General features: G+C 50.1%; 6 protein-coding genes across 14 annotated transcripts; 3 read left to right on the top strand and 3 right to left on the bottom strand.

The window, feature by feature from the left end:
• Nucleotides 1-11270: 11270 nt before the first annotated feature.
• On the top strand, nucleotides 11271-33514 carry Rarg (retinoic acid receptor gamma). 3 transcript variants are annotated; one of them, XM_075960761.1, is made up of 10 exons: nucleotides 11271-11553; nucleotides 12196-12253; nucleotides 16078-16403; nucleotides 27355-27503; nucleotides 28135-28276; nucleotides 28901-29061; nucleotides 29238-29414; nucleotides 29591-29795; nucleotides 30184-30342; nucleotides 31989-33514. In XM_075960761.1, exons 3-10 carry the CDS (start codon nucleotides 16220-16222, stop codon nucleotides 32186-32188), a joined length of 1377 nt encoding a protein of 458 aa, XP_075816876.1. In that variant the 5' UTR covers nucleotides 11271-11553; nucleotides 12196-12253; nucleotides 16078-16219; the 3' UTR covers nucleotides 32189-33514. The 3 variants fall into 3 exon arrangements, with proteins under 3 accessions (XP_075816876.1, XP_075816877.1, XP_075816875.1); XM_075960762.1 differs by lacking the exon at nucleotides 11271-11553 and adding an exon at nucleotides 11556-11805 and having other exon boundaries at nucleotides 31989-33259; XM_075960760.1 differs by lacking the exons at nucleotides 11271-11553; nucleotides 12196-12253; nucleotides 16078-16403 and adding an exon at nucleotides 22725-23050 and having other exon boundaries at nucleotides 31989-32328.
• Nucleotides 33515-36232: 2718 nt separating this feature from the next.
• Nucleotides 36233-50512, top strand: Itgb7 (integrin subunit beta 7). Of its 2 annotated transcripts, none has more exons than XM_075960751.1 (15): nucleotides 36233-36355; nucleotides 41907-42110; nucleotides 43878-44079; nucleotides 44170-44340; nucleotides 44940-45181; nucleotides 45476-45634; nucleotides 45866-45961; nucleotides 46101-46190; nucleotides 47614-47760; nucleotides 47949-48142; nucleotides 48816-49039; nucleotides 49178-49397; nucleotides 49528-49733; nucleotides 49933-50093; nucleotides 50254-50512. In XM_075960751.1, exons 1-15 carry the CDS (start codon nucleotides 36245-36247, stop codon nucleotides 50338-50340), a joined length of 2514 nt encoding a protein of 837 aa, XP_075816866.1. In that variant the 5' UTR covers nucleotides 36233-36244; the 3' UTR covers nucleotides 50341-50512. The 2 variants fall into 2 exon arrangements, with proteins under 2 accessions (XP_075816866.1, XP_075816867.1); XM_075960752.1 differs by lacking the exon at nucleotides 36233-36355 and adding an exon at nucleotides 36387-36460.
• A 388-nt stretch (nucleotides 50513-50900) lies between these two features.
• On the bottom strand, nucleotides 50901-60985 carry Znf740 (zinc finger protein 740). 3 transcript variants are annotated; one of them, XM_075960757.1, is made up of 7 exons: nucleotides 60845-60985; nucleotides 59590-60100; nucleotides 56729-56878; nucleotides 56332-56421; nucleotides 55860-55983; nucleotides 55519-55637; nucleotides 50901-53711 (listed from the first exon to the last, which is right to left on the bottom strand). In XM_075960757.1, exons 2-7 carry the CDS (start codon nucleotides 59596-59598, stop codon nucleotides 53622-53624), a joined length of 582 nt encoding a protein of 193 aa, XP_075816872.1. In that variant the 5' UTR covers nucleotides 59599-60100; nucleotides 60845-60985; the 3' UTR covers nucleotides 50901-53621. The 3 variants fall into 3 exon arrangements, with proteins under 3 accessions (XP_075816872.1, XP_075816873.1, XP_075816874.1); XM_075960758.1 differs by having other exon boundaries at nucleotides 59789-60100; XM_075960759.1 differs by lacking the exon at nucleotides 60845-60985 and having other exon boundaries at nucleotides 59523-59658.
• Csad (cysteine sulfinic acid decarboxylase) lies at nucleotides 60397-80039 on the top strand. Of its 4 annotated transcripts, XM_075960754.1 has the most exons (16): nucleotides 60871-60951; nucleotides 64289-64337; nucleotides 70227-70363; nucleotides 70560-70686; nucleotides 70775-70865; nucleotides 71146-71252; nucleotides 71574-71689; nucleotides 72180-72259; nucleotides 72550-72604; nucleotides 77082-77198; nucleotides 77275-77339; nucleotides 77563-77644; nucleotides 78016-78215; nucleotides 78302-78353; nucleotides 78480-78569; nucleotides 79243-80039. In XM_075960754.1, the coding sequence occupies exons 3-16, from the start codon at nucleotides 70238-70240 to the stop codon at nucleotides 79414-79416; spliced, it is 1482 nt and encodes a 493-aa protein (XP_075816869.1). In that variant the 5' UTR covers nucleotides 60871-60951; nucleotides 64289-64337; nucleotides 70227-70237; the 3' UTR covers nucleotides 79417-80039. The 4 variants fall into 4 exon arrangements, with proteins under 4 accessions (XP_075816868.1, XP_075816871.1, XP_075816869.1 ...); XM_075960753.1 differs by lacking the exons at nucleotides 60871-60951; nucleotides 64289-64337 and adding an exon at nucleotides 60397-60533; XM_075960756.1 differs by lacking the exon at nucleotides 64289-64337 and having other exon boundaries at nucleotides 60818-60951.
• A 26444-nt stretch (nucleotides 80040-106483) lies between these two features.
• Nucleotides 106484-115830, bottom strand: Soat2 (sterol O-acyltransferase 2). Its single transcript, XM_075963590.1, has 13 exons — nucleotides 115646-115830; nucleotides 115383-115442; nucleotides 115056-115163; nucleotides 112755-113031; nucleotides 111931-111997; nucleotides 111436-111520; nucleotides 111021-111066; nucleotides 110782-110911; nucleotides 109132-109229; nucleotides 108685-108783; nucleotides 107502-107637; nucleotides 106950-107095; nucleotides 106484-106817 (listed from the first exon to the last, which is right to left on the bottom strand). The coding sequence occupies exons 1-13, from the start codon at nucleotides 115717-115719 to the stop codon at nucleotides 106767-106769; spliced, it is 1377 nt and encodes a 458-aa protein (XP_075819705.1). The 5' UTR covers nucleotides 115720-115830; the 3' UTR covers nucleotides 106484-106766.
• Nucleotides 115831-118770: 2940 nt separating this feature from the next.
• On the bottom strand, nucleotides 118771-124526 carry Igfbp6 (insulin like growth factor binding protein 6). Its single transcript, XM_075963589.1, has 4 exons — nucleotides 124004-124526; nucleotides 120710-120849; nucleotides 120451-120573; nucleotides 118771-119092 (listed from the first exon to the last, which is right to left on the bottom strand). Exons 1-4 carry the CDS (start codon nucleotides 124308-124310, stop codon nucleotides 118970-118972), a joined length of 693 nt encoding a protein of 230 aa, XP_075819704.1. The 5' UTR covers nucleotides 124311-124526; the 3' UTR covers nucleotides 118771-118969.
• Between the last annotated feature and the right edge of the window lie 5303 nt (nucleotides 124527-129829).

Below are 129829 nucleotides of genomic sequence, written 5' to 3'. Positions count from 1 at the left end.
TTGGAAACCATTATTATTATTATTATTATTATTATTATTATTATTATGGACCAGGCTCGGGATGCTAGAGTGAACTAGACAGCCCAATTTCTCCTCTCAGGAGGGCCTGTGGAAGTAAGGAGTAGCGTAGGGTGGGGACGAAAGCCCAGCGGTAGATAAGTCAGTATTTCAGAGTGCACACGAATGGTCATGCTCATTATAGGAATATCAAATAAAAGGTGGTTCACAGAGCGGAACTGCCCCCAACAGTTTGGTTGGATGATCCTTCAGGATTCTGGGCAAGTTTTCAAGCTCTGGCAGAGGAGAGGCACTATCTGAGACTGAATGAAACCAAACAACCAGGTAAGAAGAAAAACACAGTGGAAAATAAGGGAGCCCCCAGATTCGATCCCCAGTACCACATTAAAAAAGAGGAGCGACCAAAAGACATGGGTTATCAGTGAAGAGCATTTGCTGCTCTTTTGGGGATGTGGTTCCTAGCACCCATATGGGTCGTAATCATCTGCCACTCCAGTACCAGGGGATCTGATGGCTTCTCCTGAGCCATGTGAACACTAGAACACTAGACATGCATGCATGTGGTGCACACATATATATGTAAGCAGAACATTCATACCCATAAAATAGAAATAAATCCTCAAAACAAATAGAAAGGACAGGGGCTGGAGAGGTGGCTTATCAAGGAAAGTACTTGCCTGCAAGCCTGGCAACCTGATACGCATCACCATGCCCCACATGGCAGAAGACAGTCAACTCCCACAAGCTGTTCTATGACCTTCACGAGCAACCTCCCCAACAGTAATACGGAAAATAAAGTGAGGAGAAAGGGGAAAAGGGGAGGGAAGGGAAGGAGGGGAAAGGAAGGCGAGAGCCTGTCTTATGCCTGCACCTCCTTCTTGTTGTTGTTTGTTTGTTTGTTTTGTTTTGTTTTTGTTTTTTGAGGCAGGGTTCCACTGTACAACTTTGGAGCCTGTCCTGGAACGAAACATCCTCTGTAGACCAGGCCGGCCTTGAACTCACAGAGATCCACCTGCCTCTGCCTCCTGAGTGCTGGGATTAAAGACTTGTAGCACACCAATGCCCAGCTGCTCATGTTCTTTAATATAGTTCTGGGGCTCATATCTGGGGGTTCTCATAGTCTTTTTGTTTTGTTTTGTTTTTGTTTTTTTCTAGACAGGGTTTCTCTGTAACTTTGGAGCCTGTCTAGGAACTAGCTCTTGTAGAGCAGGCTGGCCTCGATCTCACAAAGATCCACCTGCCTCTTTCTCTCGAGTGCTGGGATTAATTCTTATAGGAGACTGCAATCCTAAAGAAAGATGTCTTCAGGAAAATCCTGGAGGAAGTGAGGAAACAAGCCGTGGAAATGCCCAGTGGAAGGGCCCAGACAAAGGTAAGACTCGGAGTGACGCAGGGCAGAGATTGCGGTGAGGCCCCATCAAGAAGGGCTTGCCAGTCAAGGTAGGACGTTGGATCTTTTGTTTTTCGAGATGGGGTTTCTCTGTGTAACATCTCGAGCTGTTCTGGAACTCGCTTTTTTTTTAAATTAATTTATTTATTTATATGTATACAATATTCTGTCTGTGTGTATGCCTGTAGGCCTGAAGAGGGCACCAGACCCCATTCCAGATGGTTGTGAGCCACCATGTGGTTGCTGGGAATTGAACTCAGGACCTTTGGAAGAGCAGGCAATGCTCTTAACCTCTGAGCCATCTCTCCACCCCCTGGAACTTGCTTTGTAAATGAGGATAGCTTCGAAGTCACAGGGATCCTCTGCCTGCCTTGCTGGGGTTAAAGGTGGATCTTACTCAAAGTGAAAAGATAGTTTGAGGTAACAAAGTCTGTGGGGCTTCATGTAGCTATTCTTGACCCTGGTAGAACTTATTGTTACCTATTTTTTAACTTGTTTTTGTTTTTTTGAAACAGGGTCTCCTGTAGCTTAAGTAGAGTCAAACTCATTATGTAGCCAATGACCTTGAACTTCTAACCCCGCTGTTTTGATCTCCCCAGTTGACCCAATGACTTTGAACTTCTAACCTCGCTGATTTGACCTCCCCAGTAGCAGGATTATAGGTACTAGACACACTTGGCCTAGTATAACCATCTGGTAAACAGCTTGACATTGTCTGATACAACTGAACTTGAAGAATGTTATGGCATATGCTTGTAATCTCAGCATTTGCGAGCTGAGGCAGGAGGGTAAACAGCCTGTTCAAAGCCAGTTTGGGTTACATACGCAAGACCCTGCTTCCAACAAACTAAAACCAACACCAACAGAAAAAGAAAATTGAACATACAGCTTAACTCAGATCAGTATTCTCCAGAAACCATAATGTTCAAGAATGTGCATAGGGGCTGGAGAGACGGCTCAGAGGTTAAGAGCATTGGCTGCTCTTCCAGAGGTCCTGAGTTCAATTCCCAGCAAGCACATGGTGGCTCACAAATGTCTGAAATCCCATCCCAGGGTATCCAATACCCTCTTCTGGCCTCTGTGAGCACCAGGCACACACATGCCGCACACACATGATGCACACACATGATGATGCACACACACGATGATGCACACACACTGCACACACATGATGATGCACACACACAACGCACACACATGATGATGCACACACACAATGCACACACATGATGATGCACACACACAATGCACACACATGATGATGCACACACACAATGCACACACACCGCACACACATGATGATGCACACACACAATGCACACGCATGATGATGCACACACACAATGCACACACATGATGATGCACACACACAATGCACACACATGATGATGCACACACACAATGCACACACATGATGATGCACACACACAATGCACACACATGATGATGCACACACACAATGCACACACATGATGATGCACACACACAATGCACACACATGATGATTCACACACACAATGCACACACATGATGATGCACACACATGATGATGCACACACAATGCACACACATGATGATGCACACACACAATGCACACACATGATGATGCACACACACAATGCACACACATGATGATGCACACACACAATGCACACACATGATGATGCACACACGATGATGCACACACACTGCACACACATGATGATGCGCACACACAATGCACACACATGATGATGCACACACACAATGCACACACATGATGATGCACACACACACAATGCACACACATGATGATGCACACACACAATGCACACACATGATGATGCACACACACAATGCACACACATGATGATGCACACACACAATGCACACACATGATGATGCACACACACAATGCACACACATGATGATGCACACACACAATGCACACACATGATGATGCACACACACAATGCACACACATGATGATGCACACACACAATGCACACACATGATGATGCACACACACAATGCACACACATGATGATGCACACACGATGATGAACACACATGCCGCACACACATGACGCACACACATGACGCACACACATGACGCACACACATTCAGGTAAAATCCCTATACATATAAAAATTTAAAAAGTGAAAAAAAAGTATCTCACATGAAAGTTGAGCAAAATAAGACAGAAAAGAGAGGGGCTGGAGAGATGCTCAGAAGTCAAAAGCACTGGCTGTTCTTTCAGAGGTCCTCAGTTCAATTTCCAGCAACCATATGGTGGCTCACAGCCATCTGTAATTTGATCAGATTCCCTATATAATAAGTAAATAAAAATTTAAAAAAGACAGAAAAGAGTTACACTATTATTCTACTATAAAAACCTAAAAACAAGAAAATGCAGCCAAGGGATGATTACAGATGTAATCCCAGGGGATGCTTGCCCTTGAGAGACCGAAGCAGGAGAACATGAGTTTGAGGCTAGCCTGGGCTACACAATAGAAAAAAAAAGACAAAACTGAGTTGTTTAGAGACACTAGGTGCTGAAGTAGAGCAAATGAAAAAGGAAGGTTGAGGATGTAGCTCCTTTAGTTAAAGGTTTGCCATGCAAGCACAATCCCTGAAGCCCACTGGCCAGCCAATTTACCCTACTTGGTGAGCTCCAGGTCATTGGGAGACTCTGCTTTAAAAATATAGAATGCACACACCTTTAATCCCAGCACTCCGGAGGCAGAGGCAGGCAGATCTCTGAGTTCAAGGCCAGCCTGGTCTACAATGAGAGTTCTGGGACAGAGCTACAGAGAGAAAAGCTGTCTTAAATGTCTTGAACTGCTGTGTATACACAAGCATACACAGACAGACAGACACACACATATGTAAGATCCCGCATATAAATAAACCATCATACACAAAAATAAACAATAATAAAGGAAATTCTTATTTATAGTTATTACAAGTGTCAACTTGCTAGTTAGTCTCTTCTACCGTGTGGTCTGGGGGACAGAATTCAGGCTGCTGAGCTTTGTAGGAGGCCCCTTTACCCTCTGAGTCATCTCACTAGCCCTGCTCATTTCTTTATTGACATTTTAAAGAAGATTTATTTTATTTGTGTGTGTCTCATGCATGTGTGTATGTGCTCATAGAGGCCAGGAAAGGGTGTCTGATCCTACAGAGCTGGGGTTACAGACAATTGTGAGCCACCTAACCTCAGTGTTGGGTCCTCTGGTGGGACAGCTGGTGCTTTGACCCCTGAGCTACCTCTCACCTCTCCAGCATCCTTTTCTGGATTTTTTTCCTTCCTTCCTTCCTTCCTTCCTTCCTTCCTTCCTTCCTTCCTTCCTTTCTTTCTTTCTTTCTTTCTTTCTTTCTTTCTTTCTTTATTTCTTTCTTTCTTGGCAAGGTCTCGGTTATTTCAGGTTGGCCCCAAAGTCACTACACAGCCAAGCATGACCTTCTACTCCTGCTCCTCCCAGTTCTGTCTCCCAAGCATTGAGCTTATAGGCAAGGCTCTCACCACCATGCCCGACTTGTTCTTAATATACTTATATCCTGCCACCGACACACACAAACACAGACATATTCATACACACATACATATACACACACATACACATATATATACACACACCACTCATACACACATATACACACATATATACACATACTATACATACATACAATGTATATGCACATATATACACACATGCATATACACATATACCGACATATATACACACACACACAAATACACACATATACACACATACACACAACAAAACAAAAAGAAAAGTGCTCTTCCTGTGCCAGGTAATATACTGCTGGTAGACTGCTTTCTTGGCATGTACTGGGTTCCTTCTGGTCTCTAACACCACATAAACACATGCTGTATGCCTGTAATTCTGCATTCAGGATCAGAAGTTCAAGATCATCTGAGGCCGCATTGCAAGTTCAAGGCTAGTTTGGGACACTGAAGTTAGACATGTCTTAGTCCATATACGCATCTCTCCCACAGACTTTGAGGACAGTAACCTCTTTATTTCTGGCACCTGTCAGTGCCTGGTGTATATAAGATGCTTAATAAATGTTTGCAGAATTAGGTTATACGTAATTTCTGAGTCTCTTGTCCCATGGAGAGAGGAGCAGAAGGCTATAGGAAAGGCACAGAAAATCTGCTGTGATCAGGAGAGCCAACGCCTGGGCTATCGTCTTGGCTCAGCTGTGTCCTAGCTGTGTGGCACTGGGCAAGTCACTCAGCTCCTCAGCTCCCTCCTCTAGAAGACGAGGATAATAGCCGCGAGCTGTCTGGATCATACTGGCGTGTATCAAATGAGATTGTGTACATGCCTGGCACACAGTAGGTGATCAACAAAGGGAAGCTCCCTCAAGCCCCCTCTTTCTTCACCCACATCTTTCTTTTTCTTTCTTTTTTTTTTTTTTTGAGACAGGCATGATTTCTCCTTGTAGCTTTGGTGACTATCCTGAAACTAGCTCTTGTAGACGAGGTTGGCCTCAAACTCCCAGAGATCTGCCTGCCTCTGTCTCTGGAGTGCTGGGATTAAAGGCGTGTGCCACCACTGCCCGGCCCCACATCTTTTCTTTTTCTTTTTTCTTTTTCTTTTTCTTTTTTTTTGGTTTTTCGAGACAGGGTTTCTCTGGTTTCTCTGGTTTTGGAGCCTGTCCTGGAACTAGCTCTTGTAGACCAGGCTGGTCCCGAACTCACAGAGATCTGCCTGCCTCTGCCTCCCAAGTGCTGGGATTAAAGGCATGCGCCACCACCACCCAGCCCCACATCTTTTCTTTAAAAATTTTTTTTTTCAGCTAGCAGGCAGCCAGACAGAGGACTCTAAAGGGTGGACCCACAGGGTTGGGGGGGTCCTTGGTTTAGGAATCTAAGTGTAGTTTAGCAGGAGACCGGCAGAGATCTGACTGAAGGTGAGCTGAACCCAGGCTGTCAGTGGGAGTTGGCAGAGCAGGCATGAGGCCTGGGTCCTGGGAGTTTCCAATCAGGGGAAGTCCCAGGTGTGGGTGCAGGGGTGCCAGGCTGGCCCCACCCAACACCCTGGCCTCAGGGGATGTGGGCATAGGTAGAAAAGTAGGTCAGAGCAGGGATGGAGCTTAACCCCATTGGTCCCATGACCTCTGCCACCTCCAGGGGTGGCATGGCCACAAAGAGCCAGTTCCCTGCTCCCAAGGGCCTTCCATTCTTTCCTTCAGAAGGAGGAAACTGAGCAACTGGTGTGTAGTCCCATGTTAAAGGCTTTGCTAAACATGTGCAAGGCCCTGGGTCCGATCCAAAGCACTGAATTAAAAAGAAGCAGTTAAGGAGGACCCTTAGGATTTGGGTACCTGGGAAATGAATGGAGGAGAGAGAAGATTCTCCCTTCCCTAAAAGCAGGTTCTGTGCAAAACAGACAGCTGCGCCCGCCTACAGGCTGCTGGCAGACACCTGGAACACTCACCTCATACACACTGCAGCAACTGTGGAGGCAGACATGCTAGCTCCAGGGAGTGGGGCAGGTCAGGGCTGGATCTGCAGAAGGGCGGAGTATACAGGAGGAGAGCACTTTCTCCCCGTGAGGCTCCAGCCAGGCAAATGCAAGAACCTTCATGCTGGAGGATTTGCCAATTTGGAGCCTTTGATTTCTGTATGGCAATCTCAAACCTAAGCCTGTAATTCTTCCCTTTCTGTGCCTCAGTTTCATCTTTGGAACAGGAGAAGGAATAAGTGAAATCATTCTGGCACAGTATTATCATGTGTCCTAGAGTTAGCCTTGACCGTGAGGAGGTTTTTACCATCCTTTTCTTGTGGCATGTTGGACACGGAGTGGCACCGGAACAGGGACCCCTATTATTTTCTATCAGAGTGATAGGACTGAGAGGTAGGGCCTCGACTCCAGGTATTATTTCATTTCCCTCCTCTCTCTCCTTTTCTTCTTCCTTCCCAGAAAGCTCTCCCGATGCCCCTGGCTGGGTGTAAACACGCCCTTCCTGCACACCTCTCTATCCTGACTGCCCTTGTTAGTTAACACCTGACACCGAGCCAAGGAGGGCAGGGACCATACATAAGTATTCCCAGGGTTTAGAATATCGCTTAGCACATAGTCTGTTCAATAAAATTTGCTGAATTCACGAATGGTGATGCCCCGAAAAAAATTCTTAGAGCAGTGCAGAGTAGCCCTAAAATGGTGTACTTTAAAACCAAGGTAGACAGGCAGTCCTGGGGCTGGGAGGACATCCGCAGAGCCAAGCACAGAGAGAGGGTACAGGGGTACTGTACTGAGGGCAGGGCCAGCACCAACCTTGGCATAGAGGATATCTGGAGGGAGGAGGGACAAGGAAAGGACACGTGTTGTACAAAACATGTTTTCATCATATTCTCCCTTGGTGCCCTGGTCTCCAAGCCCCTCTAGTACTTCTGTGCCTTAATGATGTCCTTAGGGATTGTAACCCAGCTTCCCCCAGCCCCCACAGACATCTGCCAGCAATCTCTGAGTGTGGCATGGGACATGCCTGCAGGACCAGATTGAGCATGAGAAAATGACCCATTCAGTGTCTTGATGTTGGTGGGAAGGGACAAGGTGAAAGGCACGGGTGGGGTAACAGGACAAAGATAGGGCTGGGAAGACATTCGTGGTGAATCTTCTCCCTGTAGCTACTCTCATTCTTTGCTCTGTTGCAGGAAGTAAAAGGGACTGGAGGGGTGACTCAGCAGCTGGGAAAACTTGCTGCTGCTCTGGCAGAGGACCTGGGTTCAGTTCCAGCACCCACAGAGTACAACTGTCTGTAATTTCAGTTCTAGAGGATGCATGCCCTCTTCTTTTTCATTTTTTTTCCAGACAGGTCTCTTCATGTTGCCCTGGCTGTCCTGTAACACACTCTGTAGACCAGGCTGACTTCAGAGATCTGCCTGTCTCTGCCTCCCAAGTGCTGGCACTAATGGCCTGGGCCACCACCACCCAAGCCCTCTTCTGGCCTTCACTGTTATTGAATGCGCACTGTGTACTTACATACACTCAGGCACGCATGCTCATAACATAAACAGATTTTTAAAAGGGCAGGAAAGGAAGAAGCATGATCCTAGGACCCCAGGAGATCACTTCCTGACCTGCCACAGTGAGCAAATGAAGGACCTACAAAACACAGCAAAGTCTAGAGATAGGCTTCACCTTAGGGAAGAAGACGGAGCAGCGTCCCCTCCATCAGGACAGAGAGGGAAACCCTGGAAAGAATGCGACTCAGCTGAAAGACGGGAAGTAGAGAAAGGGGAGCATTTGAACTCAGCATGCTGTGTCTGTTTATTTTTGCATCATTGGAACTTCAGCCTAGGATTTTATTTTGTTAATCGAGTGCTGTACTGTGCTAGCCAGGTCTTTTTGTTTTGTTTTTTTGATACAAGATCTCACTAATTTGCCCAAGAGGGCCTTACCTTGTAGGCTTGGCTTTTCTTTTTTCTTCTTCCTTTTTTTATATGTGTGTACTTTGAGTGCCTGATCCCCAAGGGGATCATAATAGGTCAGAGCTGTACATGGTTGTGAGCCTCCATGTGGGTGCTGGAAACTGAACCCAGGTCCTCTGCAAGAGCTACAAGTGGTCTTAACTGTTGAGCCAGCTCTCCAGCCCCAAGGCTTAAATGTGTGAGTCCCCTGACTCAGCCTCTTGAGTAGCTGGGATTACAGGCCTCTGTCACTAGGCCCTGCCTGTTGCTGCTAACAGCTTCTGTTACACACGCCAGCGGTTGGGTCTTGTGAGGGTCAGAGAGTTACTGATGAGAAGTCACAGGGCGAATATTCCTGGACATTGTCTCCTCCCCATTTTTCACTCCAGTCACAGGTTAAAACAAGGAGATTTCAAGTAAGTAGTTACAGTAACCAGGATGGATGTGTGAACAAACACCAGCCACAGACAAAGTCAGAGACAAAGGGGGAGGCAGAAACAATGGGATTTTAGACTCACTGTCCTTTTGGATAGTTTCCCACCCCCCCCCCCACCCTATTAAAGTCTCCATTCCCATCCGATACCCCAAGCTGCAGTCTCAGAGCTCCAACTCTTGGTTTCTGGATCAAGGCCCTGAAACCCTTTAAAGGTGCAAGGGAGAACTGAGAGAAGTCAGAGCCAGTGGAGAGAGCTGGGCAGGGTGGTGCCTGGGTCTGTGTCCCGGGGCCTGGGCAGGAAGGGAATGGTGCCCAGGCCTGGTTCATGAGGACAGGGGACTCATTCACTGGAAACCAAGTACAGATGTGCCGGGTGGGGTGGGGAGGGGGATTAGGGCCACATTCCCAAACCGCAACTGGGCCCGCCCCTCCTTCCGCCAGCCTGCGCCAGGGCAGGAGGGGTTAACTTTGCCGGCTCCTGGCAGGATCCCTGCCACACAGGCAGCTCACCATCCCACCCCAGCCTGAATGCCAGGGTCCAACTCCCTGACACGCACCCCTCCCACACTGCGAAGAGCTGCTCCCAGGGTAACCAGAAAAGTCAACAGCAGACAGGCCACCTGGGGACAGGACCCTGGAGTACCTATTCCCAGCTCTTCCCAGCCCTGGAGTGAAAAGGGGAACTTGTCTGAACCCCCAATGACGTCTATGGTCTCCTGGGATAGTCACAGCATGCACCATGCCTCTTCTTCCCCCTTCTCTCTCTCACCCGATAATGGCTACCAAAGAAGTCTTTCCCAGGAGGAGGAGACCTGTCCCCTCGGGTGGCAGCAAGACCAGAGCAGAGTAATGCCAGGGTGGAAAATGTGATGAGACTGAGGAGCCCATTCCATTCCCCAGGTGCTGGCCCCCCTGGGAGTGCTGCTAGGGCTGGTCCTTCGGGCTAGTCCTTGGCCCAGCCTGTCCAACGATCTTCCCCCTCTTCCGAACCCGACAAGCCCTGCGGGACTGCGTCGGTTCTGTGCATAGATATATTGGCCTTCACTCTTCTTTGGCTCTGTACTCGGTAGAATGGGGTCGAACTATTGGCTTCCCTCTGTAGGTTTGAGAGCCTGTCAGTCTTGGTTTGTGTGAAGTCAGAGACCGTCCCTGTCAGACACAGACACTGACTTTGGGTTTCTAGTGACCCAGCGTCAACAACATTCGTGGCGCATCTACCAGGCAGCCAGGCAGGCCTCGCTGGCTGAGCCAGACACACACCCTTGCCTGGGCTTTCTCCCTCACACCCAGAGCAAGGCTCCTCCCACCCCCACCCCCAATGTTCTTCCAGCCCTCCTCCCAGCCTCTCCCCCTCCAAATCCAAGCCTAAAGGTGGGAACAATATTGGCAGCGAGAGACCCACGCGCCTTAACTCCTGGAGCCGAACGCAGGCAGAGTGAGAGGGAGGAGGTCTGTGAACCCAATTCGCAGCACCCTCATAACCCCCACTAGTTAAACCAGTTTGCTCCTAGGCCATAGGACACAGAAGGCGAGGGGAAGGGAGACGGCTTTGACCTTCAGGTGGCGGCTAAGAAAAGGGGACAGTGCCTTTTCCTCTGACATACTCCTGCTCCATCACTCCACGTCCTGGGAGTGTCCACGTCCCCCACTGCCTACCCTGGGAGGTATCAGAGACGGGCCTGGCAGAATTCTGCGACCAGAGACAACTCGGTCTCCCCAAATGGCAGCAAAGGGGAAATCGCCAGAGAGAAAGGGTTGGCATCACAGAGCCCAGGACACTGACCTCTGCCAGTTCTGCCCGGCCTCCCGGGGATGGAGCCACGAAAGCCCAGCAAATGGGAGGGGCAGAGACCCAGGCGTCCTGGACCGCCCCGCCCAGTCTCCCCCATCCATCCCCCCCCCCCAGCCCCAGGGCACCGAGGAGGGAGCCGGGCAGGGGCAGGCGGCAGGGGAGGGAGGAGCGAGGGCGGGAGGGGGAGGAGGGAGCCGGGCAGGGAGGGAGGTGGGGGGGGTAGGGAGGGAGAAAAAGAAAGAAAATATTTTCCGTGTCCCCGCCTGCGGAGTCAGTGTGCGGTTTGGGAGAAAATGTGTCGGATATTTTGGGGCGGTCACGTGGGCGGGCGGGCTCCGAGAGGCCCCGGGATTGTCCCAGCCTAGAGCCGTGCCCCCCTGGAGCCCCCCACTACCGCGAGTCCCTAACACCTCGGCGCTCCATCCCCGAGACCGCCTGACGCCGGGACCTCGGGGCTCCGCGGCCTTCCTTCCCCCGCCCTCCCCTCCAGGTGAGTCAGGCGGGGAAGCCGGCTCGCCCGCCAGCCCTCTGGCTGTGGACGCAGGGGTCCTCCGCCGAAGTGAGCCGGGGGCAGGGACCTCGGGAGCCTCAGGGGTCCTCTTTTTCCGGGGGTGGCCAGGCTGTTAGCCGGGCTTGCGAGGGGGCTTTCTGCCCCAACTTGGAGTTAGTCGTGACCTGGGAAGGGAAAGGGAAGATTTTAGACAGACTGAGGATGAGCCGGGTTATCTGCCCCTGATTTTTGGTGAGTACTAAGGGAGACCATTTGGGAAAGTCTTGGGCAAACGAACCTATACTGTACTCGGAATGTCAGAAAAGACCGGATTCCCTCTGGTGAGAAAGGGTGGCATTCTTCCACCCCCCCTGGGGGGAGGTTACTGAAGGGTGGATCCGATGGTCCCGTGGAATGGCACGTCTCTGCAGAGGTACCATGAAAGGGTCTCGCAAGTGGTCCTGGCTATCTGGGTCAGGGTTCCCTCTGACCTATCCCCAGCTACGCAAGTAAGCCAGTGCAGGGGTGGGGGTGGTTCTTTTGAGTATTCTAGAGGGGAAGCCCCAGCGGAACAAAGGCAGAGTTAGAACACTGGTCCTGGTCCTGGAGTGCCATTGACAGAGCTTCTCTTGTTTCCGCCAGGTCCTCTCACCTCAACCTGGCCCAGTATGTAGAAGGGAATCTCTGCAGAGGCCACAGGGTAAGAATATGCTTAGTTGGTGGTCATGGGGAGGGGGCAGCAGGGATGGCTGAGGAGGGGACTCCAGGACGAAATGCTCAGATAACACCGTCTTGTAGGGCTCTAACCTTGGGCAGATGGAACCCTGCTCTTTAAAGGGCTTTTGCCCCTATGGTCATTCTTCCAACACTGAGTTGAGGTTGAGGACCACAGCCATTGTCAGGAAGAAGACTTGTAGGGGGTTAAGGGGAGTGTGTGTGTCTGGGGTGCCTGAAGCTTGGGTATCCCAAACACACACACACACACACACACACACACACACACACACACACACACACACACACACACCAGAGAGGCTTAGAACTGGTAGGCAGCACAAGACACGCCCCCTGCAACCCCGGCACACCCCCACCTCTGGCTCAGAAAGCCACCTAACTGGCACCTCCAGTTCCCCCCTCTGCCCCACCCTGCCCGTGCCCTCTGATGCCCACACACATTCCACTGGCATTGCCTGCCTGCCTCCTGGGTACTGCCCCTCCCTGGGGCCAGTGTGTTAGAGGGAGGGCACCTGAGGGTGAGAGGTGGGAATGGGGGTCTAGACTCCACCAACAACGGCAGGGAGCCAGTGAAGCCAGGACCACTGCTGCCTCCTGGAGTGCGGGTTGGGGGTGCGCAGGCTAGAGTGGAGGATGCCTGGGTTCTCCACCCATTCTGGAGATGGGGTCATGGAAAAAGGTGGTCGTGTTTATACAGAGGGGAGGGGGGCAGCGGGTGGAGAGCAGCTGACAAGAGCAGCTTTGTTCCAGGCTCTGGAGCGGGCATAGCAGCGGGGAGACGCCCCCTTTCATCCGGCAGCCCCTTCCTCTGTGCCCTCCCCTCAACTCCACCTCATCTCTAAGAGAAGCAGCTTTGTAAGAGCCCTTTCCCCAAGTCAGTTGCCCGCCTTCTATGCCGCACCATCGGAGGTGGCATCCTGGGAAGGGGGAGGAAGTGTTCCCTGTCTTCTGCAGGTCCCTGAAGAACCCAGGCAGTTAAGACCCTCATTCAGCACTTCCTCTCACTCTGCACTATCTTCAGTTTCTTGCTGTCTTTTTCTACCTGGGACTGAAGCACATGCCCCTCCCCCCCTTCCCAGAGAGACCTTTGCTGCCTTCCTTCCTCAGCACCTCCAAGTCTCCCCTCCCAGGCAGTAAGGAGGAAAGCCAGGGTCAGGGAGAGTTGGCTTGCCCTTTGCTTAACTCACAATATCCTTGTGAGGACCTGGGGCCTGAGCATCCCTCCCTGGTACCTCCTGTTGAAGCCCTGCCTACCCTAGAGGTTTGTTTCTCATCTGTAGGTGAGATGCCAAGACCAAGATGGCTAAGAGAACCTGTTCCTAGTCTATGCAGAATCGGGGTGGGGGGAATTGGGTTGGGGTGCTCTACTAGTTCATCACTCTTGGAACTGGACGGGTTAATTCACCTGGAATGTAGCCCAGCCTGTTGAGCTATGGCCCAGGGGCCTTAGGGGCCCTGGACCCCTGGCTCCACTAGGGTTTAACTTGGGTTGAGGACCTCATGGACTAGGGAAGGAAAAGGAGAAGGAAGGATCCTAGAGGTATTTTAGGACTCTGAGGGACTCTGGAGTGAAGAGTGTCCGAGGCCTGTGGGTGGTACCTAGTGAGATCAGGGGCTCCTTCACACATGAGAAGGGTGACGCTGTTGGGGTTTGAGTTCTTGTGACTATGATGGTTTATTCCTAGGAGTTTGGAGGTTGAGAAAGATGAGAGAAAGAGAGGAGGAAAAAGCAGAGATACAAAGAAACAGAAATGCTGATCCTAGAAACAAGTACTAATAAAAAGAGATGTAGAAATGCCTGCAGCCTCCCTGTGGGATGCCCATGCTGTGGTCCTCTGCCCTCATCCCATCAGTTCTGGTTACTGGCGCTACTCTCCCAGCCTGTGAACTTACACGATAGATGGCCCTTGAGATCCTGAAGAGCCCCTTTCCCTTAGCTACAGAGTGATAGTGGGAACCACAGGCCCTCTTTGGAGTCTCCCCTTCCTCTCTTGGGCTTCTTCTCTCCTTTCCTGGGCTCAGGTTAAAAATTTCAGGGGTGGGGAGAAGCTACATTTGAGGGAGGAGAGTTTTTGAGGGGCCAAAGAAAGCTAGGAGGATAAGGAGCAGCACACGAACTGAGAACAGGGACGGGCTTTCTGGTATGGTGGTTATCTCTTAGTGGAGTTCCACCAGCACTCCCGGTTTGAAGAAGAGAATGGTAAGGGGTATAGGGCGTGTAGGCTGACTGGGGGATGATTGGTGAGGAGAAAGAGTTGGGAGGGGAAACAGGAGTATTGAGGAAGATGGAGGAAGGAAACGATAATTAAAAGGGGCATGCATGAAGCACAAGGCATGAAATATTGACATAGCATTTAATACGTGCCCTACTTTATCCTAAACATGGCGAGTTATTGAATCCTCACAACAACCTTACCAACGGGGGGCGGTATTATTCTCTAATGGTAGATGAAGGGATTGAGAGAGATGAAATAATTCCTCCCAAGTTTCACAGCCAGTAAGTGGGGGGACATCAATTCAGGGAGGTTGCACGTGACCATTGTACTGTATGCTCCAAAGCCATACAGGACTCAGGAGTACAGCAGAGATAGTGGCTTGCTGCTGCTGGGGTGCTAGAGTTTGAGTTAATTTATCTTTTATTTATTTACTTTTTGTTTGCTTGTTTATTTAATTTTGGTTTTCAGAGAAAGGGTTTCTCTGTTTAACAATCCTGGCTGTCCTGGAACTCGCTCTGCAGACCAGGGCAGCCTTGAATTCACAGAGATCCACCAGCTTCTGTCTCCCGAGTGCATCACCGTATCACCGTACTCAGTTTGGTTTTGTTTCTCTCCTGATGCTGATATCAGACCCGGGGTCTTGCATTTGCTACGTGCTAAGCAAATGAACCACCACTGAGCTATAAACCCCCAGCCTGAGTGTTGGGGCTCCACCCTTTAAAGTCACGTGACCTTAAGCCAGTCACTAAACCTTAGTTTCCTAAGCTGTAAAATGGGAGTCATAGTTTCTTCTTCACGGGACAGATGTGAGGATTAAGATGTCTAGTGTGATGCTGCGTTCTAGGAATCTCCCCACCAGATGTTTCAGATCATTGTTCACCCCAGACACTCAGTTTATCCTTCTTCGAAGCTAAACGGAAGAATTTCTTACAATCTGTGCATCTTTCTGCTTTGCCCACTTGATGATACTGCAGGTGCCCAAGCCAGAGTAACAAAGGACCAGCTGAGGGAAGGTCATGGCCTTCCCTTGGAGCCTTGGCCTCCAGTTTCTGGCACAGGGGTCTGTGTATAAGGTCACAGCATGTGAAGAGGTGAAGTGAAAGCTTTACCTGGAGGGGAGAAACAGAGATGGAAAAAGACAAAAAGATAAAGATACGTTCTTTAGCTTAGCATGGCTCACACCTTTAATTCCAGCTCTTGGGAGGTAGAAGCAGGTGGATGTCTGAGTTCAAGACCAGAGACCAGCCTGCTCTACAGAATGAGTTTGAGGACAGCCAGGCCTAGACAGAGAAACCGTTTCTCAAAACAAACAAACAAACAAACAAACAAACAGAACTCACTCAGAGTGAGTGTTGTCTTTTTTGTTGTTGTTGTTTTGGTTTGTTTTTCAAGACAGGGTTTCTCTGTGTAGCTCTGGCTGTCCTGGAATTCTCTTTGTAGAGTAGGCTGGCCTCAAACTCACTGAGATCTGCCTGCCTGTCTCTGCCTCCCAAGTGCTAGGATTAAAGGTGTGCACTACCACTGCTTGGTGTGAGTGTTGTCTTATCTTTCTTTTTTCTTATTTTCTTTCTAGGACCCTTGGAGACCCAGTGGGCAGGCCAGCCAGGGTGGGCACGGAGCCTCCCAGGCCAGGGCAGTGGGCATGGGCGGGGGCTGCAGCTGAAGACTCCCCCCGCCCACTGCAGATTCCAAGGGATTCCCACACTGCAGCTACCATGGCCACCAATAAGGAGCGACTCTTTGCAACTGGTGCCCTGGGACCTGGATCTGGGTACCCAGGGGCAGGCTTCCCCTTCGCCTTCCCAGGGGCACTCAGAGGGTCACCACCATTTGAAATGCTGAGTCCCAGCTTCCGGGGCCTGGGCCAGCCTGACCTCCCCAAGGAAATGGCCTCTCTGTGTGAGTCTCAGGGGTCTTGGGGGGTGAGGGCAAATGGGTAGGGGGGTGATGTAGAAAATGGACAACCTTGTTGGACAGGTGGGCAGGGAGTTGGACTTGGTCTCGTAGAAAGATGATGGGGGGGCAGTAGGAGTGGACTTGGTGTGTTTTGAGGGTAGCATCTGTGAATCAGAGTTCCGTTCAAATACGATCTCAAAGTAGTGGGCCATAAGACTGCCTCCTGGGTCACTCAGCTAGCAGAAGGGAACCTGTTTGTGTAGACACCGAGGGCGAGTGTGGTGTCCTTCAGGGCTACATGCAGTTGGGAGGTGGGGGGGGGGGAGGCAGACAGGGGACTAGAGAACCTGAGAAGTTGGTCAGCTGGCTCTGTGATGAAGAGGAGAGATGGCAATTCTGAGTCTGCAAATAGGAAAGGAACTTAGTGCCAGGTGCCTAAAGATGTGTGGGGCTAGGAATGTTCTTAAAGGTTCCGAGGAGGACAGAAATAGCCCAGGGACAAAGAGGTGGCTCTTGGTCCACCAAAAAAAAAAAAAAAAAATTAGACCGGTGCAAGGGATGCTCCAGAAGCATCCTCCTTGGCATCATGGTTCCATGGTTCTGGTCTTCTCCCATCCCTCCAGGTCTGGAGCACTGCCACACACTACAGATCCCTACTTGTCCCCAATGCCTGCCCTCTGAATTAAGCATTTGAATAATGACAGCAAGTAAGGCCTGAGCCTTATTTTGCTCCCTGGGACCCCTCTTTGCCCACTTGGTGATTGTTCCTCCTGACCAGGTCATGACAGGTGGGAGGTGGGGTGGGATGGGGAGCCTTGGCCTCCAGTTTCTGGCACAGGGGTCTGTGTATAAAGTCACAGCATGTGAAGAGGTGAAGTGAAAGCTTTACTTGGAGGGGAGAAACAGAGATGGAAAAAGACAAAAAGATAAAGATACATGGCTCACACCTTTAATTCCAGCACTCGGGAGGTAGAGGCAGGTGGATCTCTGAGTTCGAGACCAGCCTGCTCTACAGTGAGTTGGAGGACAGCCAGGCCTATACAGAGAAACCCTGTCTCAAAATAACAAGAAAGATACAGCTTTGAAGCTCAGTAGATGAGGGGGGTCCTTTGTGTGATTCTGGGGGTACACCTGGAAGACTTTGAAAATAGGGGTGACTACACTGGGCTGGCAGCTCTACTGGAAAAAGTGTGTTTGTCTGGAGGGGTGTGTGTGCTTGTCTCGCAGGCCACGTCCAGTTTGTGTGTCTGCAGGTCTCTGAGACTGTTCATAGGCAGAATTCCAGGGTATGCAAAAGTGTGTGAGGAGGCAGGAGGTACTGGCTCGGTAGGGACTCCTGTGGCAGGGCTGTAACTCATCAGAGGCTACCGTGTGGCATGCAGGGTGAGTGAAAGAATAGAAAACTTTCTTTTTTTTAAACTTTAGCTAGACTCCCCTCTTCCTCAATGTTATTCCATGAATCCATCCTGCATCAGGCAGTGAGACTAAGCCTCATCTACTGTGAATGTATTATTATTATTATTGGTTTTTTTGAGACAGGGTTTCTCTGTGTAACAGCCCTGGCTGTCCTGGAACTTGCTCTTGTAGACCAGACTGACCTCAGAGAGATCCACTGTGCGCCACCACCACCCGTATTTCTTGCAGAGAATCATACAATTTAATCTCTTGGGACTTGATCTTTCCAGGTTCTGTGGGAAGAAACTAAAGGAGCTGGAGCGGGAAAGAGAGAGGAGAGAGATGGTGGTAGTAGGAAGAAGGCTCAGAGACATGGCCAGTACCCAGGGAAGCTCTCCTTGTGCCCTTGTATTCTGGATACGTGGAGATGGAGGTCAGGGTTCAAAGTGAGGTCAAGGAAGGAGAAAGTGCCAGGCCAAGCTCCATCCCCAAAGGCTGCCGTGAAGGATGGGAACTGCAAGGAGAAATCTCAGGGAACAGCCAGCATCTGGGAAGGCAGTTGCAGAGGGTGCGGGGAGGGGAGCTAGCCTAAAGGGACAGGCCCAGGCAGGGAAGTGGCAGGTAGGGTGGGGAGGAGGGGAAGGCCTGGGTCCAGACAGCGTGCTTGGGGTGGGGCATCCAGCTCCTAGTGGTAGTGTGGAGGAGAGGCAGAAATCTTGGAGTTTAGGGAAGCTCCCTCGGTGGGAGAGTGACTGGCCAGAGGAGGAGAGGGTGCCACCTCTCCTTCCCTTTGATCTGCTGTCCCCTTTTGACTTGTGATGATCTGTCACATGGGAGGGGTGGATTTCTAGTCATACATTTGATGCCGCACCTACACTCACCTTGAATCGCTGTTTCTCATGACATTCTCTCCCTCTCTCATGTAGGGTAAGAAAGGATGAGGTAACAGTCGGAGCTTCTCCTTGGGGGTTGGTTTTTGGATCTTATTGAGGAGTCAGCCCCTGGCACATTGGGGATATCTTTGTTAAGGAGTCTTGGTCCAGCCGGGTGGTAGTGGCACTCGGGAGGCAGAGGCAGGGGGATCTCTGTGAGTTCGACAAGAGCTAGTTCCAGGGCAGGCAACAAAGCAACAAAGAGAACCCCTGTCTTGAAAAACAAAACAAAAAGTCTTGGTCCATGTCTTCTGGCTCTCCCGGGCCCCAGTGGGTGAGGCAGGCATCTTAGAACCCTGTGGTGGAGGAGGGAGAGGTGAGGAGAGGTGAGCTAGGCAAGCATGGACCTGTGTGCATGGAAACAGAGGGGAGTGTCTGGGCATATGCACCCGTGTGTGCATGCATGCACATTGAATTGCATGCATTCATGCGAATGTATCCCTGATGAGCACTGGTGTGCAGCACTTTTGCTTTTCAAGACTGCAGGGATAGAGTGTGCATGCAGAGAAGGGATATTGTGGTCTTGAAGACCTGGCCCAGACTGTCCTCCAAACATTGTGGCCAAATAACTGCCATGGCCATGGGGCCAGTGTCTGTGGGGCAGGAAGCCCAAACTCCACCATACTAAGTTACTTGGAGACACTGAAGGCGGGCTGGCACCAAGAGAAAGGGAGTCCTATCTAAACTGGAGATGCCCAGACCTAAGCGGGAGGGTAGCTATACAGGTGCAAACCCCGAGAGGGCCCAGGAACTTGGAGAAAGAAGCAAGGAAAGCAAGCTATAGCAGTTGAAGATGGCAAGCAGGCGGCAGTGAGGTCTCCTCCGGGAAAAACCCCAGTGGCTGCCTCTTTCCCCTCCCCTCCCAGTCTCTCCTCCTCCGGCTCCAACTCCTGCTCCAGGCCGACACAAACGGGGCTTTGATTGCAACAGGAAACCTCTCCGGCGGGGGGAGCCGAGCTTGCCGCCGCCGCTGGGGCCCAGGCGGCACCCCCCCTCTGGGCCCCCTACCCTGTCACAGCCCCCATCCAGCCAAGAGCTCCTCCTGTCCTTGCTTCGGGCCTCTTCCTTGCTTTCACACCTCCCTCCTCCCCTTCAGAAGACCCCTCCTAGTGCTCTTCAGGTGGGACTGGCCTCTAGGACTTACCCTCCTGGGCGGGGCCTACTTCTGGTTGAAAGACCCCTTCAGTTTTTAGGGTGAGATTTTGGAAGAAAAGGAGTTACTAAGCAAGAAGAATGCCAAGTCAGTGATCCTCAGACCTCTTCTAGAGGTGGCAGGATGGGAGAGAGAGGATTTAGCTGTCCCTCTCCCCAAACCTAGTCCTAGCCAAACTCAAACTTTGCCAGGGGCTGGTAGAACTCTGAGGGGTGACCAGGCTCGAAGCTTGAGCGCTATTGGCCTTCTCAGTGGGGGAGGGGCACATTCTTTGCCTCTGGGACCATAGCTTCCCGAGGATCTAGCTGGGAGGGGGGTGCACCCTAGTGGTGGGGATCATAGGGAAGGGGGTGAGTCAGGCACCGCCCCCCTTCATGCCCCCACCAAGGCTGGCGGGGGAACATCTGGTTCCCATGAAATGCTAGGAGACTAATGGGTCTAATTGCTGCAATAAGGGCAGGGGGGGCGCTTTGGGGAAAAGAGGGTTACTAGATCCCCCCATTTTGCCTTCAATCCAAGACTGTACTTGGGTCTGATGGGATGTGTTGGCCTGATATCCTAATGCCTGGTCCTAAGCCCCCTTTCCCAGCATTGCTTTTGAAGCACATATGGGGTGATGAGGAGTGGGGTGCATCTGGTGACGAGAAAGAGGGGCTCTTGAGGACTCATGGCTTCCTGGAGCCCTCCCCCCACTCTTGTGCCCTCCTCCCAAACCCCTCCCTGTGGCCTGGCCACTTCTGGTTCTGATTACCAACCAGGCAGGCCTGACTTAATTGGGACCTTTCAGATTTCAGAGGGGGAAGGGGAACTTACAGGCCCGAAGTTGACTAGTCAAGGCCTTTTTCTCCTTGTTTTTTTTGGGGTACTCTTCTCTTTCTCCTTTTTTTTCCTACTGGCCTATTCCAGTTTAGACACTTATTCCTCTTTTTTTGGGGGGGGGTACGGTTAGATTAAAAAATGGAGTGTTAGGGTTGGGTCATGAAGGGAAACTTCATACTAGGTTGGAAAGATCTTGTCTTCCGCTTCATTCCTGCTGCAAGCTCCCAGTTTGCCTGTCCACCCCAGCCCACGATCGCCATCCGCATTTTAGGCCCTCCTCCCCGCCCCCCCCCCCCCAGGCAGCACCGCTGGCAGCAACCCGTTCCCCTCCCCCTCTCCCGTCTTCTTTGCCTACTCTGGCACCCCTTCCTGCTTTTTATTCTTCCATCAGGCGCCCCACTCTCTCAGCACCCCGTGCGACCCCGACTCGGTACAGCAGATTCTTAGAAAAGTGCGCCCCGCCCTGGCTCAGCCACAGCCGCCGGGCGGGGGAAGGGGTCGGGCCGGGCGCTGCTCCCGCTCCCGGGCGCTCCCCGTGTGAGCGGCGCTGACAGAGCCGGCTGGGCCGGCCCGCCGGGCGGTCGGGCGGGCGGGCGGCCGGCGGGCGGGGCGCGGGGGAGGGGGCGGTTTCCGGGAGTCGCCGCCACTGGCGTTGTCCCAGGGCCAGGGTCCCCATTCCAGGCGGCCTAGCAAGGGCAAACTTCTGACGTGGCCAGTCTTTACCCTCTCCTCTCGGCGAGGGCGCCCAGGGGGGTCACTCAAGGTGGCACTGAGGGAGGAGGGGCAGCTATTTCCTGAGGTGGGGTATAAGTGACCCTTCGCAGCGAGTGACCAGCTGGGCAGTTAGCGCGAAGGGAGCCTAACTTAGTACAGTGGAAACTCGGGAGAGGGGCAGTTGTGTGCGGGGGAGCACTTTGGTACTGTAGGGACAGTGCAGGGGGTAGTTTTGTGCCCCCAAAGTGAAGTCAGGTTCTGGGAGAGGGGACTGAGCGAGGTAGTCGAGGCACTTTGGGAGTGTCAGTCGCGGGATAGAGCTTCGGGGACTTTGAGGGAGGCGGCCCAGCCCTCGGCGGAGGAAGGACAGCCCGAGCTAGGAGGGGTAGACTCTCGGCTGCGCTGAAGGGGGCGGGAGGGGGGGGGACTCCGCTGCGGAGCTGGCGACGGCCTGGGCGGGGTGGGGCGGGGCCGGGTCAGGAGGAGGTGAGCGCGCCCGGCCACCCGCCCCGAGGGGGGTTCCCGGAGAGTTCACCGCGGGCGCGCGCTCTGGCCCTCGGACCGGGGGTGGGAAGAACGGGAAGGAAGGAGGCGGCCGCGAGCGCGGAGCAGCAGGAATGCAGTGTTCTGCTCCGACGCGCGCGCACGAACGGAGGAGGAGTCGGGCCTGGGAGTGAGGGGGGTGGAGGTAACGCAGGTCCTCCGGCTCTGCAGAGCAGCGCGGGGCATTTCAAGGTTCCCCTCCACGCAGTCATCCTTAACACTCTTGCTTGTGTTGACTTGTGCCGAAGAAAGGGTTGAAGGGAGGGGGAAGACGCTGTAAAAGGAAATGCGTGCATTTTGGTTCCTCCACTCCTTCCTCCAATCCCAATCTGGGCACGCGCCTAAGTGCAAATGCGTGCAAAACCTCAGGACTGTAGAGAGAACCTGATTGCAAGCATTTTCCTGAGCCAGGTGTATTTGCGCAAATTCGGGCACCTATGAATTTATTGTGGGTGCAGATATGTTTGTGCACTATTGCACATTTGCAAATTTGTGTTGCTTGCAATAATAAGTGTATGCACAGATGTATGTCTAAGCAAGCGCGTGCGCCGCGCAGCGAGTAGACGTGTGTGAATGTGTAAGTGCTCCACTCCCCGCTCTGCTCATCTTGGTGCCCGGCCCCCTTCGCTCTCCAAGCCCCACCCCCATCCCTCCAGGCTCTGCTTTTACAAAAGGTCTCCACAGCGCTTGCTGCCCAAGCACCCTAAGTGAGCTAGACGGAGGCAGAAGCTGCTGCTTCGCCTCCGCGCCCCGCCCAGTCCCTTTCCCTTGCTGGGGATCCCCCCCTCTTCCCCGCCCACCCCTTACCCCCCATGCATCTCAGCGCCCTATGCTAGCTCTCCCCCTCCCCCCTCCAGGAGCAGGGCGCTGCGGGGGGAGGAGGGGGAATGGGCTGCGGGTCCTTGATATTCTAGCACCCAGTTTCTCTCCAAGCCGGGTCGCGATGTACGACTGCATGGAATCGTTTGCCCCGGGTCCGCGACGGCTCTATGGGGCCGCCGGGCCCGGGGCCGGCTTGCTACGCAGAGCCACTGGCAGCTCCTGTTTCGTCGGACTTGAGTCTTTTGCCTGGGCGCAACCTGCCAGTCTACAATGTAGGTCTTCGAATTTGGGGGTGGGGTATTGGGTGCACGAGAAGCTGGTGCTTACTATTTCCGTAGGTAAAGTTTAAACCTGGGGTGCAAGCGGGCATTCTGGTCCTTTCTATATGAGGTACTGGCCCTTTAAACATGAGGGCCTCAGAGTTGGTCTCCTTTGCGTGAGTGCTGTAGTGTTTGGAGTTGTGTGTGGTTTTTATGGTGGGTATTTAGCTAGTGCTTTGGTTGATGCCACTCCCGAGTTCCTGGGGATAGGAGAGACGGATGTATCTTGCTAGTGTGTCCTCAAGTCCTTAGTTGGAGGGATATGGCACCCAGGACCGTGGGTGGCGTTCCTAAAGTCCATGCGGGAAGTTGGGAGCATTTAAAAAAAAATTGCAAAGTCCTTGAATTCCTGGCTTGTGCATACCTTTGCCTAGCAGATGTGGGTGTGGAATAGGGGTCTCTACCCACTGTCACCCTCCGCGCCTGGGTTGGCAGAGTTGCGTGACCCGGTGTGGGGATGTTTGTGGCGTGAGGTCGGGAGGGCGTGTGCCTTGCGTGGCTGCGGGGGCGGTTTTGGAAAGTGCTGTGCTCTAGAGAGCATCCTGTGTGCTCAGCTTGTGGGGTGCAAGGGGTGTGCACAGAAGAGCGAGAAAGCTGGATTCTGTGTTTATCCTCATTAAAACAAACAAACAAAAAACTGGAAGTGTGTATTCGGTTGTCTTGACAGATCAGATGACTTTTTTCTATGGCTCCAGCACACAGCTTCAGCAGGAAGCGAAAAGTTTCAAGCCAAGTGTATGGAGTGGGGGGTGGTGGTCTGGAAGTGACAGCCGGTAGGGGAGAACAATCGTCAGGCCCCCAAATATCCACCTTTCCCTTCTCTGTAATGGGAGATGCCAGGCGTGGGGCCCTGGAACCCCTTTCCAGAGCGGTAATAAAAAGCTGGGGACTGAGAGGCAGTAAAAATAAAGTCCAGATGAGAAGCGGCTTTGAAGCCTGGGCCACAGTGCCTGGCGGGGGTGGGCTGTGAGAAGGGGCTGGGATAGGAGCCTGGAACACCCCCCCCCCCCGATTTACTGGGGGTTGGCACTGCGCTCGCAGCCCGGGTACGGATGACTGCAGACCTAGGCTTGGGGGCACTCTGGGAAGGGGCGGGCAGCGGGCGGGGTGGCAGGCGCTGGGGGAGTGCGCACGCCGGGTCACTGAGCCCCCGCCAACGCGCCTCGCTCCTTGGCACTCGGCAGCGCTGTTTACAAGTTCAGATTTTTTTTTTGTTCTAGGGCAGAGCTGCTCAGATTTAACAACTGGGAGAGTGGTAAAGGGAGGTAGCAGACAGGAGACAGTATTAGGGATGGGTGGGATAAGAATTGAAGTGTGCTATTTAAAGGGTGAGAAAACATGGTACTAATACATTGCACCAAATTTCTGTGAATTCTTAACCTTGTCATGCCCAGTATAACGGGGGATTAGGCACACTGGTTGGTGTTTGACATAGAGATATCTAGCAGAGGCCCTGGGCAGGGGCCATTTAGACCTCTAGAGACCTTTTGGTTTTGGTAGCTCAGAGTTTTTGCATATTACTTTGAGCCAGTCAGTTTCATTAGTAGGGTCCTGGTGGGCACATAAAACCAGCCGCAGGCCTCCTGGCACTCTCAGGGAGGGAACGTGTTTCAGAGTAGAGCTGGGTGGTGTGTGTGACACTTGGATGGGGACTTGGGTGTCGTGGTGTCGTGCCGGCCTGCTGTGATGTTTCTATGGTGTTTCTACGCTATGGCGGTAGACCCATTGGCTTGTAACTGTGTAGCCCACTGTTGGGTGTTGCTTGTCATCCACCTACAGGGAGTTAAGTGTGGCTTGATGTCTGCGAGTTCTGTTTAGAGGTCTGGGCCCAGCTAAGGAACCCATAGGCGGTCTGCCTGCTTTTGTGTCTGTGTCTTTGCCAGGCAGTGGTGGCGCAACGCCTTAATCCCAGCATTCGGGAGGCAGAGGCAGGCAGAGCTCTGTGAAATCGAGGCCAACCTGGTCTACAGAGTGACTTCCAGGACAGGTTCCAAAACAAGACAGAGAAACCCTGTCTGAAAAAAAAAAGTGTGTCTTCAAGGAGCTGTAGATGTGATCGTGAGTCCAGGCAGCTCAGCTCTGGGCCTCGCAGCTGGGAGCGTTTACAGCCGGTTATAACGAGTTTGTTTGAAGCTCCGCTCAGCCTGGCCAGGAATTTCCTCAATTTCAGCAATTTGGGCTTTAAAAGGAGAAAACCCTAGAGCCCACCCCCTCCTCCTCGGCAGGGGCCCGTTCCTAGCCCAGCAGCAGCAGCCCAGTGTAGAGGTCTCAGCTGGGGTGAAGAGGGGATCACCCTGCCTCCCAGAAGACCCTGTTAGCATTTTAGCTCCCTGCACCCACAGTGACTTCAGAACCATTGGGTTGCACTTTAGGATACAGGGGGGTGTGGAGGTGCCAGGGGGGTGTCGAGAATGGGTGTCAGTGCACTAAGATGGGAAAAGCTGCCCAAGGGCAGGCTCTCTGGGGCCTGCCATCTTATAATTGGCTGGTGCTACCCCATGCCAGTCTGACCGCACCCAGGCCTTGCGCAAGAGAGGAAATGAGAAAATGGGGTAGTGCTCTGTGGGTAGAGAGGGCGTCAGTGCAGGAGAGAGGACCAGCCCACGCTCGGGCCTGTGGATGGAGAGGGCGTCAGTGCAGGAGAGAGGACCAGCCCACGCGCGGGCCTGTGGATGGAGAGGGCGTCAGTGCAGGAGAGAGGACCAGCCCACGCGCGGGCCTGTGGATGGAGAGGGCGTCAGTGCAGGAGAGAGGACCAGCCCACGCGCGGGCCTGTGGATGGAGGGGGCGTCAGTGCAGGAGAGAGGACCAGCCCACGCGCGGGCCTTGTGGACAAGGCCCGTGCCCTGGGGACCTCGGGATGGGCTGAGAGAACAAGGACCTGAAAGGCATCCCAGTCCTTCCCACGCCTCTAGGCACCTACTACAGACACAGGCAGCCCCACCCCCAGTCTTGAATAAACTCCCAGCACCCACCCTTCTGCCCCCACTCCTTGCAGGGGGCTCAAACTCCAGGAGGATTCTTATGCAAATTGGGTGTGTGGGGGTGGGGGTGAGGAGGGCTTCCCTCTTTGTGAGGTCCCCAGCCTCCCTCTCGTTGCTTTGGGTCAGATGCACTTGTGACCAGGTGGGCTGCAGAGGGTGAGAGGAAGGACAGGTCCGGGAGGTGGGTTCAAAGGCTGCCGAGGATCTTCAGACTCTTCCAGTCACTTGGGCCTTGCAAATGTGGGCAACAGGTCCTGTAGAGAGAATAACTTTCAGATGTCCTGAGCCTCTGAGGATGAGCCTCACACTCACACAGCCTGCGACAGGGACCTAGCAGCCTCCTCTATGAAGTGTGGGCTTCCCCTACTGTGGGTATAGGCTAAGATTCCTTCCAACTACAGTTGTTTTCTGAGGCTTTCATGACTGAAGCCTGGCTCCGAAAGGGTCTGGGATCGCTCCCTTCCCCCTCGGCTCTGTTTACCCTAGGTCACCTGACTCTCTGCTCACCCCCAAACTGCTCCAAGACCTAAGGATCTGAGCAAATACCTGTCTCCCTCCAGCTTTTTTCCCTAAAGGCCACTTAGAAGACCTGAGAGCCTTGTCTCAGCTGTCAGCCGGCAGTGTGAAACTGAGCTGCTCACCCCGACTGGTAAAGCTTCACCTTTGAGGAGTGAGTTAAATGAATTAAGTCATTCAGCCAGGTGCGAGCTGTAGGTGGCCTGCAAATGTCCCCTTGGCTTCCACATCTGCTGCCCGCCCCTCCACTGCTCCCGGAGGCTGAGGGTGGTGGAACACAGGGCTACCGGGGTGACCGGGAGTCCTAGCTCTGCCATTCCCACTTTTTAAAAATTTTTATAGGTGTTTTGCTTGTATGTGTGTCTGTGTGCTATGTATGTGCCTGGTGCCCACAGAGGCCAGAAGAGGGAATTGGATTCCCTGGACCTGGTTATGGATGGTTGTAAACTTCCACGTAGGTGCTGAGAATTGAGCCCCCCGTCTTCTAGAAGAGTTGCCAGTGCTCTTAACCACTGAGCCATCTCTCCAACTTTATGACTGGGGAAATAAAAGCAGAGACGTTAACTTCTAGGGTGGCATTGGTCTGGAATTTGGAGAAATAAGCATTAATGCAGAAGAGTAGTTGGCCAAATGGGGGCCGAGAGTGAGGGTGGGTGGTAGGGGCCTGAAATCCCAGCAAGCAGCAGTGACAGTGGCTGCTGGGCACCAGGAGATGAGGATGCTTCTGCTGACCTTCTCCTACTGCTTTCCCCCCAGCGGTGGAGACACAGAGCACTAGCTCAGAGGAAATGGTGCCCAGCTCTCCGTCACCCCCACCACCTCCTCGGGTCTATAAGCCATGCTTTGTATGCAATGACAAGTCTTCCGGCTACCATTACGGGGTCAGCTCATGTGAAGGCTGCAAGGTGTGTATATGGTGGGGTAAGACTAGAGATGGGGACACAAGGGGAGTGTAGCCCGGCAGGTAGAATGCTTGCTTAGCATATGTGAAGCCTCAGCAACACACAACAGAGACCCTCTGACCAAAAACAATATTGTGGAGGGGGCACCCTTCCCTTTAAATTGGGTTAGTAGGAGAAGGCGTTTGGTGCCAAAGCTTGACTTGAAGTTTATCCCCGGGGCCCACGTAGTGGAAGGAAAAGAAGTAACTACTCTGAACTCTACTTGTACCCTGTGGTTCCACATGTACCCTCCACCCCTAATACACACAAAATAAATAATGAAAAGTATTTTAAAGATGGGGGACCCAGGTGCTGTGTTCACATGAGTTTTGCCTGTGTGGGATGAGGGGCTGCTCTGTGCATGGATGATTGACAGCTGGGGTGAGGTGCTGAGGTCGCAGCTCTGTCAGAATGCCTGCTAGCGTGCAGAAGGCTCAGAATGCCTGCTGCAGAAGGCTCTAGGTTCAGTCACTCCCCAGCTCTCCTGCCACAAACAGAACAGGCTGGGTCAGGCCTAGGGCCACCTGTGTGGTTGGAGAAATGTTGATGTCCCCAGCATCCTGTTTCATGACACGCCTCCTGCTCTCCAATCCAGGGCTTCTTCAGGCGCAGCATCCAGAAAAACATGGTGTATACATGTCACCGTGACAAAAATTGTATCATCAACAAGGTAACCAGGAATCGCTGCCAATACTGCCGGCTACAAAAGTGTTTCGAAGTGGGCATGTCCAAGGAAGGTAGGTTCCCTGCTCCATCCTACGGCCTTCTCTTCCATTTTGCCCATTGCTGTCCTGCTTCGCTGACTGGCCTGCCCTGGAGCTGCTGCCTTCTCCAGTCTATTACATTGCCTCCATTCAGCTGTGGGCCACAATCCGGGCCCTCTCTTGACTATTCTTCTGAAACCTAGGTCCTAGGGTTTTTCTTTCTTCTTTCTGTCTGATGGGGCAGGAGGGTTAGTTAGTCTGGTCCCTCCCCTCCTCTGTTCTTTCACAGGACAGGTCCTGAGATGGCTCTGGGCTGGCCCCTCCTTCCCGCCCCCCCACCATTGTGCTGCCAAGGCTATAAGTGGATATCCTGCCTGCATATCCTGCCCCCCCCCAACCTCCAGCTCCTGCGGGGCAACCGGAAGGGCAGGATGGAGCCTGGGGAGGGAGCATGGCTTCAGGCCCTGGGTGGGGCTGGACCAAACCAGCCTGGAAATGGGAGTTTATGTAGAAGATAGGGAAATTAAGGCACTAATTAGGGTTCCAGGGAAGAAATACGTATTCTTCTGAGAACTGAGCACATTAAGCTAGGGCGAGAGAGGACATCCAAAAGGAGACTGCGAGGGTCCTGACTTCCCCTTTGCTTCCAACCCCAAGCTGTAAGGAATGACCGAAACAAGAAGAAAAAAGAGGTAAAGGAAGAGGGCTCACCTGACAGCTACGAACTGAGCCCACAGTTAGAAGAGCTCATCACCAAAGTCAGCAAAGCCCACCAGGAGACTTTCCCCTCACTCTGCCAGCTGGGCAAGTACACCACGGTGAGGAGTGGACTGGGCTGCGGTGGTCTGCAGTGCGAGGGCACTCAGGGGAACTTCGGGGCTGTGGTGGTCTGTAGTGCCGAGGGCGCTTCAGGAATGGACGGGGCTGCGGTGGTCTGTAGCACGGAGGGCACCCAGAGGAGCCTTCACATCTAATGCATCTTTACTCCCTGCAGAACTCCAGTGCAGATCACCGGGTACAGCTGGACCTGGGGCTGTGGGACAAGTTCAGTGAGCTGGCTACCAAATGCATCATCAAGATTGTGGAGTTTGCTAAGCGGTTGCCGGGTTTTACAGGACTCAGCATTGCTGACCAGATCACTCTGCTCAAGGCTGCCTGCCTGGATATCCTAGTGAGTTAGCCTATGAGTTCCGGACCAATTTGACCCTTTTCTCCCAGCACCATGCTTCTCTGCCGAAACTCTTTCTGTCTGAGCCTTTGCCTCCTGTTGACCGAGCCTTCCCTCTCCAATCTCAGAGTTCTTCCTCAGGGGCAGCACTAACTACTGTGCTTACCCTCAACCTCCAGATGCTGCGAATCTGTACAAGGTATACCCCGGAGCAAGACACCATGACATTCTCGGATGGACTGACCCTGAACCGTACCCAGATGCACAATGCTGGCTTTGGGCCCCTTACAGACCTCGTCTTTGCCTTCGCTGGGCAGCTGCTGCCCCTGGAGATGGATGACACAGAGACCGGGCTGCTCAGTGCCATCTGCCTCATCTGTGGAGGTGCGGGGGCGCCCCCTGGCGGCTGGCTGCATGGGCTACCTTTTCTACCACACTATCCACACTGGTTCATGACCCCATCCTACAGACTTCTCAGATCGTGTATATCCTTACTGGCCAACCAAGCTAAAGACGAAAGGAGGAGGCAGAGTCCAGGGAACTCAGAAACCCTGGCTACAGTGCTGAGATGTAGGAGTGATGGGAAAGAGCAAGGTCCTTGCTGAATGGTTAAAGGTACAGGCAGGCCTTGCGTCAGGGGAAGATAACCCACAGCGGTGAAGGGGCTAAGGAGACAGTCTGACTTTGAGGCCCTCAGAAGAGGGTCTGTTGGGGGTCAGCCACCTGTCACCGTATCCTTCTCCATCTCACTCCATTGTACTTACTTGTACAGACCGCATGGACCTGGAGGAACCTGAGAAAGTAGACAAGCTGCAGGAGCCCTTGCTGGAAGCCCTGAGGCTTTACGCGCGGCGACGGAGACCCAGCCAACCCTACATGTTTCCAAGGATGCTTATGAAAATCACTGACCTCCGGGGCATCAGCACCAAGGGTTCGTTATGAGTCAGCCCCCTTCCCAGATCTGCAGGTCTCCTGAGTCACAGGGTGGGCAGGCTGAGGAAGAGAAAGGGGCTGGGAATCCACGGAGTTCTAGCTTGACTGTATCCTCCTGGGAAGATTTCAGGCAAATTCTTTTCTGTTTTGGTTTGGTTGCTGGTGTGTGTGTGTGTTGCTGGGAGTGAAGCCCAGTTCCTGCATGCACTAGGCAAATACTCTATGCATAGTGACACCCCAGCCCTCTTTGTTTTTCTGCTTGGAAGCTGGGTGGGCTGAACTTAATCCTGCCTCAAAAGCTTATCATAAGAACTAAATGAACTCACTACATAGAGAGGGCAGTTAAGAGCCTGGCATAGAGCCATGCGTGATGAGTGGTGCTTCACACATGTCATTTCAGCAAGAGAGGCTGAGGCAGGAGGATTACTTGGAGCTCATGAGTTCAAGGCTAGCCTGGCCATTTCCATGATCACAGAGCATTCTCTTGAGCAGTGCTGGCTCAGAAGAGTGCCTGTAACATGAGCATTTGACTAACATTATCTGTTATAAAAGTTACTAAGAACTGGCTTTGAAGCAGCCGGAAAGCTCTGGACATTAGACCTGATGACTGTGCTATATCACTGGGCTTGAAGATACATGCAGTGTGGTCTTCAAAATCTTTTTTTGCATTTATTCATTTATTTATTTATTGTCTACGGTGGGGTGTTCTTGTCATTGTATGATGTAGAGATCAGAGGGTAGCCCACAGGAGTCAGTTCTTCTTTTCGCAGTGTGGGTCCTTGGGGTGCCAGGCGGGCTAACAAATGCCCTTACTCACTGAGGTATCTTACTGGCCCGAAAAATGTTTTACTTATGAGTATTATTGTGTGTGTGACATGTGTGCCATACGTGTGTGGAGGTCAGATGACAGCTCTGTGGAGCTGGTTCTCTCCGCTCACCTCTATGTCGGTGATTGGACAAACTCAGGTTGGTAGGCTTGTGCTCATGAAGGGGATTATCCACTGAGCCATCTGCTGTCTCACAAACCCACAGTGCGGTTTTGAAAAGATGCTGGGCATTCATGCACATGCCTTTAATCTCAGCACCCGGGAGGCAGAGACAGATGGATCTCTGTGAGTTCGAGGCCAGCCTGGTCTGCAGAGTAAGCTCAAAGACAGCTGAGGCCACACAGAGAAGCCCCTGTCTCAGAAAACCAAAAGAAAAGACACCCCAAAACTTTGTGGTAGCTGCCTGTAATTCCAGTGCACAGGAGGGCGAGGCAAGTCCAAGGCCCTCCAGAGCGATATAGCAAGGCTGACGCTGCGTGTTTATGCATTGACCTCTCACCCCACGGTTTGAGGTTAGCTGACAGAGCTCCAAGATATCTAGGGCTACATAGAAAGATCCCGTCTCTAGAAGAGGAGCAAAAGAGAAGAGAAAGCCTGAAGTCATGAGACAACAGGCGGCAGGCCGGGCACTGTTCAGCTGGCCGCTCTAGGCAGGGCAAAGGCCCGTGGGAACCACACGAAAGCAGAGGTAGGAGAAGGAATGCGTCTGAGCCCAGAGTGCTGTGGTCACAGGGAAGTCAAGTCAAGGAGTTTGGGGCAGGACCTCTATAGACCCGCGTGCTTCTGCCTTTCCAAGCCTCTTCCCTTCTCTTTGTAGGAGCAGAAAGGGCCATTACCCTGAAGATGGAGATTCCAGGCCCAATGCCCCCCCTGATCCGAGAGATGCTGGAGAACCCTGAAATGTTTGAGGACGACTCCTCGAAGCCTGGCCCGCACCCCAAGGCTTCCAGTGAGGATGAAGCTCCAGGGGTCCGGGACAAAGGGGGCCAAAGTCCCCAGCCTGACCAGGGCCCCTGACCTACCCCACTGTGGGGCTGGGCTCCAGGCAGCAGACTGACTATTCCCTGGGCACCACCAGTGACTGGGGGAGGACCTGCCCTGCCCACTCCCACCTTTCCAATGAGCTCATTGTTTTGCCAAAGTTTCTAGGGGTGCCTGTGTTCATCCCTGTCCTGTTCTAACTGGCTCCCTCTACAGTCCTGGAGGACTGCCCTGCACCTACCAGAAGAACCGGAGAATGGGTGAGCCTGAGTCTGGACTCTAATATCTCAGCACTGCCCATCAGATTCAGGCCGCAGGCTCCCAGGGCAAGGGAAGCCCCGCCTTCCCATAGCCTCTTCCTCTGCCAGGTGCTTGGGCCTCTGGGAACAAACAGGAACACTAGAGACCAAAATGGGTGGGGGGGATCCTCAAGGAGGGCTGAGCCCACCCTGGTGCCCACCCTGGGTGCCTAATGCTGTGTGATGAACCTGCCATGCACACTGCCCCATGCCCCATCCTCCTGCCAGGTGTAGGGGCAGGCTGGACCCTGCATTTCTGGGGTGGGACCTGAGGGTGAAGGGAGAAGCATAGCCCTTTCTGTACCTCTGCTGAGGTGCAGCTCTCATCCTGGGCCCTCTATTTTACAAGCCCCTCCCTTAGCCCTGTCTTGTGCCTTGGCCTCCTGCCCCCATCTCAGCCATCAGACAGGGACCCTCCTACACTACAGAGGGGACAGGGATCCCTCTCCTAGTGCCTTCTACCCTTGACCCCCAGAGCAGCTTGGCCCGGGGAGGGGAGACGCTGCTTAGCTGATCCCACCCTGACCCAGAGGAAGCCTCTATTTATTTATTAGCTTTTGTTTACACCCTGGATGACCCCTTCCTCCAGGGGTCTTGTGTGGGGGAGCCCAGGGCCTCTGTGACCCCTTCCTTCTTTCCCCAACCCCCCATTTGTATTTAGCTGCCAAATAAGATTCCTGCAGGCTCCCCCTTTTCTCTGGGGGGTCAGGGTGCTGTCCCCTCCCCTCTGTTTACATCCCCCCTCCCACCCCGCTGTATCGCATATTGCTGAGTTTTCTATTTTTGCAAAATAAAGTGATGGAAACTCATGGGATGTGGCTCCCTCTGGGCCGAGTCACCCAGTCAGGGAAGTGACCTGCTGACCTGGAGAAGGAGCTGGGTGGGACACTGGAGCTGCCAACCAGCTTCATGGTTTTCTTGGGGAGCAAAGAAAATAACAAACTATGTTCAGCAGCCGCAGCAAGGAGGATGGGGAGCTGCGGGGCCCACTCTGAATGTTTGGCCTCCTCCGGCCACCAGTGAGTTCTTACCTTTGGAAGGATCCTAATGAACTCATGATGTCTAAGTGTGTATTTGCTCTGCTCTGGCCAGGGATCTCTTGAAATTTCGTTTGGTTTGCACAGTTGTTTCTAGACTTGGAAGAGAACTGCAGCCCCACATCTAAGCTGCAGTGGATTTTGGGTGCGTTTGTTTGAACAGGGTCTCACTATATCTCAAACTGGCCTCCAACTAGTTATCCTACTTCAGCCTCCTGAATCTTGGGCTTACAGACCCGAGCCACCCTTCCTGAGTGGTGTTTACTGAACTCACTCTGAGGGGACTTTTACATCCTCTGTGCCTGCACTATCTACCCCATGACCCACTCCTTCTTTGAGGCTTCTCTTCACCCTGCGTCCCCTCCCCACTCCTTCCACGGCTCTCCCGTCACTTTGTCTCCTAATGTTCTCTACCTTCTGCAGGCCTTAACTCTACCCCCCACAGCCCCCCACAGCCCCCCGACTCTGCCTTGGGACGGTGTCTTGCTTACCTTGCTCTTGGATCTCTTCAGCAGTGACCCGAGCATCTGGGAAGGAGGTGGGTGTGGGACAGAAGAGGAGGGGAAAGCAGAAGAAGAAAGTGAAAGAAGATTTAGAGGAAACCACAGGGCCAGGGAAAAGAGGGCATTGCCATGGTAACCACCGGTTGAGGGGGAAGGGCAAAAGGTCCGCCTGCCCCACAGTCTGGAACCAGCTCAAGCTCACCCAGGGGAGCCCCTCCTGTCCAGTTGTCTCTTCCAGCAGCTTCCCTTTCCAAGCTCTGTTGTGATCCGAGTACTTTTGCTCTGGGAATCCAGCAGGGAGGCTGATTGACAGGCACCAGTTCTTGCCCTCTGGGAATGCTCTTTCCTATAGGGAACTCCACCAGGTTGCTATCGGCGGTCCACTGTGGGCCAGGAAAAAAAATCCCATTTGTACTTACACAGCCCTTTCTCCCCGTAGGCTTTCCCTACCTCAGCCCTGGCTGCTGCTCCTGCACTCGGCCTTCCCGTTTCCTCCCCTCTTTCCCAGGCTCTACGGCTGTCCACTGTGGCTTTTAGACCTCCCGGTTGCACATCCAAGCCTCACCCAGTGCCTCTCTCCGAGACTGCTCATTCATTCCCAGCCGCCCTGACCCCAAAAAAATCACACAGAAACTGTATTAATTACAACACTCCTTAACCAATAGTTTAGGCTTCTTATTAACTAACTCATATCTTAAATTAACCATTCCTATTATGTTTTATCACAAGGCTTGTGGCTTCCCGGTAAGGTTCCAGGATTGCTGTGTGATTTTCAGGTCAGGGTGGCTGGGGACAAGCAAGCAGTTTGTGTCTACGCCTCTCTAACTGCTGACTGTCTAGACCTTGTGTCTCATAAAGCCTCCTCCACTTCTTATCCCCTAAAACTTCTCATTCCTACTGATAGTCTTTTCTCAGTGATGGAGACTGAAGCTAGGACCTCTTGAACGTTAGGCAAGCATGCTGACTGAAAGCTGGGTGAACATCTGAACACTGAGCTGCCTCCCCACTGTACCCCCATTTTCTTAGTGTCGCAGGTAGTCTTGTAAACAGTTTGTTGGGACCATCTCATTCTTACCGCCATCTGAGTGCAGGTGAAAACCTCAATAGGCCACCCTTTAGTACAGTTCCTCACGCTGTGGTGACCCTCCAACCAAAAAACTATTTTCATTGCTACTTCGTAACGGTAATTTTGCTACGGTTAAGAATCGTCTTGTAAATACCCGCATTTTTCGATGGTCTTAGGTGACCCCTGTGAAAGGGTCCTTCTGCCCCCAATGGGATTGAGACCCACAAGTTTTGTAGAGCTGGATTAGCAACTACAGCTAAGGAGTTTTACTGCTTCCTGTTAAGGGAGAGAAAGTCAGAATTTTAACCCGGGCAGTTTGGCTTCAGAGTCTAAGTAGTCCAGTTCTGACACTGTTAGGAGTTTGAGATCCTGGAACAAGACCCCTGACTCAATTCAGATTGCAATTAGTTAAGTTTATTGATACTGCTAGCAGGGTAGCAATTTCTGAGCCAAATTACAGACCGCCACTCAAAGCGGGGTGAGGGAAGGATTTTTAGAAGTGAAAACCACAAGATCTTGAGTATCTGCACTAGCAAACCAAGAACTGTTTTGCTCTGCCACGATTAGGTGGTCAAGGGGACCTCAAAATAGTCTTTGAATGTCCGTGTAAGCAGGTGACAGAGCAAACAAGCAGTTTGTCATGCCACGACAGAGTAGAAGGTCGGGCTGCACATTTCTGGAGGGGTCATTGAGTCAAGGTTGCTGTGAACTATCTTCCGGGCACTACACTCAGAGACAGCTGTCTAGCAGGCACCAAGCGGGCCTGCAGCGCATCCGGTGGAGGTCTGTTGTGTTAGCCATCACACCGCCATGATGGTCCCTGGGTTTCTCTACAGGAGCATATCTCGGTTATCTCCTTTGCAGTGCAGTGTTTCTTCCTGTCTGGCTCCTTCCTCTCTGAGAACTGGAGACATCAGCAATTTTGGAGGGAGGTTGATGTGGATTTAGATTACAGCCCACCCCCTTGCTACCTGTGACATTTTGCAAAGTTGGACTCTCCTTGGTCTCCCAGTCTCTGTCTGTGACACTGGGGCAGGGGTGGGGGCGCTGCCACTGTCTGACGTGGTTCTTGTGACCCTGAACTGCGGCTTAAGAGGAACGAATGCTCAGGAGACGTGGACCTTCTTGGTCCACTTTACCCACCCCACTCCTGTTTGCTCCACCTTCTGCTAAAGCAGTCACCCAAGATGAGTCCCCCACCCCAGGGCGTGTCACTTCCTCCTCTGCAGCCTCTAGATCTGTACACAAAGGCTGCTGCTACTGCCACCACCCGCGGAAGGGCTGCTCCGAAAGCACCTGTGAGTACCACCAGGGCACCAGCCCACTCTCCTCTCCTCACCTGGGCCCACTTGTTCACCACCTCTCGAGAAGAAGGCCGTGAATCCCTTTCTGCGTTTCCTCTGGTATCACAGCTTCCTGCTGCTCATCCCTTAAGTTTCCCCAGTGGAGTCAGAGGGAGGGAGGGAAGGAGATGGACTGAGATGTTGGCGAGCGAGTGTGACTTCCATGGGTCTATGCTTTCACCAGCATGGTCTCTGTCCCTGACCTCGCAGCTTGATGCTTTTTCCACAGCCCAGGATTCTTCCCACTTGGCACCTTGGCCGCAGACTCCTCGTTCCAGGGCTGCTGAAGCTTGTCTCACCAAAGAGTTGGTGCTGTCACAGAGTAGGCACAATCATAACTTAGTTATTATGGGCTGGGGCCGTAGTTCACTGCACTGGCCTAGCTAGAGTGAGGCCTGGCTTCATAGTTCACTGGGAAACTTGAGTGAACTTGATCCCTTGCAACCTAAAAATTTCTTTACTTAGATTCATAAGAAATCCTAATGGGCAACATTATGGGATGTAGCAGAATGACAGGCTGAGTCCAGGGAGGGAGTGAGAATTTATTTGGTCAGGCCTGAGCCTGGCGACTGACGCCTTTAATCCCAGCACTCAGAGGCAGAGACCGGCAGATCTCTATTAGTTCAAAGCCAGCTTGGTCTACAGAGCAAGTTCCAGGACATCACGGACTAACTACATAGAAAAACTTTGTCTCGAAATTTTTTTTTCTTTTTCATTCAGGAGGCTTGCGATGCCTTAATCCATGGACCCCTCCTGTGTTGTGGGTGTCCTTGGCTCATTGCTGGGGACTTCAGTCTCTCTTTGTGAGGAGGCGGCTGAGGTAGAAAGTTCTTCCCATCTCTGATTAGGAATAAAGAGAAAAAGAACTGGGAAGCAGAGAAAACAGCAAAGTGGTATAAAGAATAATAATAAGCTGGGTGGTGGTGGCACAAGCCTTTAATCCCAGCACTCAGGAGGCAGAGGCATGCGGATCTCAGTGAGTTTGAGGCAGCCTGGTCTACAGAGTGAGTTCCAGGATGGCTAGGACTGTTACACAGAGAAACCCTATCTTGAAAAACCAATAATAATAATAATAATAATAACAGCAAAGGGAGAGATAGACGCTGGTAGCAAGATGCAGGGATCACCAAGGAAGAAAGACTGAGACAACTGAGAAGGTTGGGGGAGGCCATGTATGACTTCATAGCCCCCTTTAGGAGAGATGAGCGGACCTGAGGTCTCTCTCTTGGGAATGGGGGTAAGAAGCAGAGCCCTGTCTATGAGATGAGTCAAAACTAAGCTTGGTGCTGCTGGGTCCCAAGCCTCTCTGACCACAGCACAGAAACATGCAGGTCTGAGGTTTCGCTGAGGCTGAGCCTGGGGTCAGCCTCTCCCTGAGAGCAGAAGCTCTGTAATGTGCTACACCTACCTGAAGTCACATGGGTTGTGAGCAGGATGGGGTTTCAACGGCTCAGGACCCCACCCTTCCCCAGGTCTCCTGTAGAATGTTAGTACCTGTGTCTGAACCCTGGCTGAGAGTCTGGATGGTTTCTGCTAACCATGGGAAGACATAGCACAATCCCTAGGAGCTGTCAACACCTAGCAATGTTACAAATGGATGCTGGCTGCCTGGCAATGCTATGCCTTCCAGAGGGTTCCTAGAGAGCCGTCGGCACCTCTGCAGCATGGCGAGTGCAGTGGTTTTCATGTGTCACCATTTGTAATACTAGGCAATTAGGAGTTTCTGGGATCGGACAGACGGACGGTTCCGTGGTTAAGAGCACTCTTTTGGAAGACCCAGGTTTGATTCCCAGCATCCACAAACTGGTTACCAATCATCTATAAGTCCAATTTCAAGGGAGCTGATGCCCTCTTCTGACCTCCCAGAGCATAAGCACACATGTAGTGCAAAGATATATATGCAGGAAAATACACATAAAAAGAATAAATCCAATAAAAATTTTAAATAAAGATAAAAAGAAGCTATTAAGATTTTATGTGGAATTGAGAACTGAAATGAGAGATTGAATACACTGGGCAAAGCTGAGCTTTGAGCCACATCCCTTGGACTGGAAATCACTGCCCGTTGTTGCAGGGCTGATCAACTGCCATTGATCAACTGGTTGGTCTTTCAGGGAACCTGGGTTCGATTTCCCAGCACCCACTTGGCGCTCGCAGACATCTGTAACTCTAGTTCAAGGGGATTTGATGTTCTTTTCTAACCTCTGCGAGCACCAGGCACATACATGGTGCACAGGTACACATGCAGGCAAAACACCCATACACATAAAATAAACATTTAAAAATCTGTTTTCGGTTATCTCTGTACACGATGGAGGTCTCCATTCTCTCGGTGTGTGGCTAGGCTATCTAGCCATCCCGGCACCGGTTCTCCTGTTAAATGGTTGGGCGCAGTTTGCCGCAGGTGGACGGGCTTGCTTCTTTCCTTCATTCCTTCCCTCCTTCCTTTTGTCGTTCTCCATCTCCTCCTCTCTAAGAAGCCTGGACTGGCCTGGAAACTCCTCATATAAACTCAGGATGACGCTGAGCTTGTGGAGATCTGCCTGCCTCACCTCCGAGCGCCAGCGCACCTGGGCCTGCAGCCTCACTCTATCCATTAATTCATATTCCTAGTTTATGTAACTACTGCCTCACTTTGATTGATGTGGCTTTATTTATTTATTTCTTTTCTTCAAGACAAGGTTTCTCTGTATAGCCCTGACTGTTCTGAAGATTGCTCTGTAGACCAGATAAACACTTTTTGAGACAGGGTCTCATGTAGTCTAGGCTGGCCTGAAACCCTGTTCTCCTGCCTCTGCATGCAAAGCTGGGATGGCAGGCACACTCTGCCACATCTAACGTTTTTATTTTTGAATCACAGTAATAGATTGCCTGTTCAATTCTTACTTATTTTTTTGGTTTTTTGAAACAGAGTTTCTCTATGTAGCTTTGGAGCATGTACTGGAACTTGCTCCATGGGCCACCTGGCCTCAAACTCACAGAGATCCACAAGTTCTGGGTTTAAAAGTGTGTGCCACCACCACCTGACCTCAATATTTATTTTTTTATTTTTATTTCTTTTTTGATTTTTCGAGACAGGGTTTCTCCGTAGCTTTTGTTTCCTGTCCTAGAACTAGCTCTTGTAGACCAGGCTGGCCTCGAACTCACAGAGATCTGCCTGCCTCTGCCTCCCGAGTGCTGGGATTAAAGGCGTGCGCCACCACCGCCCGGCAATATTTATTTTTTTAATTAGAAAATTTTTTTTTTCAAGACAGGCTTTCTCCGTGTCATTCTGACTGTCCTGGAACTTACTCTGTAGACCAGGCTGACTTCAAACTCAACACAGATCCGCCTGCCACTGCCTCCGTACTGCTGGGATTGCCAACACGACCCAACAGGCCTGTTCAAGTTCTGAAACTAACTAATCCATCAATCAGTGTAACCTAGGAGGTCACCCATAGTCACACTTCCTACCACTGAACTACACTTCTGGTCTACTGGGTATTCACACCTGTAATTCTAGCACCTGAGAGGGAAAAGCAGAGTTGTCTTGTGTTCAAGCCCATCCTGAGCTATACAGTAAGGCTCAGGCCGGCTAGGTCCCTGTCTCCAGAACACCAAAACCAAAGCCACAGTAGAAAAATAACTGGAGAGCTAGCATAGTAAGTAAAGATGCCTGCAGCTGAGCCTGACCATCCCCTGTCCCTCCGCCCACAGGCTGTGTCCTGGGCGTGCTTCCCACTACCAGCTAAACAAAGAAGTGTAAAACACAAAACAAGGCTGGGTGGTGGTGGCACGCGCCTTTAATCCCAGCACTCAGAAGGCAGAAGCAGGAGGATCTCTGTGAGTTCGAGGCCAACCTGGTCTACAAAGTGAGTTCCAGGACAGCCAGGACTGTTTCACAGAGAAACCCTGTCTCAAAAAACAACAGCAAAACTAAATTAAACTAAACATATCATTTAACCAATGAGCTGGCTCATTGGTTAAAAGCACTTGCTCTTCTCAAGGACTTCGGTTCCCAGGGCAGCTCCCCACTATCTATAACTTCAGTTCAAGGGGATCTGATGAGGGCACCAGGAACACCCATGGTGCACAGACATAATAATAAAGTAAAATATAAATTCCAACATCAACGAGACTTTCTTCTACCCCCTTCCTCTGGCTACTGTGTCCACTGTGTGAGACCACCCTCCCCTGACCACACGCCCTCATTCTGTTCCCCTTTCCCCTTATTTCCATTCTCCATTTGCTTATTCAGACCTCAAGGCTGTCAGAGTACAGCCTCAGCTCCTCCACTTTATAGATGTGGACACTGAGGGGTCTGGACAGAATCGAGTCTGGTGAGTCCTGTTTGCTTCACTGCAGCTTGGCACATTGGTGAAGAGCTCCTGACTTCCAGAGGCCCTCATCCTCCTTCCTCCCTCCCTCTCTCCCTCCCTCCCTCCTTCTTTTCTTCCTTCCTTCCTTCCTTCCTTCCTTCCTTCCTTCCTTCCTTCCTCCCTTCTTCCCTCCTTCTTTCCTTCCTTCCTTCCTTCCTTCCTTCCTTCCTTCCTCCCTCTCTCCCTTCCTTCCTTCTTCCCTCCTTCTTTCTTTCTTTCCTTCCTTCCTTCCTCCCTTCTTCTTTCTTTCTTTCTTTCTTTCTTTCCTTCCTTCCTTCCTCCCTCCCTCCTTCCTTTCTTCCCTCCCTTACTCCCTCCCTCCTTCCTTTCTTCCCTCCCTTCTTTCCTCCCTCCTTCCTTCCTTTCTTTTTCCTTCCTTCCTTCCTTCCTTCCTTCCTTCCTTCCTTCCTTCCTCTTCCTTTTTGAGAGAGGTCTCCCACATAGCCCTGCCTTCTCTGGAACTTGCTTCAAAGAAGATCAGGCTAACATCAAACTCACAGAGATCTCCCTGCCTCTGCCTCCCAAGTGCTACTACTTCTGGCTTTAAAAAATGTGTATGTATGTGCACATGTGTGTGGGTGTGTGCACACGAGGCTTATGGAGGCCAGAGGTGTCCGATGCCCTGAAAATGGAGTTACGGGTTGCTGAAATCTGCCTGAAGTAAGATGGAAATAGTGCGTGAGCTCTCGAGAAAAATTGTGTATTCTGCCCTCACCCCCATTTTATGACTCTAGGTGTTCTTACTGTATGTATGTCTGTGCACCACATGTGTGCCCGGTGCTTTTGGAGGCCAAAGAGTGTGTCGGATCCCCTGGAACGGGAGCTACAGAAAGTTGTGAGCTGCATGCCATGTGGGTCTGGGAGTGGAACCCTGGATGGGAGGGCGTCCTCCTGATGAGTACCCAGTGCCCGTAACCACTGAGTTGTCTCTGTAGCTCTGTCCACCCTGGGTACCTGAAGTCTATACAGAGGAACACAGGCCTGAGACCCTTTCCTGCTTCGGCACTGTCACCCCACCATTTTGAAAAAGCTGCTGAATCTATAGGGGATGTGAAACTCTGAGGAGAGATGCGGAGCTGAGTTCAACAGGGCAACCACAAGCCAAGCCCTCCCCAAGGACTCACGCACGTGTCTGTCTTTCTATATAGACCATGGTGGATTCACCCGCTGTTCTCATTCTCCTGCTGGTTCTGTGTGGAGGTGAGACTGAGTCAGACACCAAGACTGCATCTGTGAAGGGGGCCGTAGAATGGGAGCACGCTGACCTGTCCCTGCCGGGATCCTGCCAGCCAGCTCCTTCCTGCCAGAAGTGCATCCTCTCACATCCCAGCTGTGCGTGGTGCAAGCAGTTGGTAAGGATGTGTCCCTGGCCCTTGAACCGTGTGTATGTGCTTGTACAGCCTGTAAATACATGTGTGTTGTGTGGCATAGCTGTGATCTTTCTGGATATACTCTTCAGTCTCATGGGTGATTGGATTTGGGTACAGTGTACTCCAATGTGGATGTGACTCATGCGTATGCCAGCTTCTGTACATATGTGAAAGAATCTCTGACCCATGAGAATTCATGCTTATGTATGTATTGGCCAGCTAAGTGTTCTGCGACAAAATGTCATTGACTGAATGCCTTTAAAAAAAAGTATTTATTAATTATTGTAGACTGTCCTACCTGCATGTGTGCCTGCAGACCAGAAGAGGGCACCAGATCTCATTACGGATGGTGTGAGCCATCGTGGTTGCTAGGAATTGAGTTTAGGACCTCTGGAAGAACAACTCTTAACTGCTGAGCCTAACTCCAGCCCTAACTAAATGTCTTAAATAACAGAAACATAGTCATTGTGATTTGAGAGACTGGGGCATTCAAAAAACAAAACAAAACAAAAAAGAATTAAACACAGGTTTGAGATAGCGGTGCATGCCTTTAATTCCAGCACTTGCAAACGCAGAAGTAGGTGGTTGTCTGGGAGTTCAAAACCAGCCTAGTCTTCAAAGACAGTTCTAGGACAGTCAAGGCTACACAGTAAGACTCTGTCTCAGGAAGTAAATAAATAAACATGGAATTCTGGAGAGAGAATCCAGTTCATAGCAGCAAGTGCATGATGGGGCTTCTGAGTCCGTCTCAGGGCGCGCAGATTGTTATGTTCCAGCTGCAACTTGGCCTGAAGAATGAAGAAAGTGAAGGTTTCCAAAAACCTGTGGACTTAAGGTGGGAGGAGGCCAGTGGGAGCAAAGGATGCTGGGAAGTGTGTATTCCTTGCTGGTCTAACAAAGCTGCTCTTTGTTGGTGCCTTCAAGAGGAGCTTTAGAGGCTCAGGAACAACAGTGTCTCTCACAGGAAGATGGGGTTAGATCAGTGCAGGCTTTGGTGAGAGGTAGGGCCCACTCAATAGGTAGCCATGTTTAAAGCGGAGAGAGCCTAAGAAACTGGCGATAGTGAAGCTGGAAGACATAGATTCTATTGGAGGCAGGTGGCTTGGGAGATGAGGCTCTTAGGACAGCGGCTGGACTGTGTCTGCCTCCTCCAGTCCCGAGACTAGGGGCTGGCACCCATGCCCACTGAGAAGCCACGCTAACCATTTCCTTCCCCTGTGGCTTCCCAGTCAGTGCAGGGTACCAGACAACGAGCACGCACGCGAGTGTGTGTGTGTGTGTGTGTGTGTGTGTGTGTGTGTGTGTTCGCGTGCATGCCTCTTTCTGTTCCTATCCTCCTCCAGAAATTGGGTGTGACTCATTCCCTTCCCATTTGACTTTGGGGAAGTTGAACTACCAAGTCCAGTTTCTGTAGCCTTGAGGTCTCTGAGATCTCGACAGGAAGTCTGTGGTTCAAAGGAGAGGGGATAGATGGGTGCCTGCGGGAAAGGGGAGTTGAGTGGAGAGACTGGGTGGGGGATGGAGGTATGTGTGTGGGGGAACTACAGGAAGTGGGGAGCTGGGGAAGAAGAAAGGACTATGTTCCACAGTAGCTGTGGAGGTAAGTGTGCGGTGAGAATAAATCAGGGCTCAGGGAAGAGAATAGAACGGGGTGGACAGGGCAAAGGGCAGTGTTTTCAGGGTGTGTTGGTAGTCGAGCTGAGGGGCTGTGGGTGCTGGGGTTCCAATGCACCTCCTTCTCGGGCACAGAACTTTACCGCCTCCGGAGAGGCAGAGTCAAGGCGTTGCGCACAGCGAGAGGAGTTGCTGGCCCGCGGGTGCCCCGTGCAGGAGCTGGAGGAGCCGCGCGGCCACCAGGAGGTGCTGGAGGACAAGCCGCTCAGTCAGGGAGACCGTGGCGAGGGGGCCACCCAGCTGGCACCGCAGCGGATCCGAGTCACGCTGCGACCAGGTGGGTTTTGGATGGCGCGTGGTGATGGAAGTCTGGGCTGGGCCTCAAATGCACAGGGCTCCTAAGTCGAGCCTCGCCTTTCTCCATCAGGGGAGCCACAGAAACTCCGGGTCCGCTTCCTGCGAGCTGCGGGATATCCGGTGGACCTGTACTACCTTATGGATCTGAGCTACTCAATGAAGGACGACTTGGAACGCGTGCGCCAGCTCGGGCACGCCCTGCTGGTCCGGTTGCAGGAGGTCACCCATTCTGTGCGCATAGGTGAGCGTGCATTCACGAGCCTACCAGCCCTGGTCGCTGCTTTTAGCTTCCGCCATCGCCTTAGACTCTCACAGTGTTAAACCTGATCAGATTTTGGATCTTGACACTTCTCCCAAGGGACACTCATTGAGGTTTAAGCTTGAGGGGATTTCGGATTGAACAGTAAGAGAACCCCTTGCTGTACAGAGGGCTAGCTGAGGTTCAGAATCTAAGAGACGTTCAGACAGCAGCCAATCTGGACAGGACATTGTCCTTAAGCTACTGACTCAACCCAGTGCCTTTTAGACAACCTAGATGCAGTGTTCCCATATCGCATTCTGTAATGATTGTTTTTTTTTTTTTTTTATTCTCTTTGCTCAAAAGCTCACCTCTTGCTCCACACCCTTGATCCTGGCTTCCTTACCGTCCAGGAACTGGTTTGCCCCTGTTGGGTCCTCCTCTTCATCTCCTCCATCTGCACCTCCTTGAGCTGAGGGTGCCACAGTTTTGCCCTTGCCAGGTTCCAGGTCCCTGCCTTCTAGGTGTGTCCTCCTGTCTGTGTATTTAGCAGGGTCTTCAATACTGCCGGTGCCTTGTGACCTTTGGTTCCTTCTGCCCAGGTTTTGGCTCCTTCGTGGACAAAACAGTGCTGCCCTTTGTCAGCACAGTGCCCTCCAAGCTTCGCCACCCGTGCCCCAACCGGCTGGAGCGCTGCCAGCCACCCTTCAGCTTCCACCATGTGCTGTCCCTCACTGGGGACGCTCAAGCCTTTGAGAGAGAGGTGGGGCGCCAGAATGTCTCTGGCAACCTGGACTCACCTGAAGGCGGCTTTGATGCCATTTTGCAGGCTGCCCTCTGCCAGGTGAGGAAACGGGGGAGGGGATCTGAGAGGCAGGAGCTGTCTGGGGCTGGAACTGTGAGGGTCTGCAATCAGAGGGGACACTCAGAGCATCTCACCGCATGGTGATCTCGGCGTCATCTGGGTAGTTTACTTATCTTGAGGAAGAGGCACTTTTCCTAATTCACAAGAGGGCCTCCACTAACTGCAGACTTGTTTGGGGAGGGGGTTCAGAGAGCTTGGAGCAGGGAATCAGAGGAGGGGGAAGGACAAACAAGTACCATGCCCAGTTTCACAGGTTGCCTCCTTCCCCGTCAGGAGCAGATTGGCTGGAGAAATGTGTCTCGACTTCTGGTGTTCACTTCAGACGATACATTCCACACAGCTGGGGATGGGAAACTGGGTGGCGTTTTCATGCCCAGTGATGGGCGCTGCCATCTGGACAGCAATGGTGTCTACGTCCACAGCACAGAGTTTGTGAGTTCCCCCTTGCCCCAGTCCTCCTCCTCATCTGGAGAGTGTCCTGTCCCCAGCTGCCCCAACAAGAAACCCTTGTCATTTGTGTCTACCTCCGTGGTCTGTCCGTCCATCCTCAGGGCTCCTCCACTGGTCCTGTCTTTTTATTGTTTGCTTTGTTTTGTCTGAGAGTGTGGCACACCAAAGGGAGACTTGAGCTATAGTCACCATTGGTCCCCTTCTCTACCTCAGGACTACCCCTCTGTGGGGCAAGTAGCCCAGGCCCTCACTGCAGCGAACATCCAGCCCATTTTTGCTGTTACTGGCACGACGCTGCCTGTTTACCAGGTGAGGGCTCTGGGGAAAGACCTCCTAGCCCATTCCATCCCCCCAAGTCTTCCCACACAACTCTCTCCAGACCCCGGAACCTGGAACCCGTTCTCCTAGAGCTTCATCCACTCCCCCGCCCCGCCCCTCTTCCTTGCAGGAGCTGAGTCAGCTGATTCCCAAGTCTGCTGTTGGAGAGCTGAGCGAGGACTCCAGCAATGTCGTGCAGCTCATCATGGATGCTTATGATGTGAGGGGAGAGTGGCGAGGGTGGGCATTGCAGGGCTGGGCGGGGGAGGTGTCCTCAGGTGGCATGGCATGGTCACTTGGAGTTCTACCCATTCACAGCGCCTGCCTATGGCTTGCACATGGCCTTCCTTGTGCCAGGCAAACACTTGTCCCTGAGCTATATCCCTTCCTGAGCCATGACTCTGTCCCTGTTTTATGGAGGAAATAGGTCCAGGGAGGACTAAAGCTAAAGACTGCTCTATGTGTGCCTAAATTTGTAATAATTCAGAAACAGAATTTCATGGATCTTGAATGTTTCTTGGGCTTAAGTCTCATTTCTTCTCTAGACTCTAGACATTTTCCTATTTTTTAAAAAAAGACTTATTTACTTATTATGTATGCAGTGTTTTTATTATATACACAGTATTCTAGCTGCTTGCAGGCTGGCATCAGACCTCATTACAGATGGTTGTGAGCCACCATGTGGTTGCTGGGAATTGAACTCAGGACTTCTGGAAGAGAAGCCAGTGCTCTTAACCTCTGAGCCTTCTCTCTTCTCTCCAGTCTTTTTTTTTCTTAAATACAGGGTCTCTCTGGGTAGTCCTGGGTCTCCTGGGTCTCCTGTGTAAGCCAGACTGGCCTTGACCTCAGATCCAGCCTTGGCTTCCCCAGTGCTGGGATTAAAGATGTGTAACGTCACGCCTGACTGTAGCAAGGGCCTTATTATCTGGATGTGGCGTCACGCGCCTGTAATCGCACACCTGGGTGGCAGAAGGATCAGGAATTTTCAAGGTCAGTTTAGGCTACAGGAGACTTTCTCAATAACAACAAGGATGTCCTCGATCTTGGTGAAATGATTGGAGCTGTATAACCCAGTGGCTGCTTGCTTAGCCTACTAGACTCCATTCAAACCACTCCTCACCAAAGGCAATTTTTTTTTTTTGGTATTTTGCCTACATGTTTGCCTGTATGTGGGATCCCTTGCACAGACAGTTGTGAGTTACAGACAGTTGTGAGCCACCATGTAGGTGCTAGGAATTGAACCAGGGTGCTCTGGGAAAACAACCAGTGCTCTTAACCGCTGAGCCATCTCTCCGGTCCCCAAACACAAATCTCCTAACAATGGGGAAAAATCTTGAGACAGTGCGGGCCATCTCAGAGTAAACATGCTGGAGAAAGTCTGTCTTAGATCTTACATGCAGGCTGTGTGTCCTGGTTCGGGTCTGACAAGTGTCATTGCATAGGCTGCTATGCTCTAGCTGAGGCCTCGGCTCCTGGGTATTCCAGGATGCTCCTTCTTTCAGAAATGATTTCTAACTGGGAGGACGGGAGGAGCCCCAGGGGGCAAGAAAGCCAGATATAAACAGAACTGTGAGCGAATAAGAGGGTAGAAAGTGGGGTGCAGGGGGCCTGCCATCACATGACCTCCCCCTTCCTTTCCACAGAGCCTGTCATCCACCGTGACTCTTGAACACTCTTCACTCCCTCCTGGAGTCAACATCTCTTTTGAATCTCACTGCAGGGGTTCTGAAAAGAGGGAGGGTGAGGCTGGGAACCGGGGACAGTGCAGTAACATCCGAGTCAACCAGACGGTAAGAGTCAGCTAGCAGGGGGCGATACATAAACGTGGGAAACGGTAATATTTGGGGCAGCCATGGCGAGGGGGTAGCCTTCCACTCATCTTTAACTCACTGCATGATCAGCGGGCTTAGGGGTGTGTGTACACGAGGAGGGGTGTGCACACACGAGGGTGTATAGCTTTGTCTGGTCCTATCTTCAGGTAGACTTCTGGGTCACTCTTCAAGCCACTCAGTGTCTCCCAGAGCCCCACCTCTTACGGCTCTGGGCCCTTGGCTTCTCAGAGGAGTTAACTGTGGAGTTACACACACTGTGTGACTGTAACTGTAGTGACGTCCAGTCCCGCGCTCCCTACTGCAGTGACGGCCATGGAGACCTGCAGTGTGGGATATGCAGGTGAGGGGTGACTCTCTGTGCTCCTTTAGCTCCCACGACTCTCTCCTTGTAGTCCCCTTCCTTTGCCTTCTGCCTCTTGGAATGTACCAGACACCTCAGGACTCCACCTGAGCACCGTGCCTTGAAGAAGCTTCCTGCATATGCCAAGGTCTTCACCTTGACCTGAATCCTTCCACTCTTGCCTCCCTTCACTCTTGGTTCACTACTATAACCTAGTCTTGTTCCAGCTGCTCTATCCCCATCCTCCTTGAGAACACAGGCCTAGAGCAGTGGTTCTCAACCTTCCTAATGCTGTGACCCAAGACAGGTACCTTTGGAACCTGTCCTGGAACTCCCTCTGTAGACCAGGCTGATCTCGAACTCATAGAGATCAGCCTGTCTCTGCCTCCCAAGTGCTGGGATTAAAGGCATGTGCCACCACTGTCCAGCATGCTGTGACCCTTAATAGTTCCTCATACTGTGGTGACCCCAACCATAAATTGTTTTTGTTGCTATTTCACAACTGTAATTTTGATACTGTTATGAATTCTAAGTATCTGTATTTTCCCATGATCTAAAGCAACCCTGTGAAAAGCTTGTTTGAGCCTCAAAGGTCGCGATCCACAGGTTGAAAACCACTGGCCCAGAGACGGTCAAACTCTGACCCATCTCTCTCTGTGCCTTCCTTTCCCAGCTGTGCCCCTGGCCGCCTTGGTCAGCTCTGTGAATGCTCCGAGGCTGAACTGTCGTCCCCAGATCTGGAATCTGGTTGCCGGGCCCCCAATGGGACAGGGCCCCTATGCAGCGGGAAGGGACGGTGCCAATGTGGACGCTGCAGCTGCAGTGGGCAGAGCTCTGGGCGTCTGTGCGAGTGTGATGATGCCAGCTGTGAGCGACATGAGGGCATCCTCTGTGGAGGTACTTGGAGTCTTGGGGGAAGCAGGGGTAGGAGAGCCCAGGGCAAATTTTAAAGGTTACAGGATGTGCCTGGCACAGTCGAGATGTTGGGCCAGCTGTGTGAGAGTGGTGGTCACCTTGTGCACGACTCGTCCCCAGGCTTTGGACACTGCCAGTGTGGAGTGTGTCACTGTCACGCCAACCGCACGGGCAGAGCATGTGAGTGCAGTGAGAACGTGGACAGCTGTGTCAGTCCCAAAGGAGGGCTCTGCAGCGGGCATGGGCACTGCAGGTGCAACCGTTGCCAGTGCCAGGATGGCTACTACGGGGCTCTGTGTGACCAGTGCCTCGGCTGCAAGTCACCATGTGAGCGGTACAGGTGAGGCCTCGAGTCTTTATCTCAGGAGCTGGGGCACAGTGAACCGCCTGTGTGTTCTCCTTGAGGGTGTCGGGGGAGGACTAGTAGTAACAGCTGCCCAGATGGGAACTCATTGGCATTCACTGGACAGGGACTGTGCAGAATGTGGAGCCTTTGGCACTGGTCCCCTGGCAGCCAACTGCAGTATGGCCTGTGCTGGTGTGAATGTGACGGTGGCCTTGGCTCCTAATTTGGATGATGGCTGGTGCAAAGAAAGGACACTGGACAACCAGCTGTTCTTCTTCCTGGTGGAGAACGTGGCTGCAGGAGTCATACTGAGAGTGAGACCCCAAGAGAGTAAGTAGGCGGAACCTCAGACCTGGGGATGTGCACGAAGGTAAAGGTGTCGGGTTTAAAGCAGAGCTGCAAACCTACCGCAAATGCCCCAGTAAGGAGGACTCTGGGCTCTGTTGGGTCCTATTTACAGTGACAGGGTTGGGGAGGCTGGACACCCTTTGGGTAACTATGATCAGCTCCTATACCTTGACCCCACCAGAAGGAGCAGATCACACCCGTGGCATCATACTGGGCTGCATAGGTGGCATTGTGGCAGTGGGACTTGGGTTAGTCCTGGCTTATCGGCTCTCCGTGGAAATTTATGATCGCCGCGAGTACAGCCGCTTTGAGAAGGAGAGACAGCAGCTCAACTGGAAGCAGGTGAGGCCAGGTCCTATTGCCACGGGCTCCCCCACTAAAGGCCCTCCCGCAGCATAACTAGGCCTTCTAGGATCTGGCTTAAGTTCCAGATTGGCCTCACAGGACTAGGTAATGGGGAGAGCCTGATATTTTTTTTACAGTTTGCAATGTTTTCCGACAGGACAACAATCCTCTCTACAAAAGTGCCATCACAACCACCATCAACCCCCGCTTCCAAGGGACAAATGGTTCTGGTCCCTCTCTCTGACCCAGGCAGCAGACTCACTTAGGACTCTGGCAGGGTCTGCCAGGTGGCAGTCTGGCACCACTGTTGAGGGGTCATCAGTTTTTTCAGTGACCTTCAGAGGGCTGCTTCCCACTGCTGCAACCAATCCCCCCACCTGATGAAGGGTTTGCCCACAATAAAGTCTTCCCTCAGACTACAGCCTCCACTTTGCTTCACCTCAAGACAAGAAAAGCAAACTGCCTAGCCTAGGTCTCAGGTTACTGGAGGACAAGTGTGTGACCTGGGAGCACCTGGGCCAGTGGAATCTCAGGGGATGCTGAAACTGGAGTCACTCACCAACTTCTAAAGGACCTCACCTAGATAGGAGTCAGACCACACCTTGTCAGGCTGTTGAGAGTCTTTTTCTCAGCAAAAAAATGGTATGTTTTGCCTCTACTTGTTAATTCTCTATGGGAAAAAAACATTGTTTTAACAGGATAGTTTGTTCTGTTGCAAGCTGTAGGGTGGGCCTACCAGGGAAGGAAACTGTCTGGGCTCTGGTGAGAAAGCGCCTCAACAGGTCTCAAGGAGGAGATGGAATGTAGAAAAGCGCCATTCTTTTTATTTAAATACCCTAAATAGAACACGAAGGAACATACACTGCACTTTAATGGTAAAAAGATACAAGTTTATAACATCTTATAAAAACTACCATTTAAAAGTGATCTTGTTCATTTGATAGTCCCCTCCCCCATAGCAAAATAAGTATATTTAAAAAAAAAAGTGGAGCATGGTAGGAGGGGAATTGAAGATAAAAGCCCAGGCCCACAGCAGGGGCAGAGGAACCTGGGAGAGGGCCGAGCTGTGGTGGGACTCCACCCATCTAACCCTCCATGTCAAGCCATGGAGCACAATCAGTAGCTGAGTGATGGACGGAAAGGACAGGCACCAGCAAGGGCAGACGGCAGGGCTGCACAGGAGCCACCCAGGGACTGGTGTTACTCTCCCCACGCAACCCCACTTCACATCTGGATCTCTGGGCACCTGCCCGCTCTTCATTCCCCCTTCTACACACACCTGAGACATCTGTCCAGTGCTAACACAACACCCCAGGAGCCTCTGTGGTTCTTGGGCCCTTGGGTACCCTACTACTCTTCACCCCAGAGCCTGTCTGTCCTCTACCACTGCCAGCCTCTGGGCTTCTCACACCCAGGCCTTGGCAGTGTGGTTCTGGCTGGGCCATCTGTACACACATCCTCAAGTTCTCTCCCTTACAGCTTCCACTCGGGCAGGAAGCCATGGCCTGCAGGGCCTGCTCTGACCCAGTACATACATCCAGACATGGAGAAGCCTGGGTCAGTCTTCTACCTCTCCCCACAGACCATCTTCTAGGAGCAGGGAAGGATCCCATTTCCAGAAGCATTTTTGGGAGGATTTCTTTCTTAGTGTATCCTTTCCCAGAGTTCAATGACAGAAAAATCCCAGCCCAGCAGAACCCTCTGACATGGGGTCACAGGGTCTAGAGCATGTCTAACAGCAGGGACAGCATGACGCTAGAACATACGGCAGTGAACATTTCTGACCTCACCAAGGCTCTCAGGTGTGTCAGAGGCAAGCTGAAGGTTGAAACATCTCCCCTTCTTTTTCCCTGAAGTACTTCAACCCAAGAGTATGACGTCCCGTCCCTCAACACTCTGGAAGAGAGAGGCCATAGCCCAAAGTTGCTGCCTGGCCCTCTTTGCTAGGCAAGAACTTGTTGGAGGCTGGGCTGCCATCTCAGACTCCTACTCACAGCTACAGCGATGTGTGCTCAGGTCAATCTCCATGATTACACCTGAAGTAGGGCCCCTGGCATGGGGCAGTGCGCAAAGGAATTCCAAAACCTCCCTAAGGATCCTTTCTTTAGCAGGAAGGGAGTTATTTCACTTTAGAAAATACGTATCCATAAGTCCTGGCTTAGAAACACTCTAAGCAGTATTGTTGAATCAGTCTAAAAACAACAACAACAAAACCCCAAAAAAATCCTTCTGGAACAAACCCCCTCGGTCCCCTTGTTCTCAGCAACCTCTGGGAGGCAGGCACCCTTCGGGTCTGGGCGGGGAGGCTGCTCTATGCTTTCTGTCCTCTAAGTTGGTGGCTGAATAAATTTGGCTCAATAATTTTCATCCCTTCCAAGCAAATACACAAAACACCCACAAATCAGACAAAGAAACGCACCTCATCACTTTCTCAGGGGTAGACAAGATGGGGTTCGGAACAGAATAAGGTCAAGAATAAAACAGACATTAGGCTCCTTCCTCTGCGGCATCCTCTACCTTGTTGGGTAGGGATGCCTATCAGGGAGGAAGCCAAGTTCATGTTCTTTGGGACTGAAGACCAGACTTCCACCTCCACTACTTGAACCGCCACAGGACTTGGGCAGGAAGGGGCTCTATCACACAAGTCATATCAGGGCCGTCACGTTTGCGTCTCTAACAGTTGTTGGCAACTCTGCACTATCCTTAGTTGTTCTAAGACGGCACAAGGGGACAGTCCACTTGACACCCACAGCTCTCTACTCAACTGCTGCCTCTGTCAAGGACAGTGAGGTAGCCACAAACCATAACCAAGACCAAGACAAAAGGGCTGCATGGGCTACCCCACCCAAGCTTCCTCCAAAAGGCACTTGAGCTGACCCCATCAGGCACTGGCGTTGCACAAACCATGACAACAGCCATGGGCACAACACTGCTCTTATGAGGAGAGAAAAAGGGATGCCCACTCTTCTTGTCAGCTCACACTGCTCCTCCAGCCTCTCCTTCTGTCCGCACAGTGTATATCAAGTCCAAGTAAGCTTAGCTGCCAGTCCTGGTCCTATTTTCTTTCACACAGGAAGTAAGATGCAGGGCTGTGGACCACCGAAGGCCTACGGTAACAAAAACGGCTGGGCCAGCCACAGTCCTTACTTTGCGTCTCCAGATTATCTGTGTCCCCTGTTTACCTGCTGTAATCGCTTCTGGATAAACAAAAACAAGAGCAGAACAAACAAATTCCCCTCCTCAGTCCTTTTCATTTCAGCTGCCAGTTCCAGTCCAAGATTGTGGGAACATTTCAGTCCTCAGGTAAGGGTCCCGGGACCAGCTCCCTGCCCAGGAATGCTGCCGAAACTCCCGAGAGTCGTACAGTCTCAGACTATTTACAGAGCTGAGGCTCTGGAGCCGCTGTCCTCCGATGGTCTCGTCTGCTCACCTGGGGCCACTCCTCTAGGAAGGGGGACAGGTTCAGAGGGAGTGGTGGTAGGGCCATCAGAGCAGAGGGATGTGCTCTTCGGTGGGCCCCCGTGCCTATAGAGAAAACTGCCCATCAGACGTCTTAGACTGGCATCCTTGGCACATCCGCTTGTGTCTGAGTAGTCGGTCTGTCCGAGAAAAACACTGTGAAGAGAGAGGATTAAGTTCCAAGAGGAATTCAGTCTCCTGTTAGGAGGTCCCTTCCTTGCGGAGAAGGCACATGCTATGTTCTTGCTCCCTCAGTATCTGCACAGCAGGAGAGCACAGTAGTTAGGACACTGATGTCGCTGGGTATGGTGGTGGTACATGTCTTTAATCTCAGAACTCAGGATGCAGAGAGGCAGGTAGATCTCTGCTGAGTTCAAGGTTAGCCTGGTCTACATAGTGAGTTACATGACAGTCAGGGCCATGTAGACAGACCCTGTCTCAAACAACAGAAAGAAGCAAATGTGGGTTCTAGTGGCTGGGGATGCAGCTTGGATGGCAGAGGGCTTGCCTAGTACACAGGAAGCCCTGGATTTGATCCTCAGTGCCTTGGAAACTGAGCGTGGTGGTGCAGACCTTTGATCAAAGGCAGGAAGATCAGGCATACAAGGTCATCCTTGGTTATATAGAAAGCTGGACGCCACTGTGGACTACCCAAGACTCTATCTCAAGAAAGGAGATAGGGAGGATGAGGATTTGGCTCAACAGGTAAAGGCCTTTGTTGCCAAGCCTGGTGACTGGAGTTTGATCTCTAGAACCAACATAATAGAAGGAGGCCTTCTGACCTCCACACCTGCCCTGTACTATGTACACAGCAATGTAAGTCAACAACAAGAAGCAGTGCTGGAGAGAGGGCCTGGACCAGAGTGGAACGCTGGTTCTGTCATTTAGTTGTGTGACAACAGGCAAATCCTCCAACAGCCCCGAGCCTCCCTGTTTATCTGAAGGAGCAGGTGAAAAGCACCCAACACAGCGTAGCTCTCCACTCATCAAATATTTAGCGCTTACTCTGCCGGACTCGGCCAGACTCAGCACTGAGGCACACCACAGCATGTCTACCTTTTTGGGACCAAGCACAGGGTGGAAAACATGTTTCTTTGAGAAGGCCTAGAACTTGTGGTTCTCTTGTCCGGCTTCTCCGAGTGCCGGGATTACAGTGTCCCTCACGAGGAGGAGGAGGAGGAGGAAGAAGAACTATAACTATTACAAATGAAAAGTGTTTTGGCTTTGTGACAAGAGCTCACATGTGCAGGGTGGACATGGGTGAAGTCACATGCCGTCACCAGCAGCAGCTCTCAGCCTAGCATTTGGAAGACTCACTAAAGTGTGGACCAGATGTCAGTCACTTTCACCCTCATCTCCTGTCATGCTTACATTGTCTTCAGATCAGACACTGGAGCCCAGGGCAGAGGTGACGTCGCTCCTCCGCACTGCGGTGCTCTGAGATTGGACTAAATATCAGGCCTACTCTCACCTGCTGCATGGGGAAAGTTAAAGTCCCTGAACTTCAACTTCTCCATTATTGTGAAATGAGGATAACACAGCTACCTTAAGGAGATAACAAGATAAAAACACGCCACACTCAAATTCTATGTCAAGTTTGTCTTCACAGTACCTGGCATAGATCAGGAATTCAAGAAATGATATTATCAGGCGGATCTCTATGAGTTTGAGGCCAGCCTGGTCTACATAGTGAATTCCAGGACAGCCAGAGCTACATCGTGAGACCCTGTCTCAGGGAAAACAAAACAAAAAAATCCCAAACCAAACCAAAATAAACGATAATGTTATGATATTCTAACAAGTACTCCCTATGATTAGCCCCATAAGGCCCGAGTTTGCCTTATTCTGAGATGCTAACTGTACTGGGGAAGCCCCTCGGTCAGCCAGGAAGGGACTGGTCCTACTTCCTGGAGAAGGAAAATTTATGTGTGCTGCTATTCCAAGGATGACAGGCAAACCTTACCTGATGACATCGTTCACACTGGTAAGGCTTCTCACCACTATGCACACGCTTGTGGCGTTCAAGATGGTATTTCTGGATGAAACGCATATCACATACATCACACTCAAATGGTTTCTCCCCTGGCCAGAGGTTAAAAACAAGTGAGAACCGACAAACGTTTATGATAGGAACCATACATTCATAAACACGTAAGACTGCTGGTCTCAGTGACAGCAAACACGGAGCCACGCAATCCCTCCGCGCCATTCAGCTTATCCTCTGCTTCCATGTCTAACGCCCTCCTGGAACACGGCTTACAGGCTGTCCCCATCCATGCAAGCTTGAGTACAGGCGAGACTCACCAGTGTGGATCAGGATGTGCCTCTTGAGGTGGTAACTGCTCCTGAAAGCTCCAAAGCAGTGCTCACAAATAAAATTTTTTGGGATCTTTACTTGGAAAGAGCCATTTTGTTCCACTACCACCACCTGGGGGCAACAATCAGGCATGTCAAGGAGGTTTCTCTCTGCCCTCTTCCTAGAGGTCCACTTCCAGCTGCTGTACAAAGAGTCTGTCTGCTACTGTGAAAGGTGATGTCTACTGTCATATCCCTTACTTAGGCTAAGAGTCAGGAAGGGAAGAAGGGCTAGCACGCAGTGGTAGGATTGGCCTGCCTGCTCCAAGAGCACACTCCCCACTTGTCCCAGAATGGTCAGCAAGGGGAGGCAGCGGCTGTCAGTGTGGCCTTGGGTAAAATCACAGCCCAAACTCAGTAGGGAAAACGTGAGCCACAGTGATGAGGAAAGTCTGAGTCTGGCACTGACCCCATTACCTGCCTTTTTAACAGTCTTTTTTGAATGGGAGGACTCGGCCAAGCTGTCATCGTCTTTGCGGCTCCGGGATTTATCAGCGTCTTTTCGGTGGCCCTTTGAAGACAAACCAAATCTAAACTTACAGTCCATGTCAGAACACAAGATGAGAAACCAAATGCTGTTTCTTGACAATCAGTTTATAAAGGACAGTATACCACCTGTTTCCTCTCCATAATCCACTTCCTCTTCGTCTTTCCTGCTCTAGGAGTTTGTAGGTACAAGCGCTCCAAACACCCACACTCATTCTTGCCCGGATCCCCACTTCTTCTAAACAAAGCTGACAGGAACCACAGCTTGGTGCCTCCTGGCAGAGCTCAGGCTGCCCGACCCCCAAGCACCACAAAGGACTCAAGTGCTGTACCTGACTCGAGCACCTCAGCACATCAGGGCTACCTGCCCGCTCGCCATTTTCCGCCTGCTTGCTGGCAATCTGGCTTAGCATCATCTTCTTGCTGGCTGCAGTGGGAACCAAACTCACACCCGCTAGGCCTTCACAAGCCAGAAGACTTGCCTAAGTTGAAAGGAGATGAGGTGTCAGGTCACCTGGCAGGGCTGGACAAAAACAGGCTGCTATCCTGAACACATCTACCATCTACACTCAGCAACAAACTGCTTCTCCACACGGAACAACCCCTCACTGTCAAGCCTTGTTCCTTCAAAGCCTTACTGTCTTACCAAGAACTACTGCCCCCTTTGCATCCTGTAGCGATGAAACACAGATCAAGTTAATAATCACACAGTATCAACACTTGTGGTTACTGTACCAAACAGTATGCGTGGCTACATATTACCTAAGGCATTCTGAGCTTTTAACTACAGGAATGAGGTCTGTCTGTCTGACCCACTGAAACTGGAGATCACTAGCAATGTCTTCCTTCCGAATTCTTTTATTTTCGTGTGCACTATGCCAGCAACACAGTGAAGATCAGAGGACCACTTGCAGGAAACCAGTTCTCTGGGGATCTAATTGGTTGATTGGTTGTCAGGCTGACAGCTGAACCATCTTGATCCCCCCTCTTTTTTCTTTTCAAGTTTTTTTGAGACAGGGTTTCTCTGTAGCTTTGGAACCTGCCCTGAACTCTGTAGATCTGCCTGTCTCTGCCTCCTGAGTTCTGGGATTAAAGGTGCAAATCACCACAGCCTGGCCCCCTCTTCTACTTTTTAAAAGATTTTATTACTATTTTTTTAAAGATTTATTTATTATGTATACAGTATTCTGTCTGCAGGTCAGAAGAGGTCACCAGATCTCATTATAGATGGTTGTGAGCCACCATGTAGTCGCTGGGACCTTTGGGAGAGCAGCCAGTGCTCTTAACCTCTAAGCCATCTCTCCAGCCCTTATTACTATTTTTTTTATATTATATGTGTGTGTGTGCCACATGTGGGCAAGTGCCCAAGGAGACCAGAAGGGGATATCAGATCCCTGCAGCTGAAGGGAGCTGAGCTGGCTGATGTGGGTGCTCTGGAAGAACAAGAAGTGCTCTTAACCACTGAGCAATGTGTCCACCAACAGTGCTCAGATTCAAAGCCAATTTCAGATGGGCAGACCTCGCTGGTGCCAACTACATTTTCTATCAGGTTATTTCTCACTTTAGATTTTTAAATTTCCTAGGTGCTGTCAGTTACAGAAAAACCCAATCGCCTTCATTCTGAAGTTGAATATACAGTTTCTCTGACCACTTAGGCTATTTATTTATTCGTTCATTTATTTAGTCTTTTCTAGAGAGTTCCTCTGTATAGCCCTGGCTGTCCAGGACCCAGGAACTCGGAGACTTGCCTAGTGCTGGGAAAAGGCGTGCACCACCACACCTATCCCACCCTGCGAACCCCCTCTGCCTTACTTAGGCCACTTATATGTATACACTACATAAAGTTTTTGTTTGTTTGTTTGTTTTGTTTTTGAAGCAGGACTTTGGAGTGTAGCATTGGAGTCTACCCTTGAACTCCAGCCTGTCTCTGCCACTGGAGTGCTGGGATTAAAGTGGGGCGTTGCCACTGCCTGGAGTGTACATAAAGTTTAAGAAAGTCAATTAAACAGGGGTGCCCTGAGAAATTACCCCTTATTCTAACACAACGGTTCCTGAACTGACTTTACTGAACTAGTACTCAAGAACGTATACTTTTCCTACTCAGAAAGTCCAAAGTTAAAAACCTTAGCTCTGCTGTTTGGGCTGTGTAATTCTGGGAAAGTCTCTCTACCTTTGCAGCTTTGCTTCCTTCAAATGTGAAATGCCTGTCAGAATGCCTGCCCTCACAGGGTCAAGGAGAACAAAACTGGTGTAAAATGCTTAGCAGAACAGTAAACACCGTGCTGGGGAGTAAGAAAGACGAAATCCAGAGACTCTTCTCTGCGGGGAGGAGAAAGCCGTGCACGCTGCAGCACTTGGAAGCAAGCCAATCCCACTACAATCAGGCTGCCATCCTGGCGCGACTGGTGCAGGAGTTGTCCTCAGAGAATGCGCAAAGCAGCAGCAGCATTTCCCTCAGAAGACTACAGCAGATCCTCGGGCCATCTTGTCCTTCCACTCCATCACTCCCCAGAGAATAACATCTAACTCTTTAGGAAAGGCACAAAAAGCCCCTGGGCCACACTCTGCTGACTTCTCCAGAAAACAACCCCCACAATCATTATCTACCCTTTCTCCCTAATGATGCCCCATTTAATCCTCTGGCCCCCTACCTGCCAGTACCTGGTAGTACCCTGAACCTCATCCCATTTTCCCACACATCTAAGCCTCTGCCCACACAGTCCCTCTGTCTGAATGGCCTTCTCTGTTCATTCAGCTAGCAGAACCCTACGCATCCGTCAAGTTTCGCCGTCTTCTCTCCATCCAGGCAGAGCACCACTTTGCAGTAGCGTCCCTCTATCATTGCAAACTCCTTTAGTCAACAGATGCGGACGCTCTACTACTAGCCAGACACTATGCAAGGCACTGTGAACATAAAAATAAATAATAGACTGTCTTTCCATTCCTCCCCCTCCCCCCAACTAGCCTGGAAGCTTACTGGGGACAAGGACAATCTTATTCATCTTTGTATTCCAAGCACAATGCCTTGCATGTAACAGGAGCTCAATAAAATTCCTGCTGAAAAAGAAAAACAAATGAAGCATTCACCAGGCTCTTCACTCCCTCATGCCCAAGTACTCCACGTACCAGAAGTACAGAGTGTAAGGTGCTTTGCCCACCGACATCAGTGCCTGTGACGTGGTGTATAGCCTACCTCCTTCATTTGACTGGAAGCTCCCTGAAGGCAGGGAGGCCTGTCTCCTTTCCTTCCTCTAGATCTCCCCCTGGTGCTTAATACAGAGCTCGGCTTACTGGGGATGGTCAACACTGTTGACTAAGGCAGAATTCAAGAGTGACACTGCAAACAGGCTTCCCAGTGAGCGGTCTTGAAGGAGGACGCGAGAGCTTTTTACCTGAGCCATGCTGATTTTTCACTTAATGAACCCAAAAGTTCAGAAGTTCTTTATCCAGCTTCCCTTAAGACACGGTAGTTTGAAGAACTGTCACCAAATCACAGTAATGGCTCCTTCCTGTTCTTTCAGTTCAGTTGCCATAATGAACTGCCTTTGTCCTCTCAAAGAATTTAGCGTCCTCCAAAGGGAAAACAGGTGTTGCAAAAATCCGAGGTCTGTGGCTTCTGCCTATTGTCTGAAGAAATGAGAGTCTATCAGTCTTGGTTTCCCAGTTGAATTTTCTTGGTGAAGCTCTAGGTCTGCTCCGGAAATCTGAAATCAGAAAGGGAGACGAGGCCCGTAAGTGCAACATCCTCAGGCCATACGCTCGCTCAACTTATTTTGCTGGGCGCTCTGAAGCTCGAAAGGAGGACAAGAGTCAAGAGCTTTCTTTCTGGGTCAGTATAAGAAACTGGCCTCCTGGGCCGGGAAGAGCAGCCAACAGGAGTAAAAGGAAGCTGGGTCTTCAGGAGAGACACTGCCAACAGAGTAAAGGCTCGGATTTGGCATTTTAGGAACGGAAGAAGGGGGCGGAGGCCCTCTGGGGCTTTTGTGCAGAGTGGGCCGGCCTGCAAGGCTGGCACTCCGCAGACGCTGGCAGAGCGTGGTGGAGGGAAGCTCGGGGGCCACCGCTGAGCGCCGGGGTGCCTGCTGGACACCGACGGGCAATGCCCACACGTGAGCGCTACTCCGAGTCCGCGCGAAGGTACGTAAATCCGCCGCGGAGGTGGAGGGCCGGCGCGCTCTCTGCAAGCAGCCGCAGCGCGGGGACCGGTGCAGAGCATCGCGCGACCTGCGTGCTCGTGCCCGCGTCCCCTCCCAGCGAGCCCCCTCACCCCGGCGGGGGGCGGGGCGGGGCGGGGGCGGCCGCGGCCCTCCCCTCGCGGCCCCCTCCCTCCTCCCTCCCTCCTCCGCCCCGCTCCCCTCCCCCTTCGCGCGCGGCGCCCCACGGCCTGCGAGCTGCTGAGGAGCCGCCGTCTGCCTGCTCGACGCTGCCTCCCCGCGGCGCGCGCCTACCTGCCCGGCGCGGCCTCCCGCCGTCTCCTCCGCCGCGCGGCGCCTCCTCCAGGCCCTAAGCACCCGGTGCCAAGCTCGCGGCCGCCGCTGCCCGCGCCGGGACCGAGGCAAGTTTACAAACACCAACCCGGGGCCCGTTTCCCCGGAAGCACTTCTCCCTCCCCCTCGTCTTCTCTGCCAAGCGGCCACATCCACTTCCGGGCTCGGGAGCCCGGTCAGGAGGGGGCCGCCAGAGAGGGGTGAGGCTGGGGACGCGCAGAGTGCTGCAGCTGGCGAGTGGGAGGGGTGGCGATCGCCAGGACCGGAGGAGGATGGTGCGAAGGGGTGCGCGTGCGCCCTGGCGTGCGGGCGCCTTGGCCGCCATCTTGACTGAGGGCAGGCGCCAGGCTCGCTCCTGAAGTCTTTAGGGGCTGAGTGTTCTTTGAGAAGGTTCGGTAATTGAGCTGGTTGACTTCTGGAAAAACTCCCCCTCTCTCCTGTTGCTCCTAAGTCCGGAGCCCCAAGTAGACGCTAGAACACTTCGTACCCCTGATCTTTTCATTTAACTTGGTCAGGTTTGTGTTTCCTGGCTTGTTATCCGGCGCAGTCCTGCAGACAGGTCAGCTGGTAGTAGAGTTAAATCTTTGCGCCGTCCTGCGGTACACGCTTAAACCACATTCCGAATGTGAGTCTCGGAGACGTTCCCGAAGTACCCAAGGCAGCCCTGCTCCGCTCCCGCAACCTTGTGCCCGGAGCTAGACTCGTTAGTTTCTCTCCTCCCTGTTCTGGGTGATCTAACCCAGGCTTCCTTGCAGGAAAACGCCTTCTTTTTCCCTTCGATGGACTTTTTGTTGCAGACTTGGACAGGCACGTTGCTCCCTGGGCCAGGCTGCATTTGAAAAGGGGAAAATTAAAACCATCCTCGAGCAGCTTAGCATTAGAGAGGGGACCTGTTAAAAGATGGAATACTCGAAGTGCACACTTAGCAGAAGGAAACAGGGATTCCACTTACGTTCCACTCTATTCTAGCTGCCGTCTGGTGAGTGTAGGAGACTTCAAGGCACTATCGAAGAAAAAAAAAGTCCATAATGAAAAAAGATAAGGCTTCCTAACTATAGACCTGCACATTTTAGACCGTTCAAGTAATTTCCACGATCCTCTTAGGATCATCCCAAAATTCACATACAACGGAGAGAAATGTCCCCAGGAATGTTTTTATTATTGTTGTTGTTGTTGTTTTTTTTTTGGTTTTGTTCTGTGTTTGTTTTTGAGACAGGGTTTCTCTGTAGCTTTGGAACCTGTCCTGGAACTAGCTCTTGTAGACCAGACTGGCCTCGAACTCACAGAGATCCACCTGTCTCTGCCTCCCGAGGGCTGGGATTAAAGGTGTGCGCCACCACCACTGGCTTAAAGTTTTATTTTTATGTGTGTATGGGTGTTTTGCCTGCATGTATATCTGTGTAGCACTTGAGTGTCTGGTGTCCTTAGAGGCCAGAAGAGGGCATAGGTATTCATTCACCTAGAAACCTGCCAGAGACACTTAGGGTTAAGACTGTTGGGATCCACCCTGTGGGTGTTGTGAACTGAACCTGGGTCCTCTAGAAGAGCAGCCGGTGCTCTAAACTGCTGAGGCGTCTTTCCAGTCCCTATTATTGTATTTTTGGTGCTGGGGACAGATGGGATGCATTTGGAATGCGTGGCCTGGCATATGCTAGACACTCAGCTACTGTGCTGTCTCTACAACTCTCCACCGCTGCCCAAGTCTTACCATTTGGTGAACTCTACTGTGAGCCACTTTTTCTGAGGTCAGACAAATATTTTGTTACCCAGTACATGTTTTTCGATCACTTATAATGTGTCATACAGTATATTTTACTTTCTGTTTTTATTTGAGGTAGGACCTCATTCTGTAGCTCAAGCTGGCTTCCAAGTCTCCTAAATTACTCTTGCTTGGCTACAAACCCAGTGGGTAGTGTATATTTGACATCTGATGGGGGGAGGTGCACGCCCTTAATCTCAGCCCTTGGGAGGCAGAGTCAGGCAGATCTCCTTGAGTTCGAGGCCAGCTGGGCTACAGAGCAAGTTCCAGGACAGGCTCCAAAGTACAGAGAAACCCTGTCTTGTAAAACAGAACAAAACAAAACACAAACATACCACACAAAATGCCTGGAGATCAGGAATTTGGGGTCATCCTCTGAAGCAAAGTTCATATGCTTTGGCTGCATAACACCTTGTCAGGTGGTGGTGGCACATACTTTGAACTCACAGAGATCCGCCTGCCCTTGCCTCTCTAGTGCTGGAATTAAAGATGTGTGCTACCACTCTCCAGCCAGAGGTCAACTTTTGAGAGTCAGTTCTCCGCTTCTACTGTGTGGGTTCAGGGATGGAGAAACGCAGTTCACCAGGCTTGAGAGCAAGGGCCCTTGCCCGCTGTGCCATTCCAAAGGCCCCAGTTTGTTAACTTTCTAACAATACGCCTAGTTAAAAGAACTTCTGGAGGTAGCTAGTTGTCCGGGTCTCTTTGTCGTCAGGCAGGACTCCTCTGGTGTAGCATCCCTAACTCAGCCTTTCTGCTTCACTGCATCACTTCCCCAAATAGTGCTGCGCTGAGTCCCGAGTGCGTCCCCACCTCATTACCTGAAGGCCAGCACGTACGATGGGCTCCTTTGCTGGCTGCTAGCTGGAACCCACAGGATAAGCACAGTCCCTGGGGCAGTGCCAACCAAGCAGAAGTAGACAGTCAGTGTTTGCTGAACAAGCTAAACCATTCTCTTGAGAGCCAGTACGGTTGCATAATAGACACAAGCTGTCTAGTTCCCTTTGCCGCCCCTTAGACCTTTGATGATAGTGAATAAAGAAGTTGGGAAATAGTCGCAAGCCTTTAATTCCAGCACTCCTGAGGCAGAGGCAGGTGATTTCTGTGAGTTCAAGGCCAGCCTGCTCTATGAGAGCTAGTTCCAGGGCAGCTAGGGCTGTTACACAGAGAACTTTGTCTTGAAAAACCAAAAAAAAAAAAAAAAAAAAGAAGAAGTTGGGAAATAGAATGATGTTCAAGGGACATTCCTTATACTTGGGAAAATTTTGGAGGTTTTTCTTTTTTTGTGTTGTGATGGGAATGGAACTGAGGGCCTATCACAGAACTACTCCTACAGCCCCTCCTTAAGCATTTTATTATCATTATCATTTTTTTTTGAGACAGTGTCTCTCACTGTGAACTCACAGAGATCTGTAAAGGTGTGCACTACCACACTCAGCCCCTTCTCAATCTTGTTTTAAAGTAACTTTTATTTTAATGGTGTAACTAAGGTGAGATTGTTGTATATTTAATTTGGAGGCACTGTTGTGGTGCTTGGCTTTGTCAACCTGACATAACCTAGATACTGGACTCTCCTCAGGAACTGTAGAAATCACGTTGACCTTTGGACACATCTGTGGGGTATTAACCTTGATTGTTAATTGATACAGGAACACCAAGTCTTCCCTGATTTGGGGACCCTGGACTGTTAAGACATAGGTAAGGGCTAGTTGAGTACTAAGCATGCAGGTCAAGGGGTACGTTCATTTCTGTCTGCTGTTTCCTGCATGTGTATATATGCACCACACGCATGCAGTGCCTGAGGAGGCCAGAAGAGGGCACTGGGTCGCCTGCGACTGTAATTACTGTTAACTTGGGTGCTAGGAATTAAACCCTAGGTGTTCTATCCCCAGCAATGCACATGAAGCAAAGCAAAGTGAGCACAGGACTATGCACCTACGCTCACACTGCTGAGGCAGGAGGATTGCTTCAACTCAAGAGTGCTGGGTCAGACAGAGCAGTACAGCAGAACTCTGATTCCTAAGGCAAACAGTGCGATTTTGAAGTGTGTTACTGCTTCATAAAAACTGACTGATCCACTTATATAAAACTATATTGAGATGTCTGTTTATTGTGGGGGAGGTATGCTGGGAGTCACAGTAGGAAGTCACTGTAACACTGAGCTACACGCCTAATTTTCGAAAGTGGTGGTCTACAGGGCAAGTTCCAGAACAGCTAGAGCTGTTAAACAGAGAAACCCTGTCTCAAAAAAAAAAAAAAAAAAAAAAAGTTGTGTGTCATTCTGTTTTGCTGAAGCTAAGGGTCTGGACATTTTTTTTATTTGTTTATTATGTGTACAGTATTCTTCCTGCAGGCCTCATTACAGATGGTTGTGAGCCACCATGTGGTTGCTGGGAATTGAACTCAGGACCTTTGGAAGAGCAGGCAATGCTCTTAACCGCTGAACCATCTCTCCAGCCCAGGGTCTGGACATTTACTAAGACATTTTAAAAATATGATTCTTAATTCTATTTGTTTGCTTAGCGAGCTGCCTGTGTGCATGCACTTGTATCTTTTGCAGCAGAGAACAGCAGCTGCAAACCCATCCTTCCACCGTTTGCATTCCTGGGATCAAATTCAGGCCCTAAGGGTGGGTGACAAGCACCTTTAGCTATCTTACTACCCCTCTAAGGCATTTTTTAAAATTATGTTTACCTGTTTTGTGTGTATGTGCATGTGTGTGCATATGCATTCACGTGCGCGTGTATGCAGAGGTTGAAGGACAACTTCTCTACGAGAGTTAGTTCTCCACATCTTTCATGTGGGGTCCACGGTCCAATCCAGGTGCCTAGTGGGAAGCACCTCTCACTTACCGAGCCATTTTGCCGGTCCAATATTTTCTACATTGGTACAAGGTTTATGAATGTTGACCTGGTCAGACATGCAGGTGGTTGTCTCTGCAAAGGTGGAAAACTGGTGTCCTCGTCCAGTATTGGTAGAACTGTGAAGGGCACCTATTTTGGAAAACAATTTGGCAATTCCTCAAGAGGTTAAACATAGTTAGCATGTGACTCAGCAGTTTTCCCAGCAGGTATATCCTCAGGGGAATTGAAGACACATGTCTGCACAAGAACTTGTACGCAAATGTTCATAGCAGCGTTATTCATCATAGCCAATGCCACAAGTGACTGAAACAGTTAGGAACTTATAAATGGCCAAATGAAGAACATAATGTTCCTATAAAGAGTATGAACCAGTCATAAAAAGGAGTGAAATACTGGCTCATGCTGCAATCTTTAGAACAGTGTGTTTCTTTCCCCAAGGAAGCCAGTCACAAACCCCACATAGTGTCTGCTGCCTTTTCAGTGGCCTGCACAGCCCGGCAAATCTGTAGAAATGGAAAGTGGATTTATGGGTGCCAGAGGTTTGGGCGGGAGAAACCAGTGACTATTGATGAGTTTATCCCTGCGATGAGGAAAAGGTTCTAGAGTTAGGTAGTGGCAGTGCTTGCTCAAGTTTGTGGCTCTACTAAAACCCCTGGATAAAGGGATGAGTTCTGCGGTGTGTAAAATTTATCTCCTAAAGCTGTTATGTTAACAGTGAGGAAGCGCTGTATGTACTAATATGATACGTACCCATATTTTGTTTGTGGAAAAAAAGCAGTATGTAGAAGAATGATTATGTTCCTGTTGTGTAAAGAGGGAGAAAATATATTGACATTTGTTAGTATTTGCAGTGAAAACTATGAAGCCCCGTTCCCTTTTTAAAATGTGGTTCATGGGCCTCCCTGAACCAGTGTGAAGGTCAGCATAGTGCATTTTAAGTACGGAATGTTGTGAAGTAGGATCTGTTTTTGGTTTGTTTTTGTAGTGCTGGGGATGGAACCCAGGGTTTTCTATGTAGTAGGCAGGCTCTGATCTCTAGCCCAGTTTACCCATTTAGTCTCTTGACCTTTGTTCTCCATGTTTGCCGCTGTTGGGGTGGGGGAGGTAGCAGAGTGGCTCTGAGGGACTGACCCTCCATCTCATATCCTGGCTAGTATTCACGGTTCCCCAGACCCAGAGAGTGCTGGCGTGAGGCCCTGTGAAGACTGACAGTGGATTGAACAGTTGCACTCAGGAAGGTGGCTCTGTTCCAGATCCACGTGCCCCTCAGTTTTGCTGCTCTCCCCACCATCCTCTGAACCTTGCAAAGACTCAGCTCCCTGAGATGATCTCACTCGGCTCTAGCTGGGTCTTCCCCTAGCGTGGATCTCTAGGATGGACACATCCAGGAGGTCTCTCTCATATTCACTTTCATTCAGTTTTCTCCCTCTTGTTTCCACATTTGTCATGGGTTATAACTTTTCTGGCCACCCAAGTACAAACTCCACAGTCACCTTTGATTCTTCCATTTCCTTCAACAGCGCCTTTGTCAGAATCAGTGTAACCCAGAGAATGACCAAAGCTGGTGTGGCTTCTCCTTGCCTATCAACTCTGCATCCCGCTGCTGGAGACTGGCCTCTTGAGCATCAGTTTTTCCCTCTCTCCCTCTCTCTCTCCCTCCCTCCCTCCCACCCTCCCTCTCTTCCTCTCTTGCACGTTCTTTGAGACAGAGTTTACAGAGTTTCTCTGTGTAACAGCTCTGGCTATCCTGGAACTTGATCTATAGAGTGGGCTGGCCTCTGCTTCCCAAGTGCTGGGATTAAAGGCATAGGCCACCACCACCCAGCCTTTTCTCCCTTCCTTCTGTCCTTTTTTCTTTCTTTCTTTTCTTCTCTCTCTCTCTTTCCTTTATTTCTTCTCCTCTCCCCCCCTCTAAGATAGGAGCTTTCTATGTAGTTTTTTTTTAATTTTTTCTTTTTATTGATATTTATTGAGTTCTACATTTTTCTCTGCTCCCCTCCCTGTCTCTCCCCTCCTCTCTTCAGTGCTCCCCCACAGTCCCCATGCTTCCAATTTACTCAGGAGATCTTGTCTTTTTCTACTTTCTACTTCCCATGTAGATTAGATCTATGTAAGTCTCTCTTAGTGTTCGCATTGTTGTCTAAATTCTCTGGGATTGTGGTTTGTAGGCTGGCTTTCTTTGCTTTATGTTTAAAAACCACCTATGAGTAAGTACAAGTGATCACTCAAAATGATGTTTTCTAAAGCTGGGCGGTGGTGGCGCACGCCTTTAATCCCAGCACTTGGGAGGCAGAGGCAGGCGGATCTCTGTGAGTTCGAGACCAGCCTGGTCTACAAGAGCTAGTTCCAGGACAGGCTCCAAAACCACAGAGAAACCCTGTCTCGAAAAACCAAAAAAAAAAATGATGTTTTCTAGCACCATCCATTTTCCTGCAGAATTCAAGCTGTCATTATTTTTCTCTGCTGTGTAGTTCTACGTAGTTGTGACTGGCCTCAAACTCATAGTGATCCTCTTGCCTCAACTTCCTAAGCACTGAGTAGTGGGCCCACACACATCCAGCTAAAAGCATCAATTTTTAAAAAATGTTTTTTGTTTGTTCATTTTATTTTGTTTTTAGAGACAGGGTTTTTTTGTGTAGACCTGGGTGTCCTGGAGCTTGTACTGTAGACCAGGCTGGCCTCGAACTCCCAGAGATGGCACCTGCTTCTGCCTCCCAAGTGCTGGGATTAAAGGTGAGCACCACCACCGCCCAGCTCATCTTTCTCATTCCCATTCTAATTCTTGTTTTGTTTTTGTCTTTACTAGTCAGTGTCTTTGTATGTAGTGCTAACTGGCCTGGAGCTTGCCATGACACTCCTGTGTCTGCTTCTTGCTGTGGTTGCAGGCTTGAAGCAGCACAACTAGCTGTCAGCATCAACTTAATTATATGACTTGCTGCAGACTCCTTTAGTGACTTCATTTTCTGCAGCGTAAAATTAGATTCCTAGGTCGGGTTGATGCTTAAGGCTTACCATAACCCACTCAACTTTGCCCCTGCATCCCAGCTGGCCAGTTCCTGCCGGCGTCGGAAGCAGCTTGCTTACCCCATGTTAGCTCATGGCCTTCTTCCTTCTGTTTCAGGGCTCCTCGCCTGCTGTTTACCTGCTCTGTCAGGATCAGATCCCAGGCCATTGTTGCTGCATGTGTGTCTGTGTCCGCCAGCAGGGCAGGGCTGTCTCAGTCCTAGCATGGATGCTTGTGTGGCACAGTTCCTCTGGAAGACTTCAGAAGTCAGGGCAGGGGAGGCTTGGCAGCACAGGCCTGTTAATCGCAGTCCTTGGGAGCTAAAGCAGGGGGATTTGGTTTTAAGGCGAGCCTGAGCTATGTCTAAGTTTCCGTCTGCAGAAGGGATGTGGATGCTAGGGTATGGATGTAGCTCGGTTGTTACAGTGCTTGCTTAGAGTGTACAGAGCCTGGGTCTGACTTCCAGGATGACATAAACTGCCTGTAGTGGCTCATTCCTATAATCCTAGCCCTTGAAAGGTAAATGCAGGAAGATGAGGAGTTCAAAATCATTGTTGGCCACATATCCAGTTGGAGATCAGCCTGAGATACAAACAACCTTAAAAAGAAGAAGAAAAGCCGGGTGGTGGTGGCACACGCCTTTAATCCCAGCACTCGGGAGGCAGAGGCAGGCAGATCTCTGTGAGTTCGAGACCAGCCTGGTCTATAAGAGCTAATTCCAGGACAGGCTCCAAAGCTACAGAGAAACCCTGTCTCAAAAAAAAAAAAATTATTATGTATACAGTGTTCTGTCTGCATGTATGCCTGCAGGCCAGAAGAGAGCACCAGATCTCATTACAGATGGCTGTGAGCCACCATGTGGTTGCTGGGAATTGAACACAGGTCCTGTGTAAAAGATCAGCCAGTGTTCTTAACCTCTGAGCCATCTCTGCAGCCCAAAACTAGGATTGCAGTCTCAGCGGTAGGATGGCTTGACTTGCACATCTCAGGCCCTTCCTGGGCCCCTCTGCCCTTGCCTTCCTCCAGTCTTTCCCCACTCCCTGGGCACTCATGATGCCCTCTCTGAGGGGATGTGCCACCTGCTTTTGCCTTTCTTATCATGGCCCCACCCTTCCTCTGTCAGCTAATTATTATTATTATTATTATTATTTTTTTTTTTTTTTGGATTTTTCGAGACAGGGTTTCTCTGTAGCTTTTGGTTCCTGTCCTGGAACTAGCTCTTGCAGACCAGGCTGGCCTCGAACTCACAGAGATCCGCCCGCCTCTGCCTCCCAAGTGCTGGGATTAAAGGCGTGCGCCACCACCACCCGGCTATCAGCTAATTATTAGCCAGGGAGCTCAGCCTAGCCAGCTGTCCCTGTCCCAAATTTGTAAAAGTTCTCTTTTGGGCAAGGGTCATGAGAGTTATGCCCAGCCATGTGACTGCTGGCTTTACCCTACTCCTCTGCCGTCTTGATCCTACTATTCAGAAAAGTTCATTGTGTACCTTGTCGCCAGCTCGTCTGAACTTAGGCCTGAGCAGAGAGGTAAGTGCTGTGTCCTTGGCGTGGGTTGCCTTTCCCTTCCTTCTTGTCGACACTGGCTTTCTCTCTGGATGCTGCCTCCTCCCTGCATCTGCACTTAGCATGGACCTCGGGCCCCTTACCCAGTAGGAGGTCTTGCTTGTTGGGTCCCGGTGGGGCACAGGCTAAATGAGGCATGGTTCCACCCTGCTTGCAGATCTCATCCTGATGGCTGCCTCCCAACCACGTACTGCTCTGAATGGGGATCCCATGGCTGTGGAGGCCTTGCTCCGGGACGTGTTTGGGATTATTGTAGATGAGGCCATTCGGAAAGGGACCAGTGCCTCAGAGAAGGTGGGCCCTTTCTCCTTCCTCTTCCTGCCCGTGGTCTTGTAGACTTGACTCCAGTGAGTTTACCCATGTCCCTCATGAGTCTCAAGAGCTGCACTCTGGGTTTTTGGTCCGTCATTCCCCCTTGCTTGTGTATGCTTGGGAAAGAGCATTCTTGAGCTGTCTTAATTGTCATGGCTGCATCTCGGCCTCCTGTTAGGTCTGCGAATGGAAGGAGCCTGAGGAGCTCAGGCAGCTGCTGGATTTGGAGCTGCAGAGCCAGGGCGAGTCTCAGGAACAGATTCTGGAACGCTGCCGGACTGTGATTCACTACAGTGTCAAGACTGGTGTGCCTGGGAACCTGGCGGGAGGGCTTGCTGGCCCCAGGAGTACCCAGGTCCACCCTGAGACCCCTGCTTGTTCCCCATCCTCCAGGTCACCCCCGGTTCTTTAACCAGCTCTTCTCAGGTTTAGATCCCCATGCTCTGGCTGGGCGCATCATCACGGAGAGCCTCAACACCAGCCCGTGAGCCATCTAGGGCCCTCGTGTCTACAGAGAACTTGGGTTTGCTGGGGAAGTCATCTGGGTAGGACAGGACCGTGGTTTCTGCCCCTTGCCCCTGTTTTTTACAAATGCCTCCTGAGAGAATGTTTTCCCTCCTGTCTGTCCTTTGGCCTTCTGTCCTCCAGCCTCTTCGTGCCTCCTACCCCACTGTTTTCTCATGTGAGCTCTGGGATCCTTCACCCCCTCTGACTCAGCTGGGCAGTACTCCTACCTGACCCTTTTCACTGATGTTCCCTGGCAGGTACACATATGAGATTGCCCCTGTGTTTGTACTTATGGAAGAGGAGGTGCTGAAGAAACTCCGTGCCTTGGTGGGCTGGAACTCCGGGGACGGGGTCTTCTGCCCTGGTATGTGAGAAGAGGGCCGTCCTTGGGTCTCTGTAAAAGCCCTGCCTCCTGTACTTTCTCTTATTCTGTGCAACTAGTGCGGAGGGCAGTGGCTGTTTCCTTTTGGGTCCCACTGGACTAGACCACGAGAGGCTTCCCGTCATGGGGAAGTGACTCTAAGTGGGCAGCTCAGGGGGTATAGAGGGTCTCTTGATCCCAGAGCTGGTCTGGCCCCTGTGCTATTTGTGAATCCTAGGAATTCCTGGCTTGGGAGCTAATGTGAGGCCTTCTGTTTGACCAGCATTACCACTCACTTTTGCTACCATTCTCTCCCTGGGACAGGGGGCTCCATCTCGAACATGTATGCCTTGAATCTGGCCCGCTATCAGCGCTACCCAGACTGCAAGCAGAGAGGGCTTCGGGCACTGCCACCCTTGGCCCTCTTCACATCAAAGGAGGTAGGGAAGAGTCACAGGCCTGGCCCTGACTCCTGAGTCTAATCTTCTGCCAGCTCAGCTAGAGACCCCACAAATCTTCCTGGCTTCCCCTGCCTCCAGTGGGTGAGGCCAGATATTCTTGCCTTCCTGGAGGTGGGGTGAGACAAGTGCTGTAGGCGCAGGTTCCACTTCTGAGGTAGTTCACGCTCCAGCGGCACTGACATCACCTGGGAGGCTCTAGAAATGCTGTTGCAGACCCACCAGCTCCGAGCCTGTATTTAACTCAGATCCAACATACTCCTGCACATGAACACTTGAAGGCCCTGGCCACAGGGTCCCATCAGTCCTGGCCACTGGGTCCCATCAGTCCTGGCCACAGGGTCCCATCAGTCCTGGCCACAGGGTCCCATCAGTCCTGGCCACAGGGTCCCATCAGTTGCCCTCCCCAGCCATAGCGCCTTCTGGGCCGCGGCTCAGGCCACGCTAACTTGCCCTCTGCGTTCCTCCACAGTGTCACTACTCCGTCAGTAAGGGAGCCGCTTTTCTCGGACTTGGCACTGACAGTGTCCGAGTGGTCAAGGCTGATGAGAGGTGAAGGTCCTTCTGCCGACATGGCCCTGACCCAGCTTGGCACAGCTTGGCACCTACTTGCCAGATTGCTCTGGCCTCAGGCCCTGTCCCTGGTGCACTCTCCCGCCTACTCTTCTTTCAGAATTGCTGCTCCTGCTTCTCAGTGCCCACTAGCATCCTCCCCGGTGCTCTGAGGTCTCAGTCTGTACCATGACCTCTGTATTGCTCCTCTCCTTACCCACCTGTGTTATGTGAGCACTCCTGGTCTGGAGCACCTGCACTGGCTTCACTCACTCAGTTTTCCTTTTCAGAGGGAAAATGGACCCTGAGGACCTGGAGAGGCAGATCAGTCTGGCCGAGGCTGAGGTGAGTGAGGTCACTGGGTAGTGGGGCAGGGACCCTCTATCCCCTCAGGAAAGATGGTTCAAGTTCTTCCTGCTTGAGATACTCCTCACGCCTCTCCTTTAGTGTCGGGGACTCTACAGACACTTGTAGGTGGGTTAGGTTCTGAATTTCCAAGGAGTCCCAAGCAACCCTGTGGGGATGGTGGTAGGTGCTCGAAGCATGAATAGTGTGGAAGGTTTCTGTGGACCGAGAGTCACACAGAGGGACACTGGGGAGGATATGCAGGCTTTGGTGAGCATTGCTGCCATGGGGGAGAAGGTACGGCATGTTTGATACCCTGCCCAGTTTTTAAGTACATCTGTCGCAGATTCAGAGGTCCTCTGCTCAGAGAATTGTTAATTAGTACAAGTTCATAGAATTCTGTGCACGAGGACATTTACCGGAACAAAGTATGAACTGAAAACAATGCCCTAATGCCTGTTGGTAGGTAATATAAACGCTGACAGGTCTGTGTGAAATGACAGAAGGCTGCTCTAAGGATGGATGAGTTCGTGTGCAGAGTGCTTAGATTAGCACTGGACGCAGATACACGTCCAGACGTCAGCTGTGTCTGCTGCCGTGCTTGCTTTTAGGGGCCGGTTCTTGCTGTGCAGCTCATGTTGGCCTCAAACTTGATCTTCCTGCCTTAGCTTACTTGGTGCTGTGATTACAGATGTGGGCTGTGGTTGCAGTGTGTGACATAACTATTGTTGTCTTCATCATCATCGCCACCACCACTGGGGTACAGTGTAGCCAAATGTAACAATAAGATAGGAATGTACATATGATAACATGAAAATACCTCCATATACATGAAATATGTATTTCATGTCACTGTATAGAATGGACACCCTATTTTGCTATTTGGAATAATTGTGTTTACATATTTTAAAAACTATTTTATTATGCTTTTATGTGTATGGGTGTTTTGCCTGCATGTATACCTGTGATCCATTTGAGTTCCTATATCTGCAGAGGCCAGAAGAAGGCATTAGATCCCCTGGAACTGGAATTACCTGAACCCTGAACCAGGGTCCTCTAGAAGAGCACTCTTGACCACTGAGCCATCTCTCCAGCTCCAATATTTTTATAGTTAAAGGATGTGTTTGTGTGTTAGCATGTTACACTTGTGGAGTCCAAAGGCATCAGATAGCCCTGGAGTTGAAGTTACAGGCAGGTGGGAGCTACCTGACGTGGGTGCTGCTCATCAAACTCGGTCCTCCAAAAAGCAGCACCTCCAACCTATGTCCTCTTCATCGTTAGTACTAATAATTGTTATTTTATTATTATATAGTAAGCAGCATGCTGATTCTGGTTTATGTTCTTCATTGGAGTGTGGTCCCAAATGCCACACCCGTAAAGAAAACTGACCCTCCTCTCAGAAGTCAGCAACTGTTGATGTTCCCAGCTGGGGATAGAGAGTCCTAACCTGCTTTCTGTTGTCCTCCAGCAGAGGCTAGGCCACCAGAGCTGCAGCCTGAGGAAATAAATTCTGTTCCCACAGGCATCGACTCTTTCAAAGCTGCTCAGAGAATTTATCTAAATCTCTGTCCTGCTAAAGAACTCATGATTCAAAGGTTGAGGTAGAATCCTGCTTCCCAGAGAGGCTGAAGAGCAAGCAGCTGACCTAGCTCACCTCCTCACGTCTCCCAAGAAGCAGTGGATGTTCGTAACTACTGAGCCTTTTGCCCTGTTCCTTATAATTTACATTATTTTTGCTGTTTTGTTTTTAGTTTTTGATAACAGGGTCTAAGTGTGTAGCCCTCAATGGCCTGGAACCCACACCACGCTGGCTTTAAACTCAAAGATACCCACCTGCCTCTGCCTCTCAAGTCCTGAGGTTTAAGGCATGACCACACACAGCATAAGTTAGGTCTGTTCATTTATACAGAGTCCTGTGTAGCTCAGGCTGGCGTTGAACTCCAGATTCTCCTGCCTCTGAATCCCAAGTGCCAGGATCACAAAGTGTGGAGCCCCACCTGGCAGGTCTCTCACTTTCTGTATCTTTAGTTTTGTGTGATGTGTTCAGTACTGGCGACTGAACCCAGAACACTGAACGTTCCAAGCGAGTGTTCTGTCACCGAACATCTCCAGAGCTCTCTTCTGGGGTTAATTAACTAATTGATTGATGGATGTTTTTTGAGACAGGGTTTTTCCTTGTAGCCCTGGCTGGTTTTGAATGTGACAGTCTTCAGCTGCTTGAATGACTTCGATTATAAGCTAGCACCACCAGGCCTGGCTACAGGAAATTATTTTCTTATTTTCTTTTGTTTTTGACACAGGGTCTCACTATGTAGCTCTGGCTGTCCTAAGTTCTCCATGTTGACTAGGCTAGCCTCAAATTCACAGAGATCTGCCTGCCTCTGCTTCCCAAGTGCTGGGATTAAAGGTCATGCCTGCCTCTTAGTTTTATTTTTGTGTTCATGTTCCATTGTGTACACACAAAGTGAGCTAATGTGTTTTGTTGTTGTTGTTTGCTTCTTGTAAGTTTGGTTCTGGAGATTCTGCTTAGGGCCTCAGGCATCCTAGATAAAGTGTTCTTGCCCTGAGCTGTCTCCATCTCCAGCTCAAGATGGTTTTATGTATTCTGATTTTAGGGAGAAAATATTTGTGAACTGGTACTTATTTATTGTTTTTAATTTAAATTTAATTTTTATACATATGTGTGATTTGCCTGTATGTATATCTGTGTGCCATGTGTGTGCCTGGTACCCAGGGAGGCCAGAAGAGGGTGTTGTTGGATCTCTTGAGACTGGAGTTACAGGCATTTATGAGCTGTCAGTGTGGGAGCTTGAACCTGGGTCCTTTGGAAGATCTGCTGGTGGGTGCTGTGCTCTTAACTGCTGAGCCATCTCTCTGGCCCAGTAGTGTTTAGTTTTTAAATATTTGATAGAATTCATTAGTGAAGCCATCTGTGTTTGGGCTTTTCTTTGTGGTAGTTTAAATTTGTTTTGTTTACTTATCTGATGTCAGTATGAACTTTTATAGTATGGAACTTTCAATAGTATTTGGCTCTTAAGTAAGACATCACATGTTATGTTTGTATGTGCATGTGTTTGTGTGCATGTGCTTTGGTGTGCGTGTGCTATGGTGTGCACGTGCGTAGTATATGTGTGCAACAGTGTGCATGTGCTGTGGTGTGCGTGTGCAGCAGGATGCATGATGGCAGTGTGCATGTGCCGTGGTGTGTGTGTGTGGTGCTGCAAGTGTGTGGTGGCATGCATGTGCCATGGTGTATGTGTGAGGCGGTGTGAGTGTGCGGTGATGTGCGTGTGTGGCAGTGTGCATGGGCGGTGTGAGTGTGCGGTGGTGTGCGTGTGTGGCAGTGTGAGTGTGCGGTGATGTGCGTGTGTGGCAGTGTGCATGGGCGGTGTGAGTGTGCGGTGGTGTGCGTGTGTGGCAGTGTGAGTGTGCGGTGATGTGCGTGTGTGGCAGTGTGCATGGGCGGTGTGAGTGTGCGGTGGTGTGCGTGTGTGGCAGTGTGAGTGTGCGGTGATGTGCGTGTGTGGCAGTGTGCATGGGCGGTGTGAGTGTGCGGTGGTGTGCGTGTGTGGCAGTGTGAGTGTGCGGTGGTGTGCGTGTGTGGCAGTGTGCATGGGCGGTGTGAGTGTGCAGTGGTGTGAGTGTGCGGTGGTGTGCGTGTGTGGCGGTGTGAGCGTGCGGTGGTGTGCGTGTGTGGCAGTGTGAGTGTGCGGTGATGTGCGTGTGTGGCAGTGTGCATGGGCGGTGTGAGTGTGCGGTGGTGTGCGTGTGTGGCAGTGTGAGTGTGCGGTGGTGTGCGTGTGTGGCAGTGTGCATGGGCGGTGTGCGTGTGTGGCGGTGTGAGTGTGCGGTGGTGTGCGTGTGTGGCGGTGTGAGCGTGCGGTAGTGTGAGTGTGTGGTGTTGTGCGTGTGTGGCTGTGTGCGTGTGTGGCAGTGTGCATGGGCGGTGTGCGTGTGTGGCGGTGTGCATGGGCGGTGTGCGTGTGTGGCGGTGTGAGTGTGCGGTGGTGTGCGTGTGTGGCGGTGTGAGCATGCGGTAGTGTGAGTGTGTGGTGTTGTGCGTGTGTGGCTGTGTGCGTGTGTGGCAGTGTGCATGTATGGTGGTGTGCACTGGTGTACATGTGAAACCCTAGCACCAGCTTCTGATGTTCCTCCTCAGGAGCCTTCCATCTTGCTGCCTGATGCTTACCAGCTAAGCTAGGCTGGCTGGCTCAGGGTCTACCTATCTGTCTTCCTAGAGCTGGGTTTGCAGGCTCATGCCACCTAGAGGTGGGTGTGTGTTTTGTTTTTTCATATAGGTTCTGGGGATCAACCTGAGGTCCACATATTGAGTCACTGTACTGACTGAGCTGTCTCCCCAGCCTAGCACTAAAACTAAAAGAGAACCTAGGAAGGGTGCAGAGAGCGTAGGGCCATCTCCAGAGTCTGAACAGGTTGAACTCTACAGCTTTTATTCTCCTCTACCTTTTGGCGACAGGGCTCTGTGCCATTTCTGGTCAGTGCCACCTCTGGTACCACCGTGCTGGGGGCCTTTGACCCCCTGGATGCCATTGCTGATCTTTGCCAGCGTCACGGATTGTGGTTCCATGTGGATGTGAGTGAGACTTGGGTCGAGGGGGTAGGGTGGGCTCCGCTGAGGACAAGACCCATGCTGTTCTTCTGCTTCACAGGCTGCCTGGGGTGGGAGCGTCCTGCTGTCTCGGACACACAGGCATCTCCTGGATGGGATCCAGAGGTGCACACAGCCTCCTTCCCGAATCCCTCCCTTCAAATCTGGGGTCCTCACCATAGTCACAAACTGTGGAGCCTGGGGAGGGAGTGGTGAGATGGGACTAGAGATAAGATTGACTGAAGGCAGGAGGGAGGCAGGCCTGCAGGAGAAGGGTATGCCCTTTACTGGATGTCTGGAAGGGGAGGGAGGAAGAAGCACTGATAAAGTTTTGTTCTGTCTCACCCAGGGCTGACTCTGTGGCTTGGAACCCTCACAAGCTTCTCGGCGCAGGGCTGCAGTGTTCTGCTCTTCTGCTCCGGGACACCTCGGTGGGTCTGCCCTCATCCCGGACCCCAGCCTCCTGTCCTGCCACAGAGGAACCCAGGCCTGAATGTGCTCCCTTTACCCTCCCACCTGAAACCAAGTTTCTGTGACTAGCTCCCATGAGCCCAGTGGCCTGTTCTTGTGTGCCAGAAAGGGTTTCTAGCTTGTTGTGTGGTCAGAGGGATCCTGGACAGAATTTGGGAAGAGTTTTGGTCTTAGGAGCGACCCAGAGAAAGGTCAGGGTTGACTGGCAGTTGCCCTCAATGCTGCCCAGCTCCAGGGAGAGGAAGGGTGACTGAGTCGAGACGCCCCACCCCACCCCACCCCCGTGTGCAGCGCTGTAGGAAGGCCCGCTCTGACATCTCTCTCCCCACAGAACCTGCTCAGGCGTTGCCACGGGTCCCAGGCCAGCTACCTCTTCCAGCAGGACAAGTTCTATGATGTGGCTCTGGACACTGGAGACAAGGTGGTGCAGTGTGGCCGCCATGTGGACTGTTTGAAGCTGTGGCTCATGTGGAAGGCGCAAGGGGAGCGAGGGCTGGAGCAGCGCATCGACCAGGCCTTTGCGCTCAGCCGGTAGGTGCGGGAGGACCCCAGATCTCGTCCTCTTCCAGGTGTTTCCCTGCCTCTGCCATGTGTGCTTTTTCACCCCTTATCCCCAGGTACCTGGTGGAGGAGATAAAAAAGCGGGAAGGATTTGAGTTGGTCATGGAGGTAGGACTCTTGGATCCTTTGAGTGCCTTGCTCCCATCCCATACATGAAGCCTCATAAAGGTCCAGGACGGAGACGGGGAAACAGCCCCATTCCTCAGCTCATCCCTTCCTCATCCCTCCTCGCAGCCTGAGTTTGTCAATGTGTGCTTCTGGTTTGTGCCTCCCAGCCTGCGGGGGCAGAAGGAGAGTCCAGATTACACTGAAAGGCTGTCTCAGGTAGGCTTCGCCCTCTGCTGGCTTTGCCTGGTATAGCATGCTCCAGCCTCACTCTTGAGATGGCAAGTGCAGAAGAGCACCCCCCTTGTCTTCTTCTTTCGTGGGGTTCAGATAGGGAGAGAGATATGTTTCCGGAAAGTGAGGAGACAGCAGAATGTTACCAGAGGAACTCACCAGTGTGTGGCAGGAGTAGTTTTGCCGCTGTGCTGGGGACGGAACCCAGAAGGATTGTCCCAGATGTGCCTGTATCCTTAAGAATAGATTAGTGCTGGACGCCTTAGTACCCTGGAGAGGCAGCAGAGCCGTGGCCTCCTGGGCTGTTACTGCAGAAGAGGACTGTTTATCCTTGTGTTCAGTAAATGAAGTGTTTTTGTAAGTTACCACTAGATCCCACGGCACAGGTGATCTTCGTCAGGCACTAAGGGAGAGGTGTTGAGGATGAGCGCTTGAGATCCGGGAGGAGCAGCGCTGGTTGGGAGATGTTCCCGGCTCCAGTTTTCTTGGAGAGAGGAGAGGGTGGGAGAAAGCAGAAAACAGGGACGGTTGCATGTGGTGGAAAGGGTGTGAGCAGAGAGCCCACTACAGACGGTGCAGCATGCAGGGACACGGCTTCTTTACGCAGCTGGTCCAGGCAGCTGCAGCAGCCGCTTCAGGGCTCCCCCATTGCCCACAGGTGGCACCTGTGCTCAAGGAGCGCATGGTGAAGAAGGGCTCCATGATGATTGGCTACCAGCCCCATGGGACCCGGGCCAACTTCTTCCGAATGGTGGTGGCCAACCCCACACTGACCCGGGCCGATATAGACTTCCTTCTGTGCGAGCTGGAGCGTCTGGGCCAGGACCTGTGAGCTGCTCCCTCTCTCCGCCTCACCCCCTCACCCGATCGCTGGTGGCCTCCTGGGTTCTCAAAAGGAAGCTTTGTAGGAAACAGTGGCCTTGACTGTGTGCTTCCCCCACACTAACCCTTCTAGTGAAGCCTTTGCCACTAGGAGGGAGTTTAAATACACCGCGGTATGTTTTTATGAAATACGTGTGGTGGCAGATGCTTTTAATCCGAGCAGAGACAGAGGCAGAGGCAGTGACAGGAGGATCTCTGTGAGGTCAAGGCCACCCTGCTCTACAGAGTTCCAAGACAGCCAGGGATGCACAGAGAAAGCCTTGTCTCAAGCAAACAAACGAAATATTCTTTCATTAAAATTACGTTTACAAAGAATTTTTATTAATATGAGGGAAATGGTATATTGAAAAGCTAGATATGAATTTATATAATCGTGATTTCTGAGTTTTGCTAAAAGCACACGTGTACAGGAAAAGGCTGCTGAGTGGCACTGTGAAGGCGAATGGTTTCCCTGCAGTGGGATAGTGGGCAGTTTCCAGTCAGACCTCCTAGACCTTGTGTGCCTCCTCGTTTTATTATGCAACAGATTACATACTTTTGAAACAGAACAATAAAAATGAAGCTTCAATTGTATTTTGGTATGTTTTATTTATATTTATTTTTATTTTATGTTCCTTGGTGTTTTACCTGCATGCATGTCTGCATGAAGGTGTCAGATCCCCTGGAATCTGGGAGCGACCATGTGGGTGCTGGGAATTGAACCTGGGTTCTTTGGAATAGCACCTGGTTGCTGAGCCATCTCTCTAGTCCCACTACTTACCATTCTTAGAAAAATTCTCACAAAGCTGGGTGGTAGTGGCGCACACCTTTAATCTCAGCACTTGGGAGACAGAGGCAGGCTAATCTCCATGAGTTTGAAGCCAGCCTGGTCTACAAGAGCAAGTTCCCAGGACAGGCACCAAAGTTACACAGACAAACCCTGTATTGAAAACAAACAAGGAAGCAAAAAATCCTCACAAAAAACAAACTAGGGCTAATGGGTAGAGTGTTTGACCAGCAACAATGCTGGCTTGGTTTTGAGCTCAGGACTACATTCAAATCCAGCACTCACCTGTAATCCCAGAACTATGGGAATGAAGCAGACAGCAAGAGTCCTCTGCTGTATATCAGTTTTAAGGCTAGACTCTATACAGAAAGATTCCGTCTTGAAAAAATAGAAGAACAAAAGACCCTTCGTAATTTAGCCCTTTGTATTGTTTGGGATTGCTGCTGTTCTGCACAAAGACTTCAAGGTGAAGGTGTAGAGAGCAGTAGAGAGCGAGCTGCTGTTCTGGGGGCTCCCGACTCGGGCTTCTGCTGTGCTCAGATCCATGCTCCCAACAGTTTGATCTTGCAGTGTCCCGAGAATACCCGGCTATTAGGGTTCTCCAATGTCATATCCATGTAGAAAGAGGGTCCCGCCTCTCCTGCCAAGTGCAGTTCATAGCTCTGTCCTCAGATCCTAGCCCAGCTGGTAGGGCATGCTGCATTCTCCCGTGGTCCTCTTAGCCACCCTCATGTCTCAGGGCAACAGAGACTGTGATAGAGCTGACTGGGCCTCTGAGCTGAGCTAGAGCATGATGACAGATCTCTCTAGACTGGAATTTTCTGCGGGATTTAGCCTGGTGGCCCAAATTTGACAATACTCCTAGAGTATGTTTTTCACACATCTTCTGCTACCAACAAAATTAGACAACACGTTAAGTTATTTTATGTATTTGTTTAAAAATATTTTAGGGCAGCTCTGGCTGTCCCATAACTGGCTGTGTAGACCAGGCTGCCTCAGACTCAGAGTGGTCTCCCTGCCTGTGTCCCCGAGTGCTGGATTACAGGCTGCACACCGTCATTTAGAGCTTGTTTTCAGCGTTTTCTTACAATAATATGCGTTATAGTCAGCGGCTGGGCTGTGGAGATAAAGATAAGGCCAAGCCCAGTGACCTGAGCTCGAGTCTTAGCGACTCCATGGCTGAAGGGGAGAACTGACTCCTGCCAGTTGTTCACTGGCCTTACTTGGATCCCATGGCATGATGTTCACATGTACACACGCACACACGTATGTACTCGCGCACACACGATAAATGTAATTTAAAACTCTGTGTGTGTGCATGTGTACATGAATACACATAATTTTCTGGAAACCAGGCATGATGGCTTATACTTCTACCAAGCACACAGGAGGCAGAGGCAGGGGGATCTCTGAGTTCAAGGCCAGCCTGGCCTACATAGTGAGTTCCACTTCAGTCAGGGCTACATAGTGAGATCCTTTCTCAAAAGAAAAAAAATTCCACTTAGTTAATTGATAAAGGCTATTGAGATGATTTCGTCTTTATTAACTGGTAGTTTTTGTTTTTTCAAGAAATGTATTGATACTGGACTTCATTGCACATACTTTAAATTCTAACACTCAGGAGGCAGAGGGAGGTGGATCTCTATGGATTCTTGGCTAGCCTGGTCTACATGGCTAGCTAGTTCTAAGCCAGCCAAGGCCAAATAGTGAGACCCTGGCTCAAAAAAATAAATTTGTCAGGCCAGTCAGATGGCTCAGCTGCAAAGGCGTTTGCTGCCGCATCTGATGACCCGCGTTCAGTCCCCGGGATGCACAGGTGGGGGATGGGCCCCATTCCCACAAGGTTTCCTTTGATGTGCACTTATCCACACCCCCACACATACACAAAATAGACAATATTATGAAAAGGTAAAAAGAAATCTGGCTTCCTCAACTAGACTGGGACTTTCCAGCATAGACTTGTTTCTTTACCGCCTTCAGCGTCTGTAGGGTCTGCAGTTTCTCGTTACCTTCATTCCTGACAGTTCTTGTAGACAGGCTGTTTTCTCTCTTTTTCCTGTCATTGTTATTAGAGGTTTAGTGTTGCCGTGGTTAATTTTCCGTGGCAGCTTGCTTGGGCTAAGGGATGTCTAGATGGCTGGTACAATACTATTTCTGAGGGGGTTTCTAAAGAGTTAGCACTTGAATCGGGAGACTCTCCGGTGTGGGTGAGCATCACCCAGTCCTTGATCTGGAGCATCTTCTTCTCCTGACTCCTGCTCGGAGGCCTTTGACCTCAGGCTGCGCGACACACCACCTGTTCCCACGCCCTTGTTTTCACCGTGTCTCTTTATTGCTTTGTGTTCATTGACTTATTTATTTATTTATTTTGTTTACAGTGTTCTGTCTGCATAATACCTCCAGGCCAGAAGAGGGCACCAGATTTCATTATAGATGGTTGTGAGCCACCATGTGGTTGCTGGAAATTGAACTCAGGACCTCTGGAAGAACAATCAGTGCTCTTAACCTCTGAGCCATCTTTCTAGCCCCCAACTTATTTATTTTATTATGCCAGAAGAGGGCATCAGATCCCACTATAGATGGTTGTGAGCACCATGTGGTTGCTGAGAATGGTCCTCAGGAACACTGAGCCATTTCTCCAGTCCCTTGTTTATTGTGACTTCTGATATCACACATACTTTGAAAGTCTGTGTTACCTTAAGATTGGAAACAAGGCCGGGTGGTGGTGGTACACGCCTTTTATCCCAGCACTTGAGAGGTAGATGGATCTCTGAGTTCTAGGCCAGCCTGGTCTATAAGAGCTGGTTCCAGGACAGACAGGGCTACACAGAGAAACCCTGTCTTGAAAAAAAAAAAAGCAATCAGGACTACTTAAATATATCCAAGTTTTGTACAAAAACAAAACCAAGTCCAAGATCCCAAACTCCATCACTTTCTGGAAATACAATAATAAAATGGCTATTTTGAGCAGCAACAATGACAAACAGTGTATGTGTTGAAAGACCGAATGGTCACTGGAAGACTCAAATCAGTGGCTTGGATGAACAAGTGGAAAAAATATTTCAAAGCACACAGCAAATACAAAAGGATGGAAATAATTAGAAAAATACCAGTAGCTCTGATACCAAATTGTTCTGGCTCCAGAAGAAGAAAAGGAGCGATAGGAAAAGACAGTAACTACGGAGTAGAAAAATACCTTGCTGACCCAGAAAAAGACCCAAGCTTACAGACTGGAAAGACACAAGGTAAAAGAAAGCAGAAACATGTAGAGAGGAAATGCCGGGATTTCGAGGTCATGGAAAAAAAATCACTGTCCCGTTCTAGACAGAACCAGTTATTGACAAAGGGAGATGGATCGGCTTGACAGAAATCACTGCAAGCGGGAAACTGAAAAGCAAGGACACCCAGGCTCTTATGCAGAAAAGGTGTTCATCTGTCAGGGCAAAACAGAAAGGGACCAGAGCCAAGTTTGACAGTCTGAGCAACAACTCAGTCCGTGGAATCCACATGGTAGGAAAGAACGGGCTCTGGTCTACATACACATGCATGAGCACCCGTGTCAGGGCACAACCAGGGGCAACCTAAGCACTTCCACATGTGTGGACACATCTGTGTGCATGCGCATACCCAGCTCCACATCTGTGTGCACACACATGCGCACCTCCACATCTGTGTACACACACTTACCTAACTCCACGTCTGTGTACACACACTTACCTAACTCCACGTCTGTGTACACACACTTACCTAACTCCACGTCTGTGTACACACACTTACCTAACTCCACGTCTGTGTACACACACTTACCTAACTCCACGTCTGTGTACAAACACTTACCTAACTCCACGTCTGTGTACACGCACTTACCTAACTCCACGTCTGTGTACACGCACTTACCTAACTCCACGTCTGTGTACACACACTTACCTAACTCCACATGTGTACACACACTTACCTAACTCCACATCTGTGTACACGCACTTACCTAACTCCACGTCTATGTACACGCACTTACCTAACTCCACGTCTGTGTACACACACTTACCTAACTCCACATCTGTGTACACGCACTTATGGACCACATCTGTGTACACACACTTACCTAACTCCACGTCTGTGTACACACACTTACCTAACTCCAGTCTGTGTACACACATTTATGCACCACATCTGTGTACACGCACTTATGCACCACATCTGTGTACACACACTTACCTAACTCCAGTCTGTGTACACGCACTTACCTAAATCCAGTCTGTGTACACGCACTTACCTAACTCCACGTCTGTATACATGCACTTACCTAACTCCACGTCTGTGTACACGCACTTACCTAACTCCAGTCTGTGTACACACACTTACCTAACTCCACGTCTGTGTACAAACACTTATGTACCACATCTGTGTACACACACTTACCTAACTCCAGTCTGTGTACACACACTTACCTAACTCCACATCTGTGTACACACACTTACCTAACTCCACGTCTGTGTACACACACTTACCTAACTCCACATCTGTGTACACGCACTTATGCACCACATCTGTGTGGACAAACTTACCTAACTCCACGTCTGTGCACACGCACTTACCTAACTCCACGTCGGTGTACACACACTTACCTAACTCCACGTCTGTGCACACGCACTTACCTAACTCCACATCTGTGTACACGCACTTACCTAACTCCACATGTCTACACACACTTACATAACTCCAGTCTGTGTACACACACTTACCTAACTCCAGTCTGTGTACACGCACTTACCTAACTCCACGTCTGTGTACACGCACTTACCTAACTCCACGTCTGTGTACACACACTTACCTAACTCCACGTCTGTGTACACGCACTACCTAACTCCACGTCTGTGTACACGCACTTACCTAACTCCATGTCTGTGTACACGCACTTATGGACCACATCTGTGTACACACACTTACCTAACTCCAGTCTGTGTACACGCACTTACCTAACTCCACGTCTGTGTACACACACTTACCTAACTCCACATCTGTGTACACGCACTTACCTAACTCCACATCTGTGTACACACACTTACCTAACTCCACATCTGTGTACACGCACTTATGCACCACATCTGTGTACACACACTTACCTAACTCCACGTCTGTGTACAAACACTTACCTAACTCCACGTCTGTGTACACACACTTATACACCACATCTGTGTACACACACTTACCTAACTCCACGTCTGTGTACACACACTTACCTAACTCCACATCTGTGTACAAGCACTTACCTAACTCCACGTCTGTGTACACGCACTTACCTAACTCCAGTCTGTGTACACGCACTTACCTAACTCCATGTCTGTGTACATGCACTTATGCACCACATCTGTGTATACAAACTTACCTAACTCCACGTCTGTGTACACACACTTACCTAACTCCACGTTTGTGTACACACACTTACCTAACTCCAGTATGTGTACACGCACTTATGCACCATATCTGTGTACACACACTTACCTAACTCCACGTCTGTGTACACACACTTACCTAACTCCACGTCTGTGTACACACACTTACCTAACTCCACGTCTGTGTACACACACTTATGCACCACATCTGTGTACACACACTTACCTAACTCCACGTCTGTGTACACACACTTACCTAACTCCACATCTGTGTACACGCACTTACCTAACTCCACGTCTATGTACACGCACTTACCTAACTCCAGTCTGTGTACACGCACTTACCTAACTCCAGTCTGTGTACACGCACTTATGCACCACATCTGTGTACACAAACTTACCTAACTCTACGTCTGTGTACACGCACTTACCTAATTCCACGTCTGTGTACACACACTTACCTAAGTCCAGTCTGTGTACACGCACTTATGCACCATATCTGTGTACACACACTTACCTAATTCCACGTCTGTGTACACACACTTACCTAACTCCACGTCTGTGTACACGCACTTACCTAACTCCACGTCTGTGTACACACACTTACCTAACTCCACGTCTGTGTACACACACTTACCTAACTCCACGTCTGTGTACACACACTTACCTAACTCCACATCTGTGTACACACACTTACCTAACTCCACGTCTGTGTACACACACTTATGCACCACATCTGTGTACACACACTTACCTAACTCCACGTCTGTGTACACACACTTACCTAACTCCACATCTGTGTACACACACCTACCTAACTCCAGTCTGTGTACACACACTTACCTAACTGCAATCTGTGTACACACACTTACCTAACCCACGTCTGTGTACACACACTTACCTAACTCCACGTCTGTGTACACACACTTACCTAACTCCACGTCTGTGTACACGCACTTACCTAAATCCACGTCTGTGTACACGCACTTATGCAGCACATATGTGTACACACACTTACCTAACTCCACGTCTGTGTACACGCACTTACCTAACTCCACGTCTGTGTACACACACTTATCTAACTCCACATCTGTGTACACACACTTACCTAACTCCACATCTATGTACACGCACTTACCTAACTCCACGTCTGTTTACACGCACTTACGTAACTCCACATCTGTGTACACACACTTACCTACTACACATCTGTGTAGATGCACTTATGCACCACATCTGTGTACACACACTTACCTAACTCCATGTCTGTGTACACGCACTCATGGACCACATCTGTGTACACACACTTACCTAACTCCAGTCTGTGTACACACACTTACCTAACTCCAGTCTGTGTACACACATTTATGCACCACATCTGTGTACACGCACTTACCTAACTCCACATCTGTGTACACACATTTATGCACCACATCTGTGTACAAACACTTACCTAACTCCACATCTGTGTACACACACTTACCTAACTCCACGTCTGTGTACACACACTTGCCTAACTCCACATCTGTGTACACGCACTTACCTAACTCCACGTCTATGTACACGCACTTACCTAACTCCAGTCTGTGTACACGCACTTACCTAACTCCAGTCTGTGTACACGCACTTATGCACCACATCTGTGTACACAAACTTACCTAACTCTACGTCTCTGTACACGCACTTACCTAATTCCACGTCTGTGTACACACACTTACCTAAGTCCAGTCTGTGTACACGCACTTATGCACCATATCTGTGTACACACACTTACCTAATTCCACGTCTGTGTGCACGCACTTACCTAACTCCACATCTGTGTACACGCACTTATGGACCTCATCTGTGTACACACACTTACCTAACTCCAGTCTGTGTACACGCACTTACCTAACTTTACATCTGTGTACACACACTTACCTAACTCCACGTCTGTGTACACGCACTTACCTAACTCCAGTCTGTGTACACGCACTTACCTAACTCCAGTCTGTGTACACGCACTTATGCACCACATCTGTGTACACAAACTTATCTAACTCCATGTCTGTGTACACACACTTACCTAACTCCACGTCTGTGTACACGCACTTACCTAACTCCAGTCTGTGTACACACATTTATGCACCACATCTGTGTACAAGCACTTATGCACCACATCTGTGTACACACACTTACCTAACTCCAGTCTGTGTACACACACTTACCTAACTCCACATCTGTGTACACACACTTACCTAACTCCACGTCTGTGTACACACACTTACCTAACTCCACATCTGTGTACACGCACTTATGCACCACATCTGTGTGCACAAACTTACCAAACTCCACGTCTGTGCACACGCACTTACCTAACTCCACGTCTGTGTACACGCACTTACCTAACTCCACGTCTGTGCACACGCACTTACCTAACTCCACATCTGTGTACACGCACTTACCTAACTCCACATGTCTACACACACTTACATAACTCCAGTCTGTGTACACACACTTACCTAACTCCAGTCTGTGTACACGCACTTACCTAACTCCACGTCTGTGTACACGCACTTACCTAACTCCACGTCTGTGTACACACACTTACCTAACTCCACGTCTGTGTACACACACTACCTAACTCAACATTTGTGTACACACACTTACCTAACTCCACATCTGTGTACACGCACATACCTAACTCCACGTCTGTGTACACGCACCTACCTAACTCCATGTCTGTGTATACGCACTTATGGACCACATCTGTGTACACACACTTACCTAACTCCAGTCTGTGTACACGCACTTACCTAACTCCACGTCTGTGCACACGCACTTACCTAACTCCACATCTGTGTACACGCACTTACCTAACTCCACATGTCTACACACACTTACATAACTCCAGTCTGTGTACACACACTTACCTAACTCCAGTCTGTGTACACGCACTTACCTAACTCCACGTCTGTGTACACGCAGTTACCTAACTCCACGTCTGTGTACACACACTTACCTAACTCCACGTCTGTGTACACGCACTACCTAACTCCACATCTGTGTACACACACTTACCTAACTCCACAACTGTGTACACGCACTTACCTAACTCCATGTCTGTGTACACGCACTTTCCTAACTCCAGTCTGTGTACACGCACTTACCTAACTCCACGTCTGTGTACACACACTGACCTAACTCCACGTCTGTGTACACGCACTTACCTAACTCCCCATCTGTGTACACACACTTACCTAACTCCACATCTGTGTACACGCACTTATGCACCACATCTGTGTACACACACTTACCTAACTCCACGTCTGTGTACACACACTTACCTAACTCCACGTCTGTGTACACACACTTATGCACCACATCTGTGTACACACACTTACATAACTCTACGTCTATGTACACGCACTTACCTAACTTTACATCTGTGTACACGCACTTATCTAACTCCACGTCTGTGTACACGCACTTACCTAACTCCAGTCTGTGTACACGCACTTACCTAACTCCAGTCTGTGTACACGCACTTATGCACCACATCTGTGTACACAAACTTACCTAACTCCACGTCTGTGTACACACACTTATCTAACTCCAGTCTGTGTACACGCACTTATGCACCATATCTGTGTACACACACTTACCTAACTTCACGTCTGTGTACACACACTTACCTAACTCCACATCTGTGTACACGCACTTATGCACCACATCTGTGTGCACAAACTTACCAAACTCCACGTCTGTGCACACGAACTTACCTAACTCCACGTCTGTGTACACGCACTTACCTAACTCCACGTCTGTGCACACGCACTTACCTAACTCCACATCTGTGTACACGACTTACCTAACTCCACATGTCTACACACACTTACATAACTCCAGTCTGTGTACACACACTTACCTAACTCCAGTCTGTGTACACGCACTTACCTAACTGCACGTCTGTGTACACGCACTTACCTAACTCCACGTCTGTGTACACACACTTACCTAACTCCACGTCTGTGTACACACACTACCTAACTCAACATTTGTGTACACACACTTACCTAACTCCACATCTGTGTACACGCACATACCTAACTCCACGTCTGTGTACACGCACTTACCTAACTCCATGTCTGTGTACACGCACTTATGGACCTAATCTGTGTACACACACTTACCTAACTCCAGTCTGTGTACACGCACTTACCTAACTCCACGTCTGTGCACACGCACTTACCTAACTCCACATCTATGTACACGCACTTACCTAACTCCACGTCTGTTTACACGCACTTACGTAACTCCACATCTGTGTACACACACTTACCTAACTACACATCTGTGTAGGTGCACTTATGCACCACATCTGTGTACACACACTTACCTAACTCCATGTCTGTGTACACGCACTCATGGACCACATCTGTGTACACATCCAACCTAACTCCACGTCTATGTACACACACTTACCTAACTCCAGTCTGTGTACACACATTTATGCACCACATCTGTGTACACGCACTTACCTAACTCCACATCTGTGTACACACATTTATGCACCACATCTGTGTACAAACACTTACCTAACTCCACATCTGTGTACACACACTTACCTAACTCCACGTCTGTGTACACACACTTGCCTAACTCCACATCTGTGTACACGCACTTACCTAACTCCACGTCTATGTACACGCACTTACCTAACTCCAGTCTGTGTACACGCACTTACCTAACTCCAGTCTGTGTACACGCACTTATGCACCACATCTGTGTACACAAACTTACCTAACTCTACGTCTCTGTACACGCACTTACCTAATTCCACGTCTGTGTACACACACTTACCTAAGTCCAGTCTGTGTACACGCACTTATGCACCATATCTGTGTACACACACTTACCTAATTCCACGTCTGTGTGCACGCACTTACCTAACTCCACATCTGTGTACACGCACTTATGGACCTCATCTGTGTACACACACTTACCTAACTCCAGTCTGTGTACACGCACTTACCTAACTTTACATCTGTGTACACACACTTACCTAACTCCACGTCTGTGTACACGCACTTACCTAACTCCAGTCTGTGTACACGCACTTACCTAACTCCAGTCTGTGTACACGCACTTATGCACCACATCTGTGTACACAAACTTATCTAACTCCATGTCTGTGTACACACACTTACCTAACTCCACGTCTGTGTACACGCACTTACCTAACTCCAGTCTGTGTACACACATTTATGCACCACATCTGTGTACAAGCACTTATGCACCACATCTGTGTACACACACTTACCTAACTCCAGTCTGTGTACACACACTTACCTAACTCCACATCTGTGTACACACACTTACCTAACTCCACGTCTGTGTACACACACTTACCTAACTCCACATCTGTGTACACGCACTTATGCACCACATCTGTGTGCACAAACTTACCAAACTCCACGTCTGTGCACACGCACTTACCTAACTCCACGTCTGTGTACACGCACTTACCTAACTCCACGTCTGTGCACACGCACTTACCTAACTCCACATCTGTGTACACGCACTTACCTAACTCCACATGTCTACACACACTTACATAACTCCAGTCTGTGTACACACACTTACCTAACTCCAGTCTGTGTACACGCACTTACCTAACTCCACGTCTGTGTACACGCACTTACCTAACTCCACGTCTGTGTACACACACTTACCTAACTCCACGTCTGTGTACACACACTACCTAACTAAACATTTGTGTACACACACTTACCTAACTCCACATCTGTGTACACGCACATACCTAACTCCACGTCTGTGTACACGCACCTACCTAACTCCATGTCTGTGTATACGCACTTATGGACCACATCTGTGTACACACACTTACCTAACTCCAGTCTGTGTACACGCACTTACCTAACTCCACGTCTGTGCACACGCACTTACCTAACTCCACATCTGTGTACACGCACTTACCTAACTCCACATGTCTACACACACTTACATAACTCCAGTCTGTGTACACACACTTACCTAACTCCAGTCTGTGTACACGCACTTACCTAACTCCACGTCTGTGTACACGCAGTTACCTAACTCCACGTCTGTGTACACACACTTACCTAACTCCACGTCTGTGTACACGCACTACCTAACTCCACATCTGTGTACACACACTTACCTAACTCCACAACTGTGTACACGCACTTACCTAACTCCATGTCTGTGTACACGCACTTTCCTAACTCCAGTCTGTGTACACGCACTTACCTAACTCCACGTCTGTGTACACACACTGACCTAACTCCACGTCTGTGTACACGCACTTACCTAACTCCCCATCTGTGTACACACACTTACCTAACTCCACATCTGTGTACACGCACTTATGCACCACATCTGTGTACACACACTTACCTAACTCCACGTCTGTGTACACACACTTACCTAACTCCACGTCTGTGTACACACACTTATGCACCACATCTGTGTACACACACTTACATAACTCTACGTCTATGTACACGCACTTACCTAACTTTACATCTGTGTACACGCACTTATCTAACTCCACGTCTGTGTACACGCACTTACCTAACTCCAGTCTGTGTACACGCACTTACCTAACTCCAGTCTGTGTACACGCACTTATGCACCACATCTGTGTACACAAACTTACCTAACTCCATGTCTGTGTACACACACTTACCTAACTCCACGTCTGTGTACACACACTTATCTAACTCCAGTCTGTGTACACGCACTTATGCACCATATCTGTGTACACACACTTACCTAACTTCACGTCTGTGTACACACACTTACCTAACTCCACATCTGTGTACACGCACTTATGCACCACATCTGTGTGCACAAACTTACCAAACTCCACGTCTGTGCACACGAACTTACCTAACTCCACGTCTGTGTACACGCACTTACCTAACTCCACGTCTGTGCACACGCACTTACCTAACTCCACATCTGTGTACACGACTTACCTAACTCCACATGTCTACACACACTTACATAACTCCAGTCTGTGTACACACACTTACCTAACTCCAGTCTGTGTACACGCACTTACCTAACTGCACGTCTGTGTACACGCACTTACCTAACTCCACGTCTGTGTACACACACTTACCTAACTCCACGTCTGTGTACACACACTACCTAACTCAACATTTGTGTACACACACTTACCTAACTCCACATCTGTGTACACGCACATACCTAACTCCACGTCTGTGTACACGCACTTACCTAACTCCATGTCTGTGTACACGCACTTATGGACCTAATCTGTGTACACACACTTACCTAACTCCAGTCTGTGTACACGCACTTACCTAACTCCACGTCTGTGCACACGCACTTACCTAACTCCACATCTGTGTACACGCACTTACCTAACTCCACATGTCTACACACACTTACATAACTCCAGTCTGTGTACACACACTTACCTAACTCCAGTCTGTGTACACGCACTTACCTAACTCCACGTCTGTGTACACGCAGTTACCTAACTCCACGTCTGTGTACACACACTTACCTAACTCCACGTCTGTGTACACGCACTACCTAACTCCACATCTGTGTACACACACTTACCTAACTCCACATCTGTGTACACGCACTTACCTAACTCCACGTCTGTGTACACGCACTTACCTAACTCCAGTCTGTGTACACGCACTTACCTAACTCCACGTCTGTGTACACACACTGACCTAACTCCACGTCTGTGTACACGCACTTACCTAACTCCCCATCTGTGTACACACACTTACCTAACTCCACATCTGTGTACACGCACTTATGCACCACATCTGTGTACACACACTTACCTAACTCCACGTCTGTGTACACACACTTACCTAACTCAACGTCTGTGTACACACACTTATGCACCACATCTGTGTACACACACTTACATAACTCCACGTCTATGTACACGCACTTACCTAACTCCACATTTGTGTACACGCACTTATCTAACTCCACGTCTGTGTACACGCACTTACCTAACTCCAGTCTGTGTACACGCACTTACCTAACTCCAGTCTGTGTACACGCACTTATGCACCACATCTGTGTACACAAACTTACCTAACTCCATGTCTGTGTACACCACTTACCTAACTCCACGTCTGTGTACACACACTTATCTAACTCCAGTCTGTGTACACGCACTTATGCACCATATCTGTGTACACACACTTACCTAACGTCACGTCTGTGTACACACACTTACCTAACTCCACGTCTGTGTACACACACTTACCTAACTCCACGTCTGTGTACACACACTTATGGACCACATCTTTGTACACACACTTACCTAACTCCACGTCTGTATACACACACTTACCTAACTCCACATCTGTGTACACGCACTTACCTAACTCCACATCTGTGTACACACACTTACCTAACTCCACGTCTGTGTACACACACTTTTGGACCACATCATTGTACACACACTTACCTAACTCCACGTCTGTATACACACACTTACCTAACTCCACATGTGTGTACACGCACTTACCTAACTCCACGTCTGTGTACACGCACTTACCTAACTCCAGTCTGTGTACACGCACTTACCTAACTCCAGTCTGTGTACACGCACTTATGCACCACGTCTGTGTACTCAAACTTACCTAACTCTACGTCTGTGTACACACACTTACCTAACTCCACGTCTGTGTACACGCACTTACCTAACTCCAGTCTGTGTACACGCAGTTATGCACCATATCTGTGTACACACACTTACCTAACTCCACGTGTGTGTACACACACTTACCTTACTCCACGTCTGTGTACACGCACTTACCTAACTCCATGTCTGTGTACACACACTTACCTAACTCCACGTCTGTGTACACACACTTACCTAACTCCACGTCTGTGTACACGCACTTACCTAACTCCACATCTGTGGACACACACTTACCTAACTCCACGTCTGTGTACACACACTTATGCACCACATCTGTGTACACACACTTACCTAACTCCACGTCTGTGTACACACACTTACCTAACTCCACATCTGTGTACACACACTTACCTAACTCCAGTCTGTGTACACACACTTACCTAACTGCAATCTGTGTACACACACTTACCTAACCCACATCTGTGTACACACACTGACCTAAATCCACGTCTGTGTACACACACTTACCTAACTCCACGTCTGTGTACACGCACTTACCTAACTCCACGTCTGTGTACACTCACTTACCTAACTCCACGTCTGTGTACACACACTTACCTAACTCCACGTCTGTGTACACACACTTACCTAACTCCACATCTGTGTACACACACTTACCTAACTCCACATCTATGTACACGCACTTACCTAACTCCACGTCTGTTTACACGCACTTACGTAACTCCACATCTGTGTACACACACTTACCTAACTCCACATCTGTGTACACGTACTTATGCACCACATCTGTGTACACACACTTACCCAACTCCATGTCTGTGTACACGCACTTATGGACCACATCGGTGTACACATACAACCTAACTCCACGTCTGTGTACACACACTTACCTAACTCCAGTCTGTGTACACACATTTATGCACCACATCTGTGTACACACACTTACCTAACTCCAGTCTGTGTACACGCACTTACCTAACTCCACGTCTGTGTACACGCACTTACCTAACTCCACTTCTGTATACATGCACTTACCTAACTCCACCTCTGTGTACACGCACTTACGTAACTCCAGTCTGTGTACACACACTTACCTAACTACACGTCTCTGTACAAACAGTTATGCACCACATCTGTGTAAACACACTTACCTAACTCCAGTCTGTGTACACGCACTTATGCACCACATCTGTGAACTCAAACTTACCTAACTCTACGTCTGTGTACACACACTTACCTAACTCCACGTCTGTGTACACGCACTTACCTAACTCCAGTCTGTGTACACACACTTATGCACCATATCTGTGTACACACACTTACCTAACTCCACGTGTGTGTACACACACTTACCATACTCCACGTCTGTGTACACGCACTTACCTAACTCCATGTCTGTGTACACACACTTACCTAACTCCACGTCTGTGTACACACACTTACCTAATTCCACGTCTGTGTACACGCACTTACCTAACTCCACATCTGTGGACACACAATTACCTAACTCCACGTCTGTGTACACACACTTATGCACCACATCTGTGTACACACACTTACCTAACTTTACGTCTGTGTACACACACTTACCTAACTCCACGTCTGTGTACACACACTTACCTAACTCCAGTCTGTGTACACACACTTACCTAACTGCAATCTGTGTACACACACTTACCTAACCGATGTCTGTGTACACACACTTACCTAACTCCACGTCTGTGTACACACACTTACCTAACTCCACGTCTGTGTACACGCACTTACCTTACTCCACGTCTGTGTACACGCACTTATGCAGCACATATGTGTACACTCACTTACCTAACTCCACGTCTGTGTACACGCACTTACCTAACTCCACGTCTGTGTACACACACTTACCTAACTCCACATCTATGTACACGCACTTACCTAACTCCACGTCTGTTTACACGCACTTACGTAACTCCACATCTGTGTACACACACTTACCTAACTCCACATCTGTGTACACGTACTTATGCACCACATCTGTGTACACACACTTACCCAACTCCATGTCTGTGTACACGCACTTATGGACCACATCGGTGTACACATACAACTTAACTCCACGTCTGTGTACACACGCTTACCTAACTCCAGTCTGTGTACACACATTTATGCACCACATCTGTGTACACGCACTTATGCACCACATCTGTGTACACACACTTACCTAACTCCAGTCTGTGTACACGCACTTACCTAACTCCACGTCTGTGTACACGCACTTACCTAACTCCACTTCTGTATACATGCACTTACCTAACTCCACCTCTGTGTACACGCACTTACGTAACTCCAGTCTGTGTACACACACTTACCTACTTCCACGTCTGTGTACAAACAGTTATGCACCACTTCTGTGTAAACACACTTACCTAACTCCAGTCTGTGTACACGCACTTATGCACCACATCTGTGAACTCAAACTTACCTAACTCTACGTCTGTGTACACACACTTACCTAACTCCACGTCTGTGTACACGCACTTACCTAACTCCAGTCTGTGTACACACACTTATGCACCATATCTGTGTACACACACTTACCTAACTCCACGTGTGTGTACACACACTTACCATACTCCACGTCTGTGTACACGCACTTACCTAACTCCATGTCTGTGTACACACACTTACCTAACTCCACGTCTGTGTACACACACTTACCTAATTCCACGTCTGTGTACACGCACTTACCTAACTCCACATCTGTGGACACACAATTACCTAACTCCACGTCTGTGTACACACACTTATGCACCACATCTGTGTACACACACTTACCTAACTTTACGTCTGTGTACACACACTTACCTAACTCCACGTCTGTGTACACACACTTACCTAACTCCAGTCTGTGTACACACACTTACCTAACTGCAATCTGTGTACACACACTTACCTAACCTATGTCTGTGAACACACACTTACCTAACTCCATGTCTGTGTACACACACTTACCTAACTCCACGTCTGTGTACACGCACTTACCTTACTCCACGTCTGTGTACACGCACTTATGCAGCACATATGTGTACACTCACTTACCTAACTCCACGTCTGTGTACACGCACTTACCTAACTCCACGTCTGTGTACACACACTTACCTAACTCCACATCTGTGTACACACACTTACCTAACTCCACATCTATGTACACGCACTTACCTAACTCCTCGTCTGTTTACACGCACTTACGTAACTCCACATCTGTGTACACACACTTACCTAACTCCACGTCTGTGTACACGCACTTATGCACCACATCTGTGTACACACACTTACCTAACTCCAGTCTGTGTACACACATTTATGCACCACATCTGTGTACACGCACTTATGCACCACATCTGTGTACACACACTTACCTAACTCCAGTCTGTGTACACGCACTTACCTAACTCCATGTCTGTGTACACGCACTTACCTAACTCCACTTCTGTATACATGCACTTACCTAACTCCACGTCTGTGTACACGCACTTACGTAACTCCAGTCTGTGTACACACACTTACCTAACTCCACGTCTGTTTACAAACACTTATGCACCACATGTGTGTACACACACTTACCTAACTCCAGTCTGTGTACACGCAGTTATGCACCACATCTGTGTACTCAAACTTACCTAACTCCACGTCTGTGTACACACACTTACCTAACTCCAGTCTGTGTACACACACTTACCTAACTGCAATCTGTGTACACACACTTACCTAACCCACGTCTGTGTACACACTTACCTAACTCCACGTCTGTGTACACACACTTACCTAACTCCACGTCTGTGTACACGCACTTACCTAACTCCACGTCTGTGTACACGCACTTATGCAGCACATATGTGTACACTCACTTACCTAACTCCACGTCTGTGTACACGCACTTACCTAACTCCACGTCTGTGTACACACACTTACCTAACTCCACATCTGTGTACACACACTTACCTAACTCCACATCTATGTACACGCCCTTACCTAACTCCACGTCTGTTTACACGCACTTACGTAACTCCACATCTGTGTACACACACTTACCTAACTCCACATCTGGGTACACGCACTTATGCACCACATCTGTGTACACACACTTACCTAACTCCATGTCTGTGTACACGCACTTATGGACCACATCGGTGTACACATACAACCTAACTCCACGTCTGTGTACACACACTTACCTAACTCCACTTCTGTATACATGCACTTACCTAACTACACGTCTGTGTACACGCACTTACGTAACTCCAGTCTGTGTACACACACTTACCTAACTCCACGTCTGTGTACAAACACTTATGCACCACATCTGTGTACACACACTTACCTAACTCCAGTCTGTGTACACACACTTACCTAACTCCACGTCTGCGTACACACACTTATGCACCACATCTGTGTACACACAATTACCTAACTCCACGTCTGTGTACACACACTTACCTAACTCCACATCTGTGTACAGGCACTTATGCACCCCATCTATGTACACACACTTACCTAACTCCATGTCTGTGTACACGCACTTATGGACAACATCTGTGTACAGACACTTACCTAACTCCAGTCTGTGTACACGCACTTACCTAACTCCACGTCTGTGTACACGCACTTACCTAACTCCACATCTGTGTACACGCACTTACGCACCACATATGTGTACACGCACTTACCTAACTCCACATCTGTGTACACGCACTTACCTAACTCCACATCTGTGTACACGCACTTACCTAACTCCACGTCTGTGTACACACACTTACCTAACTCCACATCTATGTACACGCACTTATCTAACTCCACGTCTGTTTACACGCACTTACCTAACTTCACATCTGTGTACACACACTTACCTAACTCCACGTTTGTGTACACGCACTTACCTAACTCCACATCTGTGTACACGCACTTATGGACCACATCTGTGTACATACACTTATCTAACTCCATGTCTGTGTACACGCACTTATGGACAACATCTGTGTACACACACTTACCTAACTCCACGTCTGTGTACACACACTTACCTAACTCCACGTCTGTGTACACGCACTTACCTAACTCCAGTCTGTGTACACAAATTTATGCACCACATCTGTGTACACGCACTTATGCACCACATCTGTGTACACACACTTACCTAACTCCAGTCTGTGCACACGCACTTACCTAACTCCACGTCTGTGTACATGCACTTACCTAACTCCACATCTGTGTACACGCACTTATGCACCACATCAGTGTACACACACTTACCTAAATCCATGTCTGTGTACACACACTTACCTAATTCCACGTCTGTGTACACACACTTACCTAACTCCACGTCTGTGTACACGCACTTACCTAACTCCACGTCTGTGTACACGCACTTACCTAACTCCACGTCTGTGTGCACGCACTTACCTAACTCCACATCTGTGTACACGCACTTATGGACCTCATCTGTGTACACACACTTACCTAACTCCAGTCTGTGTACACGCACTTACCTAACTTTACATCTGTGTACACACACTTACCTAACTCCACGTCTGTGTACACGCACTTACCTAACTCCACATCTGTGTACACGCACTTACCTAACTCCACGTCTTTGTACACACACTTTCCTAACTCCATGTCTGTGTACACGCACTTACTTAACTCCACATCTGTGTACACGCACTTATTCACCACATCTGTGTACATGCCCTTACCTAACTCCACATCTGTGTACACGCACTTACCTAACTCCACGTCTGTGTACACACACTTACCTAAATCCAGTCTGTGTATGTAGTAATAGGGGCGCGGCGGAGGGGCTGCGTCCCCAAACACCCCAGCCGCCTGCCCTGGCTAGCTTATGCCCCAAATAATTACACGGACACTGTATTCTTTTAAACACTGCTCTGGCCCATTTCTAATCATCTGTGTAGCATCCCTAGGTGCGCTTACCGGGAAGATTCTAAGCCTAAGTCCATCCTGGGTCGGAGCTTCATAGCATGCGTCTTCCCTGGAGCAGGTAGCATGGCGTCTCTCTGAAGGCGTCTGCTCCGGAGAGAAGAGCTGTGGAGTCTGACCTCACTTCCTCTTCCTCCCGGCATTCTGTTCTGTTTACTCCACCCACCTAAGGGTGGGCCTATCCAATGGGCCCTTTATTGCTTAGCTAATGAAATCAACAGATATGACACTCCCACATCACTTCCCCTTTTTCTGTTTAAACAAAAAAGGAAGGCTTTAACCTTAACATAGCAAAATTACATATAACAAAACAGTTATCAAGTAAAAGTTACATCAGAAACATTTATACATATAACAAAATTGACCGTAAATCTCTATCAATAAAGCAAAATCTATACTAATGCAAATTATTCATGTCTATATCATATCCCCCTTTAAATGTAAAAGAACATTTATAAACTATATTTGGGAACATGGGCGCAGTTTTTTCTCTCCAAACTGCTTCCTGCTGAATGGGGGCGTCGTTAATTAGGTCTTTCATGGTATAACCTGTGTGCTAGTTTCATCTCAGTTGGCAGTTGAGCAAAGCAATTTTCTGAAGATGTTCACAGCAACCCTTCAGGAGGACGTGGTCCATCATACCAAATCGGAATAGAAGAAATCCATAGAGTCTCATCCTCTGTGAAAACAAAAGAAGAATCTCTTTTCCAAAGTATCATATCCTTAGATCCAAATTCTGAAATCATACCCTCATGATATCCGTTCTGGTTCCACTTGGCAGCCCATATAATGAAATGTCTGTCTGTACTTAGCTCCTTTACAGTCAAAAATTTTAAAGAAAACACAATGTACATAATCCAGACTCTCTGTGAATTTTCCATCTTTACGCGGCTTATTTTTATTTATATCTATAACTATCTGTACTCTGTCTCTTTAAAGACTTTACTTTTACTTTTTTCTTTTTAAACCATTAACTTTATTCTCTATATTCTTTTTCTTCTCTCTCCCAAGCCTACGTACATTCATCCAACAGTGTGACTCATTTAGTGGTCTGAATCTGTCCTATTGTGAATCTGCAATTTTTTACTATCCAGGAGCACTTTTGATTTGCGCCTTTAAATCACTAGGCGCTTAAGAATCTAAGCTGCGACATTTCTAGGTTAACTTTTTGCTTTTTGAGCGTATATCTTTGACCTGTAATAACCCTGTAGACCAGGCTGTCTTTGAACTCTCGGAGATCCGCCTGTCTCTGCCTTCCAGGCATTGGGATTAAAGGTGTAGCTACTACACCTTGAACTCACAGAGATCTGTTAGTCTCTGCCTTCTAGGCACTGGGATTAAAGGCGTGTGCTACCACACCTTGAAGTCACAGAGGTCTATCTCCCTCTGCCTCCCAAGTGTTGGGATTAAAGGTGTGTACTACGACACACAACAACTCGCTTCCTTTTTTTGTTTTTTGCTTTAAGAACTTCAACTTTCAGCTTGCATATATTTTTAACACACTTTAAATCATTTAAAAATTTTCTTTGTCTTTGAATCTCTCTTTACTGTATATCTCTCTTTTTCTGACCACATGAGCCTTTAATTTACTAAGCAATATCAGTAGGACTAAAGGCGTGGCTTTGACGGCTGGATCCTTAGCTTTCCAGCCTCATGGCTGAGGTACTGGCTGTAGCCATGTTTATAGCATTTCAAGGTCCCTGCCAGCCAGCAAGCTACAACAGACAACACTCAAATCCTCTCTTGGTAGCCGGCCCTCCTGCCTCAAACAGTCAGAGTTTTCCCTGGCAGGATGGCCCAGAAAGCTGGCATTTTTAAATGGCACAGCTTTTTTCCTGCTATGGCTTAAAACCGAAAAGCACGCGTTCAGCTTTTCGTCAACACCATTTAAGTGTTTCGTGGCAGGACCTCTTAATGAGCTGCAGGGTTTTGCAGCTGAAGCTGAGTCAGGAAGCCTCTTGGGGCTACCAGGTAGGAGCGGCACTCAGCACTTTAATTCTGAGACTGAGCGTGCAGCACAGAAATTCTTTTCATCCAAGTAACATCCAAATCTGACAGGCAGAGCACTGCGCAGTCTGAAAACACGTCCCTGTATGGCGGCAGGAATCCGCCATGCTCTTCTGCCTGCCTAAGCCTGATTTTGCCTTCTGCCCAGGAGCAGGCGGGGAGCTCTGAGTCATCATCACGGTCTCAGAGCACTCTCCTTCTGATCCCAAGCGGGAACACAAACATAAAGCCAGAGTTTGCACTGGCAGCACAGCCCCAGGAAGCCACGCTTTGAAATGACGCAGCGTTTTTTCTGCTGCTGTTGCCGAATCAGGAAATCTCTCTACAGCACGCCACCAACAAACAGCAAAAATCTGTGTTAAACTCTCTCTCCCTTATTTTTAAGCCTTCTCAGGTTTTTTAAGTGGGTTTAGTTAGCCACACGTCTGGGCGTCATTTGTAGTAATATGGAGCGGCGGCTGGGCTGCGTCCCCAATACCCCAGCCGCCTGGCTCCGGCTAGCTTTACCCCCGAAATAATTACACAGACACTGTATTCTTTTAAACACTGCTCTGGCCCATTTCTAATCATCTGTGTAGCATCCCTAGGTGCGCTTACCGGGAAGATTCTAAGCCTAAGTCCATCCTGGGTCGGAGCTTCATAGCGTGCGTCTTCCCTGGAGCAGGTAGCATGGCGTCTCTCTGAAGGCGTCTGCTCCGGAGAGGAGAGCTGTGGAGTCTGACCTCACTTCCTCTTCCTCCCGGCATTCTGTTCTGTTTACTCCACCCACCTAAGGGTGGGCCTATCCAATGGGCCCTTTATTGCTTAGCTAATGAAATCAACAGATATGACACTCCCACATCATGTGTACACGCACTTACCTAACTCCACGTCTGTGTACACGCACTTACCTAACTCCATGTCTGTGTGCACACACTTACCTAACTCCAGTCTGTGTACACACACTTACCTAACTCCACATCTGTGTCCACATTCTTACCTAACTCTACATCTGTGTACACACACTTACCTAACTCCACGTCTGTGTACACGCACTTATGCACCACATCTGTGTACACACACTTACCTAACTCCTGTCTGTGTACACGCACTTACTTAACTCCACGTCTGTGTACACGCACTTACCTAAGTCCACGTCTGTGTACACGCACTTACCTAACTCCATGTCTGTGTACATACACTTATGCACCACATCTGTGTACACACACTTACCTAACTCCAGTCTGTGTACACACACTTACCTAACTCCACATCTGTGTACACACACTTACCTAACTCCACGTCTGTGTACACGCACTTATGCACCACATCTGTGTACACACACTTACCTAACTCCAGTCTGTGTACACGCACGTATGCACCACATCTGTGTACACACACTTACCTAACTCCACGTCTGTGTACACGCACTTATGCACCACATCTGTGTACACACACTTACCTAACTCCAGTCTGTGTACACGCACTTACCTAACTCCACGTCTGTGTACACACACTTACCTAACTCCATGTCTGTGTACACACACTTACCTAACTCCACGTCTGTGTACACACACTTATGCACCACATCTGTGTACACACACTTACCTAACTCCAGTCTGTGTACACGCACTTACCTAACTCCACGTCTGTGGACACACACTTACCTAACTCCAGTCTGTGTACACGCACTTACCTAACTCCACGTCTGTGTACACGCACTTACCTAACTCCACATCTGTGTACACGCACTTATGCACCACATCTGTGTACACACACTTACCTAAATCCATGTCTGTGTACACACACTTACCTAACTCCACGTCTGTGTACACACACTTACCTAACTCCACGTCTGTGTACACACACTTACCTAACTCCACATGTGTACACGCACTTACCTAAGTCCAGTCTGTGTATACGCACTTACCTAACTCCACATCTGTGTACACGCACTTACCTAACTCCACATCTGTGTACACGCACTTATGGACCATATCTGTGTACACGCACTTACCTAACTCCACATCTGTGTACACGCACTTACCTAACTCCACATCTGTGTACACGCACTTACCTAACTCCACATCTGTGTACACGCACTTACCTAACTCCACATCTGTGTACACGCACTTATACACCACATCTGTGTGCACACACTTACCCAACTCCACATCTGTATGCGTGCACATATGCACCTCCACACCTGTGTGAACTCACAGATACACACAGCCCTAGTTGTCTGGAACTCACTCTAGACAAGGCTGGCCTCAGACGCACAGAGATCTCCTGCCTCTGCCTCTAGAGTGCTACGATCAAGGGTGTGCTCCACCGCTGCTCTGCTGGCTTCCCCTTTAAGTAATGATTGTAATACAAAGTAAAACCATGTACATGCTTTCGTTCTTGTTGTCAGGACTGGAGAGGGGCTCAGCAGCTAAGACTGCACTGCTCTCGAAGAGGACCTGATCTGGTTCCCAGGGCTGCTGCAGGGCTGCTTACAACCGCCTGTCACTCCAGCTCCAGAGGATCCAGATTGAAAAGATGACAAAGATAGGGAGACATCTCAGCACTTAGGAGCACTGGCTGCTGCTTTAGAGGACCCAGATTCATTTCCCAACATAGCGGTTTTGTCTGAATTCCAGCTCCAGGGAACCTGGGGTCTTCTGGTCTCAGTGGGTACCAGGTACACATGTGCACAAGTGTGTATGTATGTGTGTGTTATATTACCCATACTTATAAAATAATAAAGTAAGCCTGGCGGTGGTGGTGCACGCCTTTAATCCCAGCACTCGGGAGGCAGAGGCAGGCGGATCTCTGTGAGTTCGAGACCAGCCTGGTCTACAAGAGCTAGTTCCAGGACAGACTCCAAAACCACAGAGAAACCCCGTCTCGAAAAACCACAAAAAAAAATAATAAAGTAAAAAATTTAAAGAATTGACAAAGACCAGGGTCATGAGGAGTAGGGAATGAGCAGTCCACATTCTTCACCCCACATGTGCTATCTAAGGGGAGGCTGGCAGTTTGGGAAAAACGTTTGTTTTATCTAATTTTTTTTTTTCCGAGGCAGGGTTTCTCTGTAGCTTTGGAGCCTGTCCTGGAACTAGCTCTTGTAGACCAGGCTGGCCTCAAAATCACAAAGACCTGCTAGCCTCTGCCTCCTGAGTGCTGGGATTAAAGGAGTGCGCCACCACTGCCTGGCCCTACATTTTTTATTGTAATTTATTTTATCTTTTAAAGATTTCAAAATGTTTTATCATGTTTGTTTCTCTCTATCTCTGTGTGTGTATGTGTGTGCTGTGTGTGTGTGACTGCATGTTGTGTGCAGGTGAGTGGAGGCCAGAGGTGTCAGATCCTCTGGAGCTGGAATGACAGGCGGTTGTAAGCAGCCCTGCGGCAGCACTGGAAACCAGATCAGGTCCTCTTTGAGAGCAGTGCAGTCTTAGCTGCTGAGCCCCTCTCCATTCCTCATTTGATTTGATTTCTGTGTGCATGGGTGTTTACCTGCATGTGTGTCTGTGCGCCATGCATGTGCCTTGTTTTTATTTTTAATCAAGTGTTTGTATGTGTATGGGCGTGGTGTGTACACTGGAGTACACTGCCGGCAGAGGCCATAAGAGGGTGTAAGATCTCTTAGTGCCTCAACGATAAGTGATTGCAAGCCTCTGAATATGGGAGCTGGGACCTGAACTCAGATCCTCTGCAAGAACAGCAAGAACTTTTAGCCTGTGACATGGCTCTCCAGGCCCTCCCTGAACAATGCTTTAACTTGTTTTTCTAGAAAGTGCCCTGTCAGATGTGTGCGTCAGCAGAGATGTAACTTGATTTGTGTGTGTGTGCACGAAAGGTATATGAAGCTATTGTTTGTAAGGTCACTTGTTCACAGCATTCATTTTCCCCAGGTGTGATGGGACACACACACCTTTGATCCCAGCACTTGAGAGAGAGAGACAGGTGAATCTGTGAGTTTGCAGCCAACCTGTTTGACAAGGCGAGTTTCAGGCCAGTTCTAGACCTAAGTAGTAAGACCCTGCTAAAAAACAAAGTGAACTAAAACAAAACCCCAACAAAACAAAAAGTCACACTAACAGAAAACCCACGAAAAAATACTGAGGTGGATTTCCAGCAAACGATGAGAATGAATGAAAAAAGAAGAGATTTTATTGTTGCATGGGGAGGAGTAGAAAGAACCAGACACTCTCAGACTTTGGTGGACTTTGTCCCTCAGGTCTCTTCACATCTGGAGAGCCCTGTGCAAGAAGCTGGCCTGTGCCCAGTCCACAGAGGGTGCTCGCGTCACCCCACACCGCGTCTGTGGTCAGCTGCCCGGAGAGGTGTGTACCCAGAGCCTCCATGGTCCCCTGGCAGGTCTTGTGTGCAAGTCCCTGACTCCAAATTGGGTAGGGGAGTGCGGTGAAGAGCCCTGGCCCTGGGCTTGACAGGTAGAGAAGAGCTGACGTCATCATCTAAGTGTGGTGCATTGACTTCTAGGGATGGCAGGACCAAGATCGAGGTGTCACCAGCCCCCAGAATGTTGTCTGTGACATAGAAAGGTAGATTGTGAGTGAGGTCACTTCTGGTGACACACATTATGAATCTAAAACATGAGTTCCCTTCCCCTAGCCATGCCCTGTCTCTGACCACAGCTATAGAATCAGAGCTTGCCTTACCTGGGGCAAGGGACAGTGTCGCCGAGCATACCACTCCTGGCAGTACAGGCTGACCTGGATGCCCTGGCCCAGAAAGAGCAAGGTCCACATCAGGATGTTCCAGGCTGGACCCGTGTGCCTGTCGTTCATGGTGAAGTTCAGAAGCCCTAGGCCAAGAGACGGCTTGTCAGTTCAGCTCCACATCCCTGTGTCTTGTCTCCTTTTGCCTCCCATGCTAGGGGCTAGGAAGTGATGTACCAGAAGGGAAATCCGTGCTCCCCAGACAAGATCTTGGACCATGGGACTGGGGGAAGTTCAGTTTGCCCTCACTTCTTGAATCTTATGCTGTATTTCCCAGACATACCAAGGTTTCCCCATTCCCTCCACATCCTTTGACTGAATGCTTCTCTGTAGCCAGAAACCTTTCCCCTAGTCCCTCTGGATATGCCTATTGCTTCCTGAGGTCACTCAGACCCAGCAGACCCCAAAAGACCTGAGGGTCACCGGAGCAGGCAGGCCTCCACCCGCCCCCAACCAGCGGCCTCCCAGCTCTGGATCAGAGGTTACGCTCACCCCCAAACACAAGGAAGAGCATGAGCATGACGGGGTAGAAGAACCCCAGGACGAAGCAGAAGATGTACTCGTGCACAATCGCAGACATCAGGAACACTCCCAGCATGGCCGCCCTACGGGACCGCCTGCCCAGAAGCTGGTGGGCAAGAAAGAGAATGAACGCGTTTCTTGCGGTACCATCTCTCTCTCTCCAAGAAGCCGGGAAGGAGTGGGGTTAAATGGAGAGAAAGTGGCGTTTGGGGTCAGAGAGTCCACACTACTCTTATTGAAGGGCATAGTTCTATTGATCCTAAGTTGCGATTTTATTGGTTTGGGGGGTTTTGTTTTTTGTATTTTGACAGGGTTGGAGACATTTGCTTTACACATGCTAGGAAGGTGCTCTATTATTAAGATATGTCCCCAGCCTTTATTAGTACTAATATTATTGTTTTTGTTTGTTTGTTTTTTGAGACAGGGTCTCTCTTTATAGTCCTAACTGTCCTGGAACTCCACGTGTAGCCCAGGCTGGCCTTGAGTTCACAGAGATCCTCCTGCCTCTGCCTCCTGAGTGCTGGGCTTAAAGGCGTGCGCCACCATACCTGTCCCCCAACCTTAATTTTTTGTGCATGCATGTTCATGTTTTGTGTACAAGTGCACATTGCCTGAGTGAGTAGGCCAGAGGATAATGTTGTTACTTGGGGCCTTTTGTGGGTTTTTTTTTTTGTTGTTTGTTTTTTGCTTTGTTTTGTTTTTTGAGGCAGGGTTTTGTTTGTCTAAAACTCAGCGGGAAGGCCAGGGTGGCCGGCCAGCTCCAGATATCTCTCCTTTTATCTGAACAATATTACTGGGGCAGAATAAAAGAGAGGGCACCCAAAGAAGCCCATTTGCTGGGACTGTGAGAACTGAGAAGTGTGAATAGCTCGTACCCACAGCCCTAGGACTGAGAACTGAGAGGTGTGAATAGCTCCTACCCACAGCCCCGGGACTGTGAGAACTGAGAAGTGTGAATAGCTCATACCCACAGCCCTGGAACTGTGAGAACTGAGAAGTGTGAATAGCTCGTACCCACAGCCCTAGGACTGTAAGAACTGAGAGGTGTGAATAGCTCCTACCCACAGCCCCAGGACTGAAAACTGAGAGGTGTGAATAGCTCATACCCACAGCCCTGGGACTGTGAGAACTGAGAGGTGTGAACAGCTCCTACCCACAGCCCGTCTTGATATACATAGCTGTACAGCCAGTCATGGACCACCACGTTCCAGGTACGGTAGTAGTTGGAGAAGGAAGTAGAGTTCCACCAGTCCTAGGGAGGGTGTGGATTTGGGGAGGGATGGAGGTGAGATCTCAGGTCCCAGGTACTGCTGTGCCCCACACCCACCCCACTTCTGTCCTCTCAGAAGGGTTGGCTCTTGGCCAAACAGAGACAGCAACATTCTCCCCCTTCCGTCTTCCAATCTCCCTCCCCCCCCCACCAGCCACTCAGAGACAAGATCTTCACACCCCACCCACCCAAGAGCAGTCAGGCCTGCTGCTGAGAGGAGCAGCAGCATCCCCACACCCTGAGGCCCTATTGCAGACCAAAACCACTGGAAGGTGACACCCACCCCAGCTACCCTCTTCCCTGGGCTCTCCCAATGGGTCCAGGCCGCACCCGGTAGAACATCCTGTCTCCAAATCGCAGCATCTCGGCGAAGGCGTTGAGCCAGCAGTGCAGGAAGGCGAAGAAGATGAGGAGCAGCATGAAGATGCCTGGCGGGCGGGACAAGAGGTGCGGCCCCACAGCCCCCGGCTCCCCGACACTTAGCAAGCATTCACTCACTCATCATCCATGCATTCCTTACTTTACACATCTGCTAATGTGATTGATATCCGCCTATGGCTGAAAACCAGAAATACAGGCGCACAATGTCCCTGGCTTTTGGAAATTCATAACACTGAGACAGACACACCAAGGTTGAAAGTCATGTATGGGTCAAGGTCAGGTATAATGGGAACTAATGGTCACAGCAGCCAAGGATGTTCAAGAGAATACAGAACAAGGAGTGAACTGGAAAAGAAGTTTGGCTGTGAGGCGGGCAGTGCGCCTGTAGTCCTAACTACTGGGGCTGAGACAGGAGGATCATGTGAGCCAAGGGCTAAGGGTAGCCTAAGCACATAGCAAGGCTCTATCACAAAATAATAAAAATAAGTGTATGCAATAAAAGAAAACTTAGAAAAAGAAGAGTAGGAAGAGAAGCTTCCCAGAGAGGACCATCTTAGCTGTGGGCCTCCAGGAAGGAATCCGATTCCGTAGCTGCAAAGTAGAGAAGAGGCATTCCAAGCTGAACCTCCCGCTATGGCAAGCCTGCAATCCTAGCTACTTGGGATAATAAGGCAGAAGGATTGAGTTTAAGGCCAGCCTGGGTAGAGGGTGTTTCAAAAACAAACATAAACATTTTAAAAAGAAAGGAAAAGAGAAAATCAAAAGGCTGGAGAGATTGCTCAGAAGTTAAGAGTGCTAGCTACTTTTCCAGAGGACCCAGGTTCAATTCCCAGCATCCACACAGAGGCTTACAACCATCCTTAACTCTAGTCCCAGGGATCCAGCACCCTCTTCTGGCCTCTGTATGCACCAGGCACACATGTGGTGCACAAACATGCATTCAGATGCAATATCCATACACATTAAAAACCGTCCCACCTGAGCAACCTAGTGAGACCCAGTCTTAAAGTAAGACTTGTAAAGAGGAAAGGGTTGGAGATCAGTGGTAAAGCCGGCATGTGTGAGGCCTTAGGTTCATTCCCCAATGTAGAAGGAAGGGAGGGAGAAGGAACACAGGCAAGCAAGAAGGCAGGAAGGGCTTTTGAAGCAGGGCCATGGTGATTAATTCACAGGAGGGATTTCATCTGGGCAGCAAATCTGGGCCCAAGGGGGAAAGGGAAAAGTAGGTGGGGAGCTAGGCCACCAGGCCACGTGAAGGTGGTGGGGAGTTAGGCCACCAGGCCACGTGAACGTGGTGGGGAGCTAGGCCACCAGGCCACGTGAAGGTGGTGGGGAGCTAGGCCACCAGGCCACGTGAACGTGGTGGGGAGCTAGGCCACCAGGCCACGTGAAGGTGGTGGGGAGCTAGGCCACCAGGCCACGTGAAGGTGGTGGGGAGCGAGGTCACCAGGCCACGTGAACGTGGTGGGGAGCTAGGCCACCAGGCCACGTGAATGTGGTGGCGATACGCATGGGAGGGAGACAGACAGAGTGAAACCCGTCCTGATAAGTCTTCCCAGGGCAGGGCATGGCCTTTCTGCACTGTGAGGAAGCTCTTACCTGGGCCCGTGGCGTGCAGGACCGAGAGCAGCAAAGCACGTGTGCTGAAGGGTTCCCGGCTCATGTTGGCAAAGACAGGGACACAGAGGCGGCACAGGATGAAGCAGGCATAGAGCACACAGCCCAGGGCCTGCACACAGGACACACGGCTTTGTCAGGGTGCTGCTTCCTTCCCAGCCTCCCCTACGTCTAAGCCACCCTGAGTCAAGAGCTGGCCATCTTCTACCCCATCTTCTGACCTGAGCAAAGTTCTTGGCCACATAGTTCCACCTGATGCTGGGTGTCCTGCAGCAGCGATAGGAAAGCATAGTTATCACCCTTTTATGTCATCCACTGCTAGACCCTCAGCCCTCTCCAGGCTCCCTCCATCGCCCAGACCCGAGAGGATTCCCTGGGGTTGCGGCAGGGGAGAGGCAGGGACGGGGGGGGGGGGCACTAGGCTCCCTCTTTTGCCCAGACCTGGGGTGTGGAGGACAGAACCCAGGACAGAACCAGATTGATGGCTAGGGACAGTGGATCACGGGAAGGTGTGGGGCAGGGAAGGGGCAGCCTGTTTTCCCTTTACTTCCTTCTGAACAAGTGGCCAGTGCCTGTGGGAGAAGGGTACCACTCTCACTAGGCCCAGGCATGTGGGGAGGGGCGGCAAGGTCTAACCTGGGGTATGTCTCTCTGTAGATAAGTGTAGGGCAGAAGAGGAAGTAGAGGTAGCTGGAGAAACTAGGGGCACCGATACCCTTACCTGGGCAGGAATGAAAAGGCTGTGTTAACATGGGGAGGGTGGGCTGGGGAGGGACCCAAGGTGTGCATCCGAAGGGTTGAACTCGCTCACATTGTAGACTGGCTTTCTAGACCCGCAGTGGCCACAGTCCCTTCTCCTCCGCCTTTACCCTGATCTCCTCTAAGGAGGCTCTCTCATCCCTGCCTTTTCAGATTGGGCCTGGGAAATGGAAAGCACCAGAAGGTCTGGGTAAACCAAATGATTCTCTCAGAAGAGGCCTGAGAATGCTCATGAATAGGGCCATTTGGTCCAGCTCAGGCCAGATCTGTGTCTGCTGGACAGCCGGCTTGGGGCTGGCGAAGGCAGAACATTGCTTTTTCTGATTCCGCCCAAGAGGATCCAGTTCACAGTGGGTCAGCAGGACACCTCACCTCTGACGCGAAGGATCCCAGGGACAGTCTCTCTCAGGAAGGAGTAGCTTTTCATCAGGAATCTAACCTGTAGTGGAAGAGATCTGAGGTTCTGAGAAAAGTCACTTAAACCTCTCTGTACTCAGATGTGAGCCAAGTCAAACCAGCCTGGCAGGAGCCCAATTTTCTTATTCTGTTTCTTTGTTCTTTGTTTCTTCTTTCTTTCTTTCTTCCTTCTTTCCTTCCTTCCTTCCTTCCTTCCTTCCTTCCTTCCTTCCTTCCTTTCTTTCTTTTGAGACAGGGTTTCTTTGTGTAACCCTGACTGTTCTGGAACTCACCAAACTGACCTTGAACTCACAGATCCACCAGCCTCTGACCCCTCACCCCCCCCCCCGTGCTGGGGATTAAAGGGTGTGCCAGCTGGGCCGTGGTGGCACACCTTTAATACCAGCACTTGGGATGCAGAGGCAGGTGGATCTGTGACCTATGAGTTCGAGACCAACCTGGTCTACAAGAGCTAGTTCCAGGACAGGTTCCAAAGCTACAGAGAAATTTTGTCTTGAAAAACCAAAAATAAATAAAATAAAATAAAGGTGTGTGCCACCACGGCCCTGCTAACATTTTTAATTTTTTGCCACATGACTTTATAGCTTAACTAGATAGATGGTGCTGTGACAAGGGCTAAGGTGGACAGGGCAGTCCTCATCCCACCAACTCTCTCCAGAGTCAGTGTTACCTGGCAACATCATTTGTGGACTTTCCTCAGAGTCACAGGCTTACCAGACCCAACGCTATGTCAGGGCCCATTCTCTGTGGACCTGGTCCAGGGATCCCCATGTCCTCACCTGCTCAAAGACCAGCACGCAGCTTGAGGCAGGAGGAAGTTGATGCTTCACCGCCATGTGGACTGGAAGGATGCAGAGCATTGCTGCGTGGGCAGCCAGCAGAACACAGCCCAGGCCAGCCCCCAGCATCCAGGAGCTCCCAGCTAGAGGCCTGGCCCACAGCCGCAGGGTCTGGTAGGGCACTAGCAGAGTGGACAGGAACATGGGAACCCATGTCATCAGCGCCAAGGGCAGCTGTCCAAAGCTGAAGACGAGTAGGTCAAACTCCAGCATCAGCCTGGGAGAGAGGAAGGAAGGCAGTAACTTGGGCAAACTGAGGGGTTTGTGTTGTGGAATATTATTTTAACTGGGCAAAGATATGCTGCATTTGTATCTGTTACGTTTAAATATGTAAAGAAGTGTTGCTGTGGGCTGGAGAGATGGCTCAGTGGTTAAGAGCCCTGGTTGCTCTTGCAGAGGACCTGAGTTCAATTCCCAGCAACCACATGGTGGCTCACAACCATCTGTAGTGAGATCTGGCGCCCTCCTCTGGCGTGTGGGTATACATGGAGGCAGAATGTTGTATACATAATAAATAAATTAAAAAAAAAAAGAAGTGTTGCTGTTTTACCTTGCCTGCCTAATAAAAGGCCTAATAAAAAGCTAGGCAGGAGAAAGTGTGGTGGGGCTGGCGGGCAGAGAGAATAAATAGGAGGAGAAATCTAGGCCAGAGAGAAGAAAGACGAGAGAGAAGGAGTGGATGGGTAAGAAGCCAGGCAGATGCCAGGCAGCAGACATCGAACACAGAAAGTAAGATATACAGGAGTTAGGAAGGTAAAAGGGTAGACAAACAGGTTAATTTAAGTTAAAAGAGCTAGCTAGAAATGTGTGTAAGCTAATAGTAAGCTTCTATGTCATGATTTGAGAGCTGATTGGTGGCTCAAAAGAACAAACCTAGTACAGGATTATTTCTTCTTTTTTTCTAGACTGGTATCCCAGGCTGACCACGAGCTCACGTAAGTAGCTGAGGACGACCTTGAATGTCTAATCTTCTTACTGCAGGGGTCACCAATGTCCAATTTATGCAGGGTTGGGCTAGACCCTTGATAGGCTGTGTTCTGAAAGTGTTCAAGTTTGCCCTGGTGTTGTGGGGACTCCCAGTGCAGACTGTTGCCTCAGAGACACAGTCTCAGGATAGGCTTGATCTAAGCGATCTTTGGAGCTCTAGGTCAATGGCTCGGTATGGCAAACATGAGGCTATGAACAGTTGAGATGAGCTTTGGTTTTATTTTTATTTTTTTTAAATATTTATTTATTCATTATGGATACAATATTCTGTGTGTATGTCTGCAGGTCAGAAGACGGCACCAGACCTCATTACAGATGATTGTGAGCCACCATGTGGTTGCTGGGAATTGAACTCAGGACCTTTGGAAGAGCAGACAATGCTCTTAACCACTGAGCCATCTCTCCAGCCCTGGTTTTATTTTTTTATTATTATTAATTTGGTTCCTCCATGCTCAGGGTTTTGCCTGAGAGGAGTGTATTGGCACTTGCTTGACTTCTCAGCTACTTCAGAGGCAGACGCAAGAGGATGGAAACTTCCTAGCTAGGACATAGGAAGGCCTTGTCTCAAAAATAAAGCAAAACAAATAACAACCAAACAGCTTTTTAAAAGAATGTATTGTTTAGGACTGGAGAAAGGGCTCAGTGGTTAAGAGCACTGACAGCTCTTCCAGATTCAATTCCCAGCACCCACAGGGTGGTTCACAACCATCTGTAGCTCCAGTTCCAGGGGATCCAGTGAACGCTCTCTTCCGACCTATGACCCATGAAGGCACAGGAAACACTCGAACTATTAAAAACAAAAGCCCAGTGCTTGGGAGGCAGAGGCGGGTGGATCTCTGGGAATCTGAGGGCAGCCTTGACATTTTACTGAGCCGTGATCCCTTTAATAATGCTCTTATTCTTTTTATTTTTATTTTGTTTGTTTGTTTGGGATAACCTCTTATTATATAGCTATGGCTGGCCTGGAACTTTCTACGTATACCAAGCTAGCCTTGAACTCATAGAGATCCCCCTGCCTCAACCTCCTGATGCTTAAAGGGCTGCAGCTGAACCAAGGTCCTCCATTCTTACAAGCCTGTCCCTGGGAGAGGTCGGCAGCATCAAAATGCAGGCCTCCCAGGGAGGGTCTTCCTCTAAAACAGATGGAGGTGCTGCAAACGTGGGGATGGCTTCAGCCTCACCTCTCCGGGCCCAGGGCTTGTACTTGATAGAAAGCCAATGGAAGGAGGGAGTATGTGTGTGTGTGTCGCCTACCTTCCCTCATCAATGAAGTCGATGGCCAGGGTACTGATGATCAAGACACACAAACCCGCGATGAACATGTGGTAGATGGTTCGGAAATGCTGCACCTCCATCAGCTCACTGGAAGGAAGGAGCCCAAGGGTCAGGGTGGAAGGCTCTTCAGCAGCCTGCAGGAGCTCAGGAGCTTGGGGCCCCGAATCCTCTTGCTGATTGGTCCGCCTTGCTAACCCAGGGCAGAGCCCTCCCAGACCCTCCCAGCAGAGCACGGAAGCCCCGTTACATCTGTGGAACCCCCAGCCAACCCTTCTCTTCTTATCCTTTGTCCTCCCCACAACTTACTCGAGCAGTGACTTTCGGGTGATAAAAACCTTCCGTCTCACATGGGGTAATTCCCGGGTCCTAGATTGAGAGAGTGTTCAGAACTAGACCCCAAAGAACGAGGGTGGACGGCGGAGGGCAGTGGCGTGCCGAAGGTAACAGGGAGCAACCGTGGCAGCAGGTCTGGAGGGGGCACAGCCAGACCTGAAAGATGGAGGCCAGGGCTCTGAAGACCGGGCACAAAGGCTGCCAAGGAAGAGCACCTGTGGGACCCTCAGACTCACTTGCTTGTATTATCTGGGGCAGTGGAGGGCAGAGGTCTGTCTTCCTGCGGGTAGGCTTGCACAGCCTCCCACATGGCTCGATCCAGCAGCTCTGCCAGCTGTACCTGTGCCTGCTCCAGGAACTGGGTCTTCACAGCCTGCAGGACGAAGCTGGGTTAAGGCTCACTGTCCCTCCCGGCAGCCATTCCTTCCTTACCGCGCGCATTTCCTGAGCTCTCTGGACCACACAGTGTTCAGTGCTAGGAACAGGAAGAGGTAAGAATGGCCCCAGAGCTTCCCCAACATCTCTGTCTTCTCGGGGCAGCCGTGAGGACAAGGAACCTCCGCAGAGGCTGAACATGGCAGCATATGCTTGAAACCCAGCTACTTGGAGGCAGAGGCAGGAGGATGGTTAAGTTTTAGTACAGTTTGAGTGAGGAATTCATCTCAAAGAAGAAAAAGAATGACGGTAGGAGGGAAGCTGTGAGACCACTGCCTCCAACCTCACCCTAACCTCTGAACGGAACCGTAGCCGTAGCTAGCGGGAAGACCTCGCCAGCCCAACCCTGCTCCTCCATCTTAGCCCAACTACCTCTCTCTCTCTCTCTCTCTCTCTCTCTCTCTCTCTCTCTCTCTCTCTCTCTCTCTCTCTCTCTCTCTCTCTCTCTCTTCGAGCCAGGGTTTCACTGTGTAGCCCTAAAACTCACACTGTAGACTAGGCTGGCCTTGAACTCAGAGTTCTGCCTGCCTCCTGAGTGCTGGGGTTAAACACAGGCACCACCACCGCCTTGCTAGCCTGATTCTTTTTATTTTACAAGATGTAAACAAACCTATTTTAAATTGGGGGAGGCAGGATCTAGATTGGCATTGTCTGAACAGTGCTACCAATTTACCCGAGGCTTTAAAATATTTATACAAAAATTGGGGCTGGTGAGATGGCCCGGAAGATAAAAGCATTTACTGTGCAAGCCTTGTGACTCCCAAACCCACAGTGGAGAGAACTGAGTTCTGAAGATTTCACACACACCACCACCACCACCACCACCACCACCACCACCACCACCACCACCACTGATTTTAAAAGTGAGGTCTTATCTCTGATTATTGCCAAAGACTAATGAAAAAAAGAAAAGCTAAGCAGTAATTGGTGATTTAGGCTTCAACACTGCCCTCCAGTTAATCTTAATTCTAACTGTGAGTTTGAAAACATTTTTTTTTTGAGACAAGGTTTTTCTGTGTAGCCCCGACTGCCCTTGAACTCTTGAACTTGATCTGTAGACCAGGGTGGCCTTGACCTCTAACTCACAGAGATCTGCCTGCCTCTGCCTTCTGAGTGCTGGGACTAAAGGCGCGCGCCACCTCTGCCTCCTGTCCTGGAACTAGCTCTTGTAGACCAGGCTGGCCTCGAACTACCTTTTCTTTCTTAGGGTCTCACGTGGCCCAGGCTAGTTTGGAAGTGTAGCCAAGGATGACCCCAAGCTCCCGGGATTGCAGTGTCTGCCGTCCATGGGTTTATGTGGTACACTACCAACTGAACTCCAACCCTGGCCCAGACCTGTCCTCGTGATCCTCACCTCCATATGTCGGGTCCATTGCACCAAGTCTGGGGCTCTGTGCATCTTACCGTCTCCTAGGAGGAAGAACCAAAAGGGGGCACCCAAGAGGGCAGAATTAGGGTAGAGCTGACCTTGATCTGGAAAATGCTTTCTGTGTGCTCACTAGCCTCTCTGTTCCCAGGCAATATTTAGAGCCATGAGTGGAGTCACAAGAAGGGGGAGTGATGTGTGCAGTGAATGAGGCCATTGGCAAGAAAGAGCCTGGTGCAATCACTGGAATCAGGGACGAAGTGCTCCATTCACCCTTAGAGAAGGAAAGGCTGTGCTCTGAGCATCTCTTTCCTCCATGCCAGTCCGAGTGGGAATAGCACAGAAACCTCTGGCTTCCCAGGTAGCAAGGAAGGGAGTTTCCAGCGGCACAGCTCACTCTGCTAAGCAGGACCTCTCACTTCAGGTCGGTGGGGGTGGGGCGGGGGCTCACCTTCTCCACAGACTCCCTTCTCCTGCGTCTCTCCCACCCCTTCTCTTCTCCGCAGTTGGAGCCTCGTTGACTCCATGGTGGCCGTCTGGAACGGGCAGTGGGCAGCGGCTGTCCGTCTTTTTCCTTTCCTTCTCAGCCTACCTCATAGGTTGAGCTCTTACCCACTCGGAGATCTGACAGCTCCAGAGACTAAAGTCCTTTCTGGAGGGCGGAGGTCAGATAGGTTATCTCTCTGTACTCGGGGCCTCTCAGGTCCTGGCTCTGCTCTCTAGCCTCTCTATCCTCAACCACAATGGCCAGCTTCATGCTTGCTATCTCGCTTTTAGGAGTGAATCTGTGCCTGAGGCTGGGAGGGGGACTTTGCCTCCTAGTGCTTATCACCTGGGCTCCTACTGGCCCTCTTTAGGGAGGCTGAAGGTCAGGGAGGGGCCAGAAACGTCTTCCTGTACCTGGTATTCAGCTCTCTGAGGGCACATGATGGGGTCTGTAGGTACATGTGTATAATGATGTTTTGTTGAGGTCTGTGTTTGTGACGTGTGACGTTGAGGTCCTTCAAGTTATTCTAGGCAGCAAGGTCCCAAATGTCAGCCCTTCTCTACACCTTGGGTTACCACGTAAGCAGAAAGGTCAGACTGAATAGTACCAGGGGTTGTGATGCTTCCCTTTGCCGTCCCCTGCCCATGGAACTGCAGAAAAGTGGCCCAAGGCCCAGGTGACCACCAGCACAAATAATCTGGGGAAACACAGGGAACCTGAACACCGGTAGAACGGAGGGCAGGTAAGCACTTTGAGACTTCCCTTTTGGCAAATTCCTGCTGGGGATTAACCATTAATCTTCCTCCTCCATCAGTCCAAAGATCAGCAATAGAAACAAGATTGCAGCCACCATAACCTCACCAGCAGCCAGATGCTACAGCAGGCGGTGATCTCAGCCAGTCCCCACGCCGGAACCCAGGTGGGTGTCTGGTGAGGCTAGAGGGTGGGAGGCCCACACCAGTGGCAGTCTGCTGCATTGCTAGGAGGATGGAAGGACTGATAGGGTCTATGAGTAATGGTAGACAGAGAGCCTGGGTCTCCAGAGCTGTAAGGGATGGACACACAGACATAAACCAGAGACCCCAACACAGCTTTATTAGTGCCCCAAGTCAGCATTTTTTTCTAGCTAGATGTGTCAAAGCCGAGGGCGAGGGGAACAATGGGACAGGGCCTGAAGGCTGGTCTTGGGGCACAAAGCCCGGGTGACCATCACTCCACTCTCAGACGACAGCCCTGCGCTCTTGCCAGTGTCCTGCAGGCTCCCACCCTGCTTTAGCCACTGCCCCTGGCAGAGCACTGAGAGCCTCCATAGCCATCCGGAGACCCTGGCAAGGGCCGGCCCATTGGATCCACACACCAGCAGGGACCACGGCGATTCCCTTGAGAGGAACGGCACTGGGGAGAGAAGCACAAACCAGGGTGAGGTCCAAGGTTTCGAGCAGGAGAAACATCTCAGAGTTAAGAACTTTATCAGGTAACTAGAGCCCCATCCTGCTAGGCTAGAACAATAGTTTTCTTTTTTTTTTAAATATTTATTTATTTATTATGTATACAATATTCTGTCTGTGTGTATGCCTGCAGGCCAGAAGAGGCCACCAGACCCCACTACGGATGAATGTGAGCCACCATGTGGTTGCTGGGAATTGAACTCAGGACCTTTGGAAGAGTAGGCAATGCTCTTAACCTCTGAGCCATCGCTCCAGCCCTAGAACAATAGTTTTCAAAATGTAGCTTCCAAATCAACTGCACCTGCATCCCTTTTGGGTTAGAAATGGGTGTTCTCAGCCGAGAGGGCTGAGTCAGAAAGTGTGGCCTAGACTTCAACAGCGCATATGCCTCCAGAGGGCTCCCAGGGCTCTGGCTTGACAGCCTCTGTGGAGAGGTCACTTTAGGTCTTCTACTGAAATAGTTGACCTTTGACGGTTTTTTTCTTTCAAATCATATTTTTATTTTACTATTTATTTTGAGACAGAGGCTCAGTAAGTTTGTAGGCCAGACAGGCCTTGAAGTTACAAGCTTCCTGATTCTTTTCATGTCTATGTGGGTCTTCAAGTTGGAAGATCCCAAAAGGCAGGGGAAGTAGCTTATGTGGATGTCCTGGTTTGTTGTTTGTGTTTTTGAAACAGGAACTCGCTCCTAGCCTTCCATCATGTACCAGCAGACCAAAGCATCCTTTCTGTATCTTTGTTTGCCACTTGTTAAGTGCCCCTTCTCACTTCCTCCAGGGACCTTGCACAGAGGGGAGGAGAGAGGAGGAGAGGAAAGAGAGGAGAGGAGAGGAGGGGAGGGGAGGGAAGGGGAGAGGAGAGGAGAGGAGAGAGAGGAGAGGAGAGGAGAGGAGGGGAGAGAGAGAAGAGGAGAGGAGGGGAGGGGAGGGGAGAGGAGAGAGGAGAGGACAGGAGAGGAGGAGAGGAGAGGAGAGGAGAGGAGAGGAGAGGAGAGGAGAGGAGAGAGGAGGAGAGGAGAGGAGAGGAGAGGAGAGGAGAGAGAGGAGAGGAGAGGAGAGGAGAGGAGAGGAGAGGAGAGGAGAGGAGAGGAGAGGAGAGGAGAGGAGAGGAGAGAGAGGAGAGGAGGAGAGGAGAGGAGGGAGGAGAGGAGAGGAGAGAAAGGAGAGGAGAGAGGGGAGGGGAGGGGAGGGGAGAGGAGAAAAGAGGAGAGGAGAGGAGAGGAGAGGAGAGGAGAGGAGAGGAGAGGAGAGGAGAGGAGAGGAGAGGAGAGGAGAGGAGAGGAGAGGAGGGGAGGGGCCTCTTTACCTGCTGCTTTCTGTAGAAGCCTCTGAGGTCACAATTCGGCACATAGAGCCCGGGTGACCCCCCTCGGAAGACCTCAGTCTGGAGGTTTTGCAGTATGGAATCCAAGTGTCTGCGGCAAGGACCCTGGAGAGGAACAGAGGTGGGTGGGGACGGTGCTCAGAATTGCAGAAACCTGCCTGGTCCAGACTTCCTTAAGTCTGTGGAGCAGTCTCCAGTGGAAATCTCCAGCCTTCTGCCTCCCTGCCAACCCTACACGCACCATCTCAGTGTCTTGAACAGCCCTTGGATTGGGCCTTATAGGGGTGGTGGAGGTCCCTGGATTCTTCTGCCGGTCTCTGTGGCTTGTGTCACGTTGGCGGGAGGCACCTCCATTGGGTTTCCTTTCCTTTATAGTCTCCTCTGTGGCCACAAGAAGAAAGGGAGAAGAAATCAGAAGTCAGCCAAGGCCAAAGACTAGCTCTGCAATAGCCTTGGTCCATCTCTGCTGGTTAAAGTGAGAGTAACTGTTGGCTTTATGAACTAAAAGTAGCCAGCTTTTCTCCTAGTCTTATCCTGGCTGCTATTTCTTCCTCTAACAAATAATTATTCTGTGGGTATGATGTTGGAGAAGTTATTTTTAAGGAGTTACTTTTTAAAAAAAAATTATTTATTACGTATACAACATTCCTTCCATGTATGCTTGCAGGCCAGAAGAGGGCACCAGATCTCATTATAGATGGTTGTGAGCCACCATGTGGTTGCTGGGAATTGAACTCAGGACCTCTGGAAGAGCAGTCAGTGCTCTTAACCTCTGAGCCATCTCCCCAGTCCCCAGGAGTTACTTTTTTAAATGTTGTATTTGTTTAATTCTGTGAAGCTGTGATACTTTGCCTGTTTAGAACACCTGATGGTCTAATAAAGACCTGAACAGCCAATAGCAAGGCAGGAGAAAGTGTAGGCGGGGCTGGCAGGCAGAGAGAAAATATAGAAGGTGAAAACTGGGAAAAGAGGTTCTGGAAAAGTAGCAGCCCGAGAAGGAGGAGGACATCAGGGGCCAGCCATCCAGCTACATAGCAATCCACAGAGGAAGAATAAGATTTAAGGAAGTAAGAGAAAGGGAAAAGCCCAGAGACAAAAAAGTAGATGGGATAATATAAGTTTAAGGAAAGCTGGCAAGCCGGGCGATGGTGGCGCACGCCTTTAATCCCAGCACTTGGGAGGCAGAGGCAGGCGGATCTCTGTGAGTTCGAGACCAGCCTGGTCTACAGAGCTAGTTCCAGGACAGGCTCCAAAGCCACAGAGAAATCCTGTCTCAAAAAACCATAAAAAAAAAAAAGGAAAGCTGGCAAGAAACAAATCAAGCTAAGGCCATATGATTACAACTAAGAATAAGCCTCCGTGTGTGATTGATTCATTTGGGAGCTGGTGGCCGGCCCTCCAAAAGTCCAAAGAGCTCAACATCATATAACTACTATAGCATGTGGTGTACATCTATAATCCCAGCCCTTGGGAGGCTTAGGCAAGAGGACTGCCACAAGCTCAAGGCCAGTCTGGTCTTCTCAGCAGGGGCTGAAGAGACTGTTCAGCAGTTAAGAGCACTGGCTACTCTTCCAGAGGACCAGAGTTTGATTCCCAGCATCCTCATGGTGTCTCATTTTTGGGGTCCATGTGATACACAGAAACAGATACAGGCAAAACACCCACACATGTGAAATAAAGATAAAATCCTACAGATAATATTTCCCAGAGCAACTGCTCCCCTTGCCCACCCCCTGCCGCTGCCCTGGCCCCACAGGGTGTCTCTGTGTAGGCTTGCTTGGCTGTCCTGGAACTCACAGAGATCCACCAGTCTCTGCCTCCTGAGTGCTTGGATTAAAGGCATAAGCTACCACCGCCTGGCCCTCCAGAGCCATTTTAAGTCTTATAAGGGAGAGCATTTTGGAAAGCAAAAGCTCAGAGCTAACACAAAGCACCATTGGTTATTTCCATTTAGGCGTTCTGTGAAAAGACTTGCCTATTCCACTGGAGGCCAGAAGAGGGCACACCAAGCCAGGGAGATAGAAGAACTGTGTGTGTGTGGCGGGGGGGGGGTTGTCCAAAGGAACCCAAAGGAATGTGTGTCCCTATTGTGACCCCTCCAGTAGTGACTCAGTCCACCCTCCCAGGCCTGAGATATAGTTACTTTGAGGGCCTTTTCACCTCTAGTGGTGAAGGAGCATCTGGATTCAACCCTAACCAGGACGCATTGAAGATGGCAAAGGGGCAGGAAATAAGAGGCTTCCAAACTTCAGGCTGCACCTAGTCCTGGACAGTTTCTGGGTGTTCTCGGGAGAGCTCAGGACTGGGAAGGGGCGACAGAAGTAAGTCAGGGCTAGGAAAAGGCTGGGGAAAAACGGCAGCGTGCCAAAGATAAATTCTCATACTTTTTATTTTCTCCACTCCCTCTGCAGTCTTCTCAGCTCTCATTCCCTGGGTACCACGTCTTCCTCAGACCTTGTACCTCACTCCATGCATTTAGTGCCAAACTGTGGTGATGCTTCAAATTGCCTTTTTCAACCGAAACACAGCTTCTGAGAGGAGCCCTAGAAGCCTGAGCTCTGACACTAAAGAATGGGACTCCAACACCCGCACATGTGTGAGTGTGTGTGTGTGTGTAAGAGAGAGAGAGACAGAGAGAATGTGTCCACGATTCAGATAGGGTTCCATGTAGTTTAGGCTGCCTGGTACCATGTAGCCAAAGATGATACTGATTGACCTTCCTGCCTCCACCCCCTAGGTGCCCAAATTACATGCATGCAATACCGGTGATCCGAATTCATTTATCGTCCCTTTCTATGGAAGACCCAAGGACTCTTCCTATCTTCCAGCTTCCAGTTGCCTCCTCACCCCCCATCTTTTGAGTGCTGACTCACTCTGGTCCCACCCGCCCAATGACTCAGTCTCTTGGGCTCATCCCTGGGGTAGGGTGGGGCAGAGGGGGGCATTCAGTTCTGACCAGGTTTAAATAACAAGGCTGATTTGGCAGATTTCTTCTTTCCCACCTCTCTGGCTCTCTCCAGGCCCTCCAAGGTCTGTCCACTCTCCCCAGTCTAGCCTGACTCAGTATCTTTTCTTCTAGACTTCAGGGATCAGGTACTTCCAACACTGGCACTGAACGAGGAGCAGGAGGCATTTGCCAATGTGTGGAACTGGAGTCTGAGGTTCCCTTTCCTCCTCCTCCTCCGTTTGGAATCTAGGTCCTGTCTCCAGCGTGGGCCACTAGAGTGGTGGAGATAGCTAAAACTGAACTCTCCAGCCTCCTCCTACATATGCCCCTTTCCATCAGGAGAAAAGAAATAGGGGAAAGGAAGAGTGGGGAGTCCGGTTTCCCTCATTCTCAGGTGTCCCTAGCCACATGCAGCCTCAAAGCTGTTCCCTGATCTTTCCACTTCATGGTCCGCTCAAGGCCTGGGAGGAATCAATGGGCCAGTCCCACAGGCTCGATGCCCACCTGCATCGATCCAGATTCCTGCCAGGAGAGACTAACGTCTGTCTCAGGTGGGCTGGTGGAAGGCGGAGTGGGACGTGAACTCACCCGAGGGCCCCCTGGAGCGTTGACAGCGGCCCTGGCCCATCAGCAAAGCCCGCAAAGGTGTCTCTTCATTTTCTCGCGGTTGGCACTGCAGTCCTGGGGCGCACTTAGGGATGTAGACCCCGCACAGTTGCCCTTCTCTCCGGAGGCAACCCCCGGCTTCTGCACAGCCCTCTGCATGCGACCCTGCCTCTTCCTCCTCCACGCAGCCCCCGCGACAGTTGGTCTGCACCCCCGACCCTGAGCCGGCAGCGAGTAACAGGGTTAGCAACAACAGCAGCGGTAGAGGAGGCAGCCTGTCTCGGGTCATGGTCAGTGTTTTTGCCCAGTGCACTCCTTTTAGAGTGTAATGTGGCTGCTGCGGGGCCGTTGCTCCTCTGCTTTAAGAAGCAGCCCTTAAAAACCCCGCCCTTGAAAGCCAGGTGAAGCGGGAGGGAAAGAGGGCAGGGTCTCATTCCCTAAACTGGGTGGACTGGAGGGCCACCCACCTGGGTGCATCTGTCTTTCCCCTCAGCTGCTGTTTACTTCCCAAATTGTTCTGATTTTTTTTTTCTTGCTTTGTTCCTGGAATCTCGCCCAGAATTTGGGAGCTGTTCATCTGGCTGAAGGGGCTGTGGGATAGGGAGGAGTGCAGGGAGGGACAGTGAACCCTGAAATCCAGTTAGCATGCTTGTTTGCACAGGAAGATGAAGGACCGATAGAAACCCCTCCGGAATGGAAGGCGGAGGGCTAAGCGTGAACCCAAAAGGAATCATGGTGGGGGATAAACGCTAGAAGAGACCTAATTGGCCTCTGGGCAGAAGCTCCTACCAACGTCAAGAAGCAGACCTAGGAAGAAAGGGACGAAGTCTCCTAGCCTGTGTCTGTGGGAAAAAAAAAAAAATCGAGAGACTCCACCCCTAGTCTTTTCGGAAGATAAAAAGGCTGGGGAGCCGCAGGGAAATGAGGAAAGGATTATGAGGGATGCAGCGGCAGGAAAGGGGATCCTGACCCTGGGGGGTATGGGGAAAAGCAGGGGATCATACTCTAGATGTGTTTAGGGATGGGCGTCTGGCCACAGACCAGTTCTCACCCCCTCTCTGTCCTTGAGGTTAGCTTGTCCCTCCTTACTCTCCTTTCTCTGTCTGGATTCCTCAGATCAGTCTGTGCCCACAGGGTTGGGGGAGGGACTGACCAGGGGATTTCAGTTTCTCTATGTTCATTTGCCTGGCGGTCACCAATGGGCCCATCGGAAGGCAGTGCCAATCACCCCTAGGCATGGGTGAGCCAGTCCCCAGTACTCCCGGAAAGTCTCAAGGAAGAAGAGGGATTGCTCTATTCACACAGACACACACACACAGACACACACTCACACCCCCCACCCCCACCCACCCCCCCACCCCCACACCCCCACCCACCCCCACACCCCACACACTCACACACACTCACACCCCCCACCTCCACCCACCCCCACACCCCACACACTCACACACCCACCACACACACACACACACACACACACACACACACACACTTCTGAGTTATGCAACAGCAATCTCATTCTTTCCTAAAACAAGGGCTCTGGACAGTGACTAAGAGTAAATGCTGGGCCCCCAAGCAAGAACATTAGCAAGGACTTCCTGAGCTTTTTAAGCAAATACAAAATAAAAAGAACTTCCCCTGGCTACTCTGAGATTTTAAGACTAGCAGCATTTTTTTTGGAAGTGATGATTTCCCGTTGCCATGAGATACGGATACAGAGCAGGAAAAAGTGACAGCTATCTTCCACCAAGGTCCTGGAGCCTGCTTTCTGTGTTCTGACCCCAGAGTAGAGAGCGTGGTTCCTATCCAAACTTTTATCCCTATTATTTATTTACTTCTTTCACTGCAAATGCTTCTGGCTAGGGCCTCTCTTAATGGACTTTCCTGCTTCTGAATATGATGAAAAAGTCTATGGAAGGCTGGGAAGGAGGACGACGACTCCTTGCTGGGGTCTCAGTGAGTCTTTCGAAGACCCCCGTGTTCCACTAATGCCTAGCACCCACCACTGCGTCCTGTCCCTCCCCAATTTCCCTTCCAGTGGTTCTCTGCTCCCAGGGCTGTCTTGGTCCCTTTCTGCACCACTACACAGTGCAGGAATTCACTTATTTCGGCGGGAATGGCAGGAACGTCCCCTTTCTTCATCCTTCAGGTGTGAGTGTCCAGAGATGCAGGCCTGTTCCTGCCGGGGTACAAGTCTCCCTGAGGACAGAAGTCCTTGGATTCTGCTAGTTCTCCTTTTGGGAAGCCATCTGCCTCAGCACACGGTGTGGAGTCTGCATGAGAATTTTTGCGGAGAAGCTGGTACCAGGGCTGATCTGGAAATTAGCCTCGGCCTATGACGTAGGTTTACCCTTACACTTGGTAGGGACTCCTGTCACACACCACACATTTCTCGTTACTGAAGCTCCAATCTCACACGCCCATGCATCCCCAGGCACTGATGCCCTTTGGATAACGCAGGGTAGAGGGAAAGGACTGCCTGAACTATTTTCAGCTCTAAGTTTGACAAGAAGGCTGCATACCTGGGCAGGGAGAGAACATAAGTCTGACTGGAGCAGGCCTGTTGGGATAGCCGTAGCTGGAGTCCAGCCTGTTTCCCGCCATCGCCTGTCCTGCTGACATGCTGTCCTGGTTAAGTAATGGGCTCTTCTCAAAAGCATTGGGGTGCTCCACATGCATCCCCTCATCACAGAGCTCAGCTCTCACTCAGCATCTTAACCCTGAGGGTGGAGCTCTGTGAACACCAGTTCAGCCAGCTGGCTGGGTCACCTTCCCCTGCAGCTTCTCATCTTGTGTCTGAATTGAGATAAAGGGACGTTAAGGGAGGCATAATTGATTTTTCTTTTTCTTTTTTTCAAGAATGGGTATCTCTGTAGTTTTGGAGCCTTTCCTGGAACTAGCTCTTGTAGACCAGGCTGGCCTCGAACTCACAGAGATCTGCCTGCCTCTGCTTCCCAAGTTCTGGGATTAAAGGTGTGCGCTACCACTGCCCATAATTGGTTTTTCAAAGATAATTTCCTTCCCAAGTCTCCAAGCTTTAGGTTCAAGAGAACTAAACCCATTCTGGATTCTGCCACCTCTTGACCATCTGTGTGGCCATTTTTTTTTTTTTTTTGGTTTTTTTTCGAGACAGGGTTTCTCTGTGGCTTTGGAGCCTGTCCTGGAACTAGCTCTGTAGACCAGGCTGGTCTCGAACTCACAGAGATCCGCCTGCCTCTGCCTCCCAAGTGTGTGTGGCCATTTTGTATCTTTTTTTTTTTTTTTTTTTTTTTGGTTTTTCGAGACAGGGTTTCTCTGTGGCTTTGGAGCCTGTCCTGGAACTAGCTCTTGTAGACCAGGCTGGTCTCGAACTCACAGAGATCCGCCTGCCTCTGCCTCCCGAGTGCTGGGATTAAAGGCGTGCGCCACCACCGCCCGGCGCCATTTTGTATCTTTATACCTTTTGTTTGTTTTGTTTTTTTGAGACAGGGATAGTCTTGTCTATCCCAGAACTCACTCTGTAGATCAGGCTGGCCTCGAATTTACAGAGATCTGTCTGCCTCTGCCTCTTGAGTGCTGGGATTAAAGGCGTGCGCCATCATGCAGGCAGAACAGGCCTTTTTTATATGTCACTGGCTCTTGAATAATGATGTGCAGAATTTTTATTAATTATGAAAGCTTGACCCTAGCTTAGGTTTATTCCCAACTAGCTCTTAAAACTTAAATTAACTTGTTTATATTAATCTGAGTTTTGCCACATTGTCTCTCTCCTCACAGCTGTATGACTTCTTCCGCATCTGGCTGGTGAATCTCTTGTGCCTCAGATTCTTTTCCAGAGTTTCTATCTCTTCCTGGAAGTCCCACTTATCCTCCCCTGCCTAGCTATTGGCCATTCAGCTCTTTATTGAGAAGGAGCCTTAGGCAGGTGAGGAAGGACAGAGACACATCATCACACTGTATAAAAAGATCATCTCCACAAGGGCTGGGAGGGATGGTAGGGAACACAGGCAGAGAGACCAAGGGAGAGGGCAGAAAGGTGGAGGAGCAGGGAGGTGCATGTGTGTATATGTGTGTACTTATGTGTTCTAGATTCCCCGTGCCTTGAGGACACCAGAGAGAGGAAAGCTGAGAATGGAGCAGAGTCACGCTCTGGGAGTTAGGAATGATCGGTGAACAAAAAGTAGCATGTGGGGATCTGTAAATTGCTTTGTGTAGTTAAATGAATAAAAACAGATGTAGCTATTTTTACATGAAATTATTAAATATATCTACAGAACATGTGACTGTAACTGGAAGATGTGGACACAATGGAGATTGTGCTCCCAAGGAATTTAGTGTTGCCATTTGTTGATCCACTGCATATTTAAAAACAAACTAATTGGTTTAATTGATTAATATGCTATACGTTAATGGAGTACCACGTGAGATTTTTTTTTTACATTTTTTATTGATTTTTATTGAGCTCTACATTTTTTCTCTACTCCCCTCCCTGCTTCTCCCCTCCCCACTTCAACTCTCCCCCAAGGTCCCCATGCTCCCAATTTACTCAGGAGATCTTGTCTCTTTCTTTCTTTCTTTCTTTCTTTCTTTCTTTTTTTCTTTCTTTCTTTCTTTCCTTTCTTTTTTCTTTTTTTGGATTTTCAAGACAGGGTTTCTCCGTAGTTTTTTGGTTCCTGTCCTGGAACTAGCTCTTGTAGACCAGGCTGGCCTTGAACTCACAGAGATCCACCTGCCTCTGCCTCCCGAGTGCTGGGATTAAAGGCGTGCGCCACCACCTCCCGGCGATCTTGTCTTTTTCTACTTTCTACTTCCCATGTAGATTAGATCTCTGTAAGTCTCTCTTAGTGTCTGCATTGTTGTCTAAATTCTCTGGGATTGTGGTTTGTAGGCTGGCTTTCTTTGCTTTATGTTTAAAAACCACCTATGAGTGAGTACATGTGATAATTGTCTTTCTGTGTCTGGGTTACCTCACTCAAAATAATGTTTTCTAGCTCCATTCATTTTTTTGCAAAATTCAAGCTGTTGTTATTTTTTTCTGCTGTGTAGTACTCCATTGTGTAAATGTACCACATTTTCCTTATCCATTCTTCAGTCGAGGAACATTTATGTTGTTTCCAGGTTCTGGCTATGACAAACAAAGCTGCTATGAACATAGTTGAGCACATGTCCTTGTGGCACGATTGAGCATCCTTTGGATATATACCCAAAAGTGGTATTACTGGGACTTGAGGAAGGTTGTTTCCTAAATTTTATGAGAAATCACCACACTGACATCCAACAGAGGAATCTAAAATGGCTGAAAGACACTTAAGGAAATGTTCAACATCCTTAGTCATCAGAGAAATGCAAATCAAAACAACTCTGAGATTCCATCTTACACCTCTAAGAATGGCCAAGATCAAAAACACTGATGACAACTTATGCTGGAGAGGTTGTGGGGAAAAGGGAACACTTATACATTGCTGGTGGGAGTGCAAGCTAGTGTAGCCCCTTTGGATGTTTGTCAGGTGTTCTAGGCTGTAGGCTCAAAGTGTTGCAGAGGAACTTTGGGTGACTGTTCAGGCAGTCAGCTGTTTTTGTCATTTCTCACAATTTTTGGAAGTTGCTTGCTCACATTTTCTGCTTATTCAATTAAAATTATTTCCTTCTTGGGCCTCTGAGAGAGTTGAAGACTAGATAGTTATAGTTGTAGTTTTCCTTGTTTACCAGATGCAGAAAGCAAGTTATGACAGAAAACAAATTAGGTGCAAGATTTTGGACTCAGCAAGATAAGATAGATAATGGAGTATTTTCTCTGAATTTGTCAAATGCAAATGGACTAGACATTGC

This window comes from Microtus pennsylvanicus, chromosome 2 (genome assembly GCF_037038515.1).
Source record: "Microtus pennsylvanicus isolate mMicPen1 chromosome 2, mMicPen1.hap1, whole genome shotgun sequence".
In the NCBI taxonomy this organism is placed as follows: Eukaryota; Metazoa; Chordata; class Mammalia; order Rodentia; family Cricetidae; genus Microtus; species Microtus pennsylvanicus.
The sequence above is the reverse complement of the archived record's forward strand: the minus strand, read 5'-3'. Positions and strand labels throughout refer to the sequence as shown.

Excerpts from the sequence above, each read along its gene's own strand:
- Soat2 (XM_075963590.1), bottom strand. The coding sequence starts at position 115,719 with ATGTGGGAGGCTGTGCAAGCCTACCCGCAGGAAGACAGACCTCTGCCC. Across the intron at positions 115,443-115,645 it reads GCCCCAGATAATACAAGCAA|GACCCGGGAATTACCCCATG; the intron begins GTGAGTCTGAGG and ends CTCTCAATCTAG. Across the intron at positions 115,164-115,382 it reads ACCCGAAAGTCACTGCTCGA|TGAGCTGATGGAGGTGCAGC; the intron begins GTAAGTTGTGGG and ends CCTTCCTTCCAG.
- Csad (XM_075960753.1), top strand. The coding sequence starts at position 70,238 with ATGGCTGCCTCCCAACCACGTACTGCTCTGAATGGGGATCCCATGGCT. Across the intron at positions 70,866-71,145 it reads GAGAGCCTCAACACCAGCCC|GTACACATATGAGATTGCCC; the intron begins GTGAGCCATCTA and ends GTTCCCTGGCAG. Across the intron at positions 77,645-78,015 it reads TTCTGCTCCGGGACACCTCG|AACCTGCTCAGGCGTTGCCA; the intron begins GTGGGTCTGCCC and ends CTCTCCCCACAG.
- Rarg (XM_075960760.1), top strand. The coding sequence starts at position 22,786 with ATGCTAGCTCTCCCCCTCCCCCCTCCAGGAGCAGGGCGCTGCGGGGGG. Across the intron at positions 23,051-27,354 it reads GCAACCTGCCAGTCTACAAT|CGGTGGAGACACAGAGCACT; the intron begins GTAGGTCTTCGA and ends CTTTCCCCCCAG. Across the intron at positions 29,062-29,237 it reads AGCTGGGCAAGTACACCACG|AACTCCAGTGCAGATCACCG; the intron begins GTGAGGAGTGGA and ends TACTCCCTGCAG.
- Igfbp6 (XM_075963589.1), bottom strand. The coding sequence starts at position 124,310 with ATGACCCGAGACAGGCTGCCTCCTCTACCGCTGCTGTTGTTGCTAACC. Across the intron at positions 120,850-124,003 it reads ACGCTCCAGGGGGCCCTCGG|AGGAGACTATAAAGGAAAGG; the intron begins GTGAGTTCACGT and ends TTGTGGCCACAG. Across the intron at positions 120,574-120,709 it reads CTGTTCAAGACACTGAGATG|GGTCCTTGCCGCAGACACTT; the intron begins GTGCGTGTAGGG and ends GTTCCTCTCCAG.
- Itgb7 (XM_075960751.1), top strand. The coding sequence starts at position 36,245 with ATGAGTCCCCCACCCCAGGGCGTGTCACTTCCTCCTCTGCAGCCTCTA. Across the intron at positions 44,341-44,939 it reads CACCCATTCTGTGCGCATAG|GTTTTGGCTCCTTCGTGGAC; the intron begins GTGAGCGTGCAT and ends CCTTCTGCCCAG. Across the intron at positions 47,761-47,948 it reads ACATCCGAGTCAACCAGACG|GTAGACTTCTGGGTCACTCT; the intron begins GTAAGAGTCAGC and ends TCCTATCTTCAG.
- Znf740 (XM_075960757.1), bottom strand. Across the intron at positions 55,638-55,859 it reads GCACATCCTGATCCACACTG|GGGAGAAACCATTTGAGTGT; the intron begins GTGAGTCTCGCC and ends ACCTCTGGCCAG. Across the intron at positions 53,712-55,518 it reads AGTGTGAACGATGTCATCAG|TGTTTTTCTCGGACAGACCG; the intron begins GTAAGGTTTGCC and ends CTCTCTTCACAG.